This window comes from Ylistrum balloti, unplaced genomic scaffold (assembly GCF_031769215.1).
Source record: "Ylistrum balloti isolate Yb309-2 unplaced genomic scaffold, AGI_CSIRO_Ybal_v1 Utg370114, whole genome shotgun sequence".
Classification (NCBI taxonomy): Eukaryota; Metazoa; Mollusca; class Bivalvia; order Pectinida; family Pectinidae; genus Ylistrum; species Ylistrum balloti.
The window spans coordinates 4847-112101 of record NW_026782134.1 but is presented as its reverse complement, the minus strand read 5'-3'; the positions used below and the strand labels follow the sequence as shown (position 1 = coordinate 112101).

Sequence of the window (107255 nt, the reverse complement as noted above, 5' to 3'; positions counted from 1 at the left end):
TAGGGATTATAGCATTTTATACATTGAAAACGCGAAACAAACCAAACTATTGATAGAAATTTGAATGTGTTTAACAATTAATTTGTCATTAAAATTACAATTGAAAGCTGCATATTGGATCTGTAAATTAATGTCAGTATATATGGTATATTTTACCTGTGCATGTTATCTAGCAATAGATATATACTTTGTAAATATTTAAAACAGAAAACAAGGGAAGTAACTACTTCTTCTCATTCGACATATAACCGTACATGTATAGAGGATGACGTCATATATTGGCATGAAGTATACTTGATCACCTAGGCCTGAATGGTATATTCATTCGCACGTCACAGCAAAACTTGTTGGATATTGAATAACTTAAATAACATTACAACGTCAAATGTATGTAGAAAATTCGTGTCAGCGTATTTATATATGAGTACATAAATAGTTTATTGAAATATTTTGCAACCAAACTCGAAAAATAGTCTGAAGATTTCCTCCGCGGCAATTTCTGTCAATACTTAAAACATGATTTCAAGAAACACGCTTTGGTTTCATTTACAATTATGGTTATGTTGACATGCTAGTATTTCCTTGATATTTGTAAAACCATTTAATATCCTGCAAAAAATACACTAGAGTGAAAAGAACGTGTGCAAGTAAAAATGATAATTTATGATAATCTTTGAATGACCCACATCCAAAAAATTATTCGACTGTGAAATCGAAAAGGCTGTCAGCCCCTGAACAAGAGTTTTATGGAATTATATAGTTGTAGAATCGCACAACGCCCCAAACACTTCGCGCATATATTATCCGCATACCGTGCATACATCGTGGGATCGCACATTTTGTGCAGTTTGGTAAAAATTAATGGATAGAAAATTAACGGCAGGTAGTAATTTTGTAATAAGTTTATTATGTAATTGTGAGTATTTTGTCAACATAGATAGTGCGCTATATAAATTTTGTATATTATTATTATCATTATTATTAGTAGTAGTAGTATTTAATAAATAACGACCATAGACATGATAAATGTTGATCGGTGATTGAAAAAGCTCTTTTTTATTTGATTGTTATCGAAGCCGGATCCTGCGTTCATCAATCCCTCTGAAGCATATCATCACACCTCAAATTGGCGAGTGGCGTGCCCCGGGCAAAGAGAATTACCTGTTTACGGGTACACACTTACTGGACAAGTCCTTATCGGCTTGGTCTCCAATATAACAAAGAACACTTAAAGTTTACCTAAGTATACATTTTTCTTCACAAAATGATAGAAAAATGAGAGTAACACAGTTAAACAGCAGGAACATAAATAAACTGTATACTAGTTTAAATGATTCATTGCCGAGACATAATTAGACGTCCATTTAATATTTACATACACAATGTATATAATGAGTACTTTTAGACTAAGACTGGTCATATATAAACAAAACAGTCTTAAGTACGAGTGTATATAACTATTCAGTATGTACCTGATAAATGTACATGTGTATAGCTTTCGTATAAATACATCTATGTATAAGGCCTAGTTAGGAAATCAAATTAGGTGTACTCATATACTAAGAAATTAATTCTATCCAATGCTTATTCATAACTCATTTCTAAATGTTTTTACGACAGAACCCACACCATGTCCACAGATGTGCGACAGCCTATTTCGTCTAGTTTTCCTATCATATATATTGTGAAGACATTCATCGTACATCGTGTAACATTGTGCGATCCCACAACTGCATGTCGCGCTGTTAAATAAATTCAAAAAGACGCTAAATTCATGAAAAAAGAATATTTATTGAAGCCCCAAAATCCGTTTAACATTTATATGTCTAGATTGTTTTATCATAGCCGGCCAGGATTAAAATGAAGTGGCAACCAAAAAAGTTCCTGAGGGCTCCTACGTGTAAGTATTCGCGGGTTAATGTTGGCATCCTCACGGGAAGCATGTAATGGTGTGAACACTATTACTTCCAAAGGGTTTCGAAAATAGGGAAGCACAAAAACCTTCGAAAATTATAGTATTGAATATTTTCAAAATTCACCAAAATTTAAAATGTTTCGCCTTCCAAAAATGAAATAATGAAAGTAATGATTTTATCACAAACAGAAGTTGATTCCTGTTACATATTCCATTGAAGTCAAGTCGTTGTCGAGAAAAACATATACACCATTAGAGTATGTTTGTGTTCGTGATGTGTCCTTTAGTAATTGCCTTGAGGCAACGTTTTGTCGGTTTTTAATTGTAAATGGTATTCCTTTTGTCATCCTACTTTCCATAGAGATAAATAATCGAGATTGTAAGATATATCATGCATTAGTGATATGTTTGCATTTGCGACTGCTATCAGAAACCTGTAATATTTGAGAAAATGTCATCGCTTATTTGGCTTGACCAATATTTGCAAAGGTACGGGGCATCTACTGACCTCGTGGGGTTTCCAATGATAGTCCTGTTAACTTCAACATTAAGACCCCTAGTGCTCTTCCATCCGGGCCAACAAGGATGATTAATGATAATTCGCAATTGCTATGAAACAAAGTTTATATCACACAAAGGATGTTATCAGTGAAGCAGTAGATGCCTACCCTTCAGTTGTTTCTATTCCCCCGGTACATTATAGTTGTATCTTTCTATTGTTCAAATTTTGCCCTATTTTCATCGATTTTGAGATGGAATGAAGGTTCTGTTGACGTCGGTAGCCGGGGTTTTTCTTCGGTTTTTTATTTGCCCTATGGAATATAAGCATGGATGTGAAAACTAATATGAAATAATCAACAGTTAATGTGCTATGCTTTTAACATGTAATTGTATCAACAATTAAGTTGTTGCAAATATTTCTTATATGTTTCCACATTCATTTCAGTCAAATAACTGTAATACATGGTATAAATATACACGGTAAAAATATATATGGTTTCGTTAGACATTGTATAAATGTAATAGAAGTAAGTATTTATTTTGTTACATTTCCGAGTCTTACATGGACGCCAATGTCACAGAGGTCATTATTTATTTCAATGCCTCCGATAGGAATGGAAACCGGGACCCCTGGCTTACTAGTCTGACGCCCAACCAATCGAACTAAAGAGAAGTTCTCTCTAGTTGAGCGGTACTTTGTGGCTAGTATTTTACCTGGGTTACATCAATATCCATGGTATAAATATCCACGGTATACATATCTATGGCTCCTTCATCGATTGTAAATATACCATGCATTGTCACAAGTTCAAAAGTTACATTCAACGTTCAAAATGTCTCTCAGCCCAAACAATACATCTATGCGTTTGTTGCTAAACAGTTCACAAACTTGGCAGAAACTATCATTTTAATTTCCAAATGCCTGTCGTTCTATTTAAAAAATCCATTTTCTGGACTTTTATCTCATGCCGTGTTGCTATCAAAATACCATGGTTTGATTTTTTTCTTGATCTTAAATAGTTTCTCTGGCCTACAATCATACCCAAATAGCTCACAATCAAGTCGGAACATTTCACTCAAGAATTCCATATCTTCCGCGTCCACTGTTGAAAAAGCCTCTAGCATTGCCTCTTCTTTGTTCCGTTTAGATATACTCTTGTCCAACGCGTCTCCCCTGCCTTCGTTTAACATCCGAATATACTGTGCAACTTCTATATTTTCACTCATCTCTTCAGTAACTGGATATTTCGAGTTTTTACTAAGTATACCACGAATCTGACACTTTTTCCACATAAGCTTTTGAGCTTGGAAGAATGAAACTCCACAAATCGAAAAATGTTTTCTAAAGCTGAATAACATTTTCGCTTGATCCCTGATTGTGTCATCCACAGTACTTTCATGAAAGTTGTCAGTCATCGATTTTCTTAAATCGAATTTCCCCATCTTATTTAAAAGATAAAAAGTATCCTGCTTAAGCGTCTCTAATTTACCTATAAAGTCATATTTATAATGACAGGGACGACAATGTTCATACTGTGGAGTAAAATGACCGTCTTTTAAAGTACCATGTTTTTCAGCATGAATAACTGTTTTTACGAATTCTCTAAAACTGAGATCATGTCCACACTTGAGATCGTACTTACTTGGATTTTTCCGTAAAAGTTTTACGCCATAGACACCGAATTTCTTCCAGAAAAAGAAATTAGGAGAAAACAATTTATCAACATATCCAGAAAACAGTCGACCGTACGGCTCACGAACAAACATAAATGTAAGAGATGTTTTCATGAAACTCTCCCTCGCATATGCTGGTAAATTCGCTAAGCGATCGAAAGGTTCCAGTGCTCTAACGGTTGGATCAAAAGGGGTAAGTGCATTTGATTGCCCAATCACGATCTGGAATAAATCATAAAATATCATAATTGAACAACTATATTGATATCACAGATCAGTTACCGCAAATTTGTTTGAATAATGTCTAAGTTACTAATCGCAATTAAGACATACAAGCAAATATAATGAAAAGATATTTCTTGCACAGCTTAGATAAGACAGTAACATATTTAAGAAAACAAAATCATAACTACGATCATACGTTGAAGCAACTTACCCGAAACACTCTTTTCCAAAATGTTGATGCGGACTTTTGAATTGTACAGTAGGCTAACTTTTGTTTACGGTCAATCACATTCCGAGACGCAACATATTGGAGTGATGTTTGATTGAATTGTTGACGGGAACAAACGTCTAGTATGTTGTCTCTTCTTCCTTTATACAAGACCTCTGGGTCATTTGTCTCAAGTACTTCCGTTCTCTTCTCTTCTTTTCTTTCTCCGATGATTTGTTTGTAGTTATCACCCGATAGAGTGACATCTTGCATCTGTTTTGTTGTGAAAACAATCGGCCTTTCTTCTTTCTTCAGTAAGCCTTGACGATGAACCTATGTTGTGAAATTGATGCTGATTAGACTTGCTATACGATACCCTTTCATGATTAAATGATAACAGATGCATAAACAATGTAATACAAATGAGAGATATGTTTTAACTAAATATATTTTACAAGCATAAGTGCTTATTGGTATTTAAAATTATATACAGAGAAAATCCTGTTGAGCTTCGCATTGGTTTCAGAAATATCGATAGACAAATCCGCATAACATATAAACCATCAACAACAATCCTCCCTCCCCCTCTCTGATATTTCAATATTGACTATCGTTCTTTTAAAGCATGCCTTTCACTAATATTTTCAGTCGTTACTCTTTCCGCGATTATAGTATTCGTGAAACTATACTTCGCATGATAAAACATCAAGAAATGTAATAAATATCTTACTTCATATTTCCTTAAACTTTCGCCACTTGCTGCAACTGGCACACCTTTAGCATCTTCAATGAAAAGAATATTTGAGTATTCAGTCAACACCACCAAATCGAGAATACACAGTTACAAAGTTTAAATAAATCCAAACACCAGCGGACAATTCATTTCACTGTAATTATTTCAAGACGAAATTTCAAAGTTGAAATAAGTTTATTGTAGCCCTTACCTTTCACAACGTGTTTTCTATTTTGAAAATGTAAGTCAATATTAATGGTGCAATGATCAAAATTAAAACAATCTTTTGTGTAGCTCTTACCTTTCACATTTTTTTTTCTATTTTGAAAATGTAAGTAAGTCATTATTAATGGTGCAATGATCAAAATTAAAACAATCCTCTGTCCTCTCATTTTCAGTAATGTTTTCACAGTTTGAACAGAAGTTAATACATGCGATGTGTTCCATTGAGTTCAAGCATTTGGCGAGAAGAATACATGTACTGTTAGAGCGCGCCTTTGCCCTGAAGCGGTGTTTTGTTGATGTCTGATAACAAATTGTTTACCTATCCCATCCTAGTTTCAATGGTGGCTAATGGCCAAGATTGAAAATTAGATATCACTGGGTCACATATTATTATTGTGTAACTTATGACTTGACTGAAAGTGTAGAGTAACGAACAAAGCCGAAAGAGTCGACATTGAAAGAAACCTAGGTTCAACCACAATAAAAGCCTAATTTGTTTAATGCAACATGTTTAACAACAATAGAGACCTGACCATTTTCTGAAATACAGTGGGTTTTTTTTATTGGTTTGGACTTACTATGTTAGTTTTGCATCATTGATATTTGTGTACGATTAGTGAATCTATAATGGATATTGCAAGAAATTATAAATAATGAGATAGAAATATTTCTGGTTACTGTCACATTATAGGGCTTCCTTTCATTCACCAAACCAGGTCTGAGATACAGCTCAGCAGAATATAGATGATTCCATCGTTGTAAATATATGAAATATAGTGCAACAGAAATACCGCAACGCGTTCAAATACTTACTCTATAATATATTGTGATAGATTCAATGTACTGGTGTAAATGAAACTTACACATCCTTCTTCTGACGATACATTAATATCTTCAATAATCCAATATTACTCTTGTAACACTCTTCAAAACTGTATTTACAAGCGGCAGCAACAGTCCAACTATGAACTTACTTGCGAGGTCAAAACTTCCTCAATCCGATGATGTGTATTTTCATTGTAGATTTAACCGGTAATACCTCACGCAGAGTGCCATAGTGATGAAAATATAGAAAACTCAATGATATTAGAATGAACTACACGTATATCACGTCATTCAACAAAGGTTACGTTTATATATGATATACATGTTGCATTATGATATTTTTTTTTCTATAAGAAATAACAACTAACCCGTAAATGAAGTTTGGAAATGAATGTAGAAATAAAGCATGTGTCATAACAATGAAACGTAATCAAATTTACAATTGTACTCACCACGCTTTTGCGCACTACTTAGTAATGAAACAATCAGCGCTGTCAAAGTTATATTTCAACAAAACACAAATCATGAGAAATCATATCAAAGAACATACAAGAATAGGACAACAACTATATCATACTTTGTAATAAAATGATGAGATAATAGACAAAACATAACAAAAATGCATACATTGATAGATTTTCCATTAATAAGAATGTGATCTCAAATACCAAGCGTTTCGAAAGCTAATTGTAAAGTAAATATTTCAATATTCAGGACAATTATCAAATACACATCATACAGCTGACGTATGATGTGTAGGAATAATGAACAGCGCGCATAAAAAAGCCTACAAGCTGACAAATATAATCGCTTTTAGGTGTAAATTTAGATCACATAAGCTATACGATATCGCTGCAATATAGATCATGGAAATTCAAAAAGAATATCATAAGTCAAGCGATATTATGGCAATATAGATAAAATGTAAATGATAATTGCAATTCATACGGACACAATATGACTAAGCAATAGGATAACGGTAAATGGCAAATATTACATAAAGTAGGCGAAAATAAAGCAAACATAGTATTACATAACAAATATCATATCAGCATGTTAATATTTTGATGGTCTTTGACATATTCACATTAAATAGATACAAAATGATGTAATACAATATTCCCTGACATTATTAAGTCACATCGAGAAGCTATGAATAAACACGACGTTATATGAAAAAGACACAAAATGAACGGCACAAGCTGAACAACAGACATCACATCGACTCGTCGACATTTAGGATATGCATCATCAAAATATTAATTCAGCAAGACATTAAGGTTTTAAAATAGGCGTCATCACGTTCACATGGCAACATCAAAGCGTTACGTCAAAAACAAACCTTTCATCAACAAGTACGACATAAATAGACCTTACAACATCAACATGACAACAAGAGACAACACATCAACGTTGTGCATAGACGGTTGTGTGTAAACCGTAGACATCGAAAACACAAAGCGACATCACAGACATCACATCATATACACAACGTGTCATCAGAATGATAAATACAACAAATATAAGTCAAAAATATAATATGTATGATGAACATGTTCAAATGACAACAAAACCAAACGTGAAGATATACTACATCAGAAAATACATCACATCAACGGGACAACAACTGGACGGTACATAAGACACATCACATCAGCGAGACGACACCAGAACGGTATATAAAACATCACATCAGCAAGACAACAACAGGACGGTACATAAAACACATCACATCAGCGAGACAACAACAGGACGATACATAAAACATCACATCTGCGAGACAACAACAGGAGGGTACATAAAACACATTACTTCAGCGAGACGACACAAGTACGATACATAAAACATCACATTTGCGAGACAACAACAGGACGGCACATGAAACACATCACATCAGCGAGACGACACAAGTACGATACATAAAATATCACATCTGCGAGACAACAATAGGACGATACATAAAACATCACATCTGCGAGACAACAACAGGACGGCACATGAAACACATAACATCAGCGAGACGACACAAGTACGATACATAAAATATCACATCTGCGAGACAACAACAGGACGGCAAATAAAACACATCACATCAGCGAGACAACAACAGGACGATACATAAAACATCACATCAGCAAGACAACAACAGGACGGTATATAAAACATCACATCTGCGAGACAACAACAGGACGGTACAGAAAACATCACATCACCAAGACAACAACAGGACGGTACATAAAACATATTACGTCAGCGAGACAAAAACAGGACGATACATAAAACACATTACATCAGTGAGACGATAACAGGACGGTACATAAAACATCACATCAGCAAGACAACAACAGGACGGTACATAAAACATCACATCTTCGAGACAACAACAGGACGGTACATAAAACATATTACGTCAGCGAGACAACACCAGGACGGTACATAAAACATCACATCTGCGAGACAACAACAGGACGGTACATAAAACATATTACGTAAGCGAGACAAGAACAGGACGGTACATAAAACATCATATTAGCGAGACAAGAACAGGACGGCACTTAAAACACATTACATCAGTGAGACGATAACAGGACGGTACATAAAACATCACATATGCGAGACAACAACAGGACGGTACATAAAACATCACATGAACGAGACAAGAACAGGACGGCACATAAATCACATCACATCAGGGAGACGATAACAGGACATTACATAAAACACATCACGTCAGCGAGACAACAACAGGACGGTACATAAAACACATTACGTCAGCGAGATAACAACAGGACGGTACATTAAACACATAACATCAGCGAGACGGTAACAGGACGGTACATAAAACACGTCACATCAGCGAGACAACAAGACGGTACATAAATCACATAACATCAGCGAGACAACAACAGGACGGTACATAAAACATCACATCAGCGAGACAACAACAGGACGGTACATTAAACACATAACATCAGCCAGACGATAACAGGACATTACATAAAACACATCACGTCAGCGAGACAACAACAGGACGGTACATAAAACACATTACGTCAGCGAGATAACAACAGGACGGTACATTAAACACATAACATCAGCGAGACGATAACAGGACGGTACATAAAACACGTCACATCAGCGAGACAACAAGACGGTACATAAATCACATAACATCAGCGAGACAACCACAGGACGGTACATAAAACATCACATCAGCGAGACAACAACAGGACGGTACATTAAACACATAACATCAGCGAGACGATAACAGGACGGTACATAAAACACATTACTTCAGCGAGAAAACAACAGTACGATACATAAAACATCACATCTGCGAGACAACAACAGGACGGTACGTAAAACACATTACGTCTGCGAGACAACAACAGGACGGTACATAAAACACATCACATCAGCGAGTCGACAACAGGACGATACATATATCACATAACATCAGCAAGACAACAACAGAGCGATACATAAAACATCACATCTGCGAGACAACAACAGGACGGTACATAAAACATCACATCTGCGAGACAACAACAGGACGGTACATAAAACATCACGTCAGCGAGACAACAACAGGACGGTACATAAAATATCACATCAGCAAGACAACAACAGGACGGTACATAGAACATCACATCAGCGAGACAACAACAGTACGATTCATAAAACATCACATCAACGAGACAACAACAGGACGATACATAAAACATCACATCGGCGAGACAACACAAGGATGGTACATAAAATATCACATCAGCGAGACAACAACAGGACAGTACATTAATCACATTACATTAGCGAGACGACAGTTGGACGGTACATAAAACACATTACCTCAGCGAGACAACAACAGGGCGGTTAATTAAATACATCACATCAGCGAGACAACAATAGGATGTTACATTAACATACATCATATAAAAAAACGACAACAGGACAGGACGTAAGATATATCAGAACGGTAAATGAAAACAGGATGTTACATTAACACAGATCTTTTAAGCATGGCGACAACAGGACAGGACGTAAAATATATCAGATGTAAGGCGAAAACAGGACATCACGATAATATACACCATGCAAGCATGTAAGCGACAACAGGGCAGTATGTAAAATACTACACATAAAAATATGTAAAGTATATTGTACGTTAACAAGATGCGAACGGCACGTTATTTAATAACTTAGCACAGTAACGAGGCGACAACATGACGGCTTGGAAAATACTCCAGAGCTGTATGACGAAGACAGGACGGAAAGTGAAAATATATCATATCAAAAATATGACAATAGCACATCAGAGCGGTAAAACGAAAACAGGAAACGCAATGGTAAGGCGAAAACAGGACGAAACGTAAACATATATCACATTAACAAAGCGATAACAGAAAGGTGTGTGTATTTAACTCCGCATCGGTCAAATGAAGACAGGACGGACGGAAACACGCATCACAACAGCAAGGTTCAGTTATACCATAACACAACAACGACACAACACGTATAAACATACGTCACATCATCATGGCGAGAACAGGACGGTATGTAAAAAAAAACGACACCTAATGTTTGCGAGTTGACAACAGGACGATATGTAAATAGCTAAGTTCAGCAAAGCGGCATCATGACAGAACGTAAATGGAGGCGATCTGTTTGCCAAGTGACAACGGGAACGTCAGTGGAAAAGTGGCATTACTAGTATTTCTGCAAGACCACAGTTTTGTATGTATGATAACTTATGGATGAACCTAACTAAAAATATTCTTGAAATTATTTTCAATTACAGTCTGCTTTATCGTGCCGTTTATACATCCATCAACTCATTTTCCATATTGTAACTTCATATAATAGACAATGTAATTAGAGAGACATGATAATTGAAAACATTTTAACTTTAAGTAAACAATCAAGCAGTTATAAGTTATACCTTTCAGTGTAGAAAATGGCCCATAGCTGAACGACAATGTACAGCCCCCGGCGGTACATACAGCTGCTTTCACGCTGAAATAGTTATGAAATATTGTTTTGTAGAAGTACTATGATTTAAGGATTAACTGTAATACTTTTTTGACGTTATTGAGGCATAACACAAAAAACGGGGTGTACGCTTTTAATAAACCGCTTCACAGTTAATCCTTATAACTTAATTTTAATAGATATAATAATCTTACGTTAAATTTCCAATGTTTATTCCCTTCAAAACAAGTAACAACTCATTTCAAAACGGGGTAAACGTAGGCTATTCTTATTACCTCCCCTTGATCAATATTTGTTTACAATGTGAACTTCCGGTAGAACCGAAAGTAGTTCCTTCTTTATTTTTTATGTTATGAGCTGATAACATGAAAACATATAGCCAATGAAAATGCTTGTTACTGGTGAAATTTAATTATTAAATGGTAATGAAAGTAAACAAGACCATTTGCAGTCATGGTTGTATAAATGAAAACACTGCACATCATCAAACAGTGAATCGTGCTGTTGTCAAATAGAAATGTTAATGACCTGCGACAGACCTCCTGAATACATTAATTTAACTTTTAGAACAGAGCACGGTCTCTAAACTGTCATGCAAATTTCATGGCGAATGCCGTATCTAAGTATACACAATATAAGCATTTGTTGAAATGATAAATCTATGAGCCGTTCATACTTTGCAACATCGATAGTAGATAACAGTACATAATTATTATACCTTATATACCGTTATTGACTCCCAGTTATGTTCATATATTGAATTCTCCTGTTTAACACAAGAAACGCTTGAGTTGTGTGAATATTTCTGAGGATGGTATTCAAACAAGGCAATTGCGTTATATATTAGTATATCATGACATTCCGTCAACTGCACTTACATATAATCAGTTTCGGCAGTCAGTGGCCCGTTACAGAATTGCTTATTTGACAGACTACAGTTCGTTTCTTCTCCAATCACCACACGGAATGTGGAAGATGTCCTGTTCCCTTCAATGTGAAAATAAGTCAGTTTTCCAGATTATTTTCTTCGGGTTGGTAATGTCGACAGAGTAGAGGTTCGTAAAACACAACAAGTAGACGATTAATGTGTGACGTTTCGGTGTCTACACTGCCACCTTAATCAGACGAATGCCTACTTCAAAGAATTTAAGCATTTACGTATGTTGTGTACAAGATTGTAAGGATTCGACCGTAGTGTACATAAAATCATAAGACAAGCAAAATGTCAATCTATTCTCATATACCACAAACGTCAGTGTCGTTCTGGTTCGCTTCACACTGGTCATTTGTCCGATGAAAGTGACGGTGTAGTCATCGAAACACCACACTTAAATCTTCTACTAGTTATATTATAAGAACTTCTCTTCTGTTCACATAACAAACATGTTAAAACTTCAATATCGGGACAGGTATTTAGATTGATGATATGACATAACAAATGTGTATTAATACATATTGTAAAAGACTGGTCGATACATACCGAAAAGCGACAAATCAAATTCTGCCTTCGACATAGCTCTGTATGGTCGAGTTGCTCCTTTTGCTCTCGCAGCAATCCAACCGTCTATCAAATTTAAGTAATTTTCTCCCTTCGTCTCAGATATCTCACCTAATTTTCCAAGTATATAGAAAATAAATGCATTTTTCTAAACTCTAAGACAACTTTAAAAGCAAAGATTTCAATAGAAACAGAGGAGGCAGAAGGTTAATTGTAGATTACCTGTGGTAAGTGAAAAATTCAAATTGTTGCAAATGCAAAGAAAAGTGTCAATATTTTTACTAAGCACTGGCTATCTTTAATCAGCATTTGATCAACTACGGCCAGCTCTCTATTGATATTAGCCATTTGAAGCGAAATATTTTGTTTACAATGTTTAAAGTTGTAAATTGAGCTATGAACTAAACTTAGAGTTCGTGTCCTTTCCGTAAACTGTAAAACTGCTATTCCAGGAACTGACTCTAGAAAAGCGCATTAAATTGTGATACTGAGTCCTTTTTATAAGTAACATAAAAGAGAAAGTTTGTTACTGTTCTTAAACTAATATTGTATGTTATAATATCAAAAAAATAACAGGGTTTGATAGGACTAGGGGACTCCTACATACATTGTTGTTTGTTTCTTGTAGAACATTTTCCTTTTAACAGCTAGAAGTCTGTTATACCTACCCAGTCCTGTACAAGTCTCCCTGCACAACACGAGAGCATAGTCTACTATCGGTCCATGTGTATCGTTTATGAAGAATTGTTTATCGAGGGTAAGTGTAAACGTTGTGTATGTGGCTTTAATATCGGTGTTCATAGCAGGCGGAATGACAGACGCGGCAATATCAAGAGGCGGGGCTGGAATCGAAAATTATCTTATTTCATTAAGATTTAATATTATGCATGAAAGATTCTGATGAATATATATATATATATATAAAATTAATCACTTAACATGACAAACAAATATATCACTAACGTCAGAATCTACAGCGTCAAAACGAATCATCAAAGAAGATTTTTTGTCAAACTGTTTAAACCGTCCCTAAATACACACTGAAGATTGCGTCGGGACACAATTAATAAAGTTATTAACTCCCCTTTTATTATAACAATAACATTACTTCACAATGTAGGTTACTAAGTAATGTACAGTGTACATGTAATGCAATCACCTGAAGATGACCGCGAGGCCTGAAAACTTTAGTGATATATTTGTTTGTCATGTTAAGTGATTAATTTTCTCTGTATATACGATACACAAAGTTTTTATCTTTTTAAATTATATATCATGCGTCTAACAAGTACAATTTAAAAGTAATGAGATTAATTTTGTACATTTCATTCCGGATGCTCTTCAATTATCTTAATACTAATTCTTACGCCCAGCAGGTGCAAAGTATGTCATGCTGCTTTTAGACCCTACAAATGTATTTCCAGTGGCGTCCATACCAACAGCATACACCTGTAAGGACATTGATACATCATCAGACACTGGTTTAATTAATTATTGAATCTCACTAATTGGCCTAATTATAACTCTAGATAATTTTTGTAAGCATTAATAAATTTTCGAAAATTATACAAAAGACACACAAGTGGTTAGTACCTTTTACGTATTTAGAGTAAGATACAGTAGACAGAAATAATGAAATGCACTGCATCATACATTTGTTTCGTCCTTCTAATACTCATCAGTGATACTGAGGGGCTAAGTTTTGAAGTCTAGAAGGCGAATATGTTAGAGTTAGATATGTTTTGAGTTGATTTAACAATGACTTACCTCTACATTGTAGGTATGCAAAGGTACCACTTTTATGTTTCGTGTTACTGGACTTGGATCTGGGCCTACGACTATTACTTCCGGAGACGTGCTTTCATTCTACAACAGTTTAGTTATTATTGGGTTAACATAGCATGATTAAATGATATTAAGCTATGCGATGAAAAGTTTCAAACCAATAATCTCCTAGGAGTATTTCAATATGTAGTCGGGAAATTGCATAATTCCTACCTACCTTTACCAAAGCATATGCGAATAAACATATAAAGGTTTACAGTTATTTCAAATAGTCACCAAAAACCAATGTTTGTTAAGAAACCGTTATCATTTACTCATGTAAAGGCAGAGCTGCAATACTTACCGATCCGCTAGTGTTGTACGAAAATACGAAGTCGGTAATGTTGCTGTTCCTATCTAATAAAGCCGGAAGCCGCCAAGACACTCTCACAGTAGCAAAGTCTAGTCCATCTGGTCGGAATACCAAGAACTTGTCCACAATGCCGGGAGCTGTTAAACAAAGGCGACGTCTTAGATATTTTTGCATGGATTTGAAACAACCCTTGCCGAAATGCTATTTTCACATATTTACCACTGTTTGGCATTGCTATAAAACCGTATCAACGTTACTTATTTATGACCAGCTCATGAACTGCCAACAGCGTATGAATATTGCAAGAGATGAAAGCAAATTGAGTTTGTTTTCTATAATGTTAAGATGAAAACTGAAACGTGACTACATCCCAATTCACCTGAAGCATGCGTTGTAGCGGACGGAAGTATCCGACGAAAACCAGCCGACCCCTTGTCGGTAGAGGCTGTGATGTTAAATGTGTATATTCTGAACTCTTCTAAGTTTTCCACCGTAAAGGATCTTGTGTGGAAGCCTGTAAAAATGCGGATTTATTCAGTTGCTTTGAATTTTCGATGTTGATTACAACTGATACTTCTATTTACAGTAAATATTTTTGAAAAAAAAACAATGTTGCACAGCAAACATATGCACGTTATGCTGCACTAATTGATGTGTGTATAAATGTGATTATGTGCATACTTTAAAGCCGGCCAATCTCTGCTTTAATGATCAGTAAAATGTCGAGTTTGGTAAAGTAAATCCAAGTTTGTTGGCGTTTTAAACTAGTTACCTTGTATAATTTCTGTCCGATTTACTTCAGGTGTTTCTGCTATAACATGTAGTGCAAACTGTGTGGGGCCTGGTGATGGTTCAGAAATGTTCCATGTCACATATATCTCTGTTGAACTCAATACCAATGCATTCAAGTCAGTAGGATTCTGTGGAACTGCAAAATAAATTGGACATAGATCTTAAAGTTTTATTAGACATATTACCTTCGACAATTGTTTGCACAAGTTATTGTTCCTACATGGTAACATGCCCGTCCTATATGATAACATGCCGGTGAATAATTTTTGGGTCTATACTACTGACTGATGAATTGTTTATCAAATTATTATGCATCATAATTCGTACGTTAAGAGTTTATGAGACATTGTTACACATAGGTCCTTTCATAAAGGCATTAAATATAAATATTCATAGCGCCGTATTTCTATGTATCGTCCACCCTGATTGACTTCATATCAACTGCATATCCTATCTGGTTACAGTTTATTGTTTAAACACATTCAAATTGTAAAGTGAGAGTTTTACCTTCCTTGTGTGTAGTAAGGCTCTGAGTTATAGGTAAGCCATCTCCTGCTGTGTTAACAGCTGATAAAATGACAGTATAATTAGTGTATGGAAGTAGGTTTTGGACGCTGTAGCTGAAAGCGTCATCTATTTCTTCTGGCGGAATTATCACTAGATCTTTGTCACCAGCAGCACATTTATAGAGGAACGGCATCCACTGCAAGATAATGTGTTACCATTCAGATTTTTTCGGATTTTACATATCGTTGAATGAAAACGATAATAAAGAAAAATTGTTATGGACTGTTCTTGCTTAGATTTTTAGTGTAAACATCGAGGCACACCATAAACAGCTAATATTACAAAGAAAAATAATGATCTTTTCAAATGGATCTATATACTGTTGAGTACAGGAAACTATCAAACTCTTCCAACTGGAAAAGTAACACTACATCAATACCATTTGGCATTCGTTGCAGATGAAGCCAACTTCCTGGACACATGCGTCCCCGTATGTCACTGTGAGTCTGTATCCACTTAGTGCTCCATTGGAAACTGTCGGTTTGGTCCAGTTCAGGATAAATTCACGACTCTGCACTTGCGATATCACTAAGGTAGCAGGCTTCAGCGCCACTATAAATTATAACAAAAGACAATTGTTGTGGATGCGCTTTCGAAACGAGAACTGAGTTAAAACAACGAAAATAAACAGGCAAACTAACAAGAAACATTTTTATGTGCAGCAATAACCAAACCCTTTACATAGAACCAAGAAACTTCGACGTAACTTAATGTACCTTAACTTAATTTAGCATTCTTACTGTCGCAGCTCGCCGTAATTTTTTTCACAGACAGCTGTGAGAGGCACTACGGCAAGCATGAAAACAACTGAACTTACTTAAACACGCTATGACGTTTTGTAACCTACTTAAGTCATGTGCTTCCACGTACTTTAGTATACTTCGTCCTGTACCAGTAGTTTAACTTAATATAGTTTAATTTAGATGCGCGTACTTTGGTGTAATTAAATGTTCTACCTGACGTACATTAACATATTTTATAGTATTCTAACCTCATACTTGTACATGTTTTACCGTTCTATACTGTACTTTAACGTACTTCAACGGACTTGAACAAATACATACTTTCATTATTTGCCCTAGTTTAAACATCTTTAACTTACTTACTTTAACATACTTTAACTCGCATATTTCGTTGTTATATCTAAGTTAAGCACCGTTATTTAACGTATAAGTGACTAATGCTTTACAATCGTATTTTTCATTAAGCCACAATTTGTCTTATTACAGTATATGCACATATTACACATATTACGATATATAGTAATCATGGAATGTTATCATGTGCATTTACACAATAAAGGAGAAGTCGTACTCAATAACTATGTCAGCGTTTTCTTTGACGTTTGGGTGGTCTATATAATCTTTGCTTTGGTAGGAGGTTGCTGGTTATGTTAGCATGTGTATCCTGAATACTATGGTTTATATACCATAGGATGGCTAAAGCAAATATACTGAACTACGGAAAAACATAAAAAGACTTCCATTCTTCTGTCCAACCGATTAGATCAATTTACCGAAGGAATTTGTTGAAATGACATGACCCTCTTGTGTATCGATTATGTTTAATATGTCATGATTTTCAGATTCGGTGGTCCATAGGTCATACTACCATAGACATGGACAATATGCAATTTTGATTAATTAAAATAAGAATGAATATATTTTAACATAGCATGAAATTATCATATATCATACTCACTGGCAGCCTCAGTTCTACATTGGTACGGTGTACTGTAATCACTTTGATTTTCGTATAGTACTGCATCATTTACTAAAGCTACACTGAAGATGTAAGATTCACCTGCAATAAGAACCTCATACTTTATTAAGGTTATACACATTGATATTTACCCAAAGCTAAAGCAGTATATAATCACATTATCAGGCGGATTTTATACGTTAATTTGATACACATATCAGATTATGGGTGACACTGCCTTGTCTATACCTACAGTGTTTTATCAATTATTTGACACGTACCTACATATTACTGAATATATATTCGCTCTAATTGTACAATGCTTTCAAAATCTTACCTGGCTGGAGACCATCAATTTCGTACGTGGTTTGACTTGATTGTGTATCATAGATAACGCCTGTTGTAGTGCTATTAATGAGATAATACTGGATGTTTCCCCTTGGATTCACTGGAGCAGTCCAGGACAGAGTAATACTTCCATTTGTGGTTGCATTACAAAATGTACTTCCATATACTACTGGTGGATCTGGGGCTGGAAAAGTGGTTTTAGTGTTCAATATATAATATATAACTGAAGCTATCATTACATATACAGGACACCACTACGACGACAAACAAGATATATCCTTCTATGTATCTTTTGATGCAAAGAGACTTAGGTAATGAAATCTGCTCTGAAATAAAGATCTAATGAAAGTACGGGATGAGTTATATTTCCAAACTTTACCATGGACATGTTATCGTAATATGTTACAAATTGCACATTCTATATTTATATCTGATATATGCATCTTTCTCTATGTCTCTAAATGGCGTATACCATCAGATATATACCCAACGACAAAAGAAACGCGAACGATACTCTCTCATTATTTCATTTGGAAAAGTAAATTCATTGATGTCTACGTCGTAAGAAATCAAAACAGAAACATTACCACTCTTTTTTTTTTATAGAATTCGACACTAAATGACAATACTGTGTACGTCAATATCAAGGATGTGATGAACTTGAAGTCTTACACATATATTCGGGGCCTAGTAGCTTGAAGGCCCTCCATTTGCTCAAATCACAGCAGCACGCGTCATGACCTGTGCTTCAGGCATTGCTGTTTGTGTGACAGTGGCTTGGCAGAATATGTTACGTAAATATGATGTAATGCTCATAAAGTATTGGCGTCACTAGTGGACGACCAATGCGATGTCGTTCCTTTCTACTACCACTAGTGCGAAGCCTGTTCACTCGCCGATAGATTGATGACACATGACAACCGTTGCTCCAGAAACGTCTTCAGCACGGCTACCCGCATACAACTGACCAATTGCGTGATTACGATCCCTTATATAAAGGCTTGGCATGACGTCAACGTCATCGCTTGCAATAACCTGTTTAAGCTTTTCTTACTCGTTGGATACCATAAAGAGTGGTCTGTACATGTCTGTAATATATAGTTTGGCTACCCACGTGCTACACAGGTTAAAAGAGACTCAGAAACCAACCAAGCGTTTCGGAGGAGTGATTACATATTTAAAGGACTGAAGTAGGAATTTTTTTACGACCTTAACTACAGAGTTGATAAATATGTATTTCTGAAATGGCATGTTTTCTTTTTTCAATTTCGTTTTTATTTTGCGATTGAATATATGAATTCAAGTGTCGATATTGTGTAATTGCAGTTCTTACTTTTAGCTACAGTCGTGAATGAAGAATTCAGTGGGTCACTCCGTTCACTCCCGCTGATGGTGGTTATAGAAATGTTGTACCACTGTCCATCCAGTACACTAACATTGAAGGTAATTGATTCCGTAACCACGGATGTCATGCCGAGTGTTGGGGCAGTAACAACTTCATATGAAGTCTTAACACCATCAGGAAGTTTCCAGGTTAATGTGATCACGGGACCGTCAACATCTGTCTCTGTAAACTCCGATGGCATATGCGGCTCTGTAATGGAAATGACGTGCTGTCATACAGATACAAACGATTGTTTTTAACCTAAAACAAATTTAAAGACAAACAGATCTACCTTTGTTTATTTATTGTTTAGATATGATTATCGCACAACTTACTCATGGTTATATTAGACGGGACAGAACTAGTATTTTGTTCCACTCTACGGCTGCCAGATTCCACGGAGTAGACAGCAAAAGTATATGTTTGACCTGGTGTGAAACCTTCCAGATGCACGGTCGAGTTACGTCGGGCGTCGTAGGACAAACTCCCGTTGATGGCTGTAGCTGGAATCCAGCCCACTTCATACCTATTAACTTGATTAATGTATTCCGATGGAGGAGTCCAGCTGATTTTCACAGTGTCCATTCCTTCCGTTAAAACTGAAAGACCCGTCGCTGCTAGTGTTGACACTGTAATAAGAGTACGCCATTCATCGAAACAATGTAAGATTTTGTATCGGAGTAAAAAACAAACATATGTTTTAAGATATACCATGACAACCTCAGGAGAAAGCTGATTGTGAAATGACAACAAATATACAACCTGATGACAGACACTCTAGATCTCAAAAAGAACCTTTTCCTCCTGCCTCGGTATGCTATATTTAGAACTACATCAAAATATTGCAAACAGATTTTTGCAATATAATTGTACCTTACGATGTGTTGTTGAATTCCCTTTTCCCTTCGCATATACCAAAATAAACTGCTTTGCAAAGTATTATCAGTAGTAAGGTGATCCTAGATCGCCTTGAATTTAGGGAGTACAATTTTCCTCCAAATTCAGTTCATACAAGAAAAACACAACAGTTTTAATTATGTTGAAATATAACATGAAACATTCATATAATATATACGTTAGATGGCACTGATATCAATACCTAGCCATTAGACTCCCGAAGAACATGTATACTTTTGAGTTCTGTAAAAACTTTTTCACAATATGAAACAATATTTTATTTTTATACATTTTATGCGATGCATGACATGTTGAACATTGACTTTCAGATGCAGTGAAAAACATTATTAGATATCTATTTCATTCGAACCGTTCATCGATACATATCCTCAAAATTTAATTGCATTATGTTTTATAAAGAAACAATGCACATGTTCCGTAAAGGTCAAACGTTTTTCGAATCACATTTACTGAATAGCGATTACTTCTAATAGATGGAAGTGACCATAAACAAAATACGAATGATACATACTACTGATGCACATTCCTCCAGGTTGGTTGAATCCATTACTGTCAAACCAACCTTCCATACATCTGCAGATGGTGTCCAATCCAATGTCAGATTGAGTACAGTTGGATTTAAAATCTGCACATACTGTTTCGTTTACATTGCAAGGAACACTCAGACCCGCGTCTGAAATCCAGAAAAAGTCTCGTAAAATTCCTCATATGAAACAGTATCAATAAAAGGCTTATTGATTTTGGCAATTTGACGTGATTTTGATCAGTTTTGTGAAACAGTATTTTAACTTTATTACGAATGATTTCAAACTTACCCATTGTTATATATTTAATTTTCGTTTGTACTTCTTGCTCATTATTGCGACTTCCAAGTTCAATAGTTTTAACGTGGAAGGCATACTGCTGCCCTGAAACGAATCCAGTCAATCTGGCATTTGTACCATTTCCGGCGTTGTAACTCCCTGTTCCATTAGATAATAGTGGTGTCCAATGAATCTCGTATCTATTAATTATGTCACTTCCATCAGAGGGAGCTAGCCATTCTATAGTCACAGTACTGATTCCGTCTACTCCTACCGCAAAATTTGTCACAACCAATCCATTATCTGTTAAGAAAGAAAAATACGTACGGTAAGAATATCATACAGATGAATGCATTTACAATTGAGCTCCTGAAATTTTAACACGATTTAACGCTGGGGTTTCAAATCAGATGAATATAAATAACTGCCTTAGCAAAGATAAAATATGTTGTATATTTACTCAGCATTTTGGCTCACTAGATTTTAGGAAATGATGAAATTTACTATCATGGATTTGATTTGACAGAAAAAATACATTCGTTCATATTTAGATCAAATCTGTCATTGGAAAGTAATATTTATTATTCAATTACATAGAATTCATAATTATCCATTTAGGGGAATGTACCAAACGATTCAATAGCTGATGATACAAATTTCGTCAGTAGTTCTGAAATTTGTTATTGTCGAAGTATCCCATATTAATTTACAAACTTTTCCTCCAGTGCCACCAACAGCAAACTCAGAAATGTATACAGTCGATTCAAATGATTGCGTGCAGGAGGTAACAATTCTAAAACTTCTGGCGATGATTTCTGTTTTTTTTTTTTTTTAGGTCTTGGAAAGGAATATTTAATAGAACAAAATATATTTGTGATATAGACAGAACATGTTTAATAGAAATTATTCAGTTGTTTCACTAATTTTTATTTGATGAAATATATGTATCCGCTTTTATTTTCACAGAGGAAAACTTGGATTAATTAGGAAACTATTATGCGAAAAATAACCAAATATCAGTCGATTTTACGAACTCAACGTTGAAACATGAAATATATGAAAAATGGAAAGATTCAATCTAATATATAACAATGTTCTACTATTGCATATCTTTTTAGTCATTTACTTTGATAACGACATATTAAGGGATATTTTTTATGATGGAATTTATTCCTTGAATCGATTTTTCGAAAATAAAAAAATGTATGTTGATAACCAAGAGGAAGTTCTTGTAATTAAGATATTCAATCAATGCAAACTATTCTAGAGAAATGCTCAGAAGTTCACTAGAGATGGAAAACACTGACATCTTTGACGCTTCTAACAAAACCATGACATCAAGTATGTCGAAATACAACCAAAGAATAAATATTTTAGTAAGCAATATTTATCACGACCAATATGAGCTTATAAGTACAACTACAGAAAACAAAGTGTTTGTAAACAAAAGTCTCACAGTGATAGTTTTCTACATACTAATGACTCACTTCAATTCAAACGTGATTTCATTCATCGTGTATATACTTTTGCAACATTTTGATTACAATACCCTACTGAGGCATCAATGGTGACGTCATTATCTTATCGATACTTGAGAGTTTGGGCGACAGATGTAAAGTCAGCCATTCATTCATATCTAAATTCATTAATGTTTTCGTGCGAGCTATGATCTCGGATATGCCTAATTCTGTTACACTACCTTTTGAATAGATAATGACATTTAAAACTAACTGCCGATATACGTCTTTGATACTTCGCTTGACATGCTGATACTTAAGATTTTTAAGACTTACTGCTTGTACAGACTCCAACAGATGTACTGACACCATTATAGAATGTAAATCATTCACGGAAACTGTAGAAAATGTTGCAATTTTCTCTTATCTTTCAGTAGACATGCCACAAGTGCTTGCTCATTAACACAAATTAAACATCTTTAACACCAGTTTATATCATTTACAAACTTCCCATATCGTATACTTACTGCTTGTACACACTCCACCAGCTGTACTGAAACCATTATTGTCGTAGTACCCAGATTGACACCTACACACGTTTCCTCCACCAGTATCACCAGCAATACATTCAGATTTGCCATCATCGCACACAACTGAACCGCCGCATGCCTCACTCAGTATTGCATCTGCAATTACATGAGACCTTACTTACAACGTCAATGTATCAGCACATTAAAATGTAAAAGAATATCTGTGGTGTTTTATTCTACTAATTGATAGACCGTAAATCATTTACGGAAACTTCATCATTGATCAATTTTCTATTCAAGCCGTCGTAACTGTATTCTTACGTTTTTCATTTAACACTTTCACAATGAAATATTGCCAGTTTCTCTTATCTTTCAGTAGAAACGGCTCTTGAAAACAAATTAAACTTGTTACACAAATATCAACAAACGATATGCAAATTGAATCAAATCGATTCCAAAACATATGCCATACTTCCGAGTAAATGATAATCACATAGAAAGTGTCAACATACTTGTACTTAATGTGACTGTGTCATTCGATTCGATCTCTTGCTCTTCTGCACGACTCCCTATTTCCTTCGACACTACCGAAAACACATAATCTGTACCCTGAGTCAGTCCGGTGATATTTGCAGTTGTCACGTTATTTCCGACGGTCATGTTTCCCTCCACTGTAGAACTACCGTTAAACCTCCAAACTGCCGTATAAGTGGAGACTTGTGCAAAATTGGAGGGAGCTGTCCAGCTCAGGATTACACCACTGGACGTTACAGATGACAATGTCAACATTGTCGCCATTAAGTCATTCACTGAAAATAATGACAAAACAATGAACACAGATGCATATAAACCTGTCCTTTGAAATACAGCTGTTCAATTCACGCAACGTCTTCAATGTAATTCCATCATGAATTGAATGATCATATACGGATAATCCCTACCAAAATAGTTTCGTAGCACCATACACAACACTTTTCTCATATTATAAAAACAATTCTGAGTATGGCAATGTCAGTATGTATTGTTTTCAAACTTCCCATATCGTACACTTACTGCTTGTACACACTCCACCAGCTGTACCGAAACCATTATTGTCGTAGTACCCAGATTGACACCTACACACGTTTCCTCCACCAGTATCACCAGCAATACATTCAGATTTGCCATCATCGCACACAACTGAACCGCCGCATGCCTCACTCAGTATTGCATCTGCAATTACATGAGACCTTACATACAACGTCAATGTATCAGCACATTGAAATGTAAAAGAATATCTGTGGTGTTTTATTCTACTAATTGATAGACCGTAAATCATTCACGGAAACTTCATCATTGATCAATTTTCTATCCATGCCGTCGTAACTGTATTCTTACGTTTTTCATTTAACACTTTCACAATGAAATATTGCCAGTTTCTCTTACATTTCAGTAGAAACGGCTCATGAAAACAAATTAAACTTGTTACACAAATATCAACAAACGATATGCAAATTGAATCAAATCGATTCCAAAACATATGCCATACTTCCGAGTAAATGATAATCACATAGAAAGTGTCAACATACTTGTACTTAATGTGACTGTGTCATTCGATTCGATCTCTTGCTCTTCTGCACGACTCCCTATTTCCTTCGACACTACCGAAAACACATAATCTGTACCCTGAGTCAGTCCGGTGATATTTGCAGTTGTCACGTTATTTCCGACGGTCATGTTTCCCTCCACTGTAGAACTACCGTTAAACCTCCAAACTGCCGTATAAGTGGAGACTTGTGCAAAATTGGAGGGAGCTGTCCAGCTCAGGATTACACCACTGGACGTTACAGATGACAATGTCAACATTGTCGCCATTAAGTCATTCACTGAAAATAATGACAAAACAATGAACACAGATGCAAATAAACCTGTCCTTTGAAATACAGCTGTTCAATTCACGCAACGTCTTCAATGTAATTCCATCATGAATTGAATGATCATATACGGATAATCCCTACCAAAATAGTTTCGTAGCACCATACACAACACTTTTCTCATATTATAAAAACAATTCTGAGTATGGCAATGTCAGTATGTATTGTTTTCAAACTTCCCATATCGTATACTTACTGCTTGTACACACTCCACCAGCTGTACCGAAACCATTATTGTCGTAGTACCCAGATTGACACCTACACACGTTTCCTCCACCAGTATCACCAGCAATACATTCAGATTTGCCATCATCGCACACAACTGAACCGCCGCATGCCTCACTCAGTATTGCATCTGCAATTACATGAGACCTTACTCACAACGTCAATGTATCAGCACATTAAAATGTAAAAGAATATCTGTGGTGTTTTATTCTACTAATTGATAGACCGTAAATCATTCACGGAAACTTCGTCATTGATCAATTTTCTATCCATGCCGTCGTAACTGTATTCTTACGTTTTTCATTTAACGCTTTCACAATGAAATATTGCCAGTTTCTCTTACATTTCAGTAGAAACGGCTCATGAAAACAAATTAAACTTGTTACACAAATATCAACAAACGATATGCAAATTGAATCAAATCGATTCCAAAACATATGCCATACTTCCGAGTAAATGATAATCACATAGAAAGTGTCAACATACTTGTACTTAATGTGACTGTGTCATTCGATTCGATCTCTTGCTCTTCTGCACGACTCCCTATTTCCTTCGACACTACCGAAAACACATAATCTGTACCCTGAGTCAGTCCGGTGATATTTGCAGTTGTCACGTTATTTCCGACGGTCATGTTTCCCTCCACTGTAGAACTACCGTTCAACCTCCAAACTGCCGTATAAGTGGAGACTTGTGCAAAATTGGAAGGAGCTGTCCAGCTCAGGATTACACCACTGGACGTTACAGATGACAATGTCAACATTGTCGCCATTAAGTCATTCACTGAAAATAATGACAAAACAATGAACACAGATGCATATAAACCTGTCCTTTGAAATACAGCTGTTCAATTCACGCAGCAACGTCTTCAATGTAATTCCATCATGAATTGAATGATCATATACGGATAATCCCTACCAAAATAGTTTCGTAGCACCATACACAACACTTTTCTCATATTATAAAAACGATTCTGAGTATGGCAATGTCAGTATGTATTGTTTTCAAACTTCCCATATCGTATACTTACTGCTTGTACACACTCCACCAGCTGTACTGAAACCATTATTGTCGTAGTACCCAGATTGACACCTACACACGTTTCCTCCACCAGTATCACCAGCAATACATTCAGATTTGCCATCATCGCACACAACTGAACCGCCGCATGCCTCACTCAATATTGCATCTGCAATTACATGAGACCTTACTTACAACGTCAATGTATCAGCACATTAAAATGTAAAAGAATATCTGTGGTGTTTTATTCTACTAATTGATAGACCGTAAATCATTCACGGAAACTTCATCATTGATCAATTTTCTATCCATGCCGTCGTAACTGTATTCTTACGTTTTTCATTTAACGCTTACACAATGAAATATTGCCAGTTTCTCTTACATTTCAGTAGAAACGGCTCATGAAAACAAATTAAACTTGTTACACAAATATCAACAAACGATATGCAAATTGAATCAAATCGATTCCAAAACATATGCCATACTTCCGAGTAAATGATAATCACATAGAAAGTGTCAACATACTTGTACTTAATGTGACTGTGTCATTCGATTCGATCTCTTGCTCTTCTGCACGACTCCCTATTTCCTTCGACACTACCGAAAACACATAATCTGTACCCTGAGTCAGTCCGGTGATATTTGCAGTTGTCACGTTATTTCCGACGGTCATGTTTCCCTCCACTGTAGAACTACCGTTCAACCTCCAAACTGCCGTATAAGTGGAGACTTGTGCAAAATTGGAGGGAGCTGTCCAGCTCAGGATTACACCACTGGACGTTACAGATGACAATGTCAACATTGTCGCCATTAAGTCATTCACTGAAAATAATGACAAAACAATGAACACAGATGCAAATAAACCTGTCCTTTGAAATACAGCTGTTCAATTCACGCAGCAACGTCTTCAATGTAATTCCATCATGAATTGAATGATCATATACGGATAATCCCTACCAAAATAGTTTCGTAGCACCATACACAACACTTTTCTCATATTATAAAAACGATTCTGAGTATGGCAATGTCAGTATGTATTGTTTTCAAACTTCCCATATCGTATACTTACTGCTTGTACACACTCCACCAGCTGTACTGAAACCATTATTGTCGTAGTACCCAGATTGACACCTACACACGTTTCCTCCACCAGTATCACCAGCAATACATTCAGATTTGCCATCATCGCACACAACTGAACCGCCGCATGCCTCACTCAGTATTGCATCTGCAATTACATGAGACCTTACTCACAACGTCAATGTATCAGCACATTAAAATGTAAAAGAATATCTGTGGTGTTTTATTCTACTAATTGATAGACCGTAAATCATTCACGGAAACTTCATCATTGATCAATTATATTGCCGTCGTAACTGTATTCTTACGTTTTTCATTTAACACTTTCACAATGAAATATTGCCAGTTTCTCTTACATTTCAGTAGAAACGGCTCATGAAAACAAATTAAACTTGTTACACAAATATCAACAAATTGAATCAAATCGATTCCAAAACATATGCCATACTTCCGAGTAAATGATAATCACATAGAAATTGTCAACATACTTGTACTTAATGTGACTGTGTCATTCGATTCGATCTCTTGCTCTTCTGCACGACTCCCTATTTCCTTCGACACTACCGAAAACACATAATCTGTACCCTGAGTCAGTCCGGTGATATTTGCAGTTGTCACGTTATTTCCGACGGTCATGTTTCCCTCCACTGTAGAACTACCGTTCAACCTCCAAACTGCCGTATAAGTGGAGACTTGTGCAAAATTGGAGGGAGCTGTCCAGCTCAGGATTACACCACTGGACGTTACAGATGACAATGTCAATATTGTCGCCATTAAGTCATTCACTGAAAATAATGACAAAACAATGAACACAGATGCAAATAAACCTGTCCTTTGAAATACAGCTGTTCAATTCACGCAACGTCTTCAATGTAATTCCATCATGAATTGAATGATCATATACGGATAATCCCTACCAAAATAGTTTCGAAGCACCATACACAACACTTTTCTCATATTATAAAAACAATTCTGAGTATGGCAATGTCAGTATGTATTGTTTTCAAACTTCCCATATCGTATACTTACTGCTTGTACACACTCCACCAGCTGTACTGAAACCATTATTGTCGTAGTACCCAGATTGACACCTACACACGTTTCCTCCACCAGTATCACCAGCAATACATTCAGATTTGCCATCATCGCACACAACTGAACCGCCGCATGCCTCACTCAGTATTGCATCTGCAATTACATGAGACCTTACATACAACGTCAATGTATCAGCACATTAAAATGTAAAAGAATATCTGTGGTGTTTTATTCTACTAACTGATAGACCGTAAATCATTCACGGAAACTTCATCATTGATCAATTATATTGCCGTCGTAACTGTATTCTTACGTTTTTCATTTAACACTTTCACAATGAAATATTGCCAGTTTCTCTTACATTTCAGTAGAAACGGCTCATGAAAACAAATTAAACTTGTTACACAAATATCAACAAATTGAATCAAATCGATTCCAAAACATATGCCATACTTCCGAGTAAATGATAATCACATAGAAATTGTCAACATACTTGTACTTAATGTGACTGTGTCATTCGATTCGATCTCTTGCTCTTCTGCACGACTCCCTATTTCCTTCGACACTACCGAAAACACATAATCTGTACCCTGAGTCAGTCCGGTGATATTTGCAGTTGTCACGTTATTTCCGACGGTCATGTTTCCCTCCACTGTAGAACTACCGTTCAACCTCCAAACTGCCGTATAAGTGGAGACTTGTGCAAAATTGGAGGGAGCTGTCCAGCTCAGGATTACACCACTGGACGTTACAGATGACAATGTCAACATTGTCGCCATTAAGTCATTCACTGAAAATAATGACAAAACAATGAACACAGATGCAAATAAACCTGTCCTTTGAAATACAGCTGTTCAATTCACGCAGCAACGTCTTCAATGTAATTCCATCATGAATTGAATGATCATATACGGATAATCCCTACCAAAATAGTTTCGTAGCACCATACACAACACTTTTCTCATATTATAAAAACAATTCTGAGTATGGCAATGTCAGTATGTATTGTTTTCAAACTTCCCATATCGTATACTTACTGCTTGTACACACTCCACCAGCTGTACTGAAACCATTATTGTCGTAGTACCCAGATTGACACCTACACACGTTTCCTCCACCAGTATCACCAGCAATACATTCAGATTTGCCATCATCGCACACAACTGAACCGCCGCATGCCTCACTCAGTATTGCATCTGTAATTACATGAGACCTTACTTACAACGTCAATGTATCAGCACATTAAAATGTAAAAGAATATCTGTGGTGTTTTATTCTACTAATTGATAGACCGTAAATCATTCACGGAAACTTCATCATTGATCAATTTTCTATCCATGCCGTCGTAACTGTATTCTTACGTTTTTCATTTAACACTTTCACAATGAAATATTGCCAGTTTCTCTTACATTTCAGTAGAAACGGCTCATGAAAACAAATTAAACTTGTTACACAAATATCAACAAACGATATGCAAATTGAATCAAATCGATTCCAAAACATATGCCATACTTCCGAGTAAATGATAATCACATAGAAAGTGTCAACATACTTGTACTTAATGTGACTGTGTCATTCGATTCGATCTCTTGCTCTTCTGCACGACTCCCTATTTCCTTCGACACTACCGAAAACACATAATCTGTACCCTGAGTCAGTCCGGTGATATTTGCAGTTGTCACGTTATTTCCGACGGTCATGTTTCCCTCCACTGTAGAACTACCGTTCAACCTCCAAACTGCCGTATAAGTGGAGACTTGTGCAAAATTGGAGGGAGCTGTCCAGCTCAGGATTACACCACTGGACGTTACAGATGACAATGTCAACATTGTCGCCATTAAGTCATTCACTGAAAATAATGACAAAACAATGAACACAGATGCAAATAAACCTGTCCTTTGAAATACAGCTGTTCAATTCACGCAGCAACGTCTTCAATGTAATTCCATCATGAATTGAATGATCATATACGGATAATCCCTACCAAAATAGTTTCGTAGCACCATACACAACACTTTTCTCATATTATAAAAACAATTCTGAGTATGGCAATGTCAGTATGTATTGTTTTCAAACTTCCCATATCGTATACTTACTGCTTGTACACACTCCACCAGCTGTACTGAAACCATTATTGTCGTAGTACCCAGATTGACACCTACACACGTTTCCTCCACCAGTATCACCAGCAATACATTCAGATTTGCCATCATCGCACACAACTGAACCGCCGCATGCCTCACTCAGTATTGCATCTGCAATTACATGAGACCTTACTTACAACGTCAATGTATCAGCACATTAAAATGTAAAAGAATATCTGTGGTGTTTTATTCTACTAATTGATAGACCGTAAATCATTCACGGAAACTTCATCATTGATCAATTTTCTATCCATGCCGTCGTAACTGTATTCTTACGTTTTTCATTTAACACTTTCACAATGAAATATTGCCAGTTTCTCTTACATTTCAGTAGAAACGGCTCATGAAAACAAATTAAACTTGTTACACAAATATCAACAAACGATATGCAAATTGAATCAAATCGATTCCAAAACATATGCCATACTTCCGAGTAAATGATAATCACATAGAAAGTGTCAACATACTTGTACTTAATGTGACTGTGTCATTCGATTCGATCTCTTGCTCTTCTGCACGACTCCCTATTTCCTTCGACACTACCGAAAACACATAATCTGTACCCTGAGTCAGTCCGGTGATATTTGCAGTTGTCACGTTATTTCCGACGGTCATGTTTCCCTCCACTGTAGAACTACCGTTCAACCTCCAAACTGCCGTATAAGTGGAGACTTGTGCAAAATTGGAGGGAGCTGTCCAGCTCAGGATTACACCACTGGACGTTACAGATGAGAATGTCAACATTGTCGCCATTAAGTCATTCACTGAAAATAATGACAAAACAATGAACACAGATGCAAATAAACCTGTCCTTTGAAATACAGCTGTTCAATTCACGCAGCAACGTCTTCAATGTAATTCCATCATGAATTGAATGATCATATACGGATAATCCCTACCAAAATAGTTTCGTAGCACCATACACAACACTTTTCTCATATTATAAAAACAATTCTGAGTATGGCAATGTCAGTATGTATTGTTTTCAAACTTCCCATATCGTATACTTACTGCTTGTACACACTCCACCAGCTGTACTGAAACCATTATTGTCGTAGTACCCAGATTGACACCTACACACGTTTCCTCCACCAGTATCACCAGCAATACATTCAGATTTGCCATCATCGCACACAACTGAACCGCCGCATGCCTCACTCAGTATTGCATCTGCAATTACATGAGACCTTACTTACAACGTCAATGTATCAGCACATTAAAATGTAAAAGAATATCTGTGGTGTTTTATTCTACTAATTGATAGACCGTAAATCATTCACGGAAACTTCATCATTGATCAATTTTCTATCCATGCCGTCGTAACTGTATTCTTACGTTTTTCATTTAACACTTTCACAATGAAATATTGCCAGTTTCTCTTACATTTCAGTAGAAACGGCTCATGAAAACAAATTAAACTTGTTACACAAATATCAACAAACGATATGCAAATTGAATCAAATCGATTCCAAAACATATGCCATACTTCCGAGTAAATGATAATCACATAGAAAGTGTCAACATACTTGTACTTAATGTGACTGTGTCATTCGATTCGATCTCTTGCTCTTCTGCACGACTCCCTATTTCCTTCGACACTACCGAAAACACATAATCTGTACCCTGAGTCAGTCCGGTGATATTTGCAGTTGTCACGTTATTTCCGACGGTCATGTTTCCCTCCACTGTAGAACTACCGTTCAACCTCCAAACTGCCGTATAAGTGGAGACTTGTGCAAAATTGGAGGGAGCTGTCCAGCTCAGGATTACACCACTGGACGTTACAGATGAGAATGTCAACATTGTCGCCATTAAGTCATTCACTGAAAATAATGACAAAACAATGAACACAGATGCAAATAAACCTGTCCTTTGAAATACAGCTGTTCAATTCACGCAGCAACGTCTTCAATGTAATTCCATCATGAATTGAATGATCATATACGGATAATCCCTACCAAAATAGTTTCGTAGCACCATACACAACACTTTTCTCATATTATAAAAACAATTCTGAGTATGGCAATGTCAGTATGTATTGTTTTCAAACTTCCCATATCGTATACTTACTGCTTGTACACACTCCACCAGCTGTACTGAAACCATTATTGTCGTAGTACCCAGATTGACACCTACACACGTTTCCTCCACCAGTATCACCAGCAATACATTCAGATTTGCCATCATCGCACACAACTGAACCGCCGCATGCCTCACTCAGTATTGCATCTGCAATTACATGAGACCTTACTTACAACGTCAATGTATCAGCACATTAAAATGTAAAAGAATATCTGTGGTGTTTTATTCTACTAATTGATAGACCGTAAATCATTCACGGAAACTTCATCATTGATCAATTTTCTATTCAAGCCGTCGTAACTGTATTCTTACGTTTTTCATTTAACACTTTCACAATGAAATATTGCCATTTTCTCTTACATTTCAGTAGAAACGGCTCATGAAAACAAATTAAACTTGTTACACAAATATCAACAAACGATATGCAAATTGAATCAAATCGATTCCAAAACATATGCCATACTTCCGAGTAAATGATAATCACATAGAAAGTGTCAACATACTTGTACTTAATGTGACTGTGTCATTCGATTCGATCTCTTGCTCTTCTGCACGACTCCCTATTTCCTTCGACACTACCGAAAACACATAATCTGTACCCTGAGTCAGTCCGGTGATATTTGCAGTTGTCACGTTATTTCCGACGGTCATGTTTCCCTCCACTGTAGAACTACCGTTCAACCTCCAAACTGCCGTATAAGTGGAGACTTGTGCAAAATTGGAGGGAGCTGTCCAGCTCAGGATTACACCACTGGACGTTACAGATGACAATGTCAACATTGTCGCCATTAAGTCATTCACTGAAAATAATGACAAAACAATGAACACAGATGCAAATAAACCTGTCCTTTGAAATACAGCTGTTCAATTCACGCAGCAACGTCTTCAATGTAATTCCATCATGAATTGAATGATCATATACGGATAATCCCTACCAAAATAGTTTCGTAGCACCATACACAACACTTTTCTCATATTATAAAAACAATTCTGAGTATGGCAATGTCAGTATGTATTGTTTTCAAACTTCCCATATCGTATACTTACTGCTTGTACACACTCCACCAGCTGTACTGAAACCATTATTGTCGTAGTACCCAGATTGACACCTACACACGTTTCCTCCACCAGTATCACCAGCAATACATTCAGATTTGCCATCATCGCACACAACTGAACCGCCGCATGCCTCACTCAGTATTGCATCTGCAATTACATGAGACCTTACTTACAACGTCAATGTATCAGCACATTAAAATGTAAAAGAATATCTGTGGTGTTTTATTCTACTAATTGATAGACCGTAAATCATTCACGGAAACTTCATCATTGATCAATTTTCTATTCAAGCCGTCGTAACTGTATTCTTACGTTTTTCATTTAACACTTTCACAATGAAATATTGCCATTTTCTCTTACATTTCAGTAGAAACGGCTCATGAAAACAAATTAAACTTGTTACACAAATATCAACAAACGATATGCAAATTGAATCAAATCGATTCCAAAACATATGCCATACTTCCGAGTAAATGATAATCACATAGAAAGTGTCAACATACTTGTACTTAATGTGACTGTGTCATTCGATTCGATCTCTTGCTCTTCTGCACGACTCCCTATTTCCTTCGACACTACCGAAAACACATAATCTGTACCCTGAGTCAGTCCGGTGATATTTGCAGTTGTCACGTTATTTCCGACGGTCATGTTTCCCTCCACTGTAGAACTACCGTTCAACCTCCAAACTGCCGTATAAGTGGAGACTTGTGCAAAATTGGAGGGAGCTGTCCAGCTCAGGATTACACCACTGGACGTTACAGATGACAATGTCAACATTGTCGCCATTAAGTCATTCACTGAAAATAATGACAAAACAATGAACACAGATGCAAATAAACCTGTCCTTTGAAATACAGCTGTTCAATTCACGCAGCAACGTCTTCAATGTAATTCCATCATGAATTGAATGATCATATACGGATAATCCCTACCAAAATAGTTTCGTAGCACCATACACAACACTTTTCTCATATTATAAAAACAATTCTGAGTATGGCAATGTCAGTATGTATTGTTTTCAAACTTCCCATATCGTATACTTACTGCTTGTACACACTCCACCAGCTGTACTGAAACCATTATTGTCGTAGTACCCAGATTGACACCTACACACGTTTCCTCCACCAGTATCACCAGCAATACATTCAGATTTGCCATCATCGCACACAACTGAACCGCCGCATGCCTCACTCAGTATTGCATCTGCAATTACATGAGACCTTACTTACAACGTCAATGTATCAGCACATTAAAATGTAAAAGAATATCTGTGGTGTTTTATTCTACTAATTGATAGACCGTAAATCATTCACGGAAACTTCATCATTGATCAATTTTCTATTCAAGCCGTCGTAACTGTATTCTTACGTTTTTCATTTAACACTTTCACAATGAAATATTGCCATTTTCTCTTACATTTCAGTAGAAACGGCTCATGAAAACAAATTAAACTTGTTACACAAATATCAACAAACGATATGCAAATTGAATCAAATCGATTCCAAAACATATGCCATACTTCCGAGTAAATGATAATCACATAGAAAGTGTCAACATACTTGTACTTAATGTGACTGTGTCATTCGATTCGATCTCTTGCTCTTCTGCACGACTCCCTATTTCCTTCGACACTACCGAAAACACATAATCTGTACCCTGAGTCAGTCCGGTGATATTTGCAGTTGTCACGTTATTTCCGACGGTCATGTTTCCCTCCACTGTAGAACTACCGTTCAACCTCCAAACTGCCGTATAAGTGGAGACTTGTGCAAAATTGGAGGGAGCTGTCCAGCTCAGGATTACACCACTGGACGTTACAGATGACAATGTCAACATTGTCGCCATTAAGTCATTCACTGAAAATAATGACAAAACAATGAACACAGATGCAAATAAACCTGTCCTTTGAAATACAGCTGTTCAATTCACGCAGCAACGTCTTCAATGTAATTCCATCATGAATTGAATGATCATATACGGATAATCCCTACCAAAATAGTTTCGTAGCACCATACACAACACTTTTCTCATATTATAAAAACAATTCTGAGTATGGCAATGTCAGTATGTATTGTTTTCAAACTTCCCATATCGTATACTTACTGCTTGTACACACTCCACCAGCTGTACTGAAACCATTATTGTCGTAGTACCCAGATTGACACCTACACACGTTTCCTCCACCAGTATCACCAGCAATACATTCAGATTTGCCATCATCGCACACAACTGAACCGCCGCATGCCTCACTCAGTATTGCATCTGCAATTACATGAGACCTTACTTACAACGTCAATGTATCAGCACATTAAAATGTAAAAGAATATCTGTGGTGTTTTATTCTACTAATTGATAGACCGTAAATCATTCACGGAAACTTCATCATTGATCAATTTTCTATTCAAGCCGTCGTAACTGTATTCTTACGTTTTTCATTTAACACTTTCACAATGAAATATTGCCATTTTCTCTTACATTTCAGTAGAAACGGCTCATGAAAACAAATTAAACTTGTTACACAAATATCAACAAACGATATGCAAATTGAATCAAATCGATTCCAAAACATATGCCATACTTCCGAGTAAATGATAATCACATAGAAAGTGTCAACATACTTGTACTTAATGTGACTGTGTCATTCGATTCGATCTCTTGCTCTTCTGCACGACTCCCTATTTCCTTCGACACTACCGAAAACACATAATCTGTACCCTGAGTCAGTCCGGTGATATTTGCAGTTGTCACGTTATTTCCGACGGTCATGTTTCCCTCCACTGTAGAACTACCGTTCAACCTCCAAACTGCCGTATAAGTGGAGACTTGTGCAAAATTGGAGGGAGCTGTCCAGCTCAGGATTACACCACTGGACGTTACAGATGACAATGTCAACATTGTCGCCATTAAGTCATTCACTGAAAATAATGACAAAACAATGAACACAGATGCAAATAAACCTGTCCTTTGAAATACAGCTGTTCAATTCACGCAGCAACGTCTTCAATGTAATTCCATCATGAATTGAATGATCATATACGGATAATCCCTACCAAAATAGTTTCGTAGCACCATACACAACACTTTTCTCATATTATAAAAACAATTCTGAGTATGGCAATGTCAGTATGTATTGTTTTCAAACTTCCCATATCGTATACTTACTGCTTGTACACACTCCACCAGCTGTACTGAAACCATTATTGTCGTAGTACCCAGATTGACACCTACACACGTTTCCTCCACCAGTATCACCAGCAATACATTCAGATTTGCCATCATCGCACACAACTGAACCGCCGCATGCCTCACTCAGTATTGCATCTGCAATTACATGAGACCTTACTTACAACGTCAATGTATCAGCACATTAAAATGTAAAAGAATATCTGTGGTGTTTTATTCTACTAATTGATAGACCGTAAATCATTCACGGAAACTTCATCATTGATCAATTTTCTATTCAAGCCGTCGTAACTGTATTCTTACGTTTTTCATTTAACACTTTCACAATGAAATATTGCCATTTTCTCTTACATTTCAGTAGAAACGGCTCATGAAAACAAATTAAACTTGTTACACAAATATCAACAAACGATATGCAAATTGAATCAAATCGATTCCAAAACATATGCCATACTTCCGAGTAAATGATAATCACATAGAAAGTGTCAACATACTTGTACTTAATGTGACTGTGTCATTCGATTCGATCTCTTGCTCTTCTGCACGACTCCCTATTTCCTTCGACACTACCGAAAACACATAATCTGTACCCTGAGTCAGTCCGGTGATATTTGCAGTTGTCACGTTATTTCCGACGGTCATGTTTCCCTCCACTGTAGAACTACCGTTCAACCTCCAAACTGCCGTATAAGTGGAGACTTGTGCAAAATTGGAGGGAGCTGTCCAGCTCAGGATTACACCACTGGACGTTACAGATGACAATGTCAACATTGTCGCCATTAAGTCATTCACTGAAAATAATGACAAAACAATGAACACAGATGCAAATAAACCTGTCCTTTGAAATACAGCTGTTCAATTCACGCAGCAACGTCTTCAATGTAATTCCATCATGAATTGAATGATCATATACGGATAATCCCTACCAAAATAGTTTCGTAGCACCATACACAACACTTTTCTCATATTATAAAAACAATTCTGAGTATGGCAATGTCAGTATGTATTGTTTTCAAACTTCCCATATCGTATACTTACTGCTTGTACACACTCCACCAGCTGTACTGAAACCATTATTGTCGTAGTACCCAGATTGACACCTACACACGTTTCCTCCACCAGTATCACCAGCAATACATTCAGATTTGCCATCATCGCACACAACTGAACCGCCGCATGCCTCACTCAGTATTGCATCTGCAATTACATGAGACCTTACTTACAACGTCAATGTATCAGCACATTAAAATGTAAAAGAATATCTGTGGTGTTTTATTCTACTAATTGATAGACCGTAAATCATTCACGGAAACTTCATCATTGATCAATTTTCTATTCAAGCCGTCGTAACTGTATTCTTACGTTTTTCATTTAACACTTTCACAATGAAATATTGCCATTTTCTCTTACATTTCAGTAGAAACGGCTCATGAAAACAAATTAAACTTGTTACACAAATATCAACAAACGATATGCAAATTGAATCAAATCGATTCCAAAACATATGCCATACTTCCGAGTAAATGATAATCACATAGAAAGTGTCAACATACTTGTACTTAATGTGACTGTGTCATTCGATTCGATCTCTTGCTCTTCTGCACGACTCCCTATTTCCTTCGACACTACCGAAAACACATAATCTGTACCCTGAGTCAGTCCGGTGATATTTGCAGTTGTCACGTTATTTCCGACGGTCATGTTTCCCTCCACTGTAGAACTACCGTTCAACCTCCAAACTGCCGTATAAGTGGAGACTTGTGCAAAATTGGAGGGAGCTGTCCAGCTCAGGATTACACCACTGGACGTTACAGATGACAATGTCAACATTGTCGCCATTAAGTCATTCACTGAAAATAATGACAAAACAATGAACACAGATGCAAATAAACCTGTCCTTTGAAATACAGCTGTTCAATTCACGCAGCAACGTCTTCAATGTAATTCCATCATGAATTGAATGATCATATACGGATAATCCCTACCAAAATAGTTTCGTAGCACCATACACAACACTTTTCTCATATTATAAAAACAATTCTGAGTATGGCAATGTCAGTATGTATTGTTTTCAAACTTCCCATATCGTATACTTACTGCTTGTACACACTCCACCAGCTGTACTGAAACCATTATTGTCGTAGTACCCAGATTGACACCTACACACGTTTCCTCCACCAGTATCACCAGCAATACATTCAGATTTGCCATCATCGCACACAACTGAACCGCCGCATGCCTCACTCAGTATTGCATCTGCAATTACATGAGACCTTACTTACAACGTCAATGTATCAGCACATTAAAATGTAAAAGAATATCTGTGGTGTTTTATTCTACTAATTGATAGACCGTAAATCATTCACGGAAACTTCATCATTGATCAATTTTCTATTCAAGCCGTCGTAACTGTATTCTTACGTTTTTCATTTAACACTTTCACAATGAAATATTGCCATTTTCTCTTACATTTCAGTAGAAACGGCTCATGAAAACAAATTAAACTTGTTACACAAATATCAACAAACGATATGCAAATTGAATCAAATCGATTCCAAAACATATGCCATACTTCCGAGTAAATGATAATCACATAGAAAGTGTCAACATACTTGTACTTAATGTGACTGTGTCATTCGATTCGATCTCTTGCTCTTCTGCACGACTCCCTATTTCCTTCGACACTACCGAAAACACATAATCTGTACCCTGAGTCAGTCCGGTGATATTTGCAGTTGTCACGTTATTTCCGACGGTCATGTTTCCCTCCACTGTAGAACTACCGTTCAACCTCCAAACTGCCGTATAAGTGGAGACTTGTGCAAAATTGGAGGGAGCTGTCCAGCTCAGGATTACACCACTGGACGTTACAGATGACAATGTCAACATTGTCGCCATTAAGTCATTCACTGAAAATAATGACAAAACAATGAACACAGATGCAAATAAACCTGTCCTTTGAAATACAGCTGTTCAATTCACGCAGCAACGTCTTCAATGTAATTCCATCATGAATTGAATGATCATATACGGATAATCCCTACCAAAATAGTTTCGTAGCACCATACACAACACTTTTCTCATATTATAAAAACAATTCTGAGTATGGCAATGTCAGTATGTATTGTTTTCAAACTTCCCATATCGTATACTTACTGCTTGTACACACTCCACCAGCTGTACTGAAACCATTATTGTCGTAGTACCCAGATTGACACCTACACACGTTTCCTCCACCAGTATCACCAGCAATACATTCAGATTTGCCATCATCGCACACAACTGAACCGCCGCATGCCTCACTCAGTATTGCATCTGCAATTACATGAGACCTTACTTACAACGTCAATGTATCAGCACATTAAAATGTAAAAGAATATCTGTGGTGTTTTATTCTACTAATTGATAGACCGTAAATCATTCACGGAAACTTCATCATTGATCAATTTTCTATTCAAGCCGTCGTAACTGTATTCTTACGTTTTTCATTTAACACTTTCACAATGAAATATTGCCATTTTCTCTTACATTTCAGTAGAAACGGCTCATGAAAACAAATTAAACTTGTTACACAAATATCAACAAACGATATGCAAATTGAATCAAATCGATTCCAAAACATATGCCATACTTCCGAGTAAATGATAATCACATAGAAAGTGTCAACATACTTGTACTTAATGTGACTGTGTCATTCGATTCGATCTCTTGCTCTTCTGCACGACTCCCTATTTCCTTCGACACTACCGAAAACACATAATCTGTACCCTGAGTCAGTCCGGTGATATTTGCAGTTGTCACGTTATTTCCGACGGTCATGTTTCCCTCCACTGTAGAACTACCGTTCAACCTCCAAACTGCCGTATAAGTGGAGACTTGTGCAAAATTGGAGGGAGCTGTCCAGCTCAGGATTACACCACTGGACGTTACAGATGAGAATGTCAACATTGTCGCCATTAAGTCATTCACTGAAAATAATGACAAAACAATGAACACAGATGCAAATAAACCTGTCCTTTGAAATACAGCTGTTCAATTCACGCAGCAACGTCTTCAATGTAATTCCATCATGAATTGAATGATCATATACGGATATCCCTACCAAAATAGTTTCGTAGCACCATACACAACACTTTTCTCATATTATAAAAACAATTCTGAGTATGGCAATGTCAGTATGTATTGTTTTCAAACTTCCCATATCGTATACTTACTGCTTGTACACACTCCACCAGCTGTACTGAAACCATTATTGTCGTAGTACCCAGATTGACACCTACACACGTTTCCTCCACCAGTATCACCAGCAATACATTCAGATTTGCCATCATCGCACACAACTGAACCGCCGCATGCCTCACTCAGTATTGCATCTGCAATTACATGAGACCTTACTTACAACGTCAATGTATCAGCACATTAAAATGTAAAAGAATATCTGTGGTGTTTTATTCTACTAATTGATAGACCGTAAATCATTCACGGAAACTTCATCATTGATCAATTTTCTATTCAAGCCGTCGTAACTGTATTCTTACGTTTTTCATTTAACACTTTCACAATGAAATATTGCCATTTTCTCTTACATTTCTAGAAACGGCTCATGAAAACAAATTAAACTTGTTACACAAATATCAACAAACGATATGCAAATTGAATCAAATCGATTCCAAAACATATGCCATACTTCCGAGTAAATGATAATCACATAGAAAGTGTCAACATACTTGTACTTAATGTGACTGTGTCATTCGATTCGATCTCTTGCTCTTCTGCACGACTCCCTATTTCCTTCGACACTACCGAAAACACATAATCTGTACCCTGAGTCAGTCCGGTGATATTTGCAGTTGTCACGTTATTTCCGACGGTCATGTTTCCCTCCACTGTAGAACTACCGTTCAACCTCCAAACTGCCGTATAAGTGGAGACTTGTGCAAAATTGGAGGGAGCTGTCCAGCTCAGGATTACACCACTGGACGTTACAGATGACAATGTCAACATTGTCGCCATTAAGTCATTCACTGAAAATAATGACAAAACAATGAACACAGATGCAAATAAACCTGTCCTTTGAAATACAGCTGTTCAATTCACGCAGCAACGTCTTCAATGTAATTCCATCATGAATTGAATGATCATATACGGATAATCCCTACCAAAATAGTTTCGTAGCACCATACACAACACTTTTCTCATATTATAAAAACAATTCTGAGTATGGCAATGTCAGTATGTATTGTTTTCAAACTTCCCATATCGTATACTTACTGCTTGTACACACTCCACCAGCTGTACTGAAACCATTATTGTCGTAGTACCCAGATTGACACCTACACACGTTTCCTCCACCAGTATCACCAGCAATACATTCAGATTTGCCATCATCGCACACAACTGAACCGCCGCATGCCTCACTCAGTATTGCATCTGCAATTACACGAGACCTTACTTACAACGTCAATGTATCAGCACATTAAAATGTAAAAGAATATCTGTGGTGTTTTATTCTACTAATTGATAGACCGTAAATCATTCACGGAAACTTCATCATTGATCAATTTTCTATTCAAGCCGTCGTAACTGTATTCTTACGTTTTTCATTTAACACTTTCACAATGAAATATTGCCATTTTCTCTTACATTTCAGTAGAAACGGCTCATGAAAACAAATTAAACTTGTTACACAAATATCAACAAACGATATGCAAATTGAATCAAATCGATTCCAAAACATATGCCATACTTCCGAGTAAATGATAATCACATAGAAAGTGTCAACATACTTGTACTTAATGTGACTGTGTCATTCGATTCGATCTCTTGCTCTTCTGCACGACTCCCTATTTCCTTCGACACTACCGAAAACACATAATCTGTACCCTGAGTCAGTCCGGTGATATTTGCAGTTGTCACGTTATTTCCGACGGTCATGTTTCCCTCCACTGTAGAACTACCGTTCAACCTCCAAACTGCCGTATAAGTGGAGACTTGTGCAAAATTGGAGGGAGCTGTCCAGCTCAGGATTACACCACTGGACGTTACAGATGAGAATGTCAACATTGTCGCCATTAAGTCATTCACTGAAAATAATGACAAAACAATGAACACAGATGCAAATAAACCTGTCCTTTGAAATACAGCTGTTCAATTCACGCAGCAACGTCTTCAATGTAATTCCATCATGAATTGAATGATCATATACGGATAATCCCTACCAAAATAGTTTCGTAGCACCATACACAACACTTTTCTCATATTATAAAAACAATTCTGAGTATGGCAATGTCAGTATGTATTGTTTTCAAACTTCCCATATCGTATACTTACTGCTTGTACACACTCCACCAGCTGTACTGAAACCATTATTGTCGTAGTACCCAGATTGACACCTACACACGTTTCCTCCACCAGTATCACCAGCAATACATTCAGATTTGCCATCATCGCACACAACTGAACCGCCGCATGCCTCACTCAGTATTGCATCTGCAATTACATGAGACCTTACTTACAACGTCAATGTATCAGCACATTAAAATGTAAAAGAATATCTGTGGTGTTTTATTCTACTAATTGATAGACCGTAAATCATTCACGGAAACTTCATCATTGATCAATTTTCTATTCAAGCCGTCGTAACTGTATTCTTACGTTTTTCATTTAACACTTTCACAATGAAATATTGCCATTTTCTCTTACATTTCAGTAGAAACGGCTCATGAAAACAAATTAAACTTGTTACACAAATATCAACAAACGATATGCAAATTGAATCAAATCGATTCCAAAACATATGCCATACTTCCGAGTAAATGATAATCACATAGAAAGTGTCAACATACTTGTACTTAATGTGACTGTGTCATTCGATTCGATCTCTTGCTCTTCTGCACGACTCCCTATTTCCTTCGACACTACCGAAAACACATAATCTGTACCCTGAGTCAGTCCGGTGATATTTGCAGTTGTCACGTTATTTCCGACGGTCATGTTTCCCTCCACTGTAGAACTACCGTTCAACCTCCAAACTGCCGTATAAGTGGAGACTTGTGCAAAATTGGAGGGAGCTGTCCAGCTCAGGATTACACCACTGGACGTTACAGATGAGAATGTCAACATTGTCGCCATTAAGTCATTCACTGAAAATAATGACAAAACAATGAACACAGATGCAAATAAACCTGTCCTTTGAAATACAGCTGTTCAATTCACGCAGCAACGTCTTCAATGTAATTCCATCATGAATTGAATGATCATATACGGATAATCCCTACCAAAATAGTTTCGTAGCACCATACACAACACTTTTCTCATATTATAAAAACAATTCTGAGTATGGCAATGTCAGTATGTATTGTTTTCAAACTTCCCATATCGTATACTTACTGCTTGTACACACTCCACCAGCTGTACTGAAACCATTATTGTCGTAGTACCCAGATTGACACCTACACACGTTTCCTCCACCAGTATCACCAGCAATACATTCAGATTTGCCATCATCGCACACAACTGAACCGCCGCATGCCTCACTCAGTATTGCATCTGCAATTACATGAGACCTTACTTACAACGTCAATGTATCAGCACATTAAAATGTAAAAGAATATCTGTGGTGTTTTATTCTACTAATTGATAGACCGTAAATCATTCACGGAAACTTCATCATTGATCAATTTTCTATTCAAGCCGTCGTAACTGTATTCTTACGTTTTTCATTTAACACTTTCACAATGAAATATTGCCATTTTCTCTTACATTTCAGTAGAAACGGCTCATGAAAACAAATTAAACTTGTTACACAAATATCAACAAACGATATGCAAATTGAATCAAATCGATTCCAAAACATATGCCATACTTCCGAGTAAATGATAATCACATAGAAAGTGTCAACATACTTGTACTTAATGTGACTGTGTCATTCGATTCGATCTCTTGCTCTTCTGCACGACTCCCTATTTCCTTCGACACTACCGAAAACACATAATCTGTACCCTGAGTCAGTCCGGTGATATTTGCAGTTGTCACGTTATTTCCGACGGTCATGTTTCCCTCCACTGTAGAACTACCGTTCAACCTCCAAACTGCCGTATAAGTGGAGACTTGTGCAAAATTGGAGGGAGCTGTCCAGCTCAGGATTACACCACTGGACGTTACAGATGAGAATGTCAACATTGTCGCCATTAAGTCATTCACTGAAAATAATGACAAAACAATGAACACAGATGCAAATAAACCTGTCCTTTGAAATACAGCTGTTCAATTCACGCAGCAACGTCTTCAATGTAATTCCATCATGAATTGAATGATCATATACGGATAATCCCTACCAAAATAGTTTCGTAGCACCATACACAACACTTTTCTCATATTATAAAAACAATTCTGAGTATGGCAATGTCAGTATGTATTGTTTTCAAACTTCCCATATCGTATACTTACTGCTTGTACACACTCCACCAGCTGTACTGAAACCATTATTGTCGTAGTACCCAGATTGACACCTACACACGTTTCCTCCACCAGTATCACCAGCAATACATTCAGATTTGCCATCATCGCACACAACTGAACCGCCGCATGCCTCACTCAGTATTGCATCTGCAATTACATGAGACCTTATTCACAACGTCAATGTATCAGCACATTAAAATGTAAAAGAATATCTGTGGTGTTTTATTCTACTAATTGATAGACCGTAAATCATTCACGGAAACTTCATCATTGATCAATTTTCTATTCAAGCCGTCGTAACTGTATTCTTACGTTTTTCATTTAACACTTTCACAATGAAATATTGCCATTTTCTCTTACATTTCAGTAGAAACGGCTCATGAAAACAAATTAAACTTGTTACACAAATATCAACAAACGATATGCAAATTGATTCAAATCGATTCCAAAACATATGCCATACTTCCGAGTAAATGATAATCACATAGAAAGTGTCAACATACTTGTACTTAATGTGACTGTGTCATTCGATTCGATCTCTTGCTCTTCTGCACGACTCCCTATTTCCTTCGACACTACCGAAAACACATAATCTGTACCCTGAGTCAGTCCGGTGATATTTGCAGTTGTCACGTTATTTCCGACGGTCATGTTTCCTTCCACTGTAGAACTACCGTTCAACCTCCAAACTGCCGTGTAACTGGAGACTTGTGAGGAGTATGTGGGAGGTGTCCAGCTCAGGATTACACCACTGGACGATACAGATGAGAATGTCAACATTGTCACCTTCAGATAACTCACTGTAAAGAAAGTATTTATATTTTCATTCCTCATTTATTCCGTCTTTCGGATATTTTTAACACTTCTATCGATACTTTAATGCTTCAAAATGTTATCTAATTGAAACGACTACTTATTCTTAAAACGAAAGCAGTTTCGACTTCATCGACGAATCCCACAATGTAAGTATTATTTGTCGCCTTCTTTCATTACAAGAAATACGGTGAGTAAGCTGTCTATAACGAAACAATTAGACACATAAACCATTTTATAACATCTAACTGTATACGATATCAAGGTGGACGTGCTGATGCACGTTAATAGGTATGGCTGATAGTTATGTTGTTTAACTTGTTCTCATGTTAGAAGTGTTCATACTCACTTACTTGGGATGATAATCCTTCCCCACACTGGTCTAATCTAATTATATTATTCAACTGTCCCCGTGTAATTTTTATTTTAAACTTTTGATCATATTTTACCCTAGTTTCATCGAAGTTCAGTTTGAATTGAAGACATGTCGGTATTTTCTGTTATGATAAGTATTTAGCAGAAAACGTTTTCTCATCGTTTTCGTCAATTTGTTTCCCATGTAAACCTGTTTTAGGCTCTATCAGTTGTCAACATCTTTCACGAAGTCGCGATGATGGGAACAAGCCCTTAATTATTAGATCAGATGTAACATTAAACACAAACACTATCTGGTCATCATGCCAATCGAACTAATATCATGAATAATTCCGTTGGAAAATGAAACACGGCACCATATCTTTAGTCAAACGGTAAATACAAATGACATTCAGTATTATTTGTTTTAAGTATTCTTCTTGGATTTCAACCATTACGACCCCTAGAACCGAGGAAATGTAATAGAATTATGAAAACTTGTCTTATCTGCTTCTATCCATTTCCACGTGCTTCGTATATTGGCATGTCCTTAGTGCAGTGAGTTGAGATTGATTTTAGGTTAATGATCGCATCTAGTTAGTGATATCTGAAACCCTCGTTCTAAGCATCATTGATAAGTACAAACCAAAGTTTACAAGAGAGATGCTTGATGTACCTTTACTTATAGATCATACTACATTAATAACACAATTCAGACCAGAAGACGATAACTTCTTGAAGCTTCCTATAACAGAGACATCTTTGTTATATAGTCAAGTAGCAAAGTCGTGAATTTTGGTTAATTTCCTAATATCATTGTGTAATGGTGCTCCAGCTGCAAATATTTTAATAAGGTAAGTCAACTTACTATGTAAGCACGTCCCGCCAGAGGTAGTAAATCCATTGCTATCAAAGTATCCAGCCTTACATCTACAGAAACTGTCACACTCAGCATTGACATCAGAACACTGTGATGCAACGTTACAGGCTTCGCTTAATGTTAGCTCTGAAACATTACAAAGAAGATAGGTAGTTATTTAAAAATAAAAACATACTCCTAGCGTAAGAAGATCGCCCATACAATTTCCACTTTAATAAAAGTAGGTACGTCTTAAACGAGCTAGTACTTCCTCAAACCCTGTATACGAGGTTGAGCTGGTTCGTTCGCTGTGTAAGATTAGAAGTTTACACCAAACATCTTACCTGTTTTTTAATGTATGTGAAAAATTGTTACATTTGAAGCGTTAGTCACCGAGAATACATGTACTTACCTAGTATATATATATATGTAATCTCTAAAAGAAGAAAGGAAATTTAACATTTGAAGCGTTTTAGTCACCGAGAATACAGGTACTTACCTAGTATATATATATATGTGTGTGTAAACTCTAAAAGAAAGGAAATGTAACATTTTAAGCATTAGTCACCGACAGTGCAAGTACTTACCTGCTTTAACTAGTTATATAATTATGTAAACTTTGAAAAAACGAAAATGTATTACTCTAAAAGTTACTCACCGACAATACAAGTATTTACCAGCTTTAATTAGTTATATACTTTCATAATGTCTGAAAGAAAGAGTTGTATTATTTGAAGCGTTAGTCTACACCACGAAGTATGTCAGTAATAGGAGAAAATCACTTGTAACCAAACTGACGACTGATCTGGAGGGAGAACATCAAGTAATGATTACGCGATATATACCTGACTAGTCTCTCTCTCTGTTTATTACTTACCTGTAGATAAGTTGCTTTAGTACCTACACTGACCTGTGCTTGTCAATATTGAACGTGCAGCTCATGTTGCATAACTGCCATAACACCGAAACCCATACTTCAACAGAACACATGAACATATTTGTACATTTCTTTTCTTCTATCTAAGCGTATAATGCCACTTCTTCAGAGAAGTTAACACATGTGACATGCGAAGTTGTAAATCATGACTGATATCACAACAATGTTATATTTGAGAGTAGACTCTTATACAAAGTAGACTTATCACTGCATCTATCACATAGTGTCAGCATTAATCATTTCGAATTTACTGGCATTTATTTACAGTAGAAATTTAATTAGAAATAATCAAATATCAGAGATTTTTCACTACATTCACATCAAAATATTCGACAAAGGTATTTGTGAAAAAAAAAGAAATCTGAAAAAAGAGATGAATTTGAAAATGATCATTGTCAGAGGCACTCATCAACATGTAGACATTGTTTACAAATATTTCTGTACAACCAAATGCCAATAAAGCTCTTGCTTCACATGCAGGCGATGGACAGAGGCTTCCTTGAACATACATACGTAATGATACATTGGCGACTTTTATCTCGGCCATAACGTCTTATAGTCAAGCTGTTCATTCTGTTGTTGCTCTGTTGCAGCATGCAATCACGTGATCCTATTTTATCTTAAAATAAATCTCGAGGGGTTTATTATACATATTTTTATGCAGCCGTGTGTGCCAAGCATACACAGGTGCTTTATTTCAGTCTCAAATATTTTAAGAAGCTCTATTACTACAACTTGTTATTACTACACGTGTTATTGCACTTAACAAACACCATGCATATTTCGTAACATTTCAACACACAGCACTGAACATTGTTTTTCAAATTCGCTCACATTACTATCTATCCTTATTCCAAAGCGTAAACATTTGGGAAGTAGCTGAGTTGACATAACAGGCCAATGGTATGATATTTCAGTATTCGATACTTGTTGAGAAGAATATACTGCGGAAAAAATGGTGATACCGTTACATCTCTGATATCCAAGAGACATACTAAACCTTCAAAATTATACAAGGCACAGTAAACTCACTTTTATGCGCCCGTCGAAAGACTGGTCGTATTATGTTATCATGTGAGCGAGTTGGAGCAGATTCGACAATATATTACTCGAACTGGTGATATTGACCTCTTTCATTCTAATTTGGTCAGGAAAATTTTTTATTCCATTTCTCATAATTTGTTAGGATCTTTTTTTTACCTCTGTTAACTTGATAAAGTTAGGAAGTTTTCATCTCTTTTATCTTGATTTCTTAAGATTCTGACCTCTGTTAATCTTATTTGGTTAGGAAGTTTTCATCTCTTTTATCTTGATTTCTTAAGATTCTGACCTCTGTTAATCTTATTTGGTTAGGAAGTTTTCACCTCTTTAATCTTGATTTCTTAAGTTTCTGACCTCTGCTTATCTTATTTGGTTAGGAAGTTTTCACCTTTTTTATCTTGATTGTTTTCAGATATATATCTAAAACCGATAGATAGAATTTAGTAAGTAATATTGTTGGTATGGTCCAATGTTGGAACCGAATCCTAACAAACAAATGTTCAGTAGATGCGTATAACTGGAAAAGATCGATGATCAATGAATTAATAACGATAGTACGGACATGTAAATCTGCCCTCTTATCAAACCACACAATATAGACCATAACACAAAGTTTTAAACTATAATCGAGAACGGTGCAAATGGTGTCTCGATAATCTTAAACAGATTTAGATAATCTTAAACTAATACAAGTCAATTACATTGCTTTTCAAACTTGACTAGCAATCTAATTTCTATGTCTTTCCCATGATAAACACACAAATTGTCCTAATAGCTTCATTATTACTCTATTCAAAGTCAATGAAATTGTATGAAGCATTTGCAACTCAACAGAGCAGCGCCTTCGCTACTATAAAATGTTTTAAACTTTTTAATTTTGTTAGAAATATTCTGTCTCTGTTCGGTGAATAAACTGATATTTTTATTATGTTCACTAAAGTATGGACTGAATTTAACATACAGAATGTACTGATAAACCATGTGTGGCGTACAATACTATTTCTGCTAAACATTAACACTAGAATTTCTTGTGAAATTTCATTACATATGCTTACCGCGTGTATATTAATAATTTCGATTAACAAAAAATAATAAAAAACAAGCTTCCTGAAATATAGTGTATCCATGCACAGGTATATTGAATAAACATATGATAAATATACTTGGTGTCTTTAATAATCACGATTAACCCACATGTATGATATATAATGGATTTCTTATATAAATTGCTAAAAGTGTCATACCTCATTAACGAACGACATGGGCCAAAAAATGCCTAATGTCATACCCCATCCACGGGCGACACTGGCCAAAAAACCCCAGTAACGGACGACACGGGCCAAAAAATATCTAATGTCATACCCCACCAACGGACGACACCGGCCAAAAATGTCTAATGTCATACCCCATCAACGGACGGCACGGTCAAAAAATCCCATTAACGGACGAAACGGGCCAAAAATGTCTAATGTCATACCCCATTAAAGACACGGTGTCTCGATAATCTTAAACAGATTTAGATAATCTTAAACTAATACAAGTCAATTACATTGCTTTTCAAACTTGACTAGCAATCTAATTTCTATGTCTTTTCCATGATAAACACACAAATTGTCCTAATAGCTTCATTATTACTCTATTCAAAGTCAATGAAATTGTATGAAGCATTTGCAACTCAACAGGCCAAAAAATGTATAATGTCATACCCCACCAACGGACGACACGGGCCAAAAAGTGTCTAAGGTCATCTCCCATCAATGGACGACACCGGCCAAAAAATGTCTAATGTCATACCCCATCAACGGACGACACTGCCCAAAAAAGTCTAATGTCATACCCCATCAACGGACGACACGGGCCAAAAAATGTCTAATGTCATACCCCATCAACGGACGACACTGCCCAAAAATGTCTGATGTCATACCCCAACAACGGACGACACGGGCCAAAAAATGTCTAATGTCATATCCCATTAACGGACGACACGGTCCAAAAAGTGTCTAATGTCATACCCCATCAACGGACGACACTGCCCAAAAATGTCTGATGTCATACCCCAACAACGGACGACACGGGCAAAAAAATGTCTAATGTCATATCCCATTAACGGACGACACGGTCCAAAAAGTGTCTAATGTCATACCCCATCAACGGACGACACGGGCCAAAAAATGTCTAATGTCATACCCCATCAACGGACGACACGGGCCAAAAATGTCTAATGTCATACCCCATCAACGGACGACACGGGCCAAAAATGTCTAATGTCATACCCCATTAACGGACGGCACGTGCCAAAAAATGTCTAATGTCACACCCCATCAACGGACGACACGGGCCAAAAAATGTCTAATGTCATACCCCATCAACGGACAACACTGCCCAAAAATGTCTGATGTCATACCCCATTAACGGACGACACTGTCCAAAAAAGGTCTAATGTCACACCCCATCAACGGACGACACCGGCCAAAAAGTGTCTAATGCCATATACCATCAACGGACGACACGGTCCAAAAAGTGTCTAATGTCATATCCCATCAACGGACGACACGGTCAAAAAATGTCTAATGCCATATCCCATCAATGGATGACACGAGTCAAAAATGTCTAAATATCATATCCCATCAACGGACGACATGGTCAAAAAATGTCTAATGCCATATCCCATCAATGGGTGACACGGGTCAAAAATGTCTAATGTCATATCCCATCAACGGACGACACGGGCGAAAAAAGGTCTAATGTCATATCCCATTAACGGACGACACGGGCCAAAAAGGTCTAATGTCATATCCCAATCACGGACGACACGGGCCAAAAAGGTCTAATGCCATATCCCATCAACAGGTCTAATGCCATATCCCATCAATGGACGACACGTCCGGTCAAAAAGTGTCTAATGTCATATCTCATCAATGGACGACACGGGCCAAAAAATGTTTTGGTGTCCAGTTGGGTAATATATTTCGTAACTACATTATGACACGGATACAAAAATGTATATGCGAAAAATGTCCATTGAACAAGGTGAACAACTGCCATTTACGAGGATACACCGTTTTATTATATAGCATCATAACTGAACTGCTGAAATATACCGATGTATTTTCAACACAATACACCTTTCATACGCGAGCAGCTCCCGTCCTCGATACTACATGGATTTTTTTTATCGCTTTTGCTCTCTGCAGCCCTGGAACACTCAATGACAAAACTGAACGTTCCATGCGCAAAACCTTTTGGGCAAGACGAGAAGACTAGTTCGATCCTTTGATGTACATCAAACGAATCTTTGGGTTCATAACTGTATGTTGTACTGGTTTTGAAGTTGTGTGCGACTCCTTTGTAATCTCCAAAAGAGCTATTTGTCTGCGACTGGTACGTATTTTTCTCCTGAAACCCGTTCTAGACGGGAAATGATTCAGGGGTACAGAGAGCTAAAGTGATCGTAACCCCTGAAGTATTAAGGATGTCCATCTCGTGATATTAATAGTATCGCTACACTTTACCATACACTTTCTCAGTTCTAAGCTCAGTTCAATAAAAAGGCATTTATCGGTTTACAGAACGTCTCAATAAATAGTGATGGTCTCTTTTACATTTATCTCTCTGACCTACTTCTATTTTACTCTCTCAAAAATTTACATATCCTGTCAATAGTGAGGTCCTTAGTTATCAACCTTCCTTTGTTCTTGGCCCTCATCTGCAAACAAGCTTATAACTATACCATCACAGTATCAAAAGCAAGATGAAGAAACTGTGGGAGATCAGAATCCTTTCGTTGTGATCCGTGCCTAAAAGTTGATATGTGGGCACTTTCTTCATTGGTAGGCAAATGTCTGGGGTACATGTCTTCCAGCTAGCCACCTGGTTGGTGACAAGTCGGATATGTGGAGGTTTGTACTTCTCAGCGAAACAGATTTTTATAAATAGTATGATTATAAAGTCATAGGAAAGACAGCGAAAAATAATAAAGTGTTCATTGCCATTAGAAAAATTCTTCTAAATAAAACTTAATCTCATACTAATCATATTGAGATTAGGTTGCCAGAAAACATACATCCTTAATTAGCAACTGAATGGGTCTTAATTCGTAGGACCCCGTGTTGGCTAATTTTGCATAACAGAGTTTATTTCTTTACTGTCGAATGAAATTTCAAATACACTTTTACTTAGAAAATTTTATTGCAGAATGACCTTCTAGATTTGTAGGTTTCAGTGTTTCACCACAAGCATTGCCCTGAAAGTTATGGAACCTTTGATGACCGTTCAAGAAGGCAACCTGTTTTCCCAATTTACACACTGACTTTATAATTGTTTCAAGTATGGAACTGTCTTCAGCCTTCACATGTGGCAGGTGATTTATTCCCCCAAAGTTTGTTTTTTTTACCACAACTTAGCAAATGAGCTTTTCCTCTCTGTGTCTACGACTTATCTCCCCTATTGATAATGGAATCATTGATTTTTTTTATATCTGGATTATTTCAAATTAGTTAGTTATCCAAATTAGCTTGTAATAAGCAAAACTATAGAATATAACAACAATATCTGTGTAACAGATGAATGTGTCATGGAAACATCTTCACTAGAGGCCTTCCCTGTCTGCAAATGTTAAATTTGGCCTTATAAATTACACATATCTGTAAAAACACCTTGAAATGATGGAGTTTGGATAAGGGTATCTTAGTAATATACGTGTCAGCTGCAAGAACCAATTGTTATTAGTATGTGTGTTTATGGATATTTGGTACAGTAAATTATATGGGAGATAACCAAGACATCAACTTTAGAGGTATACTGCACAATCATGGAGTAAATGCCAAAAAATAGTTACACTCTATAGACTTAGAATTTTATCAAAGGGCACTATAAATGTGGGCTTGTTGGCCTTGAATCTGCTAGACTACACATCGCCTGAGTGTAACTTAATACACAGTATTTTCATGATTCTTGCTTGGCTGAGGGCAAAGTCACGCTCTGGACACACAAAAGACAAACAAAGCCACAACTACATGCTAATACCGAAAAATTTCGGGTAGCATAAAAACATACATGTTGAATGCTATAACAAATCTAATAGTAATATATGGGCAAAAGATTAAAATGAAGAAAACCTGATGATGGGTAATAAATTATTTATTCGGTCTTTTTTTCTTTTCATATGTGACTTTGATGTTTTTTAGTTAGTTACTTTCTTGTATTATTTACAAAAAAATCAAGTTTTCTGAAACAGTTTGAATGAGTAATGTAAAGATACACATTTAAGCAGTACTCTTGTTGAAAAAACATTAATACTCTAACTGCAGTTAAGAAAAAATGAATTGCCACAAAATATGTATGTCCTAAGTCATCACAAAACAATAATTTCATTAATGCCATAAAACGGTTCTAAATGTCTTATCAGAATAAGGACAAAATATTTTTCAGCATCATTAAAATTATCAGAGTTCAAATTTCTTTGTCTCTTTGCGAAAATTTTGATTTAATATTGCAACTGCCTCTGGTTCAAAAGGAAAATCTACTTATATAAATTAGTCACATGATTTCACCATTTTTCAGTGTTCAGAAAGGTAATTTCAATTTGAGTTTGCGTCCAACAGTTTGTCATTAACCTCGACAAAAGGTCACTTTGAACCAGTCACAAAATGCAGATGTCTTCTTCATATCTTGTTCTCTTCTGTTCAACAGTCACAATGTCATACAACTACTGGAATCCCTTATCAATGATGTGTAAAGGAGTGAAAAATGCTGGTCATCATTCCCTGGGATCTTACAGCAGTGTTCTTGTACAAGTATCATCCTGGTGGATCACACAGCCATTTCACATCGTCAGTTCTATGACATATCGTGTTCTTATATCACGTAGTTATAAAATCTACGACTTCTGTGGCGTGACCTTGACTCCCTGTCGAATTTGACCCCAACCAATCAACCTGGAATAGGAAAAGTAAGATAAGTAATATTCTCTCAATATCACAATAACTGCTGAGTTAATTCAATGAAGCAAGCGATTCAATATTTGCCTGGTAGATATATCAAATATGACGCAAAGATATCTAGGCAAACCAGCCAAAATAAGACTTCAAACATACATTGTATTTTGAGTGGTTGACTGTAAGAAATGAGCACATAGGAGTTTTCTCCGATGGATCACTCAATAGGTTGCACAGTTGTATTGGCAAGAGATGCATGTAAAGTTGGTGAACTGGCGACTCAGTTCAGGTCAATGCACTGGTGAGGACAGTTTTTTTTTAATTTTTTTTGACCACGTAGATTGGTAGAGTAATTATAGACAAGGATTGTTTCTGATTCAAGTAATCTTATATCTGGAAATTCTGTACCAGTTTACCACATATGTTAACTGATGATTAAGAAGGACCATCAACCTTGTAGTAATATGCAATATGTAACTTAATTGTTTAATGAAAAATTTAATGGCATCACTGCTATGTACGACAATATCATATTGTCTAATTCTGTTTACATATGGTAATTTTTTATCTGTTATATACTGGTCACAGTGCTTTGATGACATGTGTTACAGTGCATCAGTTTGTTCCTAACTCATGGTACAGCACTCTGTCTATACTGACACCACTGTTCTTTACACACTCAATATACACCATTTACAATAAGAATGTCTGTTATAAAGGATATCAAAATACTTAGTGCTATATCATATGAGATTAAATCATATGCTTTTCCCATTCCAGGGACTTTGTTTGCTAGTCAAAGTCACAAACACTGCAGCAAACAGCTTTCTTGAGCAGAGATTACAAAAACAATACACCTCAGATCAATCTACCAACTCTGCTTTTGCTGTGCCACTTTACAGAGAGATGTGATGGAATTATGCAACTACAAATAAATCTATTTTCATGCTGTTTCTCACCTCCAATGCTTCTCCACTCTTCTACTGAGAGCAATTTTCTCTCCTATTTCTGTACAGACTGGGTTTGTTAACCCTATCTTAGCCAAATCAGCTTTCACTGCCAGCACTCTGCCTCCCGTCGACAAGGAACCAATGTTTACCATCAAGATCTCATTCTTAGACAACTTTTGCACCTGGAATAAAATTTTGATTTTCTTAGCTTCTTTTTTCTATTGGTTACCACAAATGAAGGGCAAAGGAGGGAAAACTTTTTAAGTACTGATCATACTTTAGAATAAAAGGATCAAAGTTTATGCTAACATTTGTGATACTCTTTTCTTTAGATTTCAATTTTGACAATCAATTTTTCCACATAATTTCATTTAGAACATTCCAATGCTATACTTATCATTTTAATCATAAAAATATGATTACAAGCTCACCTTTGCCCCCTTCTTATCCCCCTCCATTTTCACTCCCAACAGTCGCCTCAACAAAAAGAAAGAGATGGTGAGTTCTGTGTAGATGTCTGGCAGAGCACCAACTGCTCCTAATACACATCCAACCATACGATCAGCTCGGCACAACATGGGATCAATCTTCGTACCCACACCTGTACAACACAGTAAATCTTGCTGTTACATACATATCAAATGTCCCCAAATAGACCTGGGTGCCTTTCATCACATGATCTTAACAAGTTCTTTGAATTTTCTTCACATTTATCTTTAGGTTAGAAACCTGTGGCAATAATGAAAGAATTATGTGGTAACTTTAATTAAAACTTCAATTCCTCATGCCTGAAGTGTGTTGTTTGACCTAGAATGACTAAAATGGTGATTGCTACAAAAGAACAATACATATTTATATTAGGCAGAGCTATCTTTCGTGGTTTAAGTAACTTGATATTCATAATAAAATAAACCCCAAACTCAAGATGTATTTTGGAGTGGTCATAATTTTTTTTTTGTGGTCAACTTCAGATCCCAATCAAAAGTGGATCTTAAAATAGAATTTAAGAACTCTTTCTTCATCAGTATTCATAAACATAGTGATAAATTGTCAAATTCAATTTAGTGTGTAGTGTCCCCTTTTATTTCAAAACTGGGGTACAATGTGCCCTTAACAATGTATTAGAATAGTGCTTGAAAATCAATGATACAAGTCTTGAATTTCATCAGTTCTGGGAATTTTGTACCATCATTCAGGGGTTAATGTGAAACACTGGTGAAAAAAGTGAGTATGATCTAATGACCTTGATCTTTTTATACTTTCTAAGATATACCAATCTAAACATACATGAAGTGTCTAATTCAATGATCTTGTTCACACTACTTCTTCTATATCACTGTGGAGGACAAAATTGACAACTGTAAATTTGTGGAGGATAAAATTGACAACTGTAAGTGTTTTGAGATAGCCATAATTACCAATCAATCCACCAGGTACAGCATACTGAAGGTCATTCTGTTCAGCAAAACATGACAATATTCTTGAGAATATAGGTGTACATGTAAGTTTTCCATCCTGGTCTTTTAACACAGTTCCAGGTCGGACTTCAATCTCTTGGCCAACCTGAGAAGAAAACAAGGAGTGAAAACATCAGACGAAGGATGCATGGTTCATAACAAGATCATACCATAAATCAGGACAGCAGCTGATTAAATTGCAATTTCTTTTTTCTGTACCTTAAAATAACTTCTCTTTAACTTTTATCTAATTTTGTTGCTCTACATGAACTAACTCTGTAAAACGATGTCGAATTTTCATTTGCTACATTTTCCAATAACTATAAATCTGATATACATCATAAAAAGTGACTTGTATAGCACACTCAAAAACCCTTCATGAAAGTCTAATGGCCACCATGCTATTTTTTTCATTTTTTATTTTGCAGACTTTAGACTTGTCTTTCAAAGCAAAATGTAAAGAGATCATTTCATCTGTTAATAATAATAATAATAATTTTACAAAAAATATCTTTTAGATGGATGAAACAACATCTAATATGCATTTTTTAATCCATGGTGGTCTTAAACAATTGTTTAATAATTGTTGATTGTTTTTTACCTTAAGGACTCCCTTTAAAATACTTCCACCTGCCACACCCCCTTTTAGGTCATCAACTTCACTTCCTGGTTTGTTGACGTCAAAAGATCTGATAACTAAAAGACATCAATTGTTCAGTTAGAAACAAGGAACATCAGACCATCTTTCCTGGAAACAGACATTTTCCCAACTCACACCAGGTCTTTAATATATGTATATTAGTTTTTCACGGAGACAAAATCAATTAAAATAAACATACGTCATTGTAAACCTGTGACTTAAGGAAAAAACACATGTTGAAACACAGATTAAAAATTCTGAGTGTAAATGAGGAAAACCGTTCATTGCTTGTTACAGAAGTTGTGTATATCATTGACCATTTAAACCCAACTTTATGTTTTCAGTATTTACCTATAAGCCTGGGTTCTGATGTGAAGTCCCTGAGAGGCACAGGAATCTTTTTAACAATATATTCACATATGACATCTATGTTGTACTTCAGCTGGGCTGATATAGGGATGATTGGAGCACCTTCTGCTATAGTTCCTATTAAAAGCAAATAAAAAATGGGATATTATACATTTCATTGCCTTTGTCTTACAAAAAAGGAAATCTAAAAGTGACATTTTATTTGAGAATATATCTTTCTCTTTTGAACTCAAAAGTCAATAACATCCAAGGAATATGGGTGTCTCCACCTGTCTATCATTTCTGAAAAGTGATATAAGTAAGTGACCTCCATAACTCCTACAGTTGGATATATCATTTATTGTATTATTGTTATTTTTATAAACAGAACATTGTAATTAAGAAAGCTCTACCTTTGACAAATGAAAGAATCTGTTCATACTGTTCCTTAGCCTGGCTTTCTTTCACTAGATCTATCTTGTTTTGTAAAATAAGAATATGTTTCAGCTTCATGATTTCTACTGCTGCCAAATGTTCTGAGGTCTGGGGTTGGGGACATGATTCATTTCCAGCTACAAAGAGAAAACAATGAATAACTGATAAACACAATAACGATACTGTAATCTATAACGGAAACATCATGTATTATAATATCTACTGTTTGTACGATTAACTTAATTAACATACAATGAAAATTCACGAAGCAGATATACAAATTGTACAAATTAGTATATATACCACATATTAGAGCGGTGTATGCCCTTAACATTAAAAAATTAGGTCTATATACTTTTGGCAATCATGATTTGTCATTTACTTATCAAGAATAAATTGAGAAGTTATTGATATCCAAAGCTTAAGGAAATTGAGAAGTTATTGATTTCCAAAGCTTAAGGAATTAGACTTCAGACAGACTTCAAGTAGCATACTTTAGACAATTTATCATTATTCTTTTGTGGATACTATCAATCCATAAAATCAAATATGTCCACAAACTGATGAAATTAGTGTAAGTAGATTCATTGAACAATATTTATCAACAAAATTAAGTGTCATTAAAAAACACATGAAAATTGAGCCCCATGAACATACCTGGTTTTACAGTAACAATAAAATGTATAAATCATGAAAAGATAGAATGCATACCAATTAATAGAAGAGCTGCATCCATGACAGCTGCTCCATTCAACATGGTAGCCATAAGAATGTCGTGACCAGGGCAGTCCACAAATGATACATGTCTGTAATGGAAAGAAATCTATGTGACTACAATATACATGCTAAATAAAAACACAAGAAGAAAACTCAAAATTTACTATACATTCAAGATTCCTAAAATTTCTGCCTCAAAAATAATATGAATGCTGTTATCCTAACTGTTAATAATAATTATTTCCATAGCATTTCCTGTAGTCAAATATATACAAATTGCTCTTTTATTATGTACTACTTGGCTAGCAGTCTGATGAATGATTCAAGAAAATGTGTAGTATACTGCCTAGTTGTATTGTGGTTGAAAACATAATGTAGCAAAGTTGACTTCCTTACCTCAAGACTTTAAATTTTCCAGGACATCCTGATCTGTCACAAGGGAAAACATCTTCCTTTGAGCTGCCACATGACCTGTAGCAGCCAGGGCGAGGACAAGCATTGTTGTCACATTTATAAATCTGAAACATATGAAACACTTCAGTTTTCTGAAGAAAGAAATTGGTTCAAACCATAAATAATATCTAATATTCTTCACAGAAAATTAAGAAAAAGACTGAAAAAGATGAAGAGTCAATAATTACCTTTGCATTGGCATATCCCAATTTGATTGTGATATTTCTTTCCAATTCATTTTTGAATCGAACAGTCTGAAACAGTAAAAGAATTTTACAACATTAAAAGTGACCTTACAGGAAAAGTTTTTCATATCTTCATATCTATTACGGTATATATCCCAGTATCTGTTATATGGTATTATTTAACTTTTAATGTTTAATGTCTTCCTTGAAGCAAAGGACAGCTATAGCCTAGGCTGTCAGTGAGATTTCAACATAATACAAAACTCTGCCAATTAGAACAGTATGGTTAGTTTGGTATAAAGTGCTGATAGTGTTATAATTTACATTTAACAAAAATTAATCTCAAAAAAGATCAAGCAGTTTGCAAAAATGATAGCCTTTCTTTGCAATGGTTCAACTGTTAATTTGCTAATCAAGATTTTATAATTCTGCTTAACAATCAAGTTCTGTAAAGAAAACAAAACATATAAAATATTGCAATACTTCCCACAAATTCAGTTTAAGTTAGGAAAAACTTGAGGAAGGGGGTATCTATAAAACCTTAATTTTAAGATAAATGTATTAAACATATTAACTACCAAATATATGTACCTTTTACTAAATATGGAATTATCAATATCAAGTCAAGCAATATGAGGACTCCATAAACTATTAAAAATATTTGCAACATATACTGAAGTAGAGCTAAATGCAGAGTTGAGCCCAAAGCCAGTGATAAAGTCACACTGACAGAGACCTACATGTGAGACTATGACAGTGATAGCTCCTCAAACAGGATCGCCATTTAAAAATTGATGATTTCTAGACTAATATCTAAATGGACTTAGTTCATCTAGATAAATGAAGCTAAACACAACAGCTGAACTTAATAAAGTAAAGCAGAAAATACAGGTCACTGTCCACGGTTACCAAGATAGAGATATTAGAGTCTTGGAATCAGGTTTTGCCATTGGGATTCGTCTATTTTTTTCGAAAAGACACTACATCTCTTTCTCATATTTGGGATTCATAACAATTTTGGAAAGGATTCTTTTGACTCATCACAAAAACTTCTACTCTCTGTAGATTACTGAAAATAACATAATGAGTAGTATTTCTGATGATATGTTTGTGTACGTAAAGATTGACATGGTGAGGCCATGCATGGAGCTAACTTTAATATCCAAGATATTGTAATATTTAAGAAAGAGAGGACAAACTGATAAGACTGACAACTTTAGGGGAAAAATCAAACTGTTCACAAACCTGTACACCAGATATAGCTTTTACTACTGTGGATTTTCCATGGGCTACATGACCAATAGTGCCTACAACAGTAGATGAAATGGTAACAGCATTCATAAATCATCATATATTATATAACATTAATGTATCAGATTAGTAACATGTTTTTTTAACTGCATAAACACATAATTTGACATACAGCAAAACCACACTTCCTTGAACCTGTATCACTCCAATACCCCAGATTCACAGAATAAATATTCCTAACCATGTCTTTATATATTCTCAACATATCTTAATACATTTTTAATTTATCTGTGGATTCCTCAAACCATTATTGCTGGAATACCCAACATTTCTCAGATTGATTTTTTATTTTGTTCCCTTCTTGTCTATAGTATTTCTCCCCTCTTTTCATCAAACAGATATCACACTTGCCAGAATCTACCTGTGTAACACATGACCGTGTCCTAGTTTCGTGTAGCAGTTCCAATCACACCAGTATGTCTGGTGTTTGGTAAGCAGCAGATAATTATGGGATTAATGGTGGCATGTTTACATACTTTTACAGCCATCCAATATGATTCTTTTATTGAGACTTTTCTTAAAATTTGTTAACACAAAAAATCAACCACTGTTGAAATGAATCTACTTTTTGTGTAAAACAAAATTACGCAATGGCAAACATTTGGTGTGAACTGGCCCAAATGGTTATCCAAATATATTTATATTTTTTTCAAAAGATGAGACTAATAACATATTGTATACATGGAATAAACATTATATTATCATTTAAAACTGTTGAGCTAAGACAATGGGAAAGTATTCATCTTTCTACCATTATTATCACCTCTCTGTGTTATCTTTTGCAAGAAATGAACAGTGCTTGGATTGACATAGTTTAAATATTTCGATTGATCCCTTCCTATGACAAACTGTAATTATTTGAAAACCATGTATTCCTAAAACTATTGACATGACATGTTCCTCAGGAGTTTGACAAGGTAGGGGTTTTCCGCACTTAATACATGTATTACAGTTTTGAACCTTATTTAACAAGAATCAGAAGCAAAACACATAAAGTCAAAGAGCAAAGTTTGTGACAATAGAAGTTTGTCAATACTTAAGAAATCAAAGTTACCTATGTTAATTGTTGCTTGACGACTGATCACATCAAGTGTAAGTGGAGTGAGCTTCTCGATATTCTGAAAGTGAAAGAAATAAAATGTATTAAACACACAATATACATACTGGGTATCTATATTGATCGTCCAATAATTTTAAGTGTTTTCATAATTTACATCTTTAGATGATATGTATCTATCATTCATGGGCATTTTTTCTAAATAGTATATAACCTTTTGGGTGGTGCAGTGATTATACACTTTCCTTCATCAAGGTGTACGGGGTTCTATTCCTGGCATGGACATGAAAAGGTAAGTGGTCATCTACCTGACCACATGGGTTTTCCCCCACAGTAAGACTTCTTGTGCACTTTAACAATTTTAACGCTATCTTTCTTCTTTCTATCCTCCCCCTTGAAACAACAAATAATGATTCTCACCCATTCAACTTTTCCCACATAAGTCTATCCTCAGGAAAACTTATCCAATTTTTTAAGTTTGAACAGGAAACATTATTCAGCAGTTAAAACATTAATTTTGAACCATTTTCTTTGAAATCCATACTTGTAAAATGTCAATGTTTTATGTCAAGTATATGTTGCACAGGTCTCTGAAGTATTGCATCAGTTTGATGTGTGTCTGGTATAAACAGTTTTATTCAAATGGAGCAATTGTATGTAGTAATAACAGAATGATGTAAAACACAACAAAATGATGAAATCTATTTAACATGTAATGGTTGTTTTAAAAGGCTGATAAAGACCCAAAAACAGGCAACAAAGAAAACTGTTTGAACAAAAGTTTTAAGATGTACCAAGATGTAGCTGAAATGAGAGAAAAGAAAAATGTTTCACAAAGTGAGGAATCTCTCAACTTTCTGTACCTTACAAATGTAGTAATAATGTAAAGTTTATATCATCAGCACTGAAAACAGCAGACACACAGTTGTGTTATTATTATTTCCATGTATATTTTTTCAACATTTTATCATGACTTTTTAAAAAGAACGGGTTGAAGTGGTCTGTACATGGTATAATATCTCAGTTACTCAGAGGACATCCTCAATACTCTGGCAGTTACTGTCACTTCCAATCTCTGAACCCCTGGGAAAATGACATGGCAAAACTGAAGGCACAAGCAAGGTAATGTGACTAGTTCTAAGAGAAAAAACAAGAGGCCCATGGGCCTTAACGGTCATCTGACAAAAAGCAAGCCAAACCTAGAAAGTGGGTTGAGGTCATTCATTTGAACAAACTTGGTAGCCTCTCCTCCAAGCATCTTACAGGCCCAATATCAGCACTCATGGACTTTTGCTTGTTGAGAAGAAGTCGTTTGTATATTTTAACATATTTGACCCCTGTGACCTTGAAAGTGGGTTGAGGTCATTCATTTGAATAAACTTGGTAGCCTTTCCTCCCAGCATGCTACAGACCCAATATCGGCACTCATAGACTTTTGCTTATTGAGATGAAGTCCTTTGTATATTTTAACATATTTGACCCCTGTGACCTTGAAAGTGGGCCAAGGTCATTCATTTGAACAAACTTTGTAGGGCTCCATGCCAGCATGCTATGGGCCAAGTATTAGCCCCCTAGGCCTTCTAGTATTTGAGAAGAAGTTATTTAAAGATTTTGACATATTTGACCCCTGCGACATTGAAAGTTGTTCAAGGTCATTCATTTAAATAAACTTGGTAACCTTTCCTCCCAGCATGCTACAGACCCAATATCGGCACTCATAGACTTTTGCTTATTGAGATGAAGTCCTTTGTATATTTTAACATATTTGACCCCTGTGACCTTGAAAGTGGGCCAAGGTCATTCATTTAAACAAACTTGATAGCCCTTCATCCCAGCATGCCACAGACCCAATATCGGCACTCATAGACTTTTGCTTATTGAGATGAAGTCCTTTGTATATTTTAACATATTTGACCCCTGTGACCTTGAAAGTGGGCCAAGGTCATTCATTTGAACAAACTTTGTAGGACTCCATGCCAGCATGCTATGGGCCAAGTATTAGCCCCCTAGGCCTTCTAGTATTTGAGAAGAAGTTATTTAAATATTTTGACATATTTGACCCCTGTGACCTTGAAAGTTGTTCAAGGTCATTCATTTAAACAAACTTGATAGCCCTTCATCCCAGCATGCCACAGGCACAATATCAGCAATCTGAACCTTTTGGTTATTGAGAAGAAGTTGTTTAAAGATTTTAACATATTTGACCCCTGTGTCCTTCATCCCAGCATGCTACAGACCCAATATCGGCACTCATAGACTTTTGCTTATTGAGATGAAGTCCTTTGTATATTTTAACATATTTGACCCCTGTGACCTTGAAAGTGGGCCAAGGTCATTCATTTGAACAAACTTTGTAGGGCTCCATGCCAGCATGCTATGGGCCAAGTATTAGCCCCCTAGGCCTTCTAGTATTTGAGAAGAAGTTATTTAAAGATTTTGACATATTTGACCCCTGCGACCTTGAAAGTTGTTCAAGGTCATTCATTTAAATAAACTTGGTAGCCTTTCCTCCCAGCATGCTACAGACCCAATATCGGCACTCATAGACTTTTGCTTATTGAGATGAAGTCCTTTGTATATTTTAACATATTTGACCCCTGTGACCTTGAAAGTGGGCCAAGGTCATTCATTTGAACAAACTTTGTAGGGCTCCATGTCAGCATGCTATGGGCCAAGTATTAGCCCCCTAGGCCTTCTAGTTATTTAAAGAGAAGAAGTTATTTAAAGATTTTGACACATTTGACCCTTTTGCTGTGACCTTGAAAGTTGTTTGAAAGTGGTTCAAGGTCATTCATTTAAACAAACTTGATAGCCCTTCATCCCAGCATGCCACAGGCACAATATCAGCAATCTGAACCTTTTGGTTATTGAGAAGAAGTTGTTTAAAGATTTTAACATATTTGACCCCTGTGACCTTTAAAGTGGTTCAATGGTCCTTTGTATATTTTAATTTGAACAAACTTGGTCAAGTTAGTCCTTCATCCCAGCATGTCACAGGCCCAATATCTACACTCTGAGCCTTTTGGTTAATGAGAAGAAGTTGTTTAAAGATTTTAACATATTTGACCCCTGTGACCTTTAAATTGGGTCAAGGTCATTCATTTGAACAAACTTGGTAGAGCTCCATGCCAGTATCCTCTGTGCCAAGTATTAGCCCCCTAGACCTTCTAGTATTTGAGAAGAAGTCGTTTGAATGAAAAGTTTACGGACGGCGCACGGCGGACAGCGCACGGCGGACGACGACGGACGAAGCATGATGACTATAGGTCATCGGACCCTTCGGGTCCAGATGACCTAAAAACTGACCAATCATAGGCTGATACCCTCCTGTGGAAGAGTACAAAGGAGCGACACTCAACTTCAAAGCCATTACAATATACTGTTATGCGACCTCAAAGTATGTTTGATTTACATCAAGAGGAACAAATTGCCTTTTCATCTTGTCAACAAGGCGTTGCTCATGGAAACTTCCATTTTGCTATGACATGTTCCAGGGATGCAGAGAGCGAGTGATTGTTACCCCTGGAGTATTGAGAATTCTCTGAGGACAGAACACGCGTATTAGGCTCAGTTGGTAGAGCTGTAAGTTATCATGCTTGACATCTAGATTTGATCATACATCAGATATTCTGACAAATTGATAGACTTCAACATCTACCCTGAATATACCTTCATCAACATACTGAGGATTGTGTCAATGTTAATTGTATACATGTGCAATATAAAGTTGAAACTTGTCTCGAAATTGTTTGAGTCAAAATAATTGTTAAGTCCCAATTTTTTTCCTTCTATAGCTTTGTAATTTTAGTTCAGATGACTCAAACTTCATTGAGACAAAATATCGCTTGAGTCAAAGTGATTTTTCAGTCCCTTCAATTGGAAAGCAAGGGAAAAGTCATTTGATGTCTTGAAATTAATTTGTCAAAACATTGGCATGTCTTCTGATGATATTCGCCAATACACACACAAAGTAGAAGTCACACATGGCTAATTATGGCGTTTTGGTGGTCCGTCATACATACAACACTTGGTCTCTGGCAATTAATTACCAGTTTAATTATCAAATTAAAGTTTGGCTTCTTATTGACATTCTGAGCTCCTCAAGACACAACAAAAGCAAAGTTTACCACTATAAGATGTTTGGCTAATCTGCACATAATATTACAAACATATATCACATTAAGTTTTAAACTGGTCAATCAATCTCTGTAAAACTTAAGTATGTCATTCAAATATACATCCATCAATCTGAACTCCCAAGAGTCAGCTCATGCACATCAATATTTACAAATGACATACTTCTGTCTTACAGAAACTGGTCTTATATGTGTAAGTTTTGTACCATATGATAATGCATAGTGGACTGAATGTTTACGTTCGATATACAGGTGCATGTGATTGAAGCCTGTGGCCATATACATAATATTTCTGTGAAATTTTCGGGTTTTTAAACTTTTTTATGACTTATATATTTTTCGTGGTATTCGCCGACATTTGTTTAGTGTCACTAGTTCTATCGATGTTGATAAAAGATATTCACATGTGAAATATTCAAATTGTGATAACCAAGATATAATGAGCTGGACATGTCGACCACTACTAAAGAGGCCACTTAAACTCGAATAAAAAGAGCAATCATTTCGATGTATATATACTAAATTAAACTATGATATATGTACAGGTTAATGCGAAACAAAAGATGAATGGAATTACAATATATTCATATTTTATGAAATACCGGTTAAAACGCAGACGAGTTGACTTTTTCCTGTCAAACCTCACACACCATACTTGATGTCAGTTTTCGATTTCGTTCGACAAATTAGAACAACATGTCATTTAAACATGAAACTAACACATCTATTGATACTAACTAAAGTGTTCAAATCCTGTTTTGATAAGTGTGGTTGAAGATGTTTCACTTCTTTTCCTTCGTCTTCAGCTGCCATGCTGTCTGATGCAAGCCGCATTTTCTGTAAGCGCACAATCTTCTAGGCGCTTCATTTGGTATACGAAATAGTGAAGCGTTTTCATAAGGTGACTTTTTACTCGTTCCCAGGCGTGTTTATCTTACTCGTTCTCAGTGTTTCCGGTAGGTGGAAATCATCCAATCAAAATTCGTTACGTATTATTTTCGAGCCTATTTCCGACCTACATTGGGCAGCAAGCGCCTCGCATGAAAACAAAACACACGAGGGAGGAAGTTCTTGCCAACATGTTTTCCCACGAATGTTAAAATAAGAGAGATGTGAAGGATTGCGTCATCTCGTTTTAAAGCATCAAACAGAATCAACGATAATCATACAATGTGTTGGAATATGAGTTAATGTTTATTTTCAGAAATGATTCAAAAGACCTGTGTTATTGATCGCAGCAGCACATGTTGCCTACGGTAGGCTAGCTATATAAACTATGTAGGGAATATGCACATGTGAGAATCATTCAACGTGGAGTAATTATGCTACAAACGACATGGATTGCAATCGTTTTAGGAGTTTGGTCCTCTATGTATTTACTGGACGCCTTTTTAAAGGTAAACATTCGAACGAGTTCAACTGTTAAAAAAAGGAAATCGATATTAATGATAATGTTTTGATATATGTCCTGGTAATATGTAATGATATTTAAACGAATATGCGAAAATATAACTACACTGTTCAGTTCAAATTCCATTGTCAAGCTGGTTAATACTAACTGCAAAAGTTCTTAGCTTGATCATGATCAGCGTGTTTTTAGCTTGGTTGCAGACGATAGTCATAATTCCTCCCATATCGAAAATCTAGTTCTAGTGATCCCTTCAAGGGTGGGCATTCATCGAGTTATAAATCATACATCATTGGAAAGGTAAAACATTTTTCTACTAATGTATATCAGTGTCAAAGCAATTAGAAGTTTTAAACCAAGTATTTCCACTCATTTTCCTCAGCAGCTTTACCTTCCAGCGTATTGACAATGGATGCCAATAAATGTAATCTCTCTTGGCTTGTGGTTGTAAATCGACCATTCCCACCAATCTCGAGAGAATTTACTTTTTGCTTGCCTATAATATATGCTTCTAAAGGTTCATATCATGATTTTTGTCTCACCAAAAGTGACATATAGGTATTACGATGTCGGCACCCTCATCTGCACAAAGTTTTTTTGTGATAACTTGAGTACATTTTGGTCGATCAATCTCAAACTTCATACAGAGCTTCCTTATCAAAAGTGCTTGGTTGGGATTGTTTTTCAGGTCCAAAGATCAAGTTCACTGTTACTATGAACGGAAAAGTTTTACCCTGATAGCTTCAGTTCCCATTAGCCGATTAACACCTAACTTCATACAGTGCTTCCTTATCAAAAGTGCTTTCTTCGGATTGCTTCTAAAGTTTAAAGGTCAAGGACAGTGTTATCATTTATAGGAGATTGGTTTTCATATGACAACTTGAGTTTTCTTTGGACAATTACACTGAAGCTTAATGCAATGCTTCCATACCAAAGGGGCTTGCTTGGAGTTGCTTTTCTGGTCAAAATGTCAAAAGTCAAAGTCATTGTAGCTATAAAATGAAAATTGGTTTTGTATGATTACTTCAGTTTTCTTATGACAATTAGACTCAAACTTCATACAATGCTTCTTAACCAAAGGGGCTTGTCTGAGAATGCTTTTCAGGTGGGTTGTCTCTGTTCCTGCCTTATTTGGAGCTAATCAGTATTTTTTAATTTTTATTCTTTGCCACATAAGTGTTCAGTTCCCTTTGACACTATACATCTGATCTGAGTTTTTAGCTCACTTGGCCCTTTACTTTCCTGTCAGACATAAGACAATGAAACATTAAGGAAATATCTGCCATTTTAAGTACTTAGTATTAAAGTAATGATATCCTAACATATACAGAAATGTTTGTACACTGACCCTGCAGAAATTCTTTAAAATAATGATATTCAGTCAATTAGCTTTGGACAGGTAGAGTATGCCCCTTCAGACTGCTCTTGCTGAAGATTCCCCTGCCCTGCTTGGCTCCCAATCTGTGTCTGGTATTTCTCCTGCAGGTTTAGCTGCTCCATTGTTTCTTTAAAAAGAGTCACTTCTCTTCCCATATCAGTTTCCCTTGCAAATCAGATGGTCCAATATAAGAAACCACTGGAAGCAAAACTGTAAGGAAAAGAAAACTGGATACCATTAAATCAGAATAACAAACATTTACAAGTTTTTAACCACTTGCAATTCATTAATATTATTCACAAATATTACTTACATTTTTTTATTATGATTAATTTGAAAGAAATTTAAGGCAAAGCAAAATTTTATTGCTTTTCATACTTTCAGAGTGATTTATTTAGAGGGACATTTATGCTTTTTTGGACCATTTATGCTATTTTCACAAGGAATGTCAAAAATGAAAGCACGTTCATGTTTTCTTAAATCAAAGTTAATGTAAAGTAAAGGGGTGATAGTATTACAATTAATGACTTACAGTGGCGAATAGGCTGAAAGGGGACATGATAATTGACGGTTTTCTGTGGAATTGTAGAGGTCTTATAGTCTGTAGGTCAAATAATCTGCCACTCCAATAGAGTGTTGTTATTTTTGTATTATTTATTGTACAGTATCACTTTATTAAGAATTTATGTAAATCACAAATTTGTTGTTGCAACAGTACCTAAGATGTGACCCTCTGTAACATGCAATGTATATGTAGAGATCAATATTTTTGTAATTTGACATCATGTCATATCTGTAGGTGTATGTGTGATGATAATTACATATTATAAGAAAAAGAAAAAAAAATCTGAATCAATTATACTTCCCATGCTAGAAAATTTTACATTAAGTAGATCTATATCATGGTTTTGGATAATATAACGTACATTTGATGTCACATCATTAGTGCTCTCTTACTATTTCTTATGATGATATTTTGCTGTATGGTTGTTGTATTTCAATTTCATATATATATGAGTCTTATGTCTTTTCTGCCCAACAGTCACATAAATCCTGGAGCAGACATTACATCCACTTTTTGGATAGAACTGGTCTAGCTATCTCAATCTGTCAGCTGCGATGGTACTCCACGTTCCTCAATCGTACATTTGTACGTATCGGTCAGTGGCGCCCAAATTTTCTGAAGGTGTGGTTTACTTGTGGAGTGGTGTTTGGACTGCTGGCCATGTTGCTGTCCATGTTTCTGCTGACTTTACTTGTTATCAATACCTTCCGGAAACAGCCTGTGGAGCAACAAGTTCTCACTCCTGTGGTACAGTTTCATACAATACATAAGATATCATGACATGTTTTCATGTACACATTAAGGTTGCATTTTTAGCCCACTTTCAGTAGATGGTGGACTGTTAAAATCACTCTGCGTCCGTTTGGTTGTAGTCCATCCTTAAACAATTTTTGTTATCGCTATTTCTTGAGAAGCATTGATTGGGTCATTCTCAAATTTCCTACGAAGTTTCTCCTTGCACTTGATTCTTAGTTGTGCCTGTTTGATTTTTGGAATGGTAAAAGAAACAAAATGGCTGAAAGGCAGCCTTCTTGAATTTTAATAGTGAAAGTTTGCTAAAAGCAAAGGAAGAGGAAAGAAGAGAAAACAAGGGAAAATTCCAACACCACATGTTAAGAACAAATAAATATCTAACAATGGTGGTTTCCAAGATCCTTTTAGGATCTCTTTTCAGTGCAAGCATTTCATGTCAACAAATTCATCAGTGAGCAGACCAAGGGCTTTATTATTTATCAGTGAAATTTTCATGTTTGAGATTCATTATCCAGTATTTGTAAACAACTGGAAAGTTAACAAATAAAGCATCAAGTTACAGATCATTTCAGAATATGTATTTTGTGAACCAATGTTTAAGAAGCATCTCATATTTGAAACTTCAAAACTTTATCTTTTACATATGCCATGGTTAAACTTGCAAAACATTTTTTTCTAGAGATACCAGGGTAAAACTCGCTAACCTTTATGTTTTATAGATGCCATGTTAAACTTGCCAACCTTTCTCTTCTATAGATGCCATGTTGAACTTGCGAACCCTTATGTTCTAGATATGCAATGGTTAAACTTGCCAACCCCTTATGTTCTATAGATGCCATGGTTAAACTTGCCAATCCTTATGTTCTAAAGATGCCATGGTTAAACTTGCCAACCCTTATGTTCTATAGATGCCATGGTTAAACTTGCCAACCCCTTATGTTCTAGATATGCAATGGTTAAACTTGCCAACCCCTTATGTTCTATAGATGCCATGGTTAAACTTGCCAATCCTTATGTTCTATAGATGCCAGGGTTAAACTTGCCAATCCTTATGTTCTGTAGATGCCATGGTTAAACTTGCCAACCCTTAAGTTCTATAGATGCTAGGGTTAAACTTGCAAACCTTTATGTTCTATAGATGCCATGTTAAACTTGCAAACCCTTGTGTTCTATAGATGCCAGGGTTAAACTTGCCAACCCTTGTGTTCTATAGATGCCAGGGTTAAACTTGCCAACCCTTGTGTACTATAGATACCAGGGTTAAACTTGCCAACCCTTGTGTTCTATAGATGCCAGGGTTAAACTTGCCAACCCTTATGTTCTGTAGATGCCAGGGTTAAACTTGCCAACCTTTATGTTCTATAGATGCCTGGGATAAACCTACCAGCCAGTCAGGTCTCTTACTACCTGTTGACACTGCTTGTATGTGGTATTCTACATGAGGTGGGACATGCTGTGGCAGCTGTTAGGTAAGTATAGACTTCTGTTCTGTTTAGATAGCTACTGGCCAATCTCATTTACCTTTCTACAGCTTTCTCTCAAAAGTATTTTGACAGATAAAGTTAGGTTATCATATGTACAAGGATGAAAATAATTCTTTAATAACTAAATTCAATATTCATAAAACTACATTTTTATTGTGATTTACTGTATATAGATATAAGTTGGGACAGATTACCTGACATTATGTGATACCTGAGGTAGTTTTCATCTTGTTATGGCTGTAAAAACATTCTAATATGGGAAAGTAAATGATTTTATTGTGCCAGTTAGTTTGGTGGCTATGATGAAAATTAAGACATATTCTTTAACCGGTTTTAATATCAATCCGTGTGCAAATGCAAGATGTTATTTATAATGTATATTATTAGCATACAACTGAAAATTGTACCATCAGCTGATGAAATAAGACAATATCGCATGTGAAGGAAAATGATGTTTCAACACACAACTGGAAATGTACATATATAATAATAAATATGAAATTTATGTCAGTGCTATTTTGTTTTTCTACAGGGAACAGGTGCGTGTGAATGGGTTCGGTCTGTTTCTGCTGATTCTATACCCAGGTGCCTATGTTGACTTATACACTGACCACCTACAAGTTGTCTCCCCTATACGACAGCTCAGAATCTATTGTGCAGGGGTGTGGCATAACTTTGTGATTGTGATATTTTCTGTGATTATGTTGGTCCTTCTACCTTACCTGTGGATACCTATGTACACATCGGGCAATGCTGTTGCGGTCACCTATGTTACACAGGTATGTTGGGGCAGCAGCAATCTTCTGGAACAAAATCTACATGGATGTGGTTGCATTTTAGTTCATATGGTATATGTATTTGGTGATGTTAAGTAGATGCCATCACTTTTGAACTATACTTGAAGTGCACTCAAAATACACAATTTATTTTTATTTTTGAGTGTACAATTTTCATATAGACAAGATATGAAGAAATAAGGTTGATATTGTCACTCAAAATTTAGATATTTGTGTATTTTATAACATAATAGTCTCAGTTTTATAAACAAATGCACATCATAGGTTATACTTTAATTAACTTCCTAAACTGTTCAGAATTCAGCAGTGTCTGGTCCACGTGGCCTCAGTGTAGGGGATTCCATCACCAGCATTAGTGGCTGTCGTGTACGTAACCTTGATGACTGGACCAGCTGCATCAGTGTTAGCATGCGACAATCCTCTCTCGGACACTGCATGGCCATCGACCTTGTGAAAAGTCTAGACACGAAAGATCGAAGTAAGTTAAAAGTGAATTTGAAGATTTTTACTGAACAGAATCAGAAAATGTTATCAAAGTATTCCCTATGAGACCAGTTGAGATGACTTTTACAGAAACAATCCAAGGCTTCTACAGTATCCTACTGTCATTTAGATATAATTGCTGGTGTTCATTTGCCATTGTTTAATCTTATTTGTGTGGTGTAGAGGTGTCTGAGGCACTTGTTGTCTGGTTTGAAAATTTATCCTTTTGTCCACATTAACAGATTTCTACAGTGTGTGTGTTAACTAGTTAAATGGAGTGTATGTAAAACAAGAATTTGCTGGCAGTTTGTTTAAAACATCATAGTATATTTAGGGAAATTTATGTTGTATCTGTATTGAAAAAAAAATCATTATTCTTTAGAATATTTAGAAATGGAAAGCAAATTAAACAAAAGGTTGATAATTACTTCAATATCTTCTGATCACAAATTACATGCTGATGTTTGAGGATTATACGTTGTAATGTTTAATGTTTGACAGAATGATTGATCAATAAAACATATGCTTATTTTTACAGATTTATCCATTTCTGGAAAGTTAGAATCCCTTGACTGCTGTAACGGCACCAGCAATACTCACTTATGTTTTAGATTTCATGTCAAAACCTCCCCAGAAAATGTGAGTAGTTTTAGGTGTTTCATTCAAGGTGAAATATAATAGATATTTAAATTGATACAAAGAATATGGTTCAATCTCAGCAAATCAGTGCACTGTGTACTTTGTCTTAATCTCCAGGTATTGTATACATGTCAAAATTATTTAATCATTAGCTTAACAGATGTTTAAAAATATTCTGATGGATAAAATGAATTAATTTTTCATGTACATTATAAAGTCTCTCATTGACAATCAAAATCGTGATAAGTGAAATGTTATTATCTTTTTCTGAAATATTGCTAAAACATTTTGTATAATTATATTATACTGAGCCCATACATATATAGTTAATCTGAAAATATTCTGGCATGTAGCCATCTATGGAACAGGTATGTATAGAATGGGCCACTGTAGGGTATAGACATTGAGGAAGGGGTGTGAAGGACGTAAAACCTGTTCTGGTGTTGGTCTGTCTCTACCCTTACATCTTGTTATTTCTTATTCTTGTTAAATGTTTGTCAACTTATACAGTTTCATTTTATCAATTGTATAAGCAAATTAAGAAATTTTAATTGATTTAGAAACTAAAAAATGATATCATGAATGTCTGCTTAAACACTGTCTTATTTGCAGCTATTGGCCAAAATCCTTAAATATATTCAAGTTGGTACAGAGTGATAGAGTAATGGCTGTTTCTAGGTATCTGTAGTTCTTTCTAGTGTTCTCTTTAGTGAAGGAGCTTTACTAGAGACCATAAACTGCGCAATAGAACTATTTATATCTACACATTATTGTAGTAATAATGCATAAAATTCCTAATTATAATTTAGTGTCATTGATCAAGGTTAAAGGGTCAAATGTTGTACATAAATATTTGCCTTTTAGTTGCAGATGTAGACATATTTTGACAATAAATTGTGATATTCATTCGTCCAGAGTGCTGGGTGTGGCACTCTTGTCCCAGAGTTTTGGTTTGGCACTCTTTTGTCAAAGAATGTGACATTATTATGCCCCTGCCATTTATGGCCGGGGGCATATAGCGTTGCCCATGTCCGTCCGTCGCGTCCCATCCCGTCGCGTCCCGTCACGTCGCATCCCAAATCAGTATATACCACCTAACAACTTCATTCAGAAGGCAATTTTCATAAAACTTCATACAAATATCAAGTATGGAAAGACCTCATGCAGTGTTGAATTTCTCGGCATTCTAAAAAAAGATGGCCACCAGGGGAGATAACTCAAAAAAGAGGAACATCATCTTATTTCTACATAATTTGGTACTTGTGGGTTTTAAGGCATAAGGAACTAATATACTCCCTCATTTTTTCCAGAGAACAAAATTCCAAATTCATGTACGTTAAATCAACTTGTCAATTTAAGTATGAAACTTAAGTTGTACATATTTGCATACAAATAAACAAAATCATCTCTTTCGGACCTTTCACTATTATTTCACATGGGGGGGGAGGGAGGGGGGGCATTCATATCTTACATTTTCTAGTTTTTTCAGAGGTTGTTTGATATGATATTAATTATCACAGTGTGTTAACTGTAACATTCTTTTGTCACTGGGTGTGTTGAGTGGAACATTCTGTTGTCACTGAGTGTGTTGAGTGGAACGTTCTGTAGTTGCAGGTGTAAATATGACATTCCTTTGTCACTTTGTGTGTTGGGTGTAACATTATTATATCAAGGAGTGTGTGTTGGGTGTGAGGTTATCGTGTCATTTTGTGTTGAATGTAACATTATTATATCACAGAGTGTGTTGGATGTGAGGTTATCTTGTCACTGAGTGTGTTGTGTGTAACATTATTATATCACAGAGTGTGTTGGATGTGAGGTTATCTTGTCACTGATGTGTTGTGAAACATTATACAGACATGTTTCTAGTTTTTTCAGAGTGTTGTGATATCAATTATCACAGTGTATCACAGAGTGTGTTGGATGTGAGGTTATCTTGTCACTGAGTGTGTTGTGTAACTGGTGTGTGTTGAGTGTCACTGAACATTCTGTGTGTCACTGAGTGTGTTGTGTGTAACATTATTATATCACAGAGTGTGTTGGAGTTGCAGGTGTAAATATGACATTCCTTTGTCACTTTGTGTGTTGGGTGTAACATTATTATATCACAGGAGTGTGTGTTGGGTGTGAGGTTATCGTGTCATTTTGTGTTGTGTGTAACATTATTATATCACAGAGTGTGATGGATGTGAGGTTATCTTGTCACTGAGTGTGTTGTGTGTAACATTATTATATCACAGAGTGTGTTGGATGTGAGGTTATCTTGTCACTGAATGTGTTGGATGTGAAGCTATTTTGTCACTGAGTGTGTTGTGAAACATTATTATATCACAGAGTGTGTTGGATGTGAGGTTATCTTGTCACTGAGTGTGTTGTGAAACATTATTATATCACAGAGTGTGTTGGATGTGAGGTTATCTTGTCACTGAATGTGTTGGATGTGAGGCTATCTTGTCACTGAGTGTGTTGTGTGTAACATTATTATATCACAGAGTGTGTTGGATGTGAGGTTATCTTGTCACTGAGTGTGTTGTGTAACATTATTATAACACAGAGTGTGTTGGATGTGAGGCTATCTTGTCACTGAGTGTGTTGTGTGTAACATTATTATATCACAGAGTGTGTTGGATGTGAGGTTATCTTGTCACTGAGTGTGTTGTGTGTAACATTATTATATCACAGAGTGTGTTGGATGTGAGGTTATCTTGTCACTGAATGTGTTGGATGTGAGGCTATCTTGTCACTGAGTGTGTTGTGTGTAACATTATGTGTTATCACAGAGTGTGATGGATGTGAGGTTATCTTGTCACTGAGTGTGTTGTGTAACATTATTATAACACAGAGTGTGTTGGATGTGAGGCTATCTTGTCACAGAGTGTGTTGGATGTGAGGCTATCTTGTCACTGAGTGTGTTGTGTAACATTATTATATCACAGAGTGTGTTGGATGTGAGGTTATCTTGTCACAGAGTGTGATGGATGCGAGGTTATCTTGTCACTTTACATTGAATGTGACCTTCTTTAATTGAAGAGTATTGAGTGTGACATCCTTCTTTCACAATGTGTTGAGTGTAACATTTTTCTTTGTCATGAGATATTGAACATGATATTCTTTTGTTACAGATTATTTGATATGGTGTTCTTCTGTTAAACGTTGTTTGGTATTTGCTCCTTAAACAGTATTTTTAAGTTTATTTCTGTAGCAAGGTTTTGTTAGATCATCTGACCTTTCGGGTCAACATTACCTATAAAACATCATGTTTTGTCTGTCATTGCCCACCATTCACCATCCATCATCAAGTAAACTTTAACTTAAAAATGCTTTTCCTCTCATGTGCCCAAACAGATTTTACCAGATTTGGCCTTAAACATCACTAGGGGAGGGAAATCATAATTTGTTTTGGTGAAGTTGATTCAACCCCTTGGCAAATTTGGGTTGGGGTGTCAGTAGGGAAATTCAGCTAAAATTTTGCTGCTTAATGCTACTTCTCCTTAATGCCTGAATGGATTTCAACCATATTTTGTCTAAACATGTCTTGGAAAGGGAAATTATAAGTTTTGTAAATGAAGTTGGTTAAACCTTCTGGTGACTTGGGGATGGGGTGCAAAAGGAGAATTTCTTAAATTTTGCTATAAACTGCTATTTCTCCTTTATGACCAAGTAGATTTCATCAAAATTTTGTCTGAAATGTCAATAGGATAGGGCAATCATAATATATGTAACTGAAAGTATTGTGGGCCTTAGAAGTCAAGGAGTGAGGCCTTGAGGAAAGCTGAGCAATTAGGCTCTTCTGATGTGCCTGGAAAGATATGCCTCCAACATTACTGGGAGAGGACAACCATAGTTTACATAAATGAAGGTATCACCACCCATATGGGCCAGGAGTCAAGGCCTTTTGGGGGAAATTTAGGAATGAGGCTTTAAAGGTCTTTTCCTCTGATGTTCTATGTATTTTGGTCTGATGACTGTTGTGGCCCATTTGCCTCTTGTTGTTTACATTCCCCTGCATGGTTGTGGTAAAGGACCCAATAAGTTAGATTATGACGGAATATTATGTTAGTTGCTTTATCAGAATGTCTTACAATTATAGAAATCTGTCTTAGCTGATGTTATTGCTGATCTGATATTACAATACATATGCATTAAGAATTAAATAAATGCATGAAGTCATTCTTAACTCAGGATTTACAATGTATACCATGACTTCAGCTTTTGGATACCTTTTCATCTATCATTTGTTGTTTTATTTTTCTTTAGAAATATGCATGCTTACCTGCAAGATCAACAACAGATCGGCCAATGTGTAAGTTTCAGAGTGACTGCTATATCCCCAGTGTAGATATGGTATGTGTTTACCCAGCCGTAGACAACCATACACGACTACTTCAAGTACACCACAGCAGGAAGCCTCCCCTTCTCTTCCTAGGACATCCCCTCGATCTACACTACTCAGGTAATGTATATTTACTCCCCTCGATCTACACTACTCAGGTAAAGTATATTAACTCTGGTAAATTAAACTTTTACATCTTGCCTTAAAGCCAATCAGTTAAAGACAAACATGATACAAAGTACAACATTAGTGTACATAGCATATACAAAGAATGAGATTCATCATTGTCATCATTATCATCATCATCATTGAGTATTCAAACGTAAAATATACAAGAAAGATATTCAAACTTAAAATATGCACATTTTACAAACTTGAAATATACAGGTTAGATGTTTTGGCTTACAATACACAGGTAGAATATTTAAACTTACAATACATGTCTGGAAATTTTCTCAAAATTCTGAATATTTCTGATATTTTATATGGTGATGCACTGTGATATATTAATATACAGTAGAATCATTTTGTTTCAATCTAACATTTTCATATTGTTAGCAGGAAAGCCAAGATAAAATCTTATCACTTTCTTTTTCTTTTAACATTCTTGTCATGCCAACTGAAATATGTTATAAAAGGATGTCGATCAAGTGAAGTATTAGTATGGGATACATAGCAGTGACCAACATGTTGGCTCAGTGTTATAACTTGTTTCCATTTTGGATTAATTGTGACAGAAAAAGTACTTTTTTTTTGTTTCAAAGATGCACACTGAAGAGAAATATAAAAATATATATATTAACTTGTAGGCTTATTACAGTAAAAAATAGTCAAGTGATTTCTTCTTCATGTGGTATAATTTCAATTTCAGTGAGTCTGTCAAATTTTGTACCAAGGTTTTCCTTTGTCCCAGCTGGATTTCCTGATGTGGTGGAGACTTTCAGCAAGTATCCTTTATATTGGAAGATGATAAAAAAGTTGTCAATGAGACAACAAACAATATTTTGATGGATTTTGGCAATATAAAATGTTAAGCTTCAGGAATGTAGACATAATTGTTCCCAATGTGATTACATATAGAGTGCTGAAAGCAAGGAAAGGCTTCAGAATTTTATTGAAGTCAAACTTCTATGAAGCAAACTTCAATGATTCAAATTTCTCAATGTATTGAAGTTTTTATCAAGTCCCAAATTTTTATTCCTATATAGTACTACTAACTTACCCCGTTATGAATCAAAGTTTAATAAATCACAGTTTTTGATGTATTGAACTTTTTCACGGACCGAAGCTATAATGACATAGTCACCTCATGATTCGAACAAAACATATACTTGCATTCTACAATGATAATGTTAATTTAACAGCCTGCTGAGGGTACTAGGAATAATTTTAATTTTGACCAGTTTGAAAACAATTAATTAAAAGTCTTTTAATCTGTGATTTCCTTAACCTATATTTGAGATATTTGATATCATTGTCCGGAGCCCTTGTCATCCTCAACGTAGTGCCATGTTACGCCCTGGATGGTCAATGGATCTGTAGTGCCTTTATCGAACTGAGTCTGCGCTCCACCGTTCCAGACAGGGACACCAGAGGCATTATATTTACTGTGATACTTCTTTATGGCACAGGACTTCTTTTTGTCAACGTCGTCATAGCCATGTGGACACTTTTCACCTAATTGCATCATCACACTTGCACTGGTTCTACAATCAGAACTGGATTGATCTCCTAACACACTAGTTGCAATTTCCCTACCCACAGGACAGTTAATCATCATCACTTTACAGGGTATTCTTATCACCTGTGAGTATCTTCAAACAAGTGATTGAAACATTTATATACATTTCAACATAATAAAATCATTGATCTACAATCCATAGAAATGTCAAATTGTCCTGCTTTCTCAAATAAGTTTGTGTTAGCTATAAAGATGAAGTACAATTTATATTTAAAGACTTGCCTAGGTATGACAGAAAATGCTGTTTGACTGTCTGTCAATGGTTTTTTTTCCTACAAGAAACTTTCCTTACTCTTTCACTAATGTGCTATTTATTATACACTATTGACACTAATGGTAAAATGTACATTTTTGTTAGATGTGTAAATATTGATGATGAAAGCTAGGTCAGTCGATAAATATGTTACGTATTGTGACATGAAAATGACATTCTACAGTAACCAGTTTCAATGATGGATTTTGACATTTTAAGATTTTTTTTACTCAAGAACCCCAAAAAGGATCTTGAATCTTGCACAGTGTTTCTTCTGGTTGTGCATGTTATTTTGAGCGGTATTTGAATATTCAAGATGGCCACCAGAGGCCATTTTGAGCAATCATTTCAACAGGGAATAAAAATCACTGAAAATATCTTATGTTTGTATACATAAACACCATTTCATTGACTTTCACAGAATTTAATCACTGTTAAGTAGCTTAATTGGGAACAATTGTAAATATTGACCTCACGACAACTATACGGTATATATCGATGATGGTGGTACAGTTTGAACTTAGTGTGATGATAATGAGCCAAGGGGCAACAACCAATACAGCTATTTATCTCCAGAATACACATTACACATATCCATGACACAGTGTGAAAAAGGGAGGTGTTCACAGTGGTTTGTTGTGATTTGAGGGACCAATATGGATTGTGATATTTAACGCACCTTTTCCAGATAGTATAGAATGTAAAGAATCAGGGGAGTTTGTTATCGTTCTTTATTGTACATTTATGTGTTGGATATATCTGTCAAGATATATGATGAACTTGTGATGTCATAAGTGCCTTACATCTTTATTTATGTAGGAGGTATAGAAGTTCTAGTTGTATTGATTAGAATGAGATTCATCAGTTTGGTATAGATATATTTAGAGGTGGTTGCCACTGAAGATTGTTACATAACAACTGAAGGAATTCCTTTTCACATCAAACTTGTCAGACTGACATGATAACATGCAAATTAGTTGACTATATTTAGCATTCGAATCATATAATGCTTTGCACATAACACACAAATTTGATATCAAAACATCCTGAGTCACCCACGTTGTGCTGGATTCTTGGTCAGTACTGTAAGCTTGCTGAGTATCATAATGTAGTTTCACTAAAGTGTAAAATTCCGATGTGTTTAAATATTTATTAGAAAGTTGGTGATCACATTGAAGAAGACAATTATCTTAAACACAAACAGCACTTTTTTTTTCTTATTATCTCTTTGCTTGATAAAGGAAACAGACGTTTTTGAAACCTCAGAAGAAGATGTATTTTTCAATTCCTGTTTCTGCTTGAAATAAACATCTTAAATGAAAAGTAGTTGTATTTTGTGTAAGTGCATCAGATTGTTCTTTCAGAAGCCTGTTACTTGTAAAGATTATGAAATACTATCGTGACATTAAGTTATTCAGCCTTCCCTTGGGATGGAAACATGTATCATCTGCTTCTATAACGTTTTGTTATAAATGGAACTTCATCATTGATTATTAAGTGACTTTAGCAAACTAACCATTTTCAGGTTAAAGCTGTTTTAACAGTGCCGACAGAACTGTACTCTTTATTTTTGTTAAGTCATTGTACATGTACCTTTGTTTGAAAATGAGAGGTGCAATAGGTATAAAATGTTCAGTGAAATCTTCTCTTGGCTCATTCAAAATGTCTTGAATGGAATTTTTTTTTTTAATGTTTTCTTCACACCAATAAGTATGCAATGTCAGTTATTTGATTTGAAATTACCATCATGTACTAAGTCTGTGAAATGAACTATCTCTTACATCAAGGTATAGAAACCTATAGACATCTAAAGGCAGCTTAGGTATCATGATCAGTTTTTGTATTGAGTACATTTTTATAGTATTTTGGTATTCTGTCACAAATAATCGTTCTGAAAACGGATTATTGTAGTATAAGAGTGTAATTGTTACCCATAAAAGAGAAATCTTTGTAATATTATGTGATTGATATTTCTATGATTGTATGGTTTTCATGTTGTCGTTAATGCTTTATATTCTTCAAACTTCTTGTTTTAGTTTGGGATACAATGTGTGGTGATTGTACATGCATTCAGGTTAGATAAAAGGTAAAAGTATCTATTTAACACATTAAAAATGTTACCACATTTTATTTATAGACAACTATGAGATTCTCTATATATGTAAGTTATTTTAAAGGAAATTAATTTGTATTATTTTGGATGGTGTATTATTTAATGAATTTAAAATTTGAGCTGTTTTAAATTCTTGTTATATATTACCATGGTTATATGATTATCTGATCTTTGTTGCTATGGTTATTCTGACATCATATGGAGCATTAAACAAGCACTAGGTTGTAGTACTGGCAATTAATTTATCATGTATCGAAATTCAGCAACATCTCCTCACAGTAATACCTGGAGGAACATTTCTGTAAAATGTTAAGATATTTGTAATAAACAAATTGGAATAATATATTCAAAAGATTCCATTCTTTATTTTAATTTCATCCATTGAATTATAACAATGTGTTTTATATTAGAGAGGAATAATATATTCAATTCCTTGTTACCCCGTCCTGTTTTCTTCTCAGCTTCATGTTTTCTGTTTGCCTTATTTTATATTCATCATTCTCACAATATTTAAAGTCGTTACTACATCTTTTTAAAAAATCATAACTACTACAAATTTGAAGATTATGCAATATAAGTAATTTTATTAATTTTTTTTTATTTCAGTTTTATACATTGCAAATTTAGAAGGTACTAGTACTAGAAATGATTTTTTCCCATGACTGGTATGTTTATTGAGTCTTTGAGATTTTTTGTGGTAGATTATTTCAGGCAATGTCAAATTCTGAGGCTGGAAATTTGTTTATACAGTGTATCACATCTCTGGAAATTGAGGTCACACTACAGCATTATGATGGGAATAGTACTTATATTTCCAAAGATTGGTTTTTTACTTAAAGAAAAATTCTTACTTTTTAGCCTAATGGGTTTGTTTTTTGTACAGAAATTTTCATTGTTTTTGCAGCTATAGAGAAATCACAACCATTCGATGCAATAAGATTTCAGACATTGAAGGATTGTTGTATCTGCATTTTTTAACATTAAAACCAGGGAAAAAAACATGTAAACATTTCATGTTTTACAACAATACATGTTAGTTAAATTGTTCTCATTTAGAAGGTATTTCTTTCAAAGATGTGATTTGCACTTACAATGTAATCTTCACCTGATTGGCCATTACAGAAATAAGTTGATTGTGTGAATGATGTTATGAATGATTACACAAAATGAAAGCGATACCAGAATATTTAAAAGTATTTCAGTAGAAAGGAGTGAATTTACGAATGTCAAATTATAACTAAGTTATATAAAAAGTGTATTGAGTGTGAGTGTATTATTTGATGTGTGGTGTTCTGGTATGAACTGTTATAATATCCAGGTGTGGCAAATTATGTAAGCAGAGAATGTGATCATGTTATTGAGAATGAGATATCTGCCATGCACATTGATCCACATAAAAATGTTTTTTGGGTTTTAAATCAGGTTGATATGATGTATGTTAACATGTTTGTGCATTTTTAAATGTATTTCTTCAAGGGTAAATCTTTGGAGGGATAGGGGGAATAAAACTGCAGGGCCCAGCGCATTATTTCGTAGGCTGGTTTTACATGAAACTGGGTCTAGTATATACATAATTAGTTGTCTTACAAAGAGTAGCTAAAATAACCTCATTAAATAATGATGTCCCTTTAGTCATTTAATCATGATGGAATTTCACGTCAATCTTTCTAAGTATTGAAAATATGTTTACATTGCAGTTATTTCAGGAGTTCATAAGTCATTTATATTGTTATCTTATGTACCCATGTACATGTATGTATACCAAAATAATATCTTTTGGCTAAAAAAGAAATTTTAGAAGTTAATTTTTTTGTTCTCATCCTGGGACACTTACAGAAAGCCAACCTCATGATTAGAAGGTCATTGTTTTTCTTGAAAAATTGGTACAACAACAATCTTGTTATTTACGATCTAGTATGTTTGTCATGAATCAAGATATTTACAAATGACTGACAATGTTTATTTGATATCAAATGTGTGTATTACACCTTATAGTCCCTGTAGAATCTTTATAAAGTGTCTGTTACATGGTCGGATATAAAAAGACCATCTAAAAAGTGCTCTATGTCATCCTTGTCCATAAATGTAAACTATATTAGTTTACTGTTTAGTTTGCAAATTTGAAACTTATGTACAGGTAGTGACAACAGCATATGTATTTTGTTCACAAAAAGACAGTATTGTTCAGGTATGTCTTGTTGGTCTTTCACAATTGTCCATGCTTGTGTAAAGAAGCTTAAAAAATAATTTTATCCATCTTTACATATGTTCTGTGTCTGGCCTGATTTCAATACTGTTTTTTTATAATAATACATGAGCATGTGTGGTGCGATTGTCAGGTTTTCAATGTAATATGAAGTATGTTGCTTGTTTGTTGGACCTACAATATTAATTTTATTTGGGATATTGGTTATAAGTAAAATTGCAATAAATTCAAATTTGAAATTTGATGAATAAACAACTTTTGAAAATAAATTAGGTTTTCTAATGCTTTTGTATCTCCGGAAATGCTAACAAAATTAGCCAAGTCCGGATTAACCACCAGTGTCACTAATGCAATGGTTTATTACAGAAAACTGATTTACAGATAATTATTTTTCCATTTGGCCTAGTTTCTTTAAATGATACTTATGTATTTTGTCCTTGCTGAAAAGTGCTGGTTTTGGATGTATCTTCATGCTGGAAGATCACATATATTGATCATATAAATAGAAAATAGGTTTCTCAAGGAATGACCTGCAGAATTTTCTCAAAATCTTGTGTTGTGTATGGATTATCTCCCTTCTCTTTAGGAATGGGTGACCAGAATACGGATAAAGTCACATCTTTAGCCACTAACACAATTCCACAATGTCATGCCATTACTATATTTCAAGCATTTTCCTTGCTTTTCAGTTAGCTTTAACTGCATAATGTATTAGAGCAATACGGCACATCACTGACACAAGGAGGACATGCATATGAAATTTGGGAAAGACCCAGCATATATTCTTCAGAAATTATGACAACAAATGACTGAAAAACGAAGAGTTTTGTTTTTCTGGTCAGTATGCCCAACAAGGACCTAGACAAACCTATGTGTGAAATTTGAAAACGGTCCATCCAGAACTTCTCCCGCAACAGTGATAAATGAACCTTGTAACAATAATGGTGCACCATCTGATGATGATGGGCTAAAATTTTATCTATGCGAAGAGAGTGCAAAAAACAATGAAAACAACAAAAAAGAATAACACAAAATTTATCTAAAAATACTTTTATTTGATTCTACAGTCAACCACCTGCAGAAATGCATTGCACTACACAGTCTTCCTGAATCAAGGTAGATAACTCCAAACTACAAAATGACAAGCACTTAGTGTTTACATACATACAGAAAAATGGTCACACACAGACAGAACATTTACATATCTACACTTGTCAATCTGAATGTCAAATAAATCCTTAAAATTTCTTAAGGTTTTTAAACTTTAAAAGTAACATGAATTTTTGATCTCGCATGTCAATATTACATACATATAGAAGGTCAACTGGAAAAAAGTACTTATTATATATTTAAAACATTAATAAAATTAAAAATTCAATTAAATGTTGGCATTTTTTCATCATGATTTTGATTTGTTAGCATGAAGACATGTGATTTAGTTTATATTAGTCATTTAACACTTACTTATAAGGAATGTACTTACACATCTAGTAATGTCAAATGATCATAAATACCACAAGATAGGCCTATATATATTTAATCATTCTATCAACCCATATACATATGCCTTTTAAGTTGACAAATGAAGATGTGAATGTCATATATATATGTTGTCTGTTCACAGAGAAACATGGTATAAAATGAAAACCTTTGGATTCGAATGTAGACTACGATAAGAAAGTATGAATCAATGATTTGATAAATGCCCATGAGAATGTGATTTTTAAGCACATAAATTAGAATGAGATATGTTTTATAATAGTATGATACATTTGTTAAAACTAAATTTGTATGCAAGTTGTTTTGATATATTACACCAAAATATTGATCAATAATGCTAACATTGAAAATTAACAAGGGTCTGTCTTTGATCAAAATATTGATTTTACATAGATGCAGATATTTAAAAACATGTATAAGGACATGTTGAAGATATGGATTTATGTGTAAACATGACTTGTAGGAATAAAATTATATATATAAACATCCTACAATATATACAGCAATGAGGTGTATATTATGTACAAATTACATGTTATAATTAATTGTATAAAAAGGATATAAAAATTTTTGATGCAGACTATGAAATAATTGATTACAAATAATTTAATGTACAGTTTAGCTAACACAAATTATATACATAAAAAAGGAAAAACATAAAAATTATACATGGAATGATATATGATATTGTACGATATACACACATACCGTCAATGGAAAGTTCTGTATGACATTCTTAAATATTAACATAAAATTTATGCATTTTTCATTTCATATTCTTAAGAATTTCTATTAAAATACATCAGAAATCATTCAAAATCATAATCAAAGAAAAAAGCAAATCAAAATCTTAAAAAAGAGGTCATAAATTATTGAATACATTTTAAAATGCTGCCTTCTGGAAATTGCAAATAAAACATTCTCAAACACAGAAAAGTACACAGCTGTTTTAAATAGCACAGTTAACATCAATATATAGTTGAAATTCAAAAGTGACTGGATTCATGTGCATAGGATGCTTGGAACATTGATAAAATTCCACACATGGTGAAATTCTGAACATAAATGATATGTTGCATAAATAAGTGTAAGAAACATTCTTCAGTGATACAGCGTAGTACAATAATGTGTTATGAAAGTAGTACAAACATAGTTTCTATCGGATTTACAATCATGCTTGAGAATAATCTCTCTTACAATAAGTACCAAATTTAAATATGGACTTTTAATGATTTTTTTTCCTTTTTTTTTATAAGAAATGCTTATGTACAATGTATCTATAGATCAATTTTGTCATTTGCATGAAAAACCCATCAATAATCTAATGATCATATTCCAGATTTGTGATCCACAAAGATTATATTGATGAACCATATCTTCTTTTTTATATCAAATCATCATGTAAATCACAGAACATACATAATGCACTCCCTTCCTAAAACGAAACCGAAAGTAAGGAAGAAAGCCATATTCTGTAGTTCTAGTACGAATTAAGCCATTTGATATGTACCTTCCCAAAAATGTGTGCACAATAAAAAATTCATTGTACTAACTGAACAAATATTTTCACCCTTAGAATGGAAGAATGGCATTTCCTAATTTATAATCAAATTTCTACAGAACGATTTGAATACAGAAGAAGTTATAACTGTAAATTATGTGCATTTATATTTTCCTAAATGAGTTTATGATATCATGACAATCAATGAACATGGCACTTATTGACAAATGAAATCTTTTGAACTACAAGGGTGAAATACAGGAAGTTTGATGTTAGACATTGGCAATTAATATATGTCCCAGGTTTAATGTCATGGAGGAGCTCACTCCAGACAGATGAAGGTAATTATTTGGCCACAAGTTCATGCTGCTTCATGAAATCTAGTACAAAATAAAATAATGTTTCTAAATACTTCATATTTAATATTAAAAAAAATTATTTTGTTTCATCTGTCATGTAATGGATTATAAACTTTCTATACAAAAATCACTGGTATTTTTATTTAGGCAGAGCTATGGCAAAGCTTCAAGATCATATTCTATAAGTGTAAACCAATCATAAGTGCTGCTTCCTATTTTGGATGAAAACATTTAAAGTACCAGGTGATTCAGATGAGCTAACATGCCTCTGTGAACAATTTTATAGTCTTATAGACTCATTATTATTAAAATTTCTGATGTGATAGACTACTGGAATCGGGGAAGAAACAAAATTTCTGTTTAATTTCTTTTTACATGAATTAGTTCATCATGAACACAACTGTAGCACTCATGGCATGGATATAAAATACATTTTTTTTGTTTTTAGATAGTTTGATGATTTTCATCTCAAGACACAAAATGTCCCTGATATCTGATACACATTTTTCAAAACCCACAACGATAACATTGTCATGTTCGGATAAAAGTGATCAAAGCTATGTGTTGAATTTTACCCTATGAGATGGCCACTGAAATTAACAAGACAGTAACTGAATAAGACTGACGTTTCCAGTTATTACAGCCATGGAATTAAAAATTGACACATTGTAGATAGATGTTCCAATGACATTGTCACGAACTACAATTTTGATAAAACTGTTGTCATTTCCGCAGAAATTCTTGACCAATCATAAAAACAAAATCAACATATTTAAAGCAGTAAACTGACAGTAAACTATTTAATGCTGTAAAACACACAACCATACATACACTCTCATACTCAGCCACATTGTATACTGACACAGATATCCTCCACAGCTCCTGTCACACCATAGTAAACCTATAATCATCTTCTATTACAGCTGGAGAGGAATTTTTACTACCTGATTTTTGTTTCACAAAATTTTTCACATTACTGAAGAGTGATGAAGAACTTTTCTCGTTGGCATTTGAACCTATTGGCCGTCCATTACTCAATGCATTCACTTTAGGTTTACTGTTTCCATAAAAACTGTCACCGCCATAAAATGACATTTCACCAGAGGAGTCAGCCACTTTGAGTGAGCCCATCGAGGGGTCTCGGAGAGAGTCCATAGAACCTGTAATGTCTTCTTTGTCCTCAAAGATAGGATCAAACCTGATGTAGGTCGATGATGTGCTGTGACGATTTTTGTTTGTCTTGTGTGAGCTTCCACTTTCCATACTAGACAGCACTGAAATGGGATCAACATCCCCCTTTTTGGTGGAACGTCTAAGTTTGACTTGTACACTACTGGTGGATTCAGAAGGTTTGAGTGACTTAGATGACCCAGCAATACCCTTCACCTGATCTACATCAGTGATTCCCATTCTTCTCATGTCACGACCCCCAGCGGGTACGGAGTGAACACCACTCAAGGGGTTATCAGGGATCAAAGAGTCCATCTCTTTCATAGCCACTCTGTAGGAGGAATTCCTTCCGGTTTGGTCCTCAGACACAACACCATGCGTATTCCTGACAGCATATCTGTAGGAATCTGTTCTATTGAAGTCCTCGGGATCTGTTTGGGGCATAAAGTACTCAGCAGGAAGTTGGGAAGTGGTTCCTTTTTTATATGAACTTTGAGTTAATACTTGACTAGCATTATTATGACCACTTGGATGAGAAGATTGAGACAGTACAGGACTTGGCCTGATCCTTTGAGAGTTCTGTAAGGAAGGACAACTCTTACTCTCCTTCATTGCCACCCTGTAAGAACTGTTCCTACTTGGGTTCACCATTGCAACACGATAAGAATCATTACGACTGTTAACATTACTGCTGGAGTCCGAATCTGAACCACTGTGCAGAACACTACAAGATGATGCTGTCCCTGCACTGGACCTCCTCACTGATGCATTCTGACGAGGTCGCCCAGGACGCGTACTTAAAGATTCTGATGAACTTGTGTCCTTAGCAGCATATTTTGTCATGTCTGATGGGAATGAACGTGACGATGACATTGTATTTTTCTGAAGGTACGGAGTGGATACAGACTTCCTATCACTTTTCTGTGCTAATGGATGATAGTTTTCTGGTTTTTTCATTGCATTATTTTGATAGTGATTTGTTTGTGGGCTACGACGTGATTTTGAAGGTGAGGATTGTAATTTGTAACTATATGGCTGTTGCTGTGTGCCAGACTTCCTGGGTTGATCTAGAGGAACCCTTGCTGGGAGTGCTGGTTGCTGTGGAGAAACAGTCCGGTTTTTGCGTTGAGTATATTGCTGTGTAAGTGGAGCCTGATTGTGACGAGGTGGTTGGAAGCGATTTGATGTATGTGGGGTGGAGGACAGGGGAGGTTGAGGAGGACCTGAAAATGTACTGAATGACCTCTCATTTTCACTTCCACCAAATGATGAGAAGGAATTAGTAGATATAGCCACAGTTTCCATTGTAGTGCTTAGGTTTGATTCATCAATACTTATAAAGCCCTTGTCTCTACTTGGTTGTTCTAGTAATGAGTCCATTGAACCTGTGGGTGTTGTTACCATAGGAACATCCAAATTAGAAAGATTTGGTGAACTGCATGGACTTGCCATGCTTACATAACTTCCTGTAAAATTGAAAGACTCCTCTGACTCCAATGACAGCACACTCCCCAGTTGAGCTCCCAGAGAACTTTTGACCTGACCATCCTGACTATTGGTAGAGTGGATACTGTTCATTTCTAGGTAGCCTGAATCAGCAGCATTGACCAAGTCTGTCTTGGGACTCCCAGACTTTACAGGACTAACAGCATACAAGTTTCCACTTCCTGAGAATGTGCTTGGTGACTGCGTGGCCACAGGAGAGGCCGCATATGGGCTGATTTGGTTGCCTGGTGGCATATCATTTGCCTGATTTAGTTTAACATAGGCTCCTCTCTTTTCAGAAGTCTGACCTGACCTCTGACCTGGCTTTACCACAATGACTGGTTGATATTTCATTGGTAAACCAGCTTTATTTTCACATTTCTCAGGTGTAATTGGAACTGCCAATTTATATGTTGCAGAATCTGGTGAAATTGGAGAGTTCTGCTTATTCAGCTTTCTGTTTCCCTCCTCAGAAGATGCAGGGGAGCAGGGGAGTGGCATCTGGACAGCTTGCGGGGTACCAGGGTTAAACATGTTGATCACAGGTGAGAAATTCAAGGATTTGTTTGGCTTCGGGCCACTGAGAGAGCGGTCACTGTTTTTAAGTATACCAGACACAGGTGTTTGGGAATTGTCATTTTTCTTGTGAGATCTTGGCCATGACTTTGTGTAGTCAAAACTATCCTCCTCCTTCCCTGAATGGTGTACTCTTGGGAGAGTTTGACTCTCAATTTCTATTTCACTTTGGTCTAGTAATGTATCATCAGTGTAATTAAAAGTTGCATCAAATTTACTACTGCTGTCAAATGATGAAACAGAGAATATTGAAGAATCACTTGTTAGCTCTGTCACTTTACTTAGATTTTGATTCATGTCTACAATCTGTGCCTGACCAGTACCTATGCTGAATTTATCATCACTTTCCACTGATCCTCCAGACTGCCTTTTGAAAGCCCCTTCTTCATCACTGGACAAGGGGCAAATGGATGGGATTCCACTTGAGGATATTTGTGTCTTAGATTTAAGACGCATGTAGATGCTCTCTTGGTCTGACTCAGACATTGAGGACGAATCTTGTCTAGAAATAATATCCGGTGACTGTTGAGGATTGTCTTCAGCACTGGAGCTCAGACGAGGACATGAGCTTGTCCTTGGAGGTGGGGCAGGAGGATTAACTTTGCTCAGCACTTTGCTACCATTTTGGGAGGCCCCACGTTTTAATCCAGCATACTTATCACTGTCTGATGTGTTGATTACACTCTCAAAGCTAGTGACACTTTGTGTGTCTCGTGTTGGGGATGACAATTCCTCATCCACAAGTGTCCCACAACTTCGCCTCAGTCCACTGTCATTGTGGAAAGAAGTGTAAAATCCTTCCTGATCAACAGAATACACTGACTCATCATCATCCAGAAAAAATGCTGCTGGTTTCCGTTTAGATGGTGACATCATGAGATCAAGTGCCATGATATTCTGTTTCGTTAACCTGGTCAAAGAATTGAGAGTTTCGGCACTACTGGATGATGTTTCCTCACGACTGGCTGCCCTCTTTGCCAGACTCTGCAACCACTTGTCTGTTTCTCCTTTCTGGTCCTTCAGGTAGCTCTTGTCACTAACTGTACTAGCTCCATCTCCTGCATACCCACCAGTGGTGTCAGTGTCACATCGGGATCTGGAAATAACAAGTGAAATTATTACAGCTATGTCAGAACCCTGAAGACTTAGTTTACATACACCAGTATAAACATCTCCATCAGGATTCATCATCACATGAGCCAATTCATACATTTTAACCTTTTTCATAATTTTGCACATAAAGTAAACATGTGGGAGGGCTCATATTGGTGTCATATACACTGAGGTGTAAATTAAGTACTCTATATAGCAATGAAAAAGGAACTTTTTTATTTGTCACATTCATGATACTCCATGATATTTCATATCTTTTAGATTTCAGGGAAAGTTTAATGCTATCTAACCTGAACATTCTCATTGGTGTAATGAATAACATCCTAATGTAGGCATGCATCACACAGCTCCATTAAAGTCCAATGTAATGTATTACACTTAAAACATCTTTACCAGTCTACTATCAGAGCTGTCTGCTTTATAAAGATTACGAGCATCAGGCATGTTTTTTCGTGTCAGGAATACATACATAAAAGGTCATAGGGTTAATAGCAATGAACTACAATGAGAATAAGTTAACACACAATTTGTCTGACATTAGGAACAAAGCCTTCATGACAAGAAAATCTTGCTTACTGATAGTTATCATGATTTAACTGAAAACATCATCACAACTTTCAAACGTCTGACAGAGAAGGTATGAATGCCTTTAAGTCCCGATTTAACCAACCAAGCATGCTGGAGTCATTCAACACTATCCATTTCAAAATACCACATACTAACCTCAACACTTTTGTTTTGAAACAGCCCTCTTCTTCCATGAAACAGATTGTGATCTGAGATTTCTTACTATATTTACAAGCTACTTATCACTGTCTTCTAGAATTTAAACAGCCAAGATCTAACCCACAACAAAATCTAAGATCATCTTCAAAGAATCTTCTTGTAACTGGTGCTTATAAGGTGTGAGGTTGTATATATATAATGTGCCCCCTGTAAGGACGATATGACGAGAAACATAAGATGCGTTGTCCAGAGCTGTAGGGCAGTGTACTGCGAGATATTTGTGGTTAGAATAGGTAACAGTATGCCCAGAATACTTCATTCCTATCATTCATAGGTTTCAAACCTTTGTACTACAGGTACATAATATCCGAGTAGAGATTTTCATATATCCTATCTTTATTATTTTATAAGGTGTATGACCAGGGTACATTAGATGTACTGTGGGTCAGTCACTTAACCATTATGTGTAGCACTTGACCGCTACCTTACTAGCCACAGGACAATGGCTGACCGATTAGAAAGGTAGGTATTTACACCAGATGGTAATTGATATATCTTATTTCAACCTCAGTGACATGGTGCTGATGACCAATCATTATGACCCTTTGTAAATGAGCTAACTGGTGATAAAAATAACATATGACTTGGTTCTATAAATGCATAGTTACATATGCTTGTTCCTTCCTGTCAACACATTTCTTTTTTTTTTCAACTGTCAGAAGAAGCTTAAGTTTCACTTTCAGGACATACTTAAAAACTCATGATTATGAGTCATAAAAGTCATATAAAGTCATCAAGACTCTAGAATTCTTAAAGAAGAATGAAAAAAATCCATAAAATACTGATACCAAGAAAAAATACAAGAGGTCCCCCGGGAAATCTTGTGGTCCACCATTTCCTGATTCTTTTTTGTGTTTTATCTATTGGATCTTTTCCCTTCTTTTCTCTTATTATAGTGTTATCTGTTGTAATGATACGGGGATCAATCCTATGGTAACATCAATAAATAAGGGAAAGCTACAAATACAATCTAAAATTGCTCCATCAACAGTACAAGTAAGGACCACGAGGTACCTACAAATGATTTTTAAAAGCAATCAGTCACATACTTTTCAAAAAAATAGTGATACCAAACTGTTATTTTCAAAGTCAAAGAACACCACCTGTTAGCCATTTTGTTTTTGTTATCAGTCTAAAAGTTAAAAAGGATCCACTAGGGCCCAGTGGGAACCTACATAGAAATTTTGAGAAAAATCCATTCAGTATTTTTCAAGAAACAGCCATAACAATTTATAGTTGTGAAAATCCAAGATGGCCACCTTTCATAAATTTTTTTCACTGACTTGTCTCAAAATTAAGGGACCGAGAGAATATATAGAACAGAAAAGTGAGAATACCAATGTGACAAGTGCATTTTAAGAAAAAGCAATAACAAACAAATTCCCAGATGTCAACTTTATTGTTTTACTGATAACTTTTTAAAAATTCCATCCAAGAAATAAGAGAAACAGACTCTAATTGTTGAAATTCGAGACAGTTGCTTGTTAGCCATTTTTTTTCTCTTATCAATCTCACAACAGAAGGGGCAAAACCAGGGACCAAGATGCACCTTTTCTTGAAATTATAGTGAGACCAATCCGTTCATTATAAATCACCCATCTTTTTCTATTTCTTGAATGGTCAATTGCCCCTAATAAAGAATTAATTTTGAGAGACCAACTACCTACAAGGCAATCCATCTTGCAAGAGAACTTTCTTCAAAAGCAATCTAACTTTTCACAATATGATGTAAACACAGAAATAATATCACTTTTCAGAGAGTTTTTAAACAGTACCAACCTTTCCTCTAAGGTGGGTGAGTCACGACCAGAGTCCTGCCCAAGGGAACACTGGGACGTGGACGGCATGCTCTCGATCTTCATGTCTGAATCTAAAGAATGACGGTTACTGCTGCTACCACTCCAGTTACCTGTAGAAAGATAATGTCAGATATACACTCAATATCAAAAATGTGATATACAATTTATTTACAACATAAATTGTGAAAAAAATATCTGACATGATGTATTCTCATTTATTTGGAAGAATCTGTAATCTGTAAATTTGTGTATGAATTAATTTACCTGTGAGATTGTTGCTAAGAATGTTTTCTATATGATCATAGAAAATCATTCCACTTCATGCGTCACGAAAAAAAATACACGAAAATTGCAAAACTAATGTATATCAATTACATATAGCAGATCTTGGCATGTTTACTTTAAATTGAAATGAAAAATTTAAAACATTGTACAGAATCTGACTTCAATAACACTGTCCAGTTATATTTAGTCTATGTACATCAACCATGCCATAATACATAGGTAAATATGTTAAAACAAAGCCCGACATTTTAGGTTTTACTTTGTTGCATATACACAAGTAGAAATAATGTTCCATGCATAAAATGAAATAACACAATTAAATTATGATCACCAACAGACAACATTAAGCCAATACAGACATATGGACTTAAACCAGATACAAACTTAAGATCCAATTTTGGAAGGAGCTGAGAGCTCCAACTGTAAGGAAGAAAAAATCACTGGCGTAGAATAGAGATTTTGATCCACCAAAAAATTATACACTAAAGATCCAATGCCCGACTTACTTTTGTCAAATTAAACTCTTAATCAAATAGGTCACTGTTACATGTTGTGGAATACAAAATTTGAAATTATTCTGTACTTACACAGCTATCAAAATGGCAGACTAAATCCCTCATATACATAAAAATATCATTACACAACTGTCATAAATAACTGGCAAGGCTGCTACCTGCAGACACAGCTATTGTTTAAGCATTGAGTTGAAGCCACAAAAATATGTCTACACACCTACACAAAATGCTAGTAATTATCTAAAACACATCTAATTATAAATCTCATCACAGTCCAGTAGTTTGGTATTCAAATCACTGAAGCCATGTTTGACAATGTCTTTTTAAATGACCTAGATTGTCATATGGTCAACACAAACAAATATAGCCAATGTTATTGTATATTATACACATACAATTGTGGAGTATTTGATTATACATTCACTAGACCATTATATGATTAACTTTAACCTTGGTTATTTAAAAAAAAAAATCCTCTCCAGTATAATTTAATGTTTCTGTTGTTAAACAAGCAGTAAGGCACAAAAAATGTTGTCTTTAATTGCAGTGACAATAAACTCGTTTACCTATAGCTATGGCTCACAACATGGGTTGATCAGTGCAATTTGATAACTTTAATATCATACCTGTTTGTTTACACATCATTAGTTCAATAGTCTCGTTAACTTCATAAATAAGCAACTCAGTGTTAACCCCGAGGGATATGTTAAGCGTCTGAGAGTGATAGGTGATACTTCACCACAACGTACCTGATGATGACTGTCTGTCCTCCTTAGATCTTCTCTTAGATATCTCTCTCAGCTTCACAGACGTCGTCCAATCCTTAGGCATCGCGTTCCAGGTGAATTCACGTTCAACTCTTTTTGGTTGCCGTCTTGGTAATGTATTACTTTCACTTTCAAAGTTATAATATGATCCTGGCCCTACCTTAGAGCTGTCTCTTGCTGCCTGACTAAGAATTCCATCTGGCATGCTAGGCATTTTGGAATTAGCCAATGAGGATGCCATTGTTTCATCACCAAAGTCAATTGCATCAAGGTCAAGAGATTTGGGTCGCGGTCGTAACTTGTTGCCAATGTTACTTCCATTGACCAATGATTTTATCTTGTTGCTGATAATACTTGATCGCTTTGTTGATCTGGATAGACGGCTTGATCCTGATCCAACACTGGCCAGACTGACAGAGTCTCCCTCGTACCGACTGGAGTGGTCTGTTCCTACAGATTGTCTGTCATATGAAATTGCTTTCATAGAATGTAACTTAAGACACCTTGGCAGGGATCTTGAACGTCGACAAGGCAACAACTTTAAAATTTTAGGCTTCCTGAAAGCATGTTCAAACTCTTTCCTTTCCTCCATCTTGGCATCAATTTCATCAAGATATTTTGCCATTTCCTCATCTCGGTGAATTGTATTACCATCTATGTCAATGTCATCAAAACTGTAATCACGAGGCTGTTCTCTGTAGCCATTTTTCTTTTTCTTCTCAAACGCCTCAATTTCATGCATAATATTGTCGGACACCCCTGATACGGTGCGCCTCCGTTTCTTTTTCTTTGCATCCTTATCTTTATTAGCAATGCTTCGTTGTGAACCACGCAGTGACTCCATCCTCTCAAATCCTTGACCTGAAGTATCTATGGATATGAGACTGGCTGAAGTTGACTGGGACAGACTTTCTGACATTGCCTCAGCTTCACGTGCCACCTCTTCCTTTGTAAAGTACTGTTCATCTGTCACATGTATGGTCTTAGGGCGCTGCTGTAACTTCTTATAACGCTTCTCAAATGTGAATACAGACTGGGTCTGAAACATGACAGAAGAAATGAAAGTCTTCATCGTAAAAAAACTATCTAATGACAATGGTAAAAGTGTGAAAATAACATCTGATACTAGAATCTACCTGATAAACAGTTTTATAAGTATCACTCACACTGCTAACACTTCAAGGAATGTGACAAACAACACAGAAAACATCATAACAATAAAGGAGTGGCTAAAGATAGGTCTAATTCTTCCCAAAAGGAGAGACACAACTGAATGGAACAAAGGGGATTATGGTCCATTAGACATTCTTTATTTCAGAGACTTAGTTTTTTATACTGTATGACTACATAGATAATGTATAAGGTTGCTTACCTCAAACTGACATCTATATACTCAGTGAGTGACTGAATCAGGACTTATAATTGAAATAATATATGGAGAATTTATGATTTTATAGTATTTCATAAACCCTGATCATCTGTGGTTACATACACATGTGTTTCTTGTGGCCAAACAACTGGTTTTAGCGATCAAATAAGCAAATTCTAGGCAAACACATATGTAAATATTGGGTCTATTTCTAATATCCAACTTAAACCTTGTGCATATTGCAAATAAATCTACCAGATCAAAACACTTCTTTTGAAAAATTCAGTACAATTTGGAGAAGTTGTTCAAGGTCACTGAAGACACCTTTACCTTTCGAGGTAGGTTGAGGTCAGGTGTTTTGACTTTTGGTTCCCGAAGCAGTACTGGCCAAAGCCTGAAAAGTCGTGAGCTGCAGAGCCCATCTTTCCTGTATATGTCTGCGCCTCGTAAAGCATGTGAAGGGGAAACTTCAGCCTGGGCATACTGGTCCCGGATACACTGACTTCGTGTCTCCTTTGTAAATAGGTCACTATCAAATCCATGCTTTGTGACATGGTACTCGCCAGTCTGAGAAAACTGAGATAGGTCACCAACAGCTGCAAGTACACAAATGTAACATGATGATAAATAATAACCTTCAACTTTCAAGGTCATTCAATTTTATTAGATCAGCAAACACAATATCATCAAAAAACAAAACTGTACACCTACTGATAAGACAGTGGTGTAAAGAATGGAGATGATAAAATAGAGATAAAACAGTCTGTCGGCCTATCTTAGTGTTTAACGCCCAAGTAATTAATGTGTGTATATAAATGCAGTTTACATAAATCTTATTAAAACGGAAACAAAATGACATTTCCATTCAAATTGAAATTACAACAGTTAAAGTCTTTGTTCTGTATTGCAGAAACCTGTCTAGATTAATCCAAGAATTCTTTGGACCTGTCTCCAATCATCTAATATCTCAGAATAAAAACATTGTATTGAAATCAAATACATTTCGTTACCCTATAATACATAATTCTATTTGGCGTATGTAATCTTCACTGTGGTAAATACTAGATACATATTCTGAGGAATCTAGACTCAAATTTCTACACTCAACTCAATCGTAAGTTTAAATTATCTCATTATAACTAATACCCATAGATTAAAAAAAACATGGTAATTCTGAGTATGGGAATGATCACTTCATCCGAACACCAGAGACTAATTACTGGCCATAGAATCCCAGCTGTCATAATGTAATAACTATAAATCATACATGTTCTAGGGAGATAAAATTATATAATTACCTAACAACATGTCATGTCTCTTTAATTTCTCATATTTCATTTTTACCACATTTGGTCTATAAGCTCACACTGTACTATTACTAAACACAAGACACGAACACTTCAAAACACTTACAAAGAAAAAGTTTACATATGAAATATGCTGAGACATGAAACCTTGATACCACAAATTAAAATCAAATATCAATGGTAAATTTCAGTCACATTACTTATTGACTCAGGCAGAAAGACAAAAGATCGAAAATTGCATTGTTACAGCTTAGCAATCTTTTTACAAGTTGTAATTATGAAATAAGCATACTTATCATTATTACTGGCATGTGCACTTAGTAGAATATATATGGTTTACCACCTTTTATATATTTGCTATCATATATATTCTGATATATCCTGGATGTATTTTTAATAAGTACATGATAAAAGATATCAGGTGAAAAGGAGCACATTCCCATATCATAAAGGTAACTTTTACATGTAATATGAAGATGATCTGTTAATACATGTGGTTGTTTGTACATTTAATTGTACCAGCATAATGAACCCGGTACTTATTATAACATGAAAAGCCATTAATAGGAACAGAAATTGAAGAGAGTTCTAACAGGACATAATGGAAAAGATATTCACCACAATGACTTTCTATCTAGAAATCACAAAAAATATGAAACACAAAAGAATATGTCATTTTATCTTGTCACAGATCTTGGCATCACAATCAGATTGAGAGATCAGACTTAGTGAGACACAATGATGCTGACTAGGTAAGACCAGAGAACCAAGCATACGTAGATGATATATGTGTATAACAATAACTATTTTACAGTCTAATTTACATATGACTAATATAAAACTGCCATATATATCTAACTGTAAACTCACAAACTGGTAATGTTGGAATTTTAGGTGAGATATCAATTCTACCTCAAATATAAATGAGTGTAAATTATAAAGAGACTGGAGTAAACAAGACTTTATATGTACCTAACTGTGATAAATTAATACGTTTTGATAAATAATTGATTTCATTTAAATCATTAGATTCAACACAGAAAACCGTACTAAGGACTCAACTCTTGTCAATCTAAAAAGAAAATACAAAACTGAATTCTTTTCAAACACCCGTGTCTATACCATATAGATCAATTTTCTATTCATTAAGACTTGTTGGGATTGCAGGACAAAGAGTGGCATGACATGCTTTAGTCTATAAAGTAGACTACAAAGACATGAGGCAGATCAACTGTAATCCAGCCAGCATCAGAATGCACACTTTGATCCTCAGGTCTTCAGGGGAGACCAGAGAAGATAATGGTGCTTTGTCACCTTAATACAAGCTTGGTCATGGAGGATAAAATCAGTCTTTATAAAGGCTTGTTCTCCGAAGGCAGGCCAGATTTACTCTCTATCATGGTTTATGTCCCAAAGAGCAGATCAGAATCACTCATAACCAAGATTTCATTGGTCTCAGAAAGCAGAATCACCCATAATCAAGGCTTGGTCTCAGACAAGAAACTGAATCACTATTTATCAAGTTTTGGTCTCAGAAGGTAAGAATTACTTATAATGGCTTGGTCTCAAAAAGCAGAATTGCTCTTGGCCTGGTCTAGAGCATACTCATACTACACCTTAGGTCTAACCTCTCCGTGCAAACCAACAAGACTGTTGTTCATTATAACCCCAGTTTCATCAACTATAGTGCATAAACCCGCTTCTGGCTATAAAGACACAGTCCATTATTATACATCCTATAGCTGTGGTACTCTACAAACTCCCCCAGCCCTGGGTAGTAGACCCGCTTCTGGCTATAAAGACACAGTCCATTATTATACATCCTATAGCTGTGGTACTCTACAAACTCCCCCAGCCCTGGGTAGTAGACCCGCTTCTGGCTATAAAGACACAGTCCATTATTATACATCCTATAGCTGTGGTACTCTACAAACTCCCCCAGCCCTGGGTAGTAGATTAGAGAGACTACGGCCCTGGATTAGAGAGACTACGGCCCAGTACACTGGATCAATAAGGTGTCAGCTGTAGGTTGTTTACATAATTATTTACCAGGTGTTCTGATGTTTTATTATTTATTGTCCCTCCCTTCATGTCATTAATTGATTATTACATGGAACACAAAGAAATGTCACACAGACTTTAATAGATGACTAATAAGAATTATACGGGACGTACACATTCTCGATCGCTGCACCCACAGATTATATACCACAAACACTGCTGTGCCGATACATTATTGACTGAGTTTTGTATCTTCATTCCATAACATATTGATAAAGGACTCAATTAATACAACACAATGAGACAACAACTCAGGTAAATCGGTTATACCATAATCTTTTTCTAAGCAGGATGTCACATGTTTGTTCAAACAGCAAAGTATAAACCTAGTGCATATTTTTCTTTAAAAATATGGCTGTATTTTGTTTAATGGAGCATCAATGTACGTCATACATGTATAATGTCATTAAAATGTCTGCATTCAAACAAAACATAATTGTTACGTCTTGTACAAGTTTGACTGAATATATATTCAAAAGTGTGACAATTATATTGATCCTTCAAGTAAGTGAGACAAGAAGCTATAATTTTTGCATGTATTACATATTGCTGCCATTGTCACCAAACATTAAATCTCAATAGGATTTTACAGAATTGTAATGGCTTAAAAAAAAAGTAGATTATTTGAATATAAAAATCAACAGAACATTTACCTGATTATGAAATTACTGACCTTTCACATACTAACCATATATTTTATCATTTAAAACATGTATTGTAGATGCCAAACATAGCTTTTACCAGAGAAATGATTTAGGCCATGAAATTCACATGAAATTTCTTTATCTTTTTTCGATATAGAAGGGAGACTACCCATAAGTATAAATACATCTATAGAGCAGAATTCTTTAAGATAAGGTGCAGATGTGGAGGTAAATGTAATATTCTTGATCACTGAGACACTATAACTGAATGTCATGTTCTCAGTTTACCCTACTTACATAAAGTTTACATGGTCATTTCTCCAAATTTATTTATTTTTACACAAGTGAACTGAATTGATTGAATGTTTGTTTATTTCAATTGAAAGAATGATTTTCTGAAAGATACTAAAAATTCTGTTTTTTCAGCATTAGACAAATGTCTTTCACAGCTACAGTTCTAAAATGTCAGCCGTTTTATAGCTGCCTCTCAATTATACCCAAATCAATCCATTAATTTATTCAAGTGTCAAAACATCTTACAACAATATACATATAAGTAATGAAATAAGATGTCCTCTTAAAAATAAGATCTCCAGCCAGTTATGACTTATATAGACAATGTTTATATAGTAAGTAAAATATATTCTAAAATACTGTACACTAAAAGATAAGGTAATGCTATTCCAATTCCCAGCCTGTCATCTCACTGTGAGTGATGAGTTTGGTAGACCAGAAAGTCTATCAATTAAACCTATAGTGCTTTAATGGCTTAATCAAACAGCTATCCATTACATATATCTCATGAGCAACACTAATGCTTGCCCATTATGTCTGTAGGTCACACAAGGCCAGTTAACAATGGCCTGTCTTAAAGATCAAACATATTACTTCTTTATATTGTGACTTCACTATGATTTGCAATCAAAAGATTGATAATTAATATCATCATATTCAAAATTATTTTGTTTAGTAATTAAAATATGATTAATTTATTGTTTTTGTAGGTCTTAATTTTTTCAAAAGAAAATAATCTCTGGTAATCTGCTAGCAATTGGCAGTATAACTTACATTTATTAATGTTATTTTATACACAATTGCTACCTCAGTTTTAAAATCATTAATAGATGAATTGTGGTGGTTAAACAGCAAGGTTACGGGTACTGTAATGTTATCGAACAGCCTTTGTCCATTATGATTAAAATATTTCTAGACATTTTACCTCCAATGATTTTTTTTTCAATAAAGTTAATGTTTGTGCATAAGGCCAAAAGAAACATTTGATAACTTCAATGACATAGTACAGTTGTACTTAATATATATTTTATTGTAGGTTATCAATGAACTGATATATAAGTAGGACTGATCCTATAATATATACATTTTATCCCAATAACATGTGTGCACTGGGGCTCAAACTAGAGTGAAGTTTCAGTCTCCAGACACACAAGTCAATCACTTGACAAAAGGGAAATTGTCATTGGTCAAGACTTACGTAAAAGTAACCTGTACTTTCAACTTCTACACTGTTACCTCCTTCACAAATCTTTTTCCCTGCAGACAACTATAACTAAGGTTCTTTAACTCCAAGGAAGCATCTTAATCGGCTGTAGTATCTACCCTTGGAGTAATGAAGAGTACCAAATATGTACAGGAAGGAGTAATAATGAAAAAAATTTCTTAACTAACAACAATTTGGTCTCCAGCCAGACACTCTACTGCTCTACTGCTCCACTTAGCTGAGGCAAGTAAGGTCACGAAGCTGAGTAAAAAGACTGCTTAGCTCAGTATTATGTAAAAAAGAATGTCATAGAATTCAGATATTCTATTTCTTCATTACCATTAAACCACTTACTATTATGGGTAAATTTACAATTGAAATTCTAATAATTGTCTGTTTGTGAAGATTTTTTTAAACAACAAAATCTGTCATTTTCAATCGCTATGTCATTATATCATTAGTGAAATGGGACTGTACATCCCAAGGAATGGGTGACACTAATCCACTAGATCGCCGAACATGGAGAGGGAGACTTCGTTCTCAACTGGACAGCCAGGCCTCATCCTTGGATAAGGATTAATCAAAGACCTGGATAATCTAAACTGGTTAATGATGATGTTAATGATGATGATGTCAAGCACATCTCCCTCTTGTGAGTTTGTAAGTGCAGTGTGTTTCAGTAAGGTATCTGGTGTAAAATACACAAATATTTCCCTTTTCCTTCTAGTGATTCTTCCTGTTCATAGATTTTGAAGACAACATCTATTCACCAGACACTTCCGAATTTTGAAAGATGAAAGGGTATATGTTATATTTAACATTGTAAAGGTATATGACTCCCATAAACATGACCCCCTTGTAACTTTAAGCAAGCTTGGTTTTCCATAAAGTTCAGCAAAGACAACAAAACATTTTCCCTGTTTAAATACTATAATGCAATCTGATTGGTTAAACACACAAGATAAACAAAAGATAACTCAAATTTCAAATCTGCTAGCAAAGAACCAATCAGCTTCACTCCAGTGATACAATATGTAAATATACCTGAACCCAATGGCAAACTTAGTTTTGTTTTATGCATTCCAGGTAATTCGATTTTGAATGTATAACCAACAGGAAGTTCTGAAAATATTTTCAACATTTTTACAGTAAAAAATATGTCAATAATAGATTTGTTTCTTCTCCTGCCTTCCTTTCCTAACCAAATCCTAAATTCTTTCCTTGTGGTTTTCAATAGTTTTCTTTCAAGGTTACTTATAAAAGATAAAAATAAAAATTCATGTATGTTATACAGAAATACCACGGTTGCTCTGCTTGTGTGCTATAGTACAATCTCTATCATTGGGTCCAATCAAACTATCAGCGTTGACAGACTAGTTCAGTCTACCTACAGCTAACTCTTATTATTCATTAAGCTCTGACCCTCTGCACACATTAACATGCCAATGAAGGTCTTTGTGGTTTGTCGCTATGCAAAACTCCGCCTTTTGTTGACAACAACAGACTCCATTGGAGAGATCGTTTATTTCCAAAAAAGATCAAATCTCTCTTCAAAAGTTGACATAGTGCAAAAAAAAACTTACTATAAACATTAAAGCATTTCAGTGGGATTGAATAGGTCTGCTCATTCTCAGTGTGCTGCCACCTGTATTGAACAGTGTTCTAGACTATTAGGTACACTGAAGTATCGACTATCTTACAGAGCAAGTCGGTTGGTAATGCTAGTACGAGGCTTTCTTGTGAGGGAAACCAACCATGTCATACAACATACAAATCATTTGAAGATTTCCCATTACTGAAGTCAACAATACAATTTTCCACTGACAACCACTGGACTACTTACACATAAAAGTTAACTGTGCCCCTGGGCAATGTATCGCCTGTCATCAGGCTTTTTCTCAAATTCACTTTTTGTAATAAAATCTCTCACATTTCTGCCATGGTGAATTCCCAAGCTACAAGATAATGTCTTATATTTACACAGAAAACTTTAAGATTTCATTTTTAATACATACTCTCAAATAAATGGAGTAGATGCATTATTTCAAACTCTTAAAACCTTGTATATCAACAAACATTAGTAAATGAATTTCATTAATATAAATTAGATGAAGCTCTTTGTGAGGTTGTCAAGAAAATATTCAAACATCTACCCAGATTTATACAAAATGTGATCATATTTAATAACCTACAAATTCAAGTTTGAAAGTCACAAGGATGAAAAATCTGATCAGCTTTTCATCACATTGAAAACATTTGATCAGCTTTCCATTGCTCTATAAATGTGACACTAATTAAATTGTAAAATTTCAAATGTATAAAAAAAATCATATTTCCCTATAAAACCAATTTATTTACTGTGCAGTATACAGAAAGACTGGCAAACTTAATTACATGCCATTCATTGCACTGTAGTTATACCTTTAATGAAAACAGTGCAGGTTTGTTTGTATCAGTACAACACTGACATGGAGTACTGTACCAACTAGAGATTGTATTATGCTTCTCCACCAGAACTGAACTTTTCACACGCTATGTAATTTTCCAGGTTTCTTCAAGCGAGAACATGTAAACAAATGCTATATACAAATCAAACAGGCAAGCAATATAAACTTGTTTAACCCGACTCCTCACAGATTCCTTAACAGTCAGGGGGCTAATGACTGGAGCCATGTGAGGACTTTAAGTAATAACAGTAAAGCTTGCTCCTATAACCCAACATATTTCAGGTCAGCTTTAGTTCACTTTGATAATCAAAAGAACCAACCAGAAAGGTCATATATTACATTTGTACTACAGCCCAATAAGGATAAAAAATAACACGACATAAATCCTATGAGATTTTGGCTTAAGATAAAATCAGTATAAGTTTGGAAACAATCAAACCCAGCACTTAAAGTCCTAATCCTGTCCTTGACTCATAGTTAAGCAGGTTATATGTTTGTGTAACATAAATGTCAGTGTGATACAGAAATGAAAGCATGCAGACTTATATAATTCATGCACTTAAAAGGCTTTTTGCTCCAATATAATTTTCATGTAAGGTTTATATCTATAACTAAACACATACATGACCTAAATTGAGAAATCTATAAACTATAGTA

The 107255-nt window shown here is 35.5% G+C and overlaps 5 protein-coding genes across 5 annotated transcripts; 1 reads left to right on the top strand and 4 right to left on the bottom strand.

The window, feature by feature from the left end:
- Positions 1–3379: 3379 nt before the first annotated feature.
- LOC132550259 (carbohydrate sulfotransferase 9-like) lies at positions 3380–5600 on the bottom strand. Its single transcript, XM_060214306.1, has 4 exons — positions 5558–5600; positions 5254–5306; positions 4527–4856; positions 3380–4312 (listed from the first exon to the last, which is right to left on the bottom strand). The coding sequence occupies exons 1-4, from the start codon at positions 5598–5600 to the stop codon at positions 3380–3382; spliced, it is 1359 nt and encodes a 452-aa protein (XP_060070289.1).
- A 6569-nt stretch (positions 5601–12169) lies between these two features.
- On the bottom strand, positions 12170–49144 carry LOC132550258 (uncharacterized). The gene is made up of 62 exons (XM_060214305.1): positions 49111–49144; positions 47670–47807; positions 46138–46434; positions 45623–45781; positions 45079–45375; positions 44564–44722; positions 44020–44316; positions 43505–43663; positions 42961–43257; positions 42446–42604; positions 41902–42198; positions 41389–41547; positions 40846–41142; positions 40331–40489; positions 39787–40083; positions 39272–39430; positions 38728–39024; positions 38213–38371; positions 37669–37965; positions 37154–37312; positions 36610–36906; positions 36095–36253; positions 35551–35847; positions 35036–35194; positions 34492–34788; positions 33977–34135; positions 33433–33729; positions 32918–33076; positions 32374–32670; positions 31859–32017; positions 31315–31611; positions 30800–30958; positions 30256–30552; positions 29741–29899; positions 29197–29493; positions 28698–28856; positions 28157–28453; positions 27658–27816; positions 27114–27410; positions 26599–26757; positions 26055–26351; positions 25540–25698; positions 24999–25295; positions 24484–24642; positions 23943–24239; positions 23428–23586; positions 21456–21746; positions 21152–21313; positions 20058–20351; positions 19672–19932; positions 18328–18522; positions 17991–18092; positions 16669–16841; positions 16230–16425; positions 15703–15858; positions 15310–15444; positions 14922–15067; positions 14561–14659; positions 14161–14242; positions 13462–13635; positions 12776–12904; positions 12170–12282 (listed from the first exon to the last, which is right to left on the bottom strand). The coding sequence occupies exons 1-62, from the start codon at positions 49142–49144 to the stop codon at positions 12170–12172; spliced, it is 12912 nt and encodes a 4303-aa protein (XP_060070288.1).
- A 5615-nt stretch (positions 49145–54759) lies between these two features.
- On the bottom strand, positions 54760–68097 carry LOC132550240 (eukaryotic translation initiation factor 2 subunit 3, Y-linked-like). The gene is made up of 13 exons (XM_060214280.1): positions 68002–68097; positions 63125–63188; positions 62005–62066; positions 60763–60828; positions 60518–60639; positions 60116–60210; positions 59383–59541; positions 58973–59107; positions 58583–58677; positions 57943–58087; positions 56956–57125; positions 56534–56706; positions 54760–55574 (listed from the first exon to the last, which is right to left on the bottom strand). The coding sequence occupies exons 1-13, from the start codon at positions 68095–68097 to the stop codon at positions 55517–55519; spliced, it is 1440 nt and encodes a 479-aa protein (XP_060070263.1). The 3' UTR covers positions 54760–55516.
- Positions 68098–68431: 334 nt separating this feature from the next.
- On the top strand, positions 68432–80913 carry LOC132550254 (membrane-bound transcription factor site-2 protease-like). The gene is made up of 9 exons (XM_060214300.1): positions 68432–68660; positions 71092–71361; positions 72733–72836; positions 73384–73630; positions 73946–74126; positions 74670–74770; positions 79028–79223; positions 79975–80050; positions 80565–80913. The coding sequence occupies exons 1-9, from the start codon at positions 68586–68588 to the stop codon at positions 80782–80784; spliced, it is 1470 nt and encodes a 489-aa protein (XP_060070283.1). The 5' UTR covers positions 68432–68585; the 3' UTR covers positions 80785–80913.
- Positions 80914–89661: 8748 nt separating this feature from the next.
- On the bottom strand, positions 89662–99237 carry LOC132550253 (uncharacterized; the record flags this gene model as incomplete). The annotated part of the gene is made up of 4 exons (XM_060214299.1): positions 89662–93103; positions 95686–95815; positions 97255–98311; positions 98972–99237. Coding segments are annotated over 4 exons (4895 nt in total), but the record flags the coding sequence as incomplete, so codon positions are not given.
- Between the last annotated feature and the right edge of the window lie 8018 nt (positions 99238–107255).

Bases quoted from the DNA above. Each gene is read 5' to 3' on its own strand.
- LOC132550240 (XM_060214280.1), bottom strand. From the start codon at position 68,097: ATGCGGCTTGCATCAGACAGCATGGCAGCTGAAGACGAAGGAAAAGAA. The intron at 59,542-60,115 runs GTATGCATTCTA...TTCTCTTTGTAG, and splicing joins TGCAGCTCTTCTATTAATTG to CTGGAAATGAATCATGTCCC. The intron at 56,707-56,955 runs GTGAGCTTGTAA...ATTTTATTCCAG, and splicing joins GGGATAAGAAGGGGGCAAAG to GTGCAAAAGTTGTCTAAGAA.
- LOC132550254 (XM_060214300.1), top strand. From the start codon at position 68,586: ATGCTACAAACGACATGGATTGCAATCGTTTTAGGAGTTTGGTCCTCT. The intron at 72,837-73,383 runs GTAAGTATAGAC...GTTTTTCTACAG, and splicing joins CATGCTGTGGCAGCTGTTAG to GGAACAGGTGCGTGTGAATG. The intron at 74,771-79,027 runs GTGAGTAGTTTT...ATTTTTCTTTAG, and splicing joins TCAAAACCTCCCCAGAAAAT to AAATATGCATGCTTACCTGC.
- LOC132550258 (XM_060214305.1), bottom strand. From the start codon at position 49,144: ATGGCCGAGATAAAAGTCGCCAATGTATCATTAC. The intron at 37,966-38,212 runs GTAAGTATACGA...CATTATTTTCAG, and splicing joins TGGTGGAGTGTGTACAAGCA to TGAATGACTTAATGGCGACA. The intron at 12,283-12,775 runs GTATGTATCGAC...TTCACATTGAAG, and splicing joins ATTTGATTTGTCGCTTTTCG to GGAACAGGACATCTTCCACA.
- LOC132550259 (XM_060214306.1), bottom strand. From the start codon at position 5,600: ATGACTTACTTACATTTTCAAAATAGAAAAAAAAATGTGAAAG. The intron at 5,307-5,557 runs GTAAGAGCTACA...TTTTCATTGAAG, and splicing joins TAGAAAAAAAAATGTGAAAG to ATGCTAAAGGTGTGCCAGTT. The intron at 4,313-4,526 runs GTAAGTTGCTTC...GATTTATTCCAG, and splicing joins TTTGGAAAAGAGTGTTTCGG to ATCGTGATTGGGCAATCAAA.